Source organism: Orcinus orca, chromosome 18 (assembly GCF_937001465.1).
Source record: "Orcinus orca chromosome 18, mOrcOrc1.1, whole genome shotgun sequence".
NCBI classification, from domain to species: domain Eukaryota; kingdom Metazoa; phylum Chordata; class Mammalia; order Artiodactyla; family Delphinidae; genus Orcinus; species Orcinus orca.
In genome coordinates, this window is record NC_064576.1 from 77,053,127 (window position 1) to 77,175,022 (window position 121,896).

The 121,896-nt window shown below is 42.6% G+C and overlaps 1 protein-coding gene across 2 annotated transcripts; it reads left to right on the forward strand.

Annotated features, from left to right (window-relative positions):
• The first annotated feature begins 36,698 nt into the window (after positions 1-36,698).
• Positions 36,699-121,414, forward strand: MICU2 (mitochondrial calcium uptake 2). 2 transcript variants are annotated; one of them, XM_033409421.2, is made up of 12 exons: positions 36,700-36,964; positions 65,278-65,422; positions 84,880-84,911; positions 85,015-85,090; positions 92,194-92,241; positions 93,184-93,266; positions 107,194-107,259; positions 111,975-112,072; positions 116,582-116,753; positions 118,519-118,627; positions 119,045-119,202; positions 120,766-121,414. In XM_033409421.2, the coding sequence occupies exons 1-12, from the start codon at positions 36,758-36,760 to the stop codon at positions 120,922-120,924; spliced, it is 1,353 nt and encodes a 450-aa protein (XP_033265312.1). In that variant the 5' UTR covers positions 36,700-36,757; the 3' UTR covers positions 120,925-121,414. The 2 variants fall into 2 exon arrangements, with proteins under 2 accessions (XP_033265313.1, XP_033265312.1); XM_033409422.2 differs by lacking the exon at positions 92,194-92,241 and having other exon boundaries at positions 36,699-36,964.
• The last annotated feature ends 482 nt before the right edge of the window (positions 121,415-121,896 follow it).

Consider the following 121,896-nt stretch of genomic DNA (forward strand, 5'->3'; position numbering starts at 1 on the left):
AATCTCTCTAGAGAACTTTACCAAGCTAACCTTGCAAGAAAGTGGAAAGCACAGCATCTTTAAGCATCTTCTTGTAGATATCTTGACCAATTCCACAAAGCCCTTTTCCTGGGGCACAGCGGCTGCTCCTGGACAGCCTCCAGCTGTCCTCAGAGCTGGTCCTCAGCATGGTGGTGCGCAGGATTTCTGCAGTAGCCTCTGAACGAAATCCAGAAAGTCTCTCTGCCCAAAACTTCTCCCCTCACACTGCTGCAATTAAAACCAAACAACAACAAAATCAGAGGGGAAAAGAGAGGGAGTCTTATTCATGAACTAGCCAGACCCAGAAGACACCGTTAGTATCAAGTGGTGTGTGAGCATTTATACAGAATAATTAAATAGCATGGGCTTAAAGAAAAGCAAGAAAATACAGAGACGCCCAGAACACTACATCACGGTAGACAGTTAATGTTGGTGAGGCGTTCTTATTTGCAATATACAGGAGCAACTTGAGGGCAAAGGAAGTGAAAGTGGTTTTTTTTCTTTCTGTAATCATTTTTTTTTAATATATCTTTTTGGAGTATAATTGCTTTACAATGGTGTGTTAGTTTCTGCTGTATAACAAAGTGAATCAGCTATACGTATACATATATCCCAATAGCCCCACCCTCTTAAGCCTCCCTCCCACCCTCCCTATCCCACTCCTCTAGGTGGTCACAAAGCATCAAATTGATCTCCCTGTGCTATGAAGCAGCTTCCCACTAGCCATCCATTTTACACTTGGTAGTGTATATATGTCCATGCCGCTCTCTCACTTCGTCCCAGCTTTCCCTTCCCACCCTGTGTCCTCAAGTCCATCTTCTACGTCTGCGTTTTTATTCCTGCCCTGTCAGTAGGTTCATCGGTACCGTTTTTTTAGATTCCATATATGTGCGTTAGCATACGGTATTTGCTTTTTCTCTGAAAGCATGTTTTAAACACCAGCAGTGGTGATGTTCCCTTCTCCACAGTGCTGTAATTTGTTCATGTACGTATTTTAATCAACCGCCCACATTTGGGGTGTTTCCTTTAGTATGGCATCATTTACTTCAATACATTAATGCACACAGGGAAAGGACAATAAAAAGTTCTTAGTATTTCTAAGTATACCCTAATATGGAGAGAATGCTATATTTTGAATCAGTTCTCATGGGAAAAACTACAAGGAGATCCATCTGATAGTGCCCATTCTTAATCTTTGAACATTTCTTTAACGATAGCTGAATTTTACTTATTTATTTTACTTTCTATCTTTCCAGTTGCGTTGGATGCTCACGTAGCACTTTTTCTGTCGGTTTCAAGTACATATGTGATTATGTGGATTGCGAATGGGATAGTTACCAGTGACTAACCCCAAACCTAAAAACTATGGCTTTTTCCTCTGTAAAAATTATTGGAATGTGAACTAAATTTGCAAACATAAATTGAAGTAAAACATCAATATTCACTCACCTAAAGAAAGGTGTGCTCCCCTTTGCTAAGTTGTAGAAAACCACTTACACTACATGACAAACTATGGAATCAGAGCCTGAATCTCTGACATACGCTTTTCCACAGAACAATATGCAAAGGGATGTCCCCCCACAATTCATAAACCCCTGTATCCACAAAAGGAAAGATAAAGTCAAATAAGCAAAACAAGACACTATAGCAAAGTAGAAAGAGGACAGTTCAGAACCCTGCCACCTGGCAGACGAGACAAGCTCTTTAATGGTCCTAAGACCAATTTCCTCATCTGTACAGTGAGGACGATAATAATATTTGCCCCGTACTTGTTTTGAGAATAAAAACAGAGAGACCATGTAAAATGCCTGATACCTAAAAGAGGCTCAATAAAAGTACGTCTTATTAATGAGCAGAAATTAATTTTACATAAACAGTAAAGCTATTTTCAACAAAGGAAAGATAAAGAGGAAATGATATTTATGGAGACTAGGTAATAACAAAGGGAAAAGCAAAAAAACAAAAATCCTTGTAATACAGTGTGATCCCCACCATACAAACCCACGTTTGAATGGGGTAGGGGCTCAGGAGGGAAGCCTGGTGGACAAACGGAATGCCAGGCCCTGCTTGTTACGATCTTGAACTTGCCGAGTGTTTGTGTTCTAGTTCACAGGCTTTCAATCGTGTGCTTAATGTTACTTACATAATGAAAAAAGTTGTTTTTGAATTTTGAAAGCTAAATGATGCCCTTTCTCATAAAAATTACCAACTTCCTAGCAGAGACATTCAAAATATTGTTTTATATACTCCAGAGCTGTTTGCGTAATTGCTAATAATAATTTCATTCAATTCATCGTTTATTGAGAGCCTGTGGGCCAGAGTCCAGAAGGAAACAAAATAAATGAGATAGGGTTCTGTCCTCAATATGTCCCTTGACAATAACAATGGTGGTAGTTCTCTTATTGTAAATCAGCTTGTTCATTAGGCTTCCAGGGAAACAGAGAAAGAGAGAGAGAGAGTGGGAGGGGAAGGGGAGGGGAGGGGAAGGGGAAGGGGAGGGGAGGGGAGGGCAAGGGAGGGGGAGGGGAGTGAGGGGCGAGGGAGGGAGGGGGAGGGGAAAGGGGGAGGGGGAGGGGAAGGGGGGAAGGGGGGAAGGGAGGGGAAGGGAGGGGAAGGGAGGGGAAGGCCGGGAGGTTGATTGCAAGGCATTGTGGGGGCTGGCTTGGCAAATTCAAACTCTGCAGGGCAGGCCTGCAGGCCGGAAACTCTGGGGCAGGAGGAATTTCTTCTACTTCAGGGAAACCTTACTTCTGCTTCTAAGGTTAAATTGATTGGATCAGGCCCACCAGATCACCTAGGACAATCTCATCTACTTAACGCCATCTGATCCAGATGTTAACACCACCTACAAATACCTGAGAGCAAGCCTGCAGGACTGTTGATTGGATAACTGGGGGCTGCGGCCTCTCCAGGTGGACACTCACACTGACCCGCCCCACCCCGCACCCGCAGGCACCCAACTTTGCGCTCCTTGATCTTCTCCTACTTCCTCATTTACTTAAAGCCGCTGGTGTCTCAGCTCATTTCAGACCCCACCAGAAACAGGGCTCTCGGGAAGCAAGGTCCTTGCTAAACCCGTCTTCCCTCCCTAGGCCAGCCGGACACAACACTTGGTCGTTCGGGAGCTTTCCACGTAGCTGAACCATCATTAATCACATACGGTGTTGTTACTACACGGGTATAAAAGCTCTGTCACTGGACGGTGTTCTTATTCTGGGTAAAAACAAAGGCCATTGCTTTGATCCTGGCGAAACCAACGTAGAGAGGAACCAGGAAAGTTCACGAACGGCAAAAGCCACTTCCTACTAACCGCACATCACGTGCCAGGAGCCAACACTGCAGGCTCTAAAAATAGATTCATTAACCTCTATTTTTACCTTTTCATCGGGCAGTCTCCTGTTTGAGCTTACTTGAGGCTGCGGTCCCTTACTTATCCACGTAACCAGCCTTGCTCTCGTCACACGTGTCTACGCTGCGGCCATTCTGCCCCCGGGGACTCTAGGCAACAGCTGGAGGCCTGTTTGGTGGCCCCAATTGCAGGGGGAGGGGTGCTGCTGGCATCTACGGGTAGAAGTGCATCTCCAATGGACAGCACAGGACCCCACAATGAAGGATTATCCAACCCAAATGCCACTAGTGCCAAGGTTAAGAAACCCTGGTCTAGCATGAGTCCTGCCACAAATTCCACTCAAGTTCCTCAAAAACTAAGGCTATAAAGAAAATAAACTTGCTAAATTTTCTTAACTTCTAGTTTCCAGACATTGCTGACATTTCCCTTCAGAATCGTATTAGAGTTTTTAGTGATTTTGAAAGAGTAAGATGAAGAAAATATGTCTGCTTTGAAACTAGCTGAAACACACATGTTCTGAGTGAGTTACTGTTATTGATTGTAGTATTAAATCTTTAAATATGATCACATGTATGAGATGTCCACCACAGTGCTGTTAGTTTATCATGAAACATAATTTATGTTATTGATTTTTTAAGTAACATATTTCAAGTGATTTATTCAATTTTCACCTATTCTTTAACAGAACCTACATTAAATATCACGTGCTCCTTTCAAAATCCATCTCATCTCAAATGTGGCAGGAGAGAAAGCTTTCTAGATCATAACTGTAGCATCCTCACGCCCAGTGATTCTAATTTACGTGTAATACATGTTCTGCTAACAATCCAATATATTTGTCATTGAGGAAAACATAAAGGCTGAAAATAAACTGAAAACTGTGGGGTTTTCATTCCCCATTGTATTAATCAGGATTCTCTAAAGAAATATAATCAATATGATATATGTGTGTTCATATAGAGAGAGAGAAAGAGAGATTGATTACATGTAATAGTATTGCATTATATATTTAAAGACATACACAGAGGGAGACTTACTGCAGGGAACTGGCCCCTGCGATTAGGAAGGCTGGCAAGTCCAAAATCTGCAGGGTTGTCCAAAGGCTCGAAGCTGCTGTAGAACCAGGAAAAGCCCACGTCCTAGTTTGAAGGCCGTCAGGTGGGAAAATTCTCTCTTACTCAGGAGGGGGAAGTCAGCCTGTTGTTCTAGTCGGGCCTTCGACTGATTGGATGAGGCCCACCCTCATCTTGGAGGGAAATCGGCTTTACTCAGGCTACTGATATAAATGTCAGCATCATCCAAAAGAACCTTCATGGAAACACCCAGAATAATGTGGGACCAAATTTCTGGCGCATAAAATTAACTATCACACCCACTGAGGGAAAAAAGGACACCAGGAAAAGGGAAGAAAAAATAGAAATAACTTAAGTGTCCAATAATAAGGAATCAGTTAATTAACTAATTCAGCCACAAACTGATATACATAAACCATTATTTTTTAGTGTAGTAGAAGGTGGCTTAGTATCATGGAAAGGTTTCTTAAATGCCATTGCACAGGCTCTACCGTTACAGACGTGAATTCTTATTGTACCTTGATATATAACTCATCCAGGCCTAGAAATTTAAATCTATTTAATGCTCTCAGGTACTCACTTATCAGAGCAGTAACAGGGAATCACGTAATTGGAAGGAAAGTGTGTGATGATGTCATCCAAATACCCGCTCAGAGTGATAAAGAACAATAAGACGGTGATTTCCGTTTCCCTTAAATTATTGATGGAACCTTGATTTCAGACACTTTAAAATAATAAGCATTTAAATATCAGACTAAGATTTGATGCTGACCACTAACAAGCATGGGAAAAGTACACACCTATCATGGCAAAATGATGCTTCACTCTTCCTGTTTTTTGTTAACACACACAAAAAAATTCCTATTGTTTTGTTACATGGGAGGGACTGATTTGTGCTAAGCAGAGTATTGTTACCATCAAAGGAAACCCTAGGCATCGGTCTGCGTCCTGCTGATGATGCGTGAGGATTCTGTGTCGGGTGACAAAAAAATATAGTTGCTTGGGACTCATCTCAGACGAACTGCTAGGATTTCCCTCCCCTTCTGGTGAGAATGCTGGTCTAGATTTTTACTTAAACTTTTGACTTGCTTTTTTCAGACATGCCCAAAGCAAAAAGCAAAAAAAAGGGTGTTGGGCATGCAAATTACGATACAAAAAAACAGGCCTACAATTTCAGAAACAGTGTTTTCAAAACTACATTTTTCCCACGTCTAAAACAGAGGGTTTTTTTTTTTTTTATCAGAGAGGGTCTTACTGAAGTCATTTCTGAGATTAATCACAAAAAAGTAAAAAGATTATCGATTTTAACTTGATCAGTGTCAGGGACCAGCCTTTCAGAATTCAGTTATAAATTTATAATACATCTATCTGCTAACAAAGAAGAATGTCTATAAAATACATTAAGATCCTACTAGCCCCAAACTCTGAAGCTACAGCATTATTATAGCTACAGTAGTCAACATAATCAGAAAAGTTTTCTTTAGTTTTGCAAAACCAGTTACTGAAATATATTACCTCTATTGGGAGGTTAATGAATTAATTTTTCTTAAACCAAATTCAATAATTTATTAAAAGACCTTCCTTCCCACAGCAGACAGCTTCCTCTAAGTGGCCACCAAACAAAGATGATGCTACTGAACCAGGTCTGTGCACCAGGGGTTCCAGAACTTTACCTGGAAGTTACCTGGGATCTTTGTTTAAAATGTACATTCCTGAGATCAACCCATAGAGATTCCAATTCAATATGTCTGGAGTGGGACCAAAACATCCACATTTTTTTAAATTAATTTATTTATTTACTTTTGGCTGCATTGGGTCTTCGTTGGGTTGCGTGGGCTTCTCATTGCAGTGGCTTCTCTTGTTGCAGAGCACAGGCTCTAAGGCTCGAGGGCTTTAGTAGTTGTGGCTCTCGGGCTCTAGAGCACAGGCTCAGTTGTAGTACATGGGCTTAGTTGCTCCCCGGCATGTGGGATCTTCCCGGACCAGGGCTCGAACCCGTGTCCCCTGCATTGGCAGGCGGATTCTTAACCACTGCACCACGAGGGAAGCCTCCAAGACATCTACATTTTTAAAGCATAGCCAAGGGACTCTGGGTGGATAGCCAAGGATCAATCAATCAATAAATAGTTAAGAAATTAATAAATGGTAAAGATTTCATATGTATACTTAGTTATATATTTATTCTTGGCTACTAAAACACAAGAGTTCTCATGAAGGAGAAGGACCCTCCCTTTCTAGGAGTATATACCTAATATAAATATTACTGCAAAAGTAATACAGGCTTGGGCTTCCCTGGTGGCGCAGTGGTTGAGAGTCCACCTGCCGATGCGGGGGACACGGGTTCGTGCCCCGGTCCGGGAAGATCCCACATGCCGCGGAGCGGCTGGGCCCGTGAGCCATGGCCGCTGAGCCTGCGCGTCCGGAGCCTGTGCTCCGTAATGGGAGAGGCCACAACAGTGAGAGGCCCACGTACCGCAAAAAAAAAAAAAAAAGTAATACAGGCTTCCTGTACAACACCCAGACGATCCAGAAGCTTACGAAGTAAACATTTTAAAACTCCCTCCCCTCCTCTCATGGGCACTCTAGCCCCTGATGTGTATCCTTCCAGACCTTTTCTAAGTTCCGACCTATATGTTCAAGGTTGTCTCTTTAAATGGGAACAAATTACACAGATGATATGCAGCGTGCTTTTTAAAAATCAAGGCTGTGCATGGACATCCTCCTCTGCAGAACCTGCAGACTTACCTCGTTTTTTTTTTTTTTTTTTTTTTTTTTTTAATTTATTGGCTGCATTGGGTCTTTTTTGCTGTGAGTGGGCTTTTCTCCAGTTGCGGCGAGAGGGGGCCACTCCTCGCCGCGGTGCGCGGGCCTCCCACCGCGGTGGCCTCTCCTGCTGCGGAGCAGGGGATCCAGGCACACAGGCTTCAGTAGCTGTGTCTCGCGGGCTCTAGACCGCAGGCCCAGCAGCCGTGGCTCACGGGCCCAGCCGCTCCGCGGCATGTGAGATGCTCCCGGACCAGGGCTCGAACCCGTGTCCCCTGCCTTGGCAGGCGGACTCCCAACCACTGCGCCACCAGGGAAGCTCTACCTCATTCTTTTTTCACAGCCACGTCATTTTCTGTAGAATCGATGCACTGTAATTCGACGATTTCTCCTATTGATTAGTGTTTGGACTGCCAACAGTTCTTCCCTCTATGGACCATGCTAGGCAATATCGGTTGACGTGAAGTCAGAACCCCTCCTCGCAGGACCGCAGGACATGATGCTCAGAGGCGAGAGGTGCGCCCGGGGTCGTGCAGCACAAAGCACCTTCCCCTTTAGCCATTCATGGTGTCACCCTTCTCCCCAGGAGGCTTTCCTAACCTGTTCGTAATATTCAACTCTAGCCGATCAACATGGATTGAGGTCCTGCTAAGTGCACAGCCCCATGCGACGTGCTGGGAATTCAAGGCTGCATGTCCCCGCCCTCAGGGGACTCACCATCATGCTGTCAGGTGCCAACTGGTGATGGAAACAAGAGCAGAGGGAGAACAGAGGTAGGGGCGACGGCCCTACAAACCTCCACTAACTGTGCCCGCCCCATGAACCCGGCCACTCCCAGTACCTGGCCGCCTTTCCGGAGATGAAATCACCCAAGAGCATCCCACACAGTTCTCCTCTGGGAGATGCTGGCTGTACATCTTGCAATAAGTAAGTAAATAAACAAGCATATACATATACATTACACACACCTGCGTTGGGGGGTAGGTACAGACAACACACCTGGAAGTGAGACCCAGCCCCTCACGTGGATGTCATGCCGCGCGTTCCTTCCGGGAATTTCCATCTGCAGGTCAGACACAAAACGCATTCGCTCTCTAACATGCAGAGCTGTGTGTGGTTCACGGTCTGTGTCTATCTCTCTAAGGCGATTCGTTGTTCATTTATGTTCAATATGTCAGGGCTGTTCCAGGTACGACATGTGACTGACCTCCTTGTTTCTCCCCTGCTGGCATCGCGCTCCATCCCTCCACACCCTCACGTTTAGATTTCTTTCCTAGTTGACTTGTTCCTTCCGTGCTGTCCTCAGCAGAGACATTCACTGTCCTCTTCGGATAACAATTCTTCGTGATCTGAATGCCATCAGTAAGTCTCATTTCCACCGATTTCCTCATCCCACTTTCATGGTCCTCAATTTCCGACCTTACACTATGTCTTGGATTTTCTCTGCACGTCCCATGCAGTAGGACATGCTCCCAACACCACCCGGGGGTGAGCCCTGCAAGTCAGGCTTTGTCACCCACACGTCCAAGTCCCCAGAAGGGGCTCCTCCTCCTCAAGAGGGCCTGTTACCTTCCAGGCCTTCAGTTCCCGTCTCCCAACACCACTGTGCTGGTCGGCAGGGTGCCTGACTGCCCTTCACAAGAGGAGAAGCTTTTGCGTTCTCTAAGATAGTACCTGCAGCTGCTTTCCAAAACGTTCCTCGCCCACTCAAGGTATTTTATACTCGTCGGCCTTGATGTTACAGCACTGACTTCGAAGGCGATGTCTTCATGCCAAGCCCCAGCCTTGCCATCCTTGCTAAGTAAGATACCCTCTGGCACCATAGGTCAGCGAATGTTGACACCGGCTCAGAAACCCATTATTCAGCAGGAGGTTAATGCTAATGTCTTCCTCGTCCTTTGTGGGTGATTATCTCCTCTTCACCTTTGGGGCAGGTTGACCCTCAGGTAAAATACGAGCTCCCCCCTTCCTTTCCCTTCACTGTAGGGACGTTTGCCGTCGTTCCTTAGACCCTGCAGAAAGGAGAGAAAACCCTAAATGAGGGATCTGAACAACCCTGAAGGCTCCATTAGACCTTGGCAGACACCCAAGGAGACCACCAAGCTTGCTTCTGAGTGCACAGTGTCTAATAAAAATGTGATGATGATTACTACGATACATTTATTGAGCAGCAAAAATGCGTCACATTTAAAAATGTATGCGCTCTGTTACTCATACCTCCTGATGGGTGTGTAGAAACTGCGGGCTCTTTATTTTCCCGAGTACTTGCCTCTTGTTTTCCTGGCCTGATGACTGCCCATGGCCACCATTCTACTCATGTGCTGGGTTTTTTCTGTGGACCAAGGGCTGCACCTGACCGTCACCTCACGTCAGGACCACTTAATTGTGGGGTCAAGCTCCATTCTATGGAGTCAAGGATATTTACCCAGCCCATTGGATTTTTTTTTTTTCTATTTCTCCGGAGGAAAGCATTTGTTTGAGCTTTCAAAGTGAGGAATGTTCTTCTTCACCCAGAGATCACACACACACACACACACATACACACAAGCAACTTCATATCCTGAATCCACTTCTGATTTAGAAATCACGGCAGGAAATCACTGTCCTCTCAGGCGAACTCCCATTCTGTTTGGAGAATAACAACAATAAGAAATTAGTTCCTCGGGGAATTTCCCCCAACAACCATTGCTTTACAAGTACTTTATCAACTCTTAGGCAAAGTGTCTTAAAATACAGCAAACGTTTAACAAGTGGGAAACCACAAGTTGCGTTTCAAACCAGAAATAGGTGCTTTGTGAACTGCTTGCTTTCTCTAAATGCTGCAGTGAAAAGAATAAAACCAGTCAATAGAAAACTCCTGTTGTAAATCAGGTGAAGTCTGTTTTTCTCGGTACCTCCCCTGCCTTAAAGCTGCAAGTCAGCAGAATGGCTCGGCCAGAGCAGAGAAGGACCATTGCAGGACCGGCCGGGCGGGGCGCCTGCACCCAGCACACCAAAGCCCAGTTCTTAGAGGGCCCCGCCCTTCTTGCACCTGCAACTGCTTTCAGGCACAGGTGACACAAGTTAAACTGGTCCCTCGTGAGCTGAATTCAGCACTGGCTCCTCATTTCGACCGCACAGGAATCATCTTCGAGTGAAATGACCTTTTACGAGCAATTGCTGTGTCTGCATGTTACAGCTGAAACCAGCCACCCTGAAGAAGACAGCAACCACTGGCTTTAAAACTTAGTAGTGCGCTAAAAGTATTTGTCATTCTCTCTCCTCCTGGCTTTTCTGAGATGATAAATCAACACCTGTCACACATGCAAATTCCAAAAAACTAAAATAAATGCAAAGCTTCACATGTTTCGTTTCACCCCCCCCCAAAAAAAGCCTGGATTTGAGTCAATAGTTACGCTCAAGAAAAATTCCTGTAACAAAAAAAACCCCAGCTTATCTCCAAATCCACCCAGTAAAAATACTGTCCTAATTTTTTTTCTTAGTTGCTGTTTTTAAAAACAGTTTGCAATTCATGCAACTCCTGTCCTTCTATACAGAGGAAGTAGTATATGTGTTCATGTTACAGCAAATTTATCAAGGTGTTAAGTGCAGTAAAGATAAATGAGTGAATTCACTTCGAGAAAGAGTGACTAGAACTGAAGGTCTCTTCCCGGGAGGGACTGGGGTGGGCAAGTGAGTCGCCCAGGATGCGAGGTTTAGGAGGCTTTGGCGAGGAGCTGACCCTGCCCTGGAGGGGCCCCAAGCGGGACGCCTGCTTCCTCCCTTCCCCGAGTCTAGGTCATGCTGGGGTCGGCAAGGACGATGGAACCGGGCGGGGCTGCTCCCACTAACAGTCCCTTCAAGGACAGTGACCCTCACTGCCAGGCCTGGAAGCCCCCGTCCCGTCCCTTTGTGGCGTTAAACCCGTGATGCTGAGCTGGGCAAGTCCTTTAAGTGGGATCCCCGTCTTCTGTCTCCACTGCGCCTGATGAAATGGTGCAGGGAAATGGAGGAGTAGGCCCGGGCGCACAGGCTCTGTGCTTGTGGGGATGCAGCGATGCCTTTGGGGGAGGGGCAGGGCTCCGCAGGCAGAGCTCGGGGGCCTGTCAGTGCACGAGGGGGCAGGCAGGCTAGAGTCCGTCTGTCTGTCTGGGCTCTCTCGGGGACTGGAAAGGCACCCCTGGACCCCCAGCCACTGGCGCTGGGGCACTCGTCGCTGAAAGGCCACTGTCACTCCATGAGGCTCGTCTCTAACTGGTGCCCACGGCCTCATTGCAAAGGCCCGGCGGTCATTGTCGCCATCAGCGTGGCTGCCATCAGGCAGTTGCTGAGAACTTCCCAGAGGGGCTCGCTGGTGGCCGGGGGCCGGGGCTCACTCATGTGGAAGAGCGGCCGCGCTAATTCCCAGGCCCCCGGCCATTAGGGAGCGAAGCAGCTCATTAGAGGTCCTACCCTCTCAACTCCAATTACCCCCAGATAATGATGGACTGGGTCCCGCCGCAGACCCCCAGAGCCATGCAGCTCTCCCCTCACCCATGATCTCGTCAGCGCATCCTCAGAGCTCAGCCCCAGACCCCGGCCTCCTCCTAACCAGCTGGGAACGGGGGCCCAGAGCACTGGGCCTCATCCAGCACTTGCAGGGAGAGTGCGGGGCACGCAGAGGAGTGTAGAAAGTTTCCTCCAGCTCCCCGTCTTCAGAGCAGGGGGGGCAAACCATGAGTTGCAGAGCTTTTAATGTCTCTTCTCTTTGCAGAAAACTGTACAAAACAAAAAGCCAACCCGAACCCCTCCCTGTGTCATATTAATTTAGGAGTAAAAGGGGAGGCAGGGAAGCCAAGAGGGAGAGAGGGAAACACTTCCCAGGAAAGCAGAAGATGGCGTGAATCTGCTCTAAAAGCAGCATCTCCACCAGGTACCGTGGGTTGGACCACTGGACAGAGGCCCCTGGGCCTCAGGCACTGCTGTGCACATGCTTTTCTCCGGTGTCATCAAGTTTAACTTGCTTCCTCCACCTCTGCGCTGCTTAGTCCTCTATCTGTGCTGCAATTTCACACTGAGTTCGAAAAAAAGCCACAAGTTTGAATTTCCAGCTTTCTGGCCACCTCAAGGAGTCTGTGTTTGTCCACCTGTGTCCTCACCTGCAGCCCCTTCCTCGTAGCTGGGTGCTATCTGAAAAGCGTCATGTGACTCACATCTGACCCTGTTAACGGAATGTCTCCAGAGCTGTAACGGTCTCGTCAAGAGGAAATGTATCATTCCATTGTTTCACTATCTTAAATGAATCCACTTGCTTTCTCTGTTATGTCGATTTCTTTCCCATATGCGGCAGCGCAGTTTGGAGACTATCATTTTACTGACAGCTCTTGCTCATGGGCACCGATGAAGGAGATACTTTCACAGATAATCCAAATAGCACAGAACTCATATTTTATAGGGACACTGTTTGTTCATAGGGACGCATATTTCCTGATGTCCTAAACTAACATCCCAAAGTCCCGATGGAAAAAAAAAATCACAACTGTTTGGAATGTAACAGAACTGTCAAAAGTGACACGCAATCAGCTGTGCAAACAGCAAAAGCTAAGTCACTCTTCTGTTTATCCTGTGCCGGGGTGAAAATATAAATGGTGGTTTCCAGGTGGAAAATAAAACCAAAGAATATAGGCGCCCCCATGTGGACGGAGCCGACACTGCACGTCAGGATGGCTCGTCCACAAGAGACTACGGCCCAAATCACAGGTAAGTTTTCCAAGACGTTCACCTTCCTAATTACTGCTCAGATGAACACGCGTCCCGCTAAGCAAGGACATCGGAGCTTCACGTGCTGTGTAATCAGGGGCCTTGCCTCCCAAAGTCTCCTTAGCAGACCCACTGTGCATCTCCAGAGCCCCAGGGGCTGGTGGCCCCTGTGCTGAGAGAGGCGCCCACCCTTTCGGGACACCCCAAAGCCGCCCTGGCCTTATGGCTGCACATCGAAGAAACAGGGCCCCCCTGTCGAACACTGTGCATTCACAGAACCTTCATTATGTGGAAAAGAAAACCTGACCTGAGTAAATCTCGTGATCCTGTCCTCAGAGACATAACAGTGCTGTCCTTATGTCCGGAGGGCACGGCAGGGCCAGAGCTGTTTGGGAGCATTAGCCGTGGGGTGCTCTGTCCTCAGCCCGTCAGTGCCGCGGGGGCAGCGGCCTTCTCCCCGTTTGACTGTAGCACTCGGAGGCCTTGCTGGCATATGCTGGGTGCTTGGAAACTGGGTGTCACACAAATGAACCCCATTCCGATGTCCGAATTTGGCCTGCTAGAAGGTGGGACCTGCACGAAGGACTGGTCAGGCCTGCGAGGGAAAAGTTCCCCGCCTCCAGCCACAGGGGAGCAGGGGGGAAAGAGTGGAGGCCGGGCAGCGTCCACCCCCTACCCGCCCCTTTGAGAGGGTGGCAGACTCCCCAGAGCCCCAGGGAGCAGGTCTGGCTGGGGCCAGAGAATGTGCCCCTCTAACAAGTTTCCAGGTGATGCTATTGGTCTGAGGACCGCATTTGGAGAACCACTGATGGGAAGTGCAGTGTGAGTCTCACTGTTAGAACCTCCCGGAAACTTCTGAAAATGTGGTGCCCAGACCACCCCCAGGACAACTGAAATCAGAATCTCTATGCCAGGGGCTCAAGCCCAGATAAGCTATCAGTTTTGATGACAGAAACACACAATAACAATGCGTCTCTTTACTACAAAGGTTCCCCTGACATTATCTCACTGGAGCCACAGACAATCCCGGGAGAAAGGAAGGAAAAGTTTTAACTCAACTCAAGAGAAGAGCAGTCAGGTTATAAGTGGCAGCTCTTGGACTTAACTCGGAGGACTGGTCTTTTAAAAAGTCAGCTCCAGAGTCAAATGCACTTGAGATGGAGGTGTTAGGAAGTGACAGAGATTAGCAGTGACACCTGAAGCAAAAGGGAACCAGGGTCCCTCGGTGGCCGATGGGCGCACAGTGGCCCAGCGGGCAGAGGAGGGGTGAGACACGCTTGGCCTCTCCCTCCTGTCTGTGAGTCCGAGCTGAGGACAGAGCACGGGCAGTGTGAGAACCTGCCTACCACACAGCCCAGAAGAGTGACACCATGGCTGACCGGATGTGAGGTGTAGACCCACCCCAAAATAGTGTCACCCGAGCCATCAGGCTGGTGACCACGAGCTACGGAGTTGACCTCCCTCTGCCTTCCAATGGGGCACCCGTGGGACAAAACATCTTCCAAAGACACTGTCATGGACAAGTAGAGCATTAATTTCATATCACGATTTTTTATTGTCAGTCAAAAGAAGGAAACACATCTTCCGGTCACCAACCATTTAGAGAAGCCGGATGCACATTACACACGAATACATCCATAAAGACACGTAAGACAAGAGAGAAAGTTGAAGGTAGGAAAGAAGTAAACAAGAGCTTGGTCATTCACAACCCGACGCCATAGGCTTCAGGTTTGCTCGTCTGTTTGTAGAAAACAGAATTATTAAAGCCTAGTAACAAGAGGGTGTTCAAAAAAAAGGAAAATCTTTATCTAGAGGAACGTCACTAACTAGGAGTCGGTAGGCCTGGGTTATTGCAAGATCAGCACAAAAACCGTCCAGTCTCTGGGTTCATTTACCTCCTTTGTAAAGTTAGAGTTAATAAAAAATTTCGAATGTTTCTCCCAATCTAAAATTATATAATGCCTTTAACAATTGAACAAGAAATTTCAAATTTCACCTTTTTCTTTTCTTAACTCTAGATTTGTGTATCCAGTATCTTGCCTTGTTTTTATTGTATGTACACGAGTCAGCTGTGACCCCACTGAAAATTAGTCAGTTGCAGGAGGGTCAACTCTAAGAAGAGCAGTAAATCCGTAGGGTGGCTCCAAGCCTTCCTCGCTGCGGGGGAGCACAGCCCCAGAGTCGGGGAAGATGGCTGGAAATGAGACTCGCCCAAGTTCCGATCCTCAGTCCCTTTGCACCCAGTTTGGTGACCTACCCTTCCGGCTGCGGGGGAGAGTGAACGGCCTCACACCCAGAGCATCCTGCCAGCCGTGTGGCCATTACTAACCACACTTAAGTTCTAAGAAAAAACTTTTTTTGTTGTTAGTAATATAAGAAATTTGCAGAATCCCATAATAAAATTTATCATGAAAAAAGAGTGTTTTTAATTTTCTGCTCAATTAAATAGTCATTCAACAATAAAATTAACTTCCAGAGAATTCAAACTTTCCTATCATTACATACAAAGGTCAAATGGGTCTTTTCCCCTTGTCATTAGTACAAATATTAGAATAATAATACCTTTTCCTCTATTCAGGTGGCATCTCTTTTCCCAAGGAGCTTCATGTGTTTTTCAGAAGTATTTTCTTTAACTATCTTGACTACAGGAAATAATCCCAGTTAAAATACGATGTGTTTTATAGGAAACAATAATTGTGATGTAGTTTTACAATCTTAAACTTTATTGAGGAAAAAATTACATACACTTGTTATCTCCAATATTATTTTTTAAAGCATCACATTTTAAGAAAGACTTTACTATTAATTATTATTATTAACAATAATCATATTAATTATAATCATTAGCCTTTAGCAGCTGCTCACACGGAGAAACTAGAGACTCAATAATCTTCTCCGAGTTTAGCATTTTCATGCAACATATAATTTTGAAATACTGAAAATAGATTTAAACACTAGTAATTCTATACTTGTGTCCTTAATAGTGTTGTGACCTAATAGATTTATTTCCTACTTAACTTGTTTCTTCTACTTAATAGCAATTATCCAAAACTCTGTTATTCACATTAGACTTAGATACAGAGACCCTAATAAATCTTACTGGAGTTTGGAGCAAAATATATCAATTAACCTTGTTAATCTTGACATGATTTATCATGCTTCTTTTTTTTTTTTTTTTTTTTGCGGTACACAGGCCTCTCACTGTTGTGGCCTCTCCCGTTGCGGAGCACAGGCTCCAGACGCGCAGGCTCAGCGGCCATGGCTCACGGGCCCAGCCACTCTGCTGCATGTGGGATCTTCCCGGACCGGGGAACGAACCTGTGTCCCCTGCATCGGCAGGCGGACTCTCAACCACTACGCCACCAGGGAAGGCCTATCATGCTTCTTAATTCAGCTTATTTTAGAGCCTAGAGACATATATATATATATATATATATATATATATATATAATTTACATATATATAAAATTTCATATTATAACACGTTACAAAGAAAACGGTCAATAAAAGAAGTAACAAAATTAATAATTCTAATAAGAATTAACAAGAACTAATTCCACTACTGTTACACATCCTAAACTTTCTAGAAATAATCATTTCACCCAAGTACCATTATCAATACTTATCAGAGAGGCATCTGGAATATTCAATTGCTTCAAAGGAGCAGTGTGAGAGATAGCATGTGTGCCTTATAATTTTTTCCAAAAATCATTTACCTTTCTCAGTCCTGTTTGACCTGTATTTTTCCCAATATCTTCCTTTATATTTATATATACTACTCTGTGCTTTCTCTACCCAAATTGATATCCACTAAAATCTATTTCATTACATTTAAATAATTCAAGCATTTGCTCTTGAGTAAATAGCATTAGGAACTATCTCATATTCCATACACCTTATCAAAATTAGTCAATTGAGTTTTTAGAAACTCAAAGTAGGATTTGTGACATCGCATGGCTCTCAAGTCTTAGCGCACTTGAGAATGTGCTGGGACCTCCCAATCCGGTGGAATCACAGGCTAGAGAGTCTGAAAGGACAACTCACCGCGGAACAAATGAATTTTGCATGAAACACCACTTTCGCTTCAGTGCTGGGTTTATGGGACTAAGGTATGGTTAGTCATCACTAAGGCTGACTAGTCTCTGGTCCTCCTTACCCCTCCCCGGGCGTATGGAAGACGGTATTCCCAGGTCTCTCCCCCAATAAATGTGAGTTGGATGACAAGTGTCACCGGAGAGTTTACAGAGCAGAGTTTTGTGTATAATTCTCTGTGCTCGCTCTTCCCTTTACGTCATAAAGGCAGAGGCCTCCCATGGAGATAGCCTTTCACTTCTTTGCTTAGGTTAATTCCTAAGTATTTTATTCTTTTGGTGCTACTGTTCATTGTTCATGCACAGAAATGCAACTGATTTTTGTGTGTTGACTTTATATCCTGCTACTGAATTCATTTGTTAGTTCTAACAGGTTTCTGTGACATCTTTAGGGTTTTCTACATATAAGATAATATCATCTGCAAATGGACTTAATTTTACTTCTTCCTTTCTTCTTTGGATTCCTTTTCTTTCTTTTTCTTTTCTAATTGTTCTGGCTAGAACTTCCAGTACTTTGCTGAGTAGAAAGGGTGAGATGACATCCTTGCCTTGTTCCTAATCTTACAGGAAACACTTTCCATCTTTTACTGTTGAGTATGAGGTTTGCTATGTGATTTTCATATATGGCTTTAATTATGTTGAGATAGTTTCCTTCTATTCCTAGTTTATTCAGTGTTTTTACCATGAAAAGGTGTTGAATTTTGTCAAATGATTTTTTTCACATCAATTGAGATCATAATGTGGTTTTTTCCCCTTCATTCTGTTGATGTGGCAAACTACATTGATTAGCTTTCGTATGTTGAACCATCCTTGCATTTCATGAATAAATCCTACTTGACCTTGATGTGTAATTCTTTTAATATGCTGCTGAATTCTGTTTGCTAGTATTTTGTTGAGGATTTTTGCATTAATGTTCATAAGGTATATTAGTCTGTACTTTTCCTTTTCTGATTGTGTCTTTGTCTGGCTTTGGTATCAGGTGGTGGTATTGGCTGTACAGCACTGTGACTGTGTTTAATACCACTGAACTGTACACTTAAAAATGGTGAAGGTGGTACATTTTATTGAAATGTATTTTACCACAATTTTTTTTAATTTAATGAATAAATAATAATTGTTAAAATGTTTAAACCTTGGTGGATTAAATAGCAGAAAATATAGCTGAAGAGAAAATCATGAACTGGAAGACTGATCTGAAAAAACTACTTGGAGGCAGCATAGAGGGACAGGAAAGTAGAAAATCTGGAAGAAGCACTAATAGATATAGGAGAATGGAAAGTAAAAGTCTCACAGAAGGAGAAACTAGTCAGAATGGAGAAGAGACAGTAGTTGGAAAGATAATGACTGAGAACTTTCCAGAACTAAAGAAAGACATGAATTCACAGGTGTTAGAAGTACAAGATGTATTGAACAAGAAAACAAATTTTAATCCACAGCTACACACATTTTAGTAAACTACTGTTCACAACACATAATGAGAATCTTCAGAACAAAATGACACATCACCAAGAACCCACAATTGGGTTGTGAGTGGACACCTCAGAAGCAATAACCGAGGCAGGAAAGCAGCAAAGTACCTTCAGATGTATTGAATTGTATGCCCAGAAAACTTAAATTTCAAGGAAAAGTTCAAACTTAAGACATGTTCTGATAAATTAAAAAATGAGTGCTAACCAGTAATAAACTACACTAGAGGAACTTCTGAAAGATGTATTCAGGAAAAAGGAAAATGGTCTCAGGAGGGACCAAGATGCAGGAAGGAAAGGTGTGCAAATAACTTCTTTAGAATGTAGGAAAACCTAAGTAAATATTTCTTTTTTGAATTAATAATAATGTCTGGTTTGTAAAGAAAAGGATAGGATGATGAACATAACATGTAAACTAGGAGAAAATGATCAAAGCTAAAGTGTTCTGAGGACCTGAATTGTTTACAAGGGGTTAAAATATTAACTTTAAATGTTGATAAAGTTAAGTATGCATAGTAAGATTTCAAATGTGAAAAGAGAATGTGTAATTTCCAGCCAGCAGACAGAGAAAAAGTGAATTAAATGACAAATCTTTTTTAAAAATTAATATTTAAGGGCTCCCCTGGTGGCACAGTGGTTAAGAATCCACCTGCCAATGCAGGGGACACGGGTTAGAGCCCTGGTCCTGGAAGATTCCCACATGCCGTGGAGCAACTAAGCTCATGTGCCACAACTACTGAGGCTGCGCTCTAGAGCCTGCAAGCCACAACTTCTGAGCCCGTGTGCTGCAACTACTGAAGCCCACGCACCTAGAGCCCGTGCTCTGCAACGAGAGAAGCCACTGTAATGAGAAGTCTGCACACCGCAACAAAGAGTAGCCCCAGCTCGCCGCAACTAGAGAAAGCCTACGTGCAGCAACGAAGACCCAACACAGCCAAAAATCAATTAATTAATTAATTAATTTTAAAAAAAGAAGACTACTGCAGTGGGAGAAAATACTAAGTAGTTGTATTTTATGTCTGTTTTTATTTGAGATTTACCATTTTTTATTTGAGATTTGCCATATTCAGTTGACTAATTGTGTAATAATGGTAAGCAAAGCATATATTCTAAGTATAGAAAAGAGATTACAATTCAAGTGAAAAGCAAATAAGTTAAGTGATGAACTGTACCACTTATATGTATAGACAAAATGGTCAGTGTTACAGTCAATTCAGAAATTTAAGGTATTTTGTACTGATACCATGTCTTCAAATATCATAACATAGACATACTTTGTTAATTTTTCCATTTAAACTCCAAAAGTTAGCTTGGGATAAAATTTTAAAGATATAATTTAAAAATAAAGCTTCTCTTTGTGGCTGCCTTCAAAATTCAAGCAAAACAAAACATCCGTTAAAACGTGTGTCCAGTCTTACTCTCCACACCCAAGGACTGAAAATGTTAAAAGGTTAGAAAATAAAGGAAAGATGAAAGGCACTAAGGTTATTTCTAGTCTCCTGTGAGCCTTTGAACAGAAATGTCCTTGGGCCGAGGGCAGGACCCAATCCCTAACCGTGCAGCACCCAACTCGCCCTTCAACTCCTGATCCGGCGGGGAGTGCCAAGAGCTCAGTCTCAGGGTGACCGTCATTAGGGCCAACTTCCCATCCAAATAAAACGCTTTCAGAAATAACCTCAACAGAGAGCCAATCCTGTTTTCCCGAAACACTTCCCGAGTGGGAAGTTTAAGGCCTCCTGAAGAAGCCACTTCCACTGTTGGGCATTCATAACTGTTGGGAAATTCATCTTCAAATTACATAAAACTAGAAATGCTTTCTAATTGACTAAAAGGACTTAAGAATTGCAGGCAGGGGGTTTCCCTGGTGGCGCAGTGGTTGAGAATCTGCCTGCTAATGCAGGGGACACGGGTTCGAGCCCTGGTCTGGGAGGATCCCACATGCCGCGGAGCAACTAGGCCCGTGAGCCACAACTACGGAGCCTGCGCGTCTGGAGCCTGTGCTCCGCAAAAAGAGAGGCAGCGACAGTGAGAGGCCCGCGCACCACGATGAAGAGTGGCCCCCGCTTGCCACAACTAGAGAAAGCCCTCACACAGAAACGAAGACCCAACACAGCAAAAATTAATTAATTAATTAATAAACTCCTACCCCCAACATCTTCTTTAAAAAAAAAAAAAAAAGAATTGCAGGCAGAATACTTTCCAGGTCATGGGCTGCCCGCACGGCTTTCTATCTGACGGCCCCATCCAAACACTAAGGTTGTGATACTTTTACTTAAACATATTCTACAACCTTTCAGGAACCCATCATAAAACATAAACTCAATAACCAATTATATAATCAGAAATATAAAATCAATAACAAGGCTCCCTTCAATCAACAAATAATTTTTTAAACTAGCCCCTGGGGAGGACTAACCCTTATTTCCCTAGGATCCTAAGTCTTTTCTTATCCCTTTGGGGTTTTTCCATTTTATATATTTTTCCCTCTCTAGACACAGTTATGTTTAGTAAGTAATAATGCTCTTGTTTCTAAGTGTTTTTCCGACAGGATAAATTTACTTTAAGCATACAATATTTCTATAGTATAGAAAGGCTGGGCATCACCTTTCTCTCTAAAATCCTTTCTTTAGTTAATAATATTCATCCCTAACTCTGACTGCTCTTCACAACTCCAAACATGCATTTTTCACCCCCTGCTGGACTTCCCTACATCAATGGTTCAAAAATACCAGAAGACCACAACAGACTCTCCATGGCCCCCTCACCACGTCCTTGCACGAGGCCCCTCCTGGGCACTCCGTTTTCCCTCCTCGTCAACATCCTGTCCGCTGCCAGGTTCTCGTGATTCGACTTCCACCTGTGCCTCGATTTCCCCTGTTCTCCACATCCTCCACCCCTTTTCTAGGTCAGATCTTTACATCCTGACTCACGGACCATTTCAACAGTTTCCCAACTGACCTTCTGGGCCTCCAGTGAGACACTTTGATGATTCTCCGTTAAGTATGGAATGAAGTCCAAGTACTTCAATCTGGAATTCAAAGAAAAACCCTTGTCTTCTGGATCGTTCGACCTCTTTCCAGCCTTATTTCCACTTCACATCCTTCTAACCACACCCTCCTGTTGCTCCTTCCCCCAGGACCTGCCCACTCTGCAAATCAACACCTTTGCCCACGTATTCCAAGGGCAACGTCCTTCAAGGAACAGCTGCTAGCTGACACACTCTCCATTCCTGAATTCCCAGTACAAACTCCTGACGTCTTCCAAGGCCCTCCCAGTCATTATCAACCCCTCTGTCCCCAAACATCTGAACCTGGATTGCAACATTTATCACATTTCACCTTACATCATAGTTATTTATATCTGAGTCTCTTTCCCACCAAACCGGAAACTTCCTGAAAGCAGGACTACGTCCTAGTTATTTCTGCATCATCCACAAATTCTAGCAAAATCCTTTATTCATAGTGGGTGCTTTATAAATATTTGTAATAGGAATGGACAAAAGTTTCACGAAAATCGGAGTAGATTAACCTATAACGAGTCAGCTCTTTAGGAAATGTTAAGAGAAGATGCCCTGTTTTATAAATGTTTTATGTCTATGTATTGATTAACAAGATACTGTGCGTTGCTACTGTGTGCTATGGAAATTAGTAAGACAGGAGAAAGGAGAAAATTGGTTGAGAAAATCAGTCCCACCAAAACTTGGTTGACGGCCAACGTAATGAAATTTACAAACCCTGCCCTATGATTTGTCCTCAGAATTCTGGATTAAACACTAAAATTAAATTAAATTAAATTAAACATTAAACCTAATGGGGAATAAGCTAGTGTCCCTCAGAAGTTCTTTGGTCACATAATATATTTCTTCTTTGCTTTTGGGCTCAAAGAAAAGGGATGACAGAGAGACTGAACGGAGAAGGGATGGAGGGGAGGACAGAGGAGGCAGAACGAAGAGTAGGAGGAGAGAACGAAAGGGGCAGAAGTGATTTACAATCCACTTGGTGTCCGTGTGCTCAGCACTCTGCCCTCTGGTCCCCAGCAGTCTTTGATCTTCTTCACGGCTCATCCCATCTGCTCCCTAGAGAAGCTGGAAGGACCAAGGGTCAGAGCAATGTTGCTTCTTCTCTTGTCGAACTTCAGGCTTGCCCTGGAGTCCTGCTTCCTTGCTGCTTTTACTGGGGCTAAAATCAACGACCTGCATGTATACATCTGTGTGGGTGTGTCTGTTGTGGGTGAATTGTGTCCTCCAAAAAGATGCTCCAGTCCTGGCGAGCGTGACCTTATTTGTAAATAGTCCTTGCAGATGTAATCAAGTTAAGATGAGGTCACAGTGGACTAAAATGGACCCTAACCCAGGGACTGGGGCCTTTGTAATAGAAAAGAGAAGGAGGTTTGGACACGGACACACAGACACACACAGATGGAAGACAGCATGTGATGATGCAGGCACAGGTTGGAGGATGCAGCTGTAAGCCCAGGAGTGCTGAGAATTCCCAGCAGCCACTACGTGGGAAGAGGCAAGAAGGATTCTTCCCTGGAGCCTTCAGAGGGAGCACGGCCCTGCTGACACCTTGATTTCGGACTTCCGGCCTCCAGAAGCATGAGAGAACGCGTTTCTTATGTTTGAAGCTCCCCCCCACCCCAGTTTGTGGTAATTTATTATGGCAGCCCTAGGAAACTGATACAGGCCCTAAGGATGCTAAGTCATCAGAGGGGATCTCAGGCCAGAGAAGAACGCTATAAAAGTTCTCTCCTCCTAAGATCAAAGTCAATCCATTTGCCCAGATTGCTAAAGAGTGTGGTTTGCTCCACTTAGAACAGATTTTGTAATATTAAGTTCTGGCTGGGAAATTTCATTTTATTACTGTTTAAAATCTCAACTAGAAGGAAGAAGCCGTCTTGGGAGAAGAGAAGAAAGAAGAAGAATTAACAGATGCCTGGCACCTAGGAGGTATTTAATAAACACTCGTCAAATGAATGAGTGAAGTGAATGGAAAGAGAATTATCAGAAAATGTCATAAGACATAAAGGCAGAACCTCTGATCCACCAGCATAAAGAGCTTTCACAAGTTAATCGGAGTTACACAAGAACATGGGCTTACGATTGGACGTGGGGGACCCCCAAAGTCAAGAGCAGTTTACACAGCATAAACTACGTGTAAAGCAATACACGACAGCACTGCAGAAAGCACTATATGGTCAGGGAAAGAAAATGTTTTCTAAGTGGATGGGTTCTGTAGTGTGTACCCACTGCTCAGGAAAAAAAATGTAAAAAGTCAAAATAATTGGTTATGATGTGAGCAACTAATTTTATCCTTCTTCTCCCTTCCCCCCAAACTAAACCTGCCCCATTCCACTACCCTGCTCTCCGGCTGAAATGCCGTCATTGAGCAATCTCTGTCTAGTTGAACGTTTCTTTGATAACTTCCAGCCACCACACGAATCAGGCTTTTCATTCCTTTTTTGCCCCTTGTGTCCAACAGAACTTTCTGGGATGATGAAAATGTCCTGTATCTGCACCGCTATCCTCCCACACAGTAGGCACTAACCATGTGTGTGCCTGAAATGTACCCAGAGCAACTGCAGAACTGAATTTACATTTTTCATTTAATGCTAATTAAACTGCTGCGAGTGGCCAGTGTCTCCTGTCCGGGACAGCACAGCTCTGGACTATTTTTGAGAGAATCCCAGGCTTTTTCATGGCTTTCATCTCCTGATTCCTCACCCTGAAGCCCCGGTCTAACCAGGAGACAGTGCATAGCCATCCATCTGCACACACTCTGCCTACCAGCCTCGCGATCTGCAGAATGTCCCCAGGCAGTGAAGAGGCGGCCTGCCCCTGCTCTGCCTGTGAAGGGGCGAGTTTGGGGGGAGTTGATGAAGTTGCAAAGAAACCCACCATCCAGCCATTCGGATAATCCATTACTGAAAGGAATTTTATCACGAGACTGAATGATCCGGTTCCTCTTGGAATTTCCATCTGGTATTTGCAATGACCTGTGATGACAGGTAGTTGGCATTTCTTAACAGCTACTATGTACAGAGTGATTTTCTAGACACTCTATAAAAAGTAAAAAAAGGAGCTGGCCAGGAGGGACGTTCAGCGAATTGGGAAAAATCGATCATTCAGAAAGAAATAATATACATTTTTTAAAAATCAGATGAATTCAAGTTATATTTATTGTTGTCTTACTTCTGTTCATTTGTCTCATCTACTGCCATAAGTGGGAGTTCTCTAAAGGCAGGAAACTTTCCGAGGGTGGTAGGGTCTTCCGTGCTCAGTCTTAACCCTGCTGGTCAGGCTGCATCAGAATCTCTAGGGAGCTTGTTAGAAATGCAAGCTCCACCTCATTCCTGCAGAAATTGACCTGCATTTTAACAAGACATCCCAGTCATTTGTTTGCACATTACGGTCGAAAAGCACTGATCTAAACTATTCAGAATTGTCCACACTGATGCCACTAAATATTTGTTCTTATTAGAAAAATGGTAATCGGCTGGTCTTCAGCCAGTATTATATTTGGGGGGATATTTAAATCATTCGTGAAAAGCTCATCAATTGACTAATTAATGGTAATTTTATTTTATTTTCTTATTGACGTATAGTTGATTTACAATGTTGTGTTAGTTTCGGGTGTACAGCAAAGTGATTCAGCTATACATATATATGTATTCTTTTTCAGATTCTTTTCCTGTATAGGTTATCACAAGATATTTAGAATAGAGTTCCCTGAGCTATACAGTAGGTCCTTGTTGATTATCTATTTTATATATAGTATTGTGTATGTTAATCTCAAACTCCTAATTTATCTGCTCTCCCAGCCCCTTCCCCCTTTGATAACCATAAGTTTGTTTTCTTATGTCTGTGAGTCTGTTTCTGTTTTGTAAATAAGTTCATTTGTCGTAATTTAAATTTGAGAAGTAGTATATTGTTGTGGAAAGAGAGTTCCACTGAGACTAGAAAACCTGGATTTTTTATTCTTGATGCCATCCTTATTTTGTGCTAGAACTCTGGGCAAGCCATTCATTTTGTTCGGTGTCAGTTATTTTGTTTTTGTTGTTTCATTACTCTTCATCTAAATATATGCAACTAGGGTTTTCTACTTGTTGCTCTCAAACTGGGACCCACAGTCTCTTTGGAAGTTCACAGGAGTAGTGATCAGACCTCAGATGGTCTCTTGTATCTAAAGGGCTTGACGCTGAAGTCACACATCTAAGCCCAGTAGGTCACCCAGAATTTACTCTTCGCCGCAACATCTTCATGGCCTCCCAGGTTAATGTCAAGAGTTAAGCTGTCTCAGACATAGGAGAAATTCTCTCATTTTATAAGCCTTCCGGAATTACTACGGGAGTGATACTTAACAGTCTCCACTGTAAAAGAACCCAAATCCTTCCATCCTTAAGCTGTAGTCTGAGCCTGATTTCTCAGAGTCATGGGGATTAGGGTCAGCAAGCCCCCTTCTCTGAACGGGGCCCTTCACAGATCCCTTACCCGGATTAGCTGGCCGTCAGGGGGCCAAGCCCTCGGGGACAGGCTCTTGCGGGGGGCGGGAGGTCACGGAAGGAGGACGGAGAATAAGACAAAAACGTGGTGCCCCACTTCACGGGGGTGCCCAAGGTCAGAGGCCTTCCAAATCAAAGACAAAAAGGAGGCTGGACCCAGGTCTTCTCGCTCCTGCTCTGTGGCTTGTCTGTCTTCTCTGGGATTTACCATGAATTGGAAGTCTTTTTTTTTTTTTTGGTCCAGCTTCAGTGATTTCATACAGTCACTACTTTGTAAAATCGAAAGCAGATCTGTCTCCAGTAGGGATACCTGACAATGTTCCAGTCCCTCAATGTTCTAGGGACTTGGGGCTATATTTAGACACCGCACTGCATTTCAGAGAAAATGTGGTTTCCCTTGAAGGGTCTGTCACACAGCCCTTACTTAAAACAAACATACTTTCAAGTTAATAAAAGCTCTACCTGCCGAGGCAGCGAATCTGGCTATAATTAAAAGGGAGGAAACATTCAACACAAGAAAATGTGTTATTTGGTTAAAGCATAAATACAAAAACCCATTAAAGGTGATAGCAAGATATAATTTGTATTGCTGTTTTTTATTTACCGAATAAGATGCTGGAAGAAAATCGTTTTAACTATTAACTTACTATATTCTAATAACTTTTTTAATGTTTCACATAGTGACTGCAGTGGAGCCTGTAAAAATAACTTTAAATTCCAATGTCAAGTGGAGCGTGAAAATTTGGTTTCATTTTCAAAACTGCTCTGTTGAGAAATACGCCCTAAAAAGCAATTCTCATTTTACCCCATTATAGCTCCGACAGCTGCAGGATGAATTATAAAATGTATTTAACCCAATCTGAAATTTAGAATTTTGATCTCTGAGGAAAGTATTTTTGAAGAATCTCACACATGCTAGAAAAAGGACTTAGAACTTTGATAAGACTTCACAAAGAAAGAAGCACTGTGAAATTTTAACAAAGGGCACCTTTTTTATTTTACCAAGAATGCTTCAGATCTATACTATACAGTTTACTACCTTATATACTGTATTATATATGGATAAGTAATCCTTCATTCCTGAATTTGACACCCTCTGGACGCATTATATTATCATTTACAAAAAGATACTTCACACAAACAAATTCAAACAAACGTTTGTTCACAAATAAGCAAATGTAACACACACACACGCACACACATACACACACACACACACACACACACTACATAGTCACATATATTTTTCTTCTGGTAATTCACCTATGAAAACCATGCTTTCAAACATCGTGTATCTTTCTGATGCTGCAGGCAGCTCTTTAAGGAGTTACCGTTAACAGGGACCCAGAGCCTTGGCGATTTTTCAGTGCCTACCCCAGGGGACATCACGGCCGTCCAAGGAATGAAGGAAGTGTCTGCAGCACCTCCTTTGTGTCCTGGTGGCCGTTACTCTAGCTGAGCATAGCTGCTGTTCCGCCTGACATTGGCAGGTAGATACGGCTATTGTCAGACCTCTCCTTCACTCACTATGAAACTCATCATTGCTGTCATCTTTTTTGAAAAAAAAATCACAATGCAGCGTTTCAGTATCTGTTTCTCTGCAGCCGTTGTGCTCTTGGTATTTGCACTAGAGGAAAATATACTTAAACAATTCTTACGTTAATAAAAAATGTCCCACGTACTATGCCACTACTTTTCTCCTTTTACTTCATAAAAAGATATTTAATGAAATTTGTAAACACTACTTTTCTGCCTGAATAAGTTATTATGCTTCTCAATACCTACATTTGAGTGAGAAACAAAATGTTTCTTACAAAAAGATTGCAATACACACTGAGATCATTTGAACTGAAATATAGAAAAGCATATATGTCACAAAATACATGTACACCATATAAATATACCTGCAGTTTGTCTGATCTTTAATCATTTACTATTATAATATCCCTTCTCCTAACTTCTGTTCCATTTATCCCATCTGATTCCATTTTAAATTTAAAATGGAATTTTAAATCAACACATTTTTTGTGTTTTTTTAAAATCAACACATATACTAACATCTTTATTAATCAATCATATTTTTTAAATCAACACATATACTAACATCTTTATTAATCAATCAACCAAGAAATATTTATTATATGTTATTGGGAAAGCTACAAAAACCTAGAAAACCTGTTACAAACTAGTCTATATTCTAACTGAAAAATAGGACAGATAACAGTAAAAGTCTCCATATTTCTTAATGTGTTCATATCAACTTCTTTACCAACAAGTATTTGAGGTATTTAAAGAAACATTAAAAGAGTGATTTATTTTTATTTTTTTTAGCAAGAAAGTATGGCTCGCTGGCTCTCAACTCGTCAGCTCGGAATGGATGCAAACCAGCTCCCCTGATGTAGCGCGGCCGGACCTGGTGGCCCAACGCCATCTCACCGCAGCTGCCTGCGTGCCCCCCGCAGAGGGAAGCACTGGGGTTTGGCGGATCTATGAGGTTGTCTTTCCCACCACTGGGAACGCTAAGCTGGGAGGCTGGACTTGCTCCAGGATGCACCAGACCCGCTGTTCTCAAAGGAGAGGGTATGCACCACGGATGACGCAGGAGCGAGATGTTGAAGTTCCCACGCGTCGTTTTATTTCAGTCCAACAAAAAGGTGGAAAGTCCCACAGTCCCTGTGTACGTGGCTCCGTGTCCCCCGGGCTCCTGCTTGGTTCTGCGATAAAAGCTGCCCTTCCCATCCCCCGGCGGCGGTGGGCTGGCTTTCTGGGCATGGGGGAGCAGACCCTGGCTGGCTCGGTGACAGGTGGGACTCTACGTAAATGTCACGGTGGGAATCCGGGCCACGCGGTCGGAAGCGCCGATCGTGCGATGTCCCCACTGCCTTCACGCCACCCCAGGCCCCAGCCGTGGGCTCACAGCTCATCCACGCGGGACCACATGTAAGCAGCCGAGGGCAGCCACTGGCCCACAGAGACGCCACCAGCCTGCAGCCCTGCCAAGAGTCCGCCATCCTCAACGTCACCCCAGCAATCGGAACAAGCACGGCAGCCTCCGAGCCTTCCCGCCCGGGCTCAGCGTTCACACCCTCCGTTTCCTGCTGCCTCTGCTCACTTGCCCCCCGGCTCTGGACGGGTCTCCCACCCCAGCCCTCCTACTGAAGGCACGTGGCCCTGCCAGCCCAACCCTGCAAAACATCTCAGGCACCCCAGGAGGCCCCGGGGACCCCCAAAGAGTAACGGCAAATCAGCCACTTGAGCTGGTGTGGAAGGTCAGAGGGCCTGGGGGAACCAGCAGGCCTGCCCCCCCACCCCGTGGCTGTCTCCCTGAAGACAGGCCTCCACGGTCACCCCTTCCCCCAAGGAGCCCAGAAGCAGCCCCATCCTTCCCCTGTGCCGGCTCTTCTACAAACCAACATCCCCGTCCTGAAGCCCAGCCCCAAACGGGATGCTGCTCTGCACGTCTCTTCACAGACTCGGGTTACTGGCTCAAATTCTGAAGCTGTCCCCCTGGCGTGGCCAGGGCTGCTGGCTCTCGAGAGCCACCCAGCTTCCACCCAGCTCCTCTTAGCCTCAGCGTCCTGGCCCTCCCCTCCCCCCAGCACCCAAAGGTCGCAGCTGAAGGCCTCACAGCTGGCAGAGGTCACTGTGGTCACGGCCAGGAGGACATAGCCAGACCGAATCCCTCAAGGCTACCGGCATCACCTCCCTGCCTACCAAGCAGGTCCCCGACATGCCCAGCCATCAGTCTGCTGTCTCACGGTGATGTACTGGAGGGTCGCCTGTCCCCCAGACCCCACCCTCCCTACCAGATCCGCAACAAGTCTCAGCACCTTGGGATCAGCATTATCTCGGGGGAACCACTGAATGGTGACCATCTCCGTGTGTTTTTCTGAGTCCCTGGAGCACAAAAGAAACTCGGGAAACCAAGACAGAGAGAGAAGCTTCTGGAGGGACCTGAGATTCTGCTGTCAGATGACCGTCCTGCACCCTGACGGCCTCCACTGGACAAGTCACCTTAGGCCACATGGTCACATAGCGTGGTAGCCTGAAGACAGAAAAAGAACAGATCTACCCTTGGGGGAAGGGAAAGCATAATGAAATTGAAATTTTTTTATTGTGAAACAATGAAAGTAGCAAAGCTTTTGCACTAACTTAACGCCTTTGTTTTTTACACAGTTGAAGACATCTACGGTATTCTGGGTGTCTTGATCACATAAACACATATCATGGACTTGGAAATTTCTGCTGAAATCTTGCGATCAAAGAACATCTCATTAGGTTTTTCATTCCTGTCCCCGTCTTCCCTTGCTCATCTGGACAGACGCGCCACCTTCCTTAACTCTTCTTCAGTCACCGTCTTTGATTTGCTTGAGATGTATGGTTTACAGTTGAAAAAGGGCAGAGGAAAAAAAAAGTGTCGATTTTCTTTCTTGGTGGAATATACAGAACTTTGGAGACATTATAAGTGATTTGAAAACAATCAAATATCCCGGACATGCACAGTCTGTTTCATAAATGTGCTCTCTGGAGAAAATCCTGCTTGCAACTTCAAAGATTGTGCTATCATGCTTTCGTTAGTGCACTTCATCACACACAGACAGCTCTCCCAGGGATGTGGAAGTGTGACACACGCTTGTACAACAAGACTTTTCACTCACTCTTCTTCTCTCCACTCCTTGGTGTCCCCTAACTTCCCAGCATTTTTTTCTCGGGGAAGTTTTGTGTGTTCATTGAATTACAAACATTATTAAGAAATACAAAACAGGGACTTCCCTGGTGGCGCAGTGGTTAAGAATCCACCTGCCAATGCAGGGGACACAAGTTGGAGCCCTGGTCCGGGAAGATCCCACATGCCGCAGAGTAGCTAAGCCTGTGCACCACGACCACTGAGCCTGCGCTCTAGAGCCCACGAGCCACAACTACTGAGCCTGCGTGCCACAACTACTGAAGCCTGCATGCCTAGAGCCCGTGCTCCGCGACGAGAGAAGCCACCGCAATGAGAAGCCTGCGCGCCGCAACGAAGAGTAGTCCCCACTCGCTGTAACTAGAGAAAGCCTGCGCGCAGCAACAAAGACCCAACGCAGCCAAAAATAAATAAACAAAATAAATTTTTTTAAAAAGTATTTTAGAAAAAGATTTTCTAAGTTAATGAAGCCAATTTAATCACACCGATCTCACTAAAATAATATTAACAGTTTTAGAGAGAGCAAAACATTAATTGCACCTTAAATAATAAAATTTAAATTTTATAAATACTATTTCATCTTTTATCTCACCATTTAAGTTTTTATTATGTGATTTTTAACATTTAGTTGTAAATGTGTAGATTTGGGAAAAAACATACACAAATGGGGGTAACACACTTTCACAAGTTCTAAGCCTAGGGGCACAATCCAATGTGTGGGGACCCCTGCCCATAACAGGGCACTGTGGCAGCGGGCTGTGTCTGCATCTCTAAGGGGTGGCACTCTGCTTGGCATGGATTCCACACTCAGTATTATTTGCCAAACGAAAAAAAAAGCCACTCTGGAGCGGCATAGAGTGAGAATTTTAGAACTGGAAAAATAAACTGAAAGCAATCTCCACATTTTCCAACCAGGAGACGGAGGTTTAGGAAGGTTAAATCGCACAGCTAATGGAAGTATGGTGAAAGAAATGTTTTAGGAAGATTGATCTGACATAGATCTATGGGCTGCTTCAGAGGAGAAAAAGAGTAGAAGCAACAGTCCGTGGTAAGAGACGACGGCGATCATCAAAGCCTGCAGTGACGAGACTGTGAGCTGGGTGATGGGGAGGGAATGAGAAGCAGAGGAGGATCTGAAAGACGTTGAAAATGCAACTCTTGGCACTGCTTTTTCACTGTCAGGAAGATTTCATCTTGACCTATTTCTACACATGCTGGTATCAATCACGATACCCAGATATTTTTACCCGTGGCCCCAAGCTGCACAAAAAAGACATAATTAGCAATTCTTTTGACTCATCTAGGGCCTCTGAGGATGATTCATACCCTCTGCTACACAATTATCCACCATAAATATAGATTAACCTCTGTCTATTCCAAGCAATAGTTCTTTATAATGTCCATTCAAATACTGTTTATTACTACAGGGCTGAGTCCAACATCTTTCATTTATCTTTTGAGACCCTCCATATTTTTTTCTCCTCCACCTAAGATAATCAATCTTAACACCCATTATTCTGTAATATAACAGCAAACAATCTTTCAGAATCAGGATAGCAATTTTTTTATCTTCCCCACACATGCTAGGATTAAAGATGCATTTGAGTTCATAACTTCATCTTTTTAAATGGAGATACGATAGAATAAATGCCTTCAATAAGAAAAGCTAGGTGGGGCTTCCCTGGTGGCGCAGTGGTTGAGAGTCCGCCTGCCGATGCAGGGGACACGGGTTCGTGCCCCGGTCCAGGAAGATCCCACATGCCGCGGAGCGGCTGGGCCCGTGAGCCACGGCCACTGAGCCTGCACGTCCGGAGCCTGTGCTCCGGCAACGGGAGAGGCCACAACAGTGAGAGGCCCACGTACTGCAAAAAAAAAAAGAAAGAAAAAAGAAAGAAAAAAGAAAAAGAAAAGCTAGGTGATCTCTTTTGTTCAAGACCAGCAACCCAGAGAAAATCAAAGTCAGTTTGTCGGCAGGAAAGAAGATGATTTAGAGAAGCCCATGGGACAGTGGGCGAGAAAGGCCAGGACAAAATCTGGACAGGTAGAAGACGTGGGCAGAGAGGGTCTGAGCTGCAGAGGAGACCAGGCACGAGGTGGGTGGGGATGCCAGAAAGGAGGCGTGAATACCCCAAAGACAAACATGTAGAGGGGTCAAGAGAGATGACAACCGGTCCATACATTAGTGGAGATTATTGCATGACCCCCTAATGGCCCTCAAGCTACTCCAGGGCAGCCCTGAACCAGCCCTTCTGCTCCAAGCCATGGAAACACCCACCATATCTACCTCGTGCCCAGGCTGTCAACCCTAGTGTTCCTCCAGTCTTGGAGGATTCTACCTGTAGAAACCCTTCTGGCTTCCCAAGTTCTAGATCAAGTCTCCCCGCTTCCCTAGATGCCTTCCTCTCTATTCAAGCTCACCACACTCTTCCTCCTCTGTTCAGTACAATAGTTCAACGCCATCCTGCATTGTTTTGAAATTCAGGCTTGGTCTCTCCAGTGAAAGTAACGCCCCTTGAGCACAGTTTTTCTTCCATATAAATTTTGTCCCTCCTACAGAAAAGGAGCACAGAGTAAGTGAATTAAGAATGATACTTTGAAACGATCGGTGTTTATATTCTGTCTTTCTCCAATCACCATTTAAAACAGCATAAATCTGATAGCTTTAGAAGCCGTTCCTTATTCGGGGATTGGTTTATAAACTACGTGGTTGAAAATACATCCCAGCCAGGGACTTTCTCTACAGCTGGTGAGGAAGAACTGAACAAAGCCAGAGCCTAAAAAGACCAATACATTCAATGTGTTCAGACAAATGTCAGCAGCTGCCAGGGAAGATTTCATACTTAGAATGGTTAGTCGGCTAGAGATTGGCTCTATTATAAGAATGTGTTTCCTCTGCAAAAGAAAAGTTGGAATGCATTAAGTCTTAATGAGAGTTCTAGAGGCCTGGGCACATAACACACACAAAAATAATAATAATAATTACAAAGCACAGTTTTTCAAGTAGGTTCAAAGATTTTCAGCAAAAGAAAATAATTTAAAATGAGGCTTTTGTCTTGGAAAATAAATTACACGATAGTAATATTTCTGTATGTTTGATGCCCGAAGAATGGAAATCGCCACAGCAGTGCTTCACTTGTGCCGTCCTCGCTTGGTGACACATTCACTCCTTCACTGAATGTCTAATATGTGCGGGGCATTGTGCTCAGAAAAATAAGATATCCTTGCCCACGAGGATGTCAAACTGTGGGAGAAATACAATGTTTTTAAAGACACCAAATGCTCTAATAGGAATATATCCCTATTTGGGGCTTGGAATCATGACTACATGATAGATGCCAGCTTTCATTAAATGCGTAGAGGAACTGTGAATTAGGTGGCATGTATACACACAACCACACAACTACATTTTGTAACTGTGGTTCCTGGAAATCAACAATAAGCTTTGGGATTTTCCAGGTGGTCCAGTGGCTAAGACTCTGTGCTCCTAACGGAGGGAGCATGGGTTCGATCCCTGGTCAGGGAACCAAGATCCCGCATGCCAAAAAAAAAAAAGAATAAGCTTTAAGGTAAGACATCCAGGATGTACAAACATGTCCTAGAAACCCTATAATCCCCAGGGACAGAAACGAGCTAGATGTCAATAACCCAGAAAAGGAGGACATATGCCGAGAGCTACCAGAGTCAGCAGAGGTGGAAAACGGACCAGAGGTCTACGGGGTCAAGTCAGGTAGGAAAGAGCGGGAAGGTCTCGGGTTAGACAGGCCAGCCCTCTGGACTCATTGGCATTTGGCCAAGCTCATTTGTGATCAGAAGGCAGCAGTGAACCAAATCTTGAAGAGGGTAAGCTGACATCTGCGGTGAGTCTACAGGGCACTTGACTAGTCGCTTCCTGTGGGACATCTCATGTAATCCCCCAACCCCAAACCCTGAGACAGTGTTTATAGTTGAGAAAATTCAGACTCAGAGAGTTTAAGTAATTTGCCCCTAATCACAGTGATCATGCCGGTAGAGGCAGGATGCAAACCCTGTGGTCTGGATCAGACAGCTGTGCACTGAGTCCCTCTACTTCCTGCCTGGGAAGGACACCAAAAGTGGTTCCAGCAGCTGGGTAAAATGGGGAAGCTCCAACTGCAGAGCAGTTTAGACAAGCTGGCTAAGGAAAGGGAGCAAGAAGGAAGGGCGGATCGTGACAAGAGGACCCAAGGCATCAAGTGGTCAAAGTAGATTTAGTGTGGCACTTGTTCTTTGTTTTTGGGTTTTAGTTTGTTTCGCATAACTTCAAGATGGCAGTGATTATGTGATGAGGACTCTTGGCACCTTTGACATGGGCTGTAAGTTACTGCATGCCCCAGTAAAGCTTCTGATGGCTTAGGGACATTTCAGAGGCTGAACCAAGTTTATTAAGTAAATTTACTCTGAAAAGTAAAGAGCAGTGAATCTGAGGATCAGAGACCACAAAACAAAGCCAAGCCATCTGCCTCAGCTAAATCATTTCTTATAATCAGTGGAACGGCCAGGACTGAGGTGTTGCCCAAGCCTGTGCTGGGGAAAACACCCGGGTCCCTGATGCTAGAGACATGGGGAAGGTGTGCTGCTGCATCTGACTCGGGGCCAGGTGGGATAATAGACACCATCAAACACTTTATTAGAAGAGTTTAAAGCCAACACTGCAAATAGTGATTGCCTGGTCCTGGAAGATCCCACCTGCCACAGAGCAACTAAGCCCATGCACCAAAACTACTGAGCCTAACGCCCTAGAGCCAGCGAGCCACAACTACTGAGCCCACGTGCCACAACTACTGAAGCCCGCACGCCTAGAGCCCATGCTCCACAACAACAGAAGACACCGCAGTGAGAAGCCCACGCACTGCAACGAAGAGTAGCCCCCGCTCGCTGCAACTAGAGAAAGCCCGTGCACAGCAACGAGGACCCAATGCAGCCAAAAATTAAAAAAAAATAAATAGAATACATTTTTTAAAAACAGAAAATTTTATTAAAAAAAAACAGGGCTTCCCTCGTGGCGCAGTGGTTGAGAGTCTGCCTGCCGATGCAGGGGACGCGGGTTCGTGCCCCGGTCCGGGAAGATCCCACATGCCGTGGAGCGGCTGGGCCCGTGAGCCACGGCCGCTGAGCCTGCGTGTCCGGAGCCTGTGCTCCGCAACGGGAGAGGCCACAACAGTGAGAGGCCCGCGTACCGCAAAAGAAAAAAAAAACAAACTACTTCGTCAAAGTTAGACGGCTGGGAAAGAAGATGATTTAGCAAAAACCAAAGAGCAGACGAGAATGTAAGGACTGGAAGGATTTAAAAGACAGCGAAGACGCTTTTTTTTAAGTTCGCCAGTTTTGCAAGACAAAAAACGTCCTGGAGATGATGGTGGTGATAGTTGCACAACAACGTGAATGTACTTGATACCACCGAACTGTGAGCTAAAAGATGGTTAAGATGATAGTGTTATGTATATTTCACCAACTGAAAAATACATTTTTTAAAAAGTTTGCTTAGCTGCCACAGTGAGACAATAGAATACAATATTTTTAAACCACGTTGTGTCCTCGAGGCCTGTGCGGAAACATGTAGAGCTTGAGCAGCTTTCTGACCCAGGTAGGTGATTCGGAACGCAGCCCGTTGTTTGCCGAGCCGACCCGGTTCCCAGGACCCGCAGGGCGTGTTCGTCAGCGCCCAACACCAGGGACCCTGTCGCACCGCCTTGATCACGCCCCCCGGGAAAGCGGCTCCCGGCTCACCGCGACCGCCGCCCGGTGCCAGCCAGCCAGCCGCCTCGCGCGACCCCGGCCCCAGGCCCTTGACCCCCGCCCGGCCCTGGCCCCACAGGACACGGCCCCCCCTCACACGGCACGGCGATCCTGGTGCCACACCCGGCGGCGTGCCCACTCCCTCCCGGCCACTGCGCCCCGCCCCTACCAGGCCCCGCCCCTCCCAGAGGCCCCGCCCCGTCCCCGCCCTCAGCACAGCGCGTTGGCTCGGGGGCGGGGCGGAGACTGCCTGGGTCTCGCGACACCGCGGCCGCGGGCGAGTTTTCGGGCCGCTGTGGGAAGCGACGCGAACGCGGCGACTGGGCACTTCCGCAAAAATGGCGGCGGCGGTGGGCGGCGCGCGGCTGGCGGCCTGGGGCGGAAGGCTACGGCGAGGGCTGGCTGCCGGCCGGCGGGCCTGGCCAAGCTCCGGGCCCGTGGCGGCGGCAGTGGTCGGCGTGGCCCTGGCGGGAGCAGGAGCAACATGGTACCACGGCCGCGTGAACATGGCGGCGCCCCAGGGCGGCCTCACCGTGGTAGCCCAGGTACGGGACGGGCCCCGTGCGGCAGCCCCGCCGCGCCCCTCAGTCCTCGGACGCCCGGCGGGTGGAGGGTGCGGGTGAAGAGTGGGGGGCTGGGGCGGACCCCGGCAGCCTGCGCCAGGGACCCGCGGGGACGGTGGGGGCGTGTCCCGTGCGCCCGGGCCCGCAGCTGCGCCCCGTGGTCCAGCTGTCCTAACAGGTGACCTTTTTAATAATAAAAGAGGCAATCGGCTGGTCGATGCTTGCCAGGTTTGATGGTCAACTGTCAGGAACAGTATCACATGTCGTAAACCTTCATGCTTCGGCGGACTCTGAGTACCACACAAAAGACGTTTCTTTTAAAACTACCATGTTTGAAAGTAAAGGTCATGTTCCCTGGTTCAATATCAAATTGTCACGCAAAACATTTGAACATTTGAAAAAGAGTACTACTTTTTAAATATTTAAAGGACATTTTAATTCTTTTAAGTTTGTGTGAATATTTTTGAAAATTAAAAGCAGTATTCTTTTTCTGTTGGTTAGATTTACATTATGCCTTTCTAAGTGCCTTGAGTTCTGAAAAACTCAACAGTCATATACAACAAAAGAGAGGAAAGCAGGCCTTGTGAATTAAAGTTAGGTATTGACATACAGTATGTTTACTTGTAATCAGTTAAGAGGCCACAGTGTTAAAACGGGCAATAACTCTCCCCCCATTCTCATACCAGTTCTGATTACGGGTGGAAGGATCTGTCTAACGGTGTTTTATAGTATTTTTGTTCATTTTGTGTCAAGCAATTAAGTTTATTATCCATCTTGGGTTCTCTGCCTCTGTTCTCGACCACTTAATTCATCCTGTTTAATCTTCCCAAGAGTATCACTTTAACTACATGACATACGCTTCTTCAGAAACCGTTAGTGCCTCGTGCTCCTAGGACGAAATCCACATTTTTAAATTTTGTCGCGCAGAGCCATCTGTCGTCACGCTCTGACCTAGCGCTACTCAGACACACTGTCTATCAAAGGGGTTCACTCCGTGTGCCCAGAAATGGCTTCGGTTTTACCCCCTCAGCAATTTGTGGATTCCGGGTTCAGTCCATCCTTGTCACTGTTTTTGTGGCCCACTGCTAGCCTGTTTGTGTTTTCAATTCCTGACAGGACACTAAAACTTTACACCAGTGTGGTGTTTTGAATTCTCCCCAGCTCCCTTCCCTCCCTGCAACCTTTGGTACTTGCAGCCCAGCTAAAGTAATACAGAAACCATTGTATGATCAGTGGGTTTACAAGGTCTGTTGACACAGCATTTGCTTGATCTGCTGTTGGACCACTTTGATTAAAACAGTGATTTTCGTCCTTTTGCCACCCCAGTGGCCTTGAAGACGACCTCACCTTCCTCTCAGCAGCAGTGGCTGAATACAGCAGGAATTGAGGGGCCTGTAGTTTGAAAACTCCCTCCACCTCACTGGCTGGGGTAACATTTCCCTAAGAGAGGGCCTGTCAGTCCCGCCGCCGCCCCGGCCGTCAGCACCACCGCCGCTTTGGAGTCATGTGTGCATGGTCGAAAACTGCTGAGATAGATGTGCTCTTGATACACTTTTATGTATTATATAGTTATTTTGCTTAGCATTGCAAGGTGGTACAGTCTTCCTGACATGGACTGAGTAATAGTGATAATGTCCTTCATTTTCAGTCATCACAGTAAGTGATTTTTCCAATAAAAATAGTGAATTTATACTCACTGACTCATACGCTTCAGATTTCCATTGTGACCAGCGCTTGCATTTGTGAGGGTCAGTCAGGAATTAAGGGTAGAATCCAAGCTCATGAAACAGCAGATATTTTGGCATTTCCCTTCTTTCTTCTTTCCACAATTATTGAAGTGCTACCTGTGTGCCAGGCAGTATGCAAGGAGTGGGGAATTCAAGACACGGTTCAAGTGCTTACAGTTTAGTGCGGGGGCAATTTTAATACAGGGCGATAGTGGTGGTAAGTGCTGGGTGCTCTGGGGGCACCTGGAAGAGCCCCTCCCACAAGCTTGTGTTCCTGAGCAGTGACCTGTAAACTGATGCCTGTGGGATGAATGGAGTTTGCTGGGCAAAGAGAAGGGGAGGAATACTGCATGCAAGGGAACAGTGTTGCAAAGGTCTGGTGGGAGGAGTTGGACTCAGTAGGATGAGAGCTGTACACGATGAGGTTCAGAACAGGTAGAGGTGGCAGGGAATCAGGTCATGAAGAAATTTTTATCCTGAGGACAGCAGGGAGCCATCATAGGGCTTCTTAACCTTCATGGTCCCCCAAGAATACAGGCATAGAATTCAGGGAGTCTTTGAATTTAAATAGAAAAAGATTACATTTTTGTTTTCTTTGACCTATAACTTAACGTTTTCTTCAATTGTGAATGCAGGCAACTAGCTACAGAAGTATTAACAGTAACTGACAGTGTAACAACCTCAACCTCAGATCTTTTCCTATTCTGATACAGTTGTTACAGATATCTCAAAGTATCACTTCTTTGAAATTACAGTGCTTATTAAACATGCCACCATATCATGTTATTTAACGCATAAATCAAGAATTACACATATTACTATATTGCAGATTTGACTTGGACCTTTGGAAAGCGTATATGGAGACTTTAGTGAAGGGAATGGATTGAAAGTGAGGTCAGGAGCTGTTGAAATAATTCAGGAGAGAGTTGGTGATGGCTAAATTAGTGGATGAATTTGAAAGAAGTTTAGAAGATAAATTTGCAGAGTCTAAGTTGCAGGAGTCTTGTGTAAAATGTAATTGTATTGTTTCAGAACATATGCAGGTTCTCCCCCACTATCCAAAAGTAGAGCATTCCTGTGAAACCTTTTGTAAGCCGAAATGGCATAAAGTGAAGGAGCCGTTAGGACACGTCTTGCTAACGGATGCAGAAAATAAATGGAGATGAAGCACAGAAGCTCACAGACACAGTTCGGAGCTCTGGCATCTGATGCTGAGATGCTGAGTATAGTCCCCAGGGCCGCTCTTGCTGCCTGGGCTGTGCGCTGCCCCTTTAATGGGTCGCTGAAAAACAAAGGCTGAGCAATTTTTTCGATTTTTGCCTTTTTTCGTAAAAGCGAAAATCTCCAGTTTCTTTGGGTTAGCGGGAGCGAGTACTGTGTAGGTCTTTGGTGAATTTGGTGAAAGCGAAGTGGCCTGAAGCGGGGGAGCCCTACAGGAGTCCTGAACAAGGGATTACATCTGGACAACATATTGCTCCTGCAGATATCCTTTAGGGCATGACTTGCTTTAGCGCATGTCAGCCTGTCAGTTACTTGTATGTAAGCTGCTTCCTCTGAAACACTTAAGTATATTTGAAAACTGTTCTAGATTTTAGTATTACTCTCTTTAAGTATTATTATATTTGATTCTGGCATAGTAAAATCAGATAAATGATAGAAGAGAGAAGACAAAATTATTCTATTATTCCAGTCCATTCTGCCTTAAAAGGATAGCTGCATTCTTAATAAACCTTGGTATATTAAAAAATATAGAAAGTTATTTCCTGGAGAAACAGAGCTCTAGAGTTTTCAAGTTGCAATGGCAAAATAATCTTCCTGCAGGAATTTCAATACTATGTAAAAGTTTTTTTGCTATTACTGTATTTTGCTATTGCAAGCTAGAAATAATATATTGGTAAACCAAAAACTGATGAAAACAAACATTTCCATATTACTAAGTAAATCCTCAATGGCATGTAAGATCAGAGTTAAAAGTAAAGCTTTTCTGAATCATTTTGATATTATAAATCCTTGTAAATAAGGCCTAAAACTGAGGGGGGAGAAAAAGTAAAGAGAAAACCATAAAGCCAAAGTTAAATGCATTACAGTTTGCAGGTGACAGCAGTGATAATATTTTATTTGTTCTTATTGATTTGTTGAATGAGTATTTCATTTATTCTCTAAATTTTTATAATTTTTGGCCTTATATTAATTTTCAAATTATATGTGATATTGAATATATGTTTCTCTGACTTCATAATAGGATTTTTTTGGTTTGCTTTTTAATGAAAAATTTTTCCACCATGTTTAAGGTAGAATTGTTTTATATAACCTAGTCTATAATACTGTATAAATGCTTTTTATTCTAAATAAATCCAAATTTTTTATTCTGTAGATTCATAAGTATCAGATTCCCTTTGATATGTTTATTTAAATTTGTATTTATAAATCCTTGGAAGCTTTTCTTAACATTTAATTCATTTTTCTTTTCTTTTGTAGAACTTACCACTCCCTGAAATTATTTTATCTACTTGTTTATTTTGTCTCCCCCAGAAGAATGGCCTCTTATCTTTTTCATCTCTATATTCTTGGTGCCTGAAACATTCACAGTCACACAATGGCACATAATAAATGTTTATCCAAAGAGTAAATAAATGAACTGCACTATGTAATGAAGTGACCTTGTCTAACTTTGGTTTGATTAGTCTTCGTAGAAATAATAGGCAGGCAGTTTCTAGAAATGTTCAGAATTAGCTCAGTTACTAAATGTCCTATGTATACTCAATTACACACTTAGAGTCATAGAGACATATGCCATTTTCCCAGTAGGAAACCTTGTAAAGAAACCTTCTAAGTAAATAAGAAACCTTGCTCTTTTCTGCTATATCCCAAGAGCCTAGAAAAGAGTCTTGTGCATAGTAGGTGTGCTAAGTATTTATTGAATGGGTAAATAAATTGATGAAATCTATAATGAAACAATAATTGGTATACCTTTGTCTCAAAAGTTTAAAGGTGGGTCCATTTCACCTATTACTGTGTATGATATTTAATTTTAATTCATATTGTTAATGTTTATATCTGTCTTTATACAGCAAGCTTTTGTCCGGAGCTATCACATTAAAAATCGGAATAAATTTTAGAATAAAATTAATTGCATTTTCATTCGAATTATTGAGATGCTTCAACTTTTAAACCTCAAGCCAATTAAATTATTTTTAAATTTGGAAAATAATCCTGACATATGGCTAAAACCAACTGTATTAATAGACACTATATTTTGATATTGTAGTTAAATGCATGACACACACTTTGTGTAGTATTGATTACACTGACTAAAGATTTAAATACAACAAGGTCTGTCTGTTAACAACTGGCTGAATTCCTCTTGGGGGAGAATGGTTTGGGTTTGCATGGCCAGTGTTTCCCGTGAAGAGTCAGCCCCCTAAGGACGTGAGTGTGGCTCAGGCTCCACTGGTGAGGGCGGGCTGCTTGCCTGAGGGCAGGAGAATTTAGAGCACGCAGGCAAGTCTGGGTGCGGGACTGGAAAGGGTGTGTTCTCTTACAACCTGTTGATCTCCCCACCTCCCACCCAGTCTAAAGTCTGGTATATTCTCAGGGCTTGGGCAGAGTTGCACACGGCTCCTGTGGTTTAAGCAGAGGCGGCATCGGATGGAGCGATGCCCAAGAGAGGCGGCTGGAGAATGCAGTCCCTCCCATTCCCAGGTTTTTAAAAGCATTCCTGGAAGGGGTTTTTGTTTTGTTTATCCTTCAGTTTTATTGAGGTGTACTGTATATATTCAAGGTGTACAACTTGATGTTTTCTTTGTGTAACAGAGATCATCAACACAGTCAAGCTAATTAGCATCCATCACCTCATGAAGTTACCATTGTGGGGGGGGTGGGGGGGTTGGTGAGAACACTTAAGATCTACCCTCTTGAGGTCTAAGATCTAGACCTCAAGCATATGATATAGTATTGTATGTATGGTGTATATGTCATCATGCTGTCTTCTAGATCTCCAGGACTTATTCATCCTGCATAACTGACACTTCTACCCTTTGATCAGCATCTCCCCATGCCCCAGCCTCTGGCAACCACCATTCTACTTCGTTCTTCTGTGAGCTTGACTCTTCACATTTCGCAGATGAGTGAGCCATGTAGTATCTGTCTGTCTGTATCTGGCTTATTTCACTGAGCATAATGTCCTCCAGGTTCATCCATGTTGTTACAAATGGCAGGATTTCCTTTTTCAAGGCTGAATAGTGTTCCATCTTGTGGGTAAGTGTGTGTATCGATATTGTCTTTATCCATTATCTGCTGATGCAGACAGGTTCTTTCCATAGCTTGGCTCTTGTGAATAAAGCTGCAGTGGCCCTGGGAGTGCAGATGTCTCTTAGAGAGAGCGATTTCACTTCCTTTAGATACATACCCAGAAGCAGGACTGCTGGATCATACGGTAGTTGTAGTGTTCATTTTTTGAGGGATTTTCCACAGTGGCTTCACCAATTTCCACTCCCACCAGCAGTGCCTGAGGGTTGCCTTTTCTCCAATCCTCACCAGCACTTATGTCTTGTCTCTTTGATAATAGCCATTCTGACAGGTGGGAGGTGATACCTCACTGTGGTTCTGATTTGCATTTCCCTGATGATTCGTGATTGTCAGCACTGTTTCATTTATCTGTTGGTCTTTTGTATGTCTTCTTTTTAAAAATGCTAATCAGATCCTTTGCCCATTTTCTAATCAAGGTTTTTTTGTTTTGTTTTTTTGCCATTGACTTGAGTTCCCTCAATATTTTGGATATTAACCTCTTATCAGATGTACGGTTTATAAATATTTTCTCCCATTCTATAGGTTGTCTTTGACTCTGTTGATTGTTTCCTTTGCTGTGCAGAAGCTTTTTAGTTTGATGTAGCCTTGAGAATTTTTGCTTTTGTTCCCTGTGTTTTTGGTGTCATATCCAAAAAAAAGATCATTGCCCAGACCAATGTCAAGAAGTTTTCCCTATATTTTCATCTCATAGTTTTACTGTTTTGGTTCTTACATTTAAGTCTTTAACCCATTTTGCGTTAATTTTTGTATAAGGTGTGAGATGAGGGTCCAGTTCATTCTTCTGCATGTGGCTGTCCAGTTTTCCCAACACCATTATTTGAAGAGACTATCCTTTACCCATTGCGTGTTCTAGGCACCCTTACTGAAGATCAGTTGACTGTAAATGCATGAATTTACTTCTGGTCTCTTTTTCTGTTCCATTGGTCCGTATTATCTGTTTTTATGCCAGTACCATACTTTTCAGCACCTGCTACTTCTGGTTTTATTACTGTAGGTTTGGAATAGATTTTGAAATCAGGAAGTGTGACGCGTCCAGATTTGTTCTTCTCACTCAAGATTGCTTTGACTCTTCAGTGTCTTTTGTGGTTCTAGATGAATTTTAGAATTTTTTTTCTATTTCCATAAAAAATGTCATTGAGATTTTGATAGGGATTGCTTCGAATCTGTAACTCACTTAAGTCTGTTGCTACTGAGAGGGTGAGGACAGACAGTTGAGCTTCGGGTGTGGCAGTAGGGGAGTTGTTGGTAACCTTGACAAAAGGCATTTCAGTGAAATACTGGGGGCAAATTTAATTGGAATGTGTTGAGGAGAGACTGAAGTGAGGAAGCAAAGAAAGTGAATAGAGATGCTTCTTTCTAGAAGTGTTGCTGTAAAGGGTATTAAAAGAGACGCTGGCTGGGAGAATGATATAATAAGGAGGCAAAAATTGGTCCAGCTCTGTGGGGGTGATTATAGGTGGAGGTCTTTGAGGAAGGAGGTTACCTGGAGTCAGACCCCAGGTAGAAGGTTGGGCTTTGAGACTAACAAGTTTTCCTCCTTCAACCTGACAGGAGTGAAAGCAGAGGGCATGGTTAACCCTACCAGCTGGCTGTAGACAGGAGACCCTGATGGTGAGCTGCTCCGGAAAACTAGGAGGTAGAATCAGGGAAACGTGGGCGGGTCAGAAGGGTCATAGCAGTAATGACTGCTGCCCAAGAGAAAACCCAGAGAGGGAGGGAGCGACGGGTTTAACGCCGTTCATGAAGAACGAGAGCTTCGAAACAGTAGTTAGGATGAATATAGGACCACTGGCCACAAACTTCTGATGGCTTGCTTTTGGTGAGTTTTTCTAATGTAGCTAAAAAATATTACCTAACGAACTATTTTTAAGAAACCTTGGGCTTCCCTGGTGGCGCAGTGGTTAAGAATATGCCTGCCAGTGCAGCGGACACAGGCTCGAGTCCTGATCCGGGAAGATCCCACACACCGCGGAGCAGCTAAGCCCGTGCACCACAACTACTGAGCCTGTGTTCTAGAGCCCACGAGCCACAACTACTGAAGCCCACACACCTAGAGCCCGTGCTCTGCAACAAGAGAAGCCACCGCAATGAGAAGCCCGCGCACCGCAACGAAGAGTAGCCCCTGCTCGCCTCAACTAGAGAAAGCCCGCACACAGCAGCGAAGATCCAATGCAGCCAGATTAATTAATTAATTAATTTTAATGTCTAAAACAAAAGAAGCCTTGGTATTATGAGTTTAATGAGAAGAATATATTGCATCGTGGCATTAAATTTTAAAATTCTAAAATAGTAAGAGAACATCAAATGTGGTGTTTCTTTGATATTATTTAAATTCACATTTTGAACTCACATTTTGTGAGTACAACCTGACTAAAACAAATGGTGATCACAAATTTTAAATAAATAAAAGCAAGGAATGTGGATCATCATGTTTAAATAGTCAAACAGAAATATGTTAACTGGGAAAGCGATTTTGCAAGTGTCATTAGATGCAGGACTCTTTTTCTATTGCATATCAATGAGTATTTTAAAAGCTCAAATAATGTATTTAATGAGATGGAACTATTTTAATTTGCTATAAGAGCCCTAAACAATTCATAAAATTAAGTTGGCATTGCTTTCTTTTATTTCGAGTTGTCTGAGTATATTTGTGGTCATTATTTTTGTGAAAAGGGGAGAAAAGGACATTAGTAAGACATTAGCAAGAGTAAAACAATAATATATTGGAGTCTACTTGGTTGGAGTGTATTTGTGTGCAGTGCATTGGGTTTAACGATAGTACATTTAAAATTGGTACGCCAAGGGCAATGAACTTTATAGCAACATACAGAAGTTTAATAACCGTGAAACATTGTAAGCCTAATGAAGACTAAAGCTTTCTTACAGCAGTACAGCAAGAATGCAAAGAAGTTTTTATACTTTATTGCCTCAGGTAAAAATGTCTCTGGAAACATATAAGTGATGACAAAGCTTTGATGTTAGTAAACCCAAATGGAAGTCAAAAATCAGTGTGTAAATGGCCAGATTATGAAAAAGAAGATGACAAAGTTATACCCTCTAATTAGATGTAATTTGTGCTTTTGGCATAGCTATTTGTCCTGCATGAATGAGAGGTTGTCTTACTTTCCTTCCTTGTGTGATATGACACTCTTTCTGTATCTTACTGCAAATCTGTGGAGGTGCTTCTTGGGGAGGGGGGACAAGGGGGCCAAGAAGGGAAGAAAAACAAATTGTAATGTAAAAGCAGAAGCATTTTTTAATCTTTCCTTTTGCAATTATATTTATTTAGCTGAACCTGAGTAAAAAATTACTATTTACTCTTATTCTATAAAGCATATGTTCTGGTAGATAATGCATTCAAATTAATGCTTTTGTTACTGTGAGTTTGGAGTTTTATGAATTGTAACAGTGCATAAACATATCCTAAGCCATCAATAGTAGAGTATATGAACTTAAAATTTACAGTTTAAAAAGTGGTAAATATTTGGTAAAGTAAGCCATAGCAGATATCTTCTCTTAATGTGCTCTCCATAAAAAAGATAGTTAAATGTTTCAGATTATAAATAATTTCAATATAGAAATAATACTTAGTGGATCCTATATTTAAGCACACCCTAGTCTATATAGAAACTTTTCACTGACATCTGTGAAAGTTTCATGAATGTGTGGTACGCAGAATAAAAGTTGTGATTACTCTCCATTAAGAAGAGTACAGCCTGTACAGCCTGCCGATGCAGGGGACACGGGTTCGTGCCCCGGTCCGGGAAGATGCCAGGTGCCGCGGAGCGGCTGGACCCGTAAGCCATGGCCGCTGAGCCTGCACGTCCAGAGCCTGTGCTCTGCAACGGGCGAGGCCACAACAGTGAGAGGCCCGCGTACCACACACACAAAAAAAGAAGAAGACGACGAAAAAAAAAAAAAGAAATACAGCCTTATAAAATCTTCAGTTTATCCACATGTGTATTGTATGATTGATGTGCCTGTGGTAGCAGTTGTGCAGCCTCAGTGTTTCCTGCTACACAAGCATAGTTCCAGGAGGCTCCCTCCTCTGTCCTCATCACTTGGCTGCTGTGTGCCCTAGACATGCAAACCATTTTTTAAATTAGATAAAATGAACCTTAAATAGGAAAGCACAGTGTTTTTCCACAAATTGTTTTATCAGTAGATATTCCAAAGCAAAGTATGATTGGCTTAGTCTATCTGCTATTTGGGAATATCAGTCATTCTTCTCATTTGCTACTATGCACAATTAGAAGATTATACATAATAAGAAATTATAAATGGGGTTTCTATGTTTTTGAGTGTGTGCAGAGTATAAATACCAAGAGATTAAATCACACTATTAGGTGTTCTAAAGACAAAATCTTTTTCAGTTTAAATTTGGTCATAGTTGACCAATTAAGAGCCAGCTCAGATCAGAAGCAGATCCCTAGTAGGGCTTCTGCCTCTGTTCAGACCCACATTGGTGGGGAGTTCTGGAATGCTGGGATTTGGTCCAGGGCTGAAGTCAGGGTCAGGAGCCTGCTCTTGTGGTACATCCTGCTCTAAGTGCGTGGCTTCGGCAGCTGCCGAGGAGAGACAGTGAACAGCTGAACACCTCCTAACGTTCCTCCAGTGACAGTCCCGCTTGCGCTGAAGTATGATGTGAAAGGCTGAGCTCCTCTCGAGTGAGCTACTTTAGGGAGCAGCAGGAGGGGGTGGTGATAAGGGAACATTGCGGTTTAACCAGGAACTGCTGCAGTGGAAAGACGACAGTGAGGGTTATCCTGTGAGCCAGACACACTTTTCTTTCTTAAAAACTTAATACTAACCATATTTTATTTGTAATTGAAGCTTGACTTTAATACTGCAACTGTTTTGTTTTTAAATTAGGACTTTGTATTTTATTAGTACTGCCATTAGGCAGTGATTAAATCCGTCTTCAATTACAGTCATGAAAAGATTGCTCCTTAAAACCCTAAAGAAATGCTGTTTTATTATGGTTATTGAAATTTCTTGAAATATATTAGGAAGGGAGTTCCAGCTGTTGGCTCTTTCTTAATTCTTAAAGATTACTTACTTATGTTGGCTTTTTTCTTATTGAGATATGCATATGTTATAGAAAATTTAGGAAAAGTGGCAAAAAGAAACACATAAGAACCATTTTGCCTCTTCATGACTTGAAGAGACTAGTTACTGTTAAAGTTTTGGGTGTTGTATCTTGAGTGAGAAGGTTTTGATTAAAACTTATTTAAAACTTTGCAAGGCAGTGTTAAGGTATTAACAACTATCGTTCTCTCATGTTATAGAAATATAGCCAATGGCTGTGAAGTTAAGAAATAAGTGTGGGGACTTCCCTGGTGGTGCAGTGGTTAAGAATCTGCCTGCCAGGACGGGAATAAAGACACAGACCTACTAGAGAATGGACTTGAGGATATGGGGAGGGGGAAGGGTAAGCTGTGACAAAGTGAGAGAGTGGCATGGACATATGTACACTACCAAATGTAAAATAGATAGCTAGTGGGAAGCAGCCACATAGCACAGGGAGATCAGCTCGGTGCTTTGTGACCACATAGAGGGGTGGGATAGGGAGGGTGGGAGGGAGACGCAAGAGGGAGGAGATACGGGGATATATGTATACGTATAGCTGATTCACTTTGTTATAAAGCAGAAACGAACACGCCATTGTAAAGCAATTATACTCCAATAAAGATGTTTAAAAAAAAAAAAAGAATCCGCCTGCCAATGCTGAGGACACAGGTTCGAGCTCTGGTCCAGGAATATCCCACATGCTGCGGAGCAACTAAGCCCATGCGCCACAACTGCTGAGCCTGTGCTCTAGAGCCCACGAGCCACAAATGCTGAGCCCATGTGCTGCGACTACTGAAGCCTGCGTGCCTAGAGCCCGTGCTCCGCAACAAGAGAAGCCACCGCAACGAGAAGCCTGTGCACCTCAACGAAGAGTAGCCCCTGCTCGCCGCAACTAGAGAAAGCCAGCGCACAGCACTGAAGACCCAATGCAGCCAAAAAATAAATTAAATAGGGCTTCCCTGGTGGCGCAATGGTTGGGAGTCCGCCTGCCGATGCAGGGGACACGGGTTCGTGCCCCGGTCCGGGAAGATCCCACATGCCGCGGAGCGGCTGGGCCCATGAGCCATGGCCGCTGAGCCTGTGCGTCTGGAGCCTGTGCTCCGCAACGGGAGAGGCCACAGCAGTGAGAGGCCCGCGTACCGCAAAAAAATAATTAATTAATAAAAATAAAACAAATAAATAAATAAATTTTTTAAAAAAAGAAATAAGTGTAGTTGCAGAGAGGTTGTTCTAGTGACAGTGAGCTGACGCTACCCTCTTGGAGACCACCTCTTGCCCCTGTCTCCTCGCTCTCCAGGCTCTTTTCGTCTGTATTGCTCTTTAGTTGTTTCTCTGTTAGAGGCTGTGAGTATTTATTATGCTTGCTTATATAGGGCAGTGCCTGGTTTGAGGAAGGCAGCCTACATGGCTTTAGCCCATATCAGCGGAAAGAGAAAGCAATGTGAAAATCAGAATTGTGCAGATACACATATAAGACTTGATTAAGACCAAGCTTTTATTTGAATTTTTTATACAACGATGATGTCCTTTAGTACTTTGCTTTATTCTGGCTGTACAGCAGTTGTGTATTTTTTATTTTAATTAATGTGCTTTAGCTGGTGGAAAATATAAGATTTTTAAAGGACTTGGAATTAATTGTTTTCTCATTTTATATTTAGTCCTGCGGGAGAAAACTTTTTCTGTTCAATTTTAAGTCTTCTACAGCCATGTGTTGAGAACGGATCATCTCAGTTATTTAGAGTTAATTAACTCTATGCTGTTCTAACATGAGCAGTGCTTAGAATTGGAGCTTTTTTTTCTTTTTACTAATTGTTATTGTATTTTACCATATTATTACTCACGTTTGCTGATTCATCTTTGTCATTCTTTTTTTATATTTTATTTATTTTTATTTTTGGCTGCATTGGGTCTTAGTTGTGGCATGTGGGATCTTTTTGTTGTGGCGCACGGGCTCTTCATTGCAGCACGTGGGCTTCTCTCTAGTTGTGGCACACGGGTTCCAGAGTGTGAGGGCTCTATAGTTTGCAGCACGTGGGCTTAGTTGCCCCGCAGCATGTGGGATCTTAGTTCCCCGACCAGGGATCGAACCCACGTCCCCTGCATTGGAAGGCGGATTCTTAACCACTGGACTGCCAGGGAAGTCCCCTGTCATTTATTCTTTGAATAGGTTGAGAATATGATAAAAGTTATGTACTGTCTCCCAAAAAGCTCATACAGTGTTTTCACCTATAATTTCCAGGAGTCACAAGCACCAGGAAGCATTGTAGTGTGGGGTTATGAGGCTCTGCTCTAAATTTTTAGGTTATATTCTTGTCCCTTCTAGGTTCTTAATATTTGTCCTTCTTTACATTGCAAAATGTTTCAGGTGTTATATCTAAAATTATTTTCAAGTAAACTGTTTTGATCCTGTCACTGCGTTACTCTTCGGTTTTGGATATTACCCTCAGATCAGATAATTTACAATATTTACCTTTACTTTATGGTATTTACTCTTCCCTTTTACCAGTACTTCACTTCTGTTCTGACTGTACATTCTCTTTTCTAGCCCAGTGTGCCTTCTGTTAGCCCTGTTGTACTAGCTTATCCTGTTTACACCTTTATAAGTGTCACAGATGCCTTGGTCTATTACCATATCCCTCTCCTTTAAATCATAAAGGTCCATTATCCAAGAAAGTATCTTCAGGTTTATTCTCTTTACCCTCTAGCATGCGAGTGAGGTGGGTCATGCAGGAACTCAGAGCCTAAACGATGATTTCATAGTAACAGTTTTAATATTGGTACTAATATAACTATATGAAGTTTTTTATTATAAGTTAAAAGAGTATCTAAACAACAGCCATGAATATTTAGAAACTAATTTCACACTAAACAAGGTGACAAAGTTCATCCGAGTCTTTAAATATTCAGAGTAACTCTTTGGGACTTCACTAGCAGTTCAAGTTTGGAGATTAGGGTTGCCTGAATCATTTCAGAACTTCAGGCTCTATTTTAGCCTACAAGTATCTGTTCCTTCTTTTTCCCTTTCTTCCTTAATCCTAGTTAAGATTTAACTAGGATTATTCTCTTGATTATAAAGAGCACAGGAGTAAATTCACCACCAAATAAATTTTAAAAGGGAAAGATTACCCAAGTGCTCGTTCTGTCCATGCCAACCCTTAAATGTGTATGTAACAACTTACCATAAACTATAAGTTTTCAGTGGTTTTGTTTCTCATATAAGATTCTAAAATTCTTAAGGGTCAAGATAAGGATTTTTCTGAAGCATGCACCCAAAAACTTCGTATTTGGTACAGGCTCACTGTTGCCTTGGGCAAATGCTAACAATTCTGCTCACTTAGTATATGATTAACTGGCACAGTTTTATCCTGCTTTTGCCCTGTACATGAAGGCTAGATGTGGAAACTCGTGTATCCTCGTTGGATACCACCTGTCGTTAAAGGCAGAGAAGGGTGGTGAAGTTGAAGGGAAAAGGGGCTGAACGCTAGCAGTGCTGGCAGTAGAAGTGGGAAAGTGGGGATTCTCTTCAGCTTGTTTATTTAGCGGTTGTTTACTTTAGTTATGTTAGGTGCTACCTTAAACAAACAAACAAGCAAACAGTCTGTTTGGTTTTTCAGCCATTATATAGCAGATTCTATTATGGAATCTTTTAAAATCTTCACTGTTAAAGTATCTTCAGAAATTACTAAATGAGAGCATGGATGGCTTACGAGCATGAAATATGTCCAAAGAATCAGGTGAAAGCAAAGAGGGAGATTCTGGCAAGTCCTTGCCAGGTGTTAAACGGTTTGTCCTATGTTCATGGTTTACAGACACAAAGCAGAGCTTTATTGAATAGTAAATTAATTTGCCAAAATGTGTAATCATATATGTGCGTTACTCTCCTTTTTGTATCATGTAATCTATGTATTACTTTATTTACTGGTGATTTAATTTATAAACATCAACAGAAATGACATGCATCTTAGTACCTTTTTTGTAAAAGTAGTATCTTTATGTGTTTTGTCAATGCTTGGTAAAATGTTCAGCTCATCCCCTGCTCATTTGCTACGAATACATTTTAATCAAAACTTTTATCTTAGACATATTGTATTGTTATGTCCACAAACTCCAAGCGGAAGCTGAAAAGATCCGTTACAACCCAAGCCAAACATGATATAAGGCCTGAAATCCATCAGATCATTCAGATTTACGGACAGAAAGTGCGCAGCAGCTGGTGCAGCGCAGTTTCAGAGCATCTGTTTCTGAGATTCCATGGCTTGTGCAACAGGCGCAAAATGAGCAATATCCTTTTGGTACAGTTAACACTGCCACCCCCTGTCCACAGCTTTGCCTCTGTGCTCCTGTTATGAAGGCATTTTTAAAATCTAAAGTAATTAACAGTATGCAGTAATTTGTGGTTGTAATAAGAGGAAATAATTGTGTGCACACTTGGGTGCACTTGTACATACCTAGCTACCTAAAGATATTTTAATAAATTATTAATAGGGTTTAAAATACATAAGCACAAAACCCTTTCGCGTATTGGTTCAAGGACTGAAATCTATTTTTAAATTGTTATTTTTTTAATATCACACTTCAAGTTTGGAATTGGTTCCCATTCATAAAGACTCACTCATTCCTGGCACACTTTTTTAACCATTTAACATATTAACCAAAGGAAGGCATGCCGGGGGCAGACAGATGCAGTGCAGTCACCAGGGCTTTGATAAGCATTTACTGAGTCCTGTACACTCGCTCTAGGACACCCTAACCCAGAATGGGCACTGGGGGAGGGCTCTTAGAGGAGGGAGTACCGGAACCCTAACAAATGAAAGGGCCAGAAGCAGCTAACTATCACACGCTTAGCTTCGTGAGGTTTAATTACCATCAGAAGCGGTTAGTGGTTATTTAATCTGTCTTCTGGAAAGATGTGCAGCAGAGGTTTATTAAAGCTCATCAGCGGTAGCAAGGCGAAAACTGAAGCTAAGGACACACCAGCAAACCCAGTCAGTTTCAGGAAAATTATGTTAGCAAAGACCAAAACTAAGGTTGACATTTAAAATTAGTACCGTATTTGTTTCGTACAAGACCAATTCATAAAAATAATAGTATCAATGGAATTTTAAAATAGAAATGTAATTTTTGTTTTTAATAGGAAATTGCATATCTGCCCCTTCAAGCTTTCATTATTTTCCCATTTATCCAAAGGTTTTCAAAAAATGTATTCTATTTTTGGGATAAAATTTGTCTGCAAGCAACGTGTTGCTGTTTGGGGTTTTTTGTTCTTGTTGTTTTTTAACTAATTCCAGTCTTTGACCAAATTTTGTGTAGGGTTAGGGTGTGGGGCTTAAGGGACTTGGTGGTAGAGAGGCAAACTGCCGTCAGTATTCAGCCACAAGCTTTAGAAAGCCATCCTCACTCTGTGCTTCCTGTAAACCGAGGAAGCATGGAGCGGGGACAGTCTTTTGCTGGGGACTGGGGGTATGGAAGCCTGAGCGGATCATGGAGAATGTGGGAGCATGGGGGGAAAGCAATGCAAAATACCGTATGGATGAATCACTTTCCTTCTGGAATCCTAAACTATAAAATACATACAGCTACAGACTGCAGCTGTTGCCTGTGGAGGGATGGGAGAAAGGCGAGAAGGGGTCCTTTAATCCATCCCCTCTTCGCTCCACACTGTGTGTGTTGTAGGATATAATATCCTAAATGTTGTTAACCCTCATGGTAGCCTCTGTTTATGACTCAGCCCTTTGATAGCAGCACCTTCCCCAGGCATACTTGAAGTTCTCAGTTTTGAGGAGACTTTTTTGCATGGGTTTGTAAGGGTCCTGAAATTTAGATCGTAGCTTATATCACAAAAGGCTCCTTGTTAGGCTCTGCTCTACTTCTCAGTTGCCTGAAGAAGAGAGATCACAACCGAGATAAATTTGCTGATACCAGACCTGTTAGGAGTCTTCTATTTAAATTTAATTATATAATAATGAAAAATATTAGTTCGGTGCATCTCTGTCTCTTTTTTTTTTTTTAGTTCCCTGTGCTATACAGTAAACCCTTGTTGTTTATCTATTTTATATATAGTGGTGTGTATCTGTTAATCCCATACTCCTAATTTATCCCTGCCCCCTTTCCACTTTTGTAACCATAGGTTCGTTTTCTATGTCTGTGAGTCTGTTTTTTTTTGTTGTTGTTGTTTGTTTTGTTTTTTATTTATTTTTGGCTGCGTTGGGTCTTTGTTGCTGCGTGTGGGCTTTCTCTAGTTGCAGTGAGCAGGGGCTGCTCTTCCTTGCGGTGCACGGGCTTCTCATTACGGTGGCTTCTCTTGTTGCGGTGCACGGGCTTTAGGCACGCAGGCTTCAGTAGTTGTGGCATGCGGGCTCAATAGTTGTGGCATACGGGCTTAGTTGCTCTGCAGCATGTGGGATCTTCCCGGACCAGGGCTCAAATCTGTGTCCGCCGCATTGGCAGGTGGATTCCTAACCACTGCACCACCAGGGAAGTCCCTGTTTCTGTTTTGTAAACAAGTTCATTTGTTTTTTAAGATTCCACATATAAATGGTGTCATATGATATTTGTCTGTCTCTGTCTGGCTTACTTCACTTAGTATGATAATCTCTAGGTCCATCCATGTTGCTGCAAATGGCATTATTTCATTCTTTTTTATGGCTGAATAATATTCCTTTGTGTATACATACCACATCTTCTTTATCCATCCATCTGTCGATGGACACTTGGGTTGCTCCCATGTCTTGACTGTTGTGAATAGTGCTTCTATGAACATTGTGGTACGTGTACATATCTCTCATTTTGAAAAGAAAGAAGTCAGAATGTCATGGTTGATAAGTAATATTGGAAAAGTAACTATCAGAGATTGGAATTTATCACTGTGGGACTTTCACGTTTGCTAAGTGCTTAGTGCTCCTTTCATACTTCTGTCTAGCATTCACCCACTTGTGTTAGGCCTCCCCCCACTAGAAAGGGGGTGTCTGTTCATGTGTCACTTTATACAGTGCTTGGTCGTAGGAGACATGTAATATTTATTAAATAAGTTGATACTGAATGGTTGTAGGAGCAGTTCACAGAGTAGTATTTCCCTTGCGAGTAGGGCAGTAGGCTAAAGCGACTCCATCATTTCTCAGGAGAAGCTTTACTTAGTTGCTCCCAGTTTTCCCAGGAATGACTTTTGTCTCCCTCACTAATACTCTGTCATTTTGTAGAATTTATCGTGAAGCATAGCTTATGCAGTGAATAGTTCTAATTTACTCTGGTAGTATTTTGTTTCATGTACAATAAAAACTCCCTGATTCAGAGTGAAATGGAAAAGTTCTGTCTAATGACTGAAAATTTCCAGTTGTGAAGTTTTCTTTAAGAAGAAAAGATATTCTTTAATTACACCACAGAAAGTTCAAAGACAACAAAACAATTACATTTTATCCAGATTACTGCAAATTCCAAAATAAAAACCGCAAATGAATAGGTTTTACTACACTTTGCCTGATGCAATGTGTATCTGTTGGACATACTGAAAGCATTGTAAGGAAGGGCTTTTCTTTTCCCACTTTTATTCATTAGAAATGTAGAGACCAAAGAATGTTCAACAAAGAACAGAACACTTTTTCCAATTTGTCACTTCATGGATAAAAAGTAGAGACAGAATGGTGAAGCACCTGTTGCTTTAAAGGCAATAAACTAGTGAAATGTTTTCACAGAAGTCATCAGCTTTCAAAGATCTCTTTTATCTAGTTCATATCACTCATTGCTCTTAATTCCTTTGTCACATTTTTTACTGCATTACAAGTAATCCTTGAAAGCCATGGAGCATTTTACATTTAACCAGAACCATGTGGACGGTTCTCACATGTTGAGGATAGCTCCAGTCCCAGCTTTGATTCTGCCCCTCCTCTCCCATACATTTAGCTTTAGATGCAGGTTTGAGAAGCAAATCTAGTGGTACTGGGACGGACTCATCCCCGCTCCCATCACTTTCCACCCAGTCCCGGGAGGTTTAGGGGCAGAGCCCCCAGCAGACCCTCAGCAGTGCTTTGATCTCCACAAGCACATTCCATAGGCTCCTCTTCTTCCTGAGGCCGACAGGGTTGAGTCCAAGTAACTTAGGATATCTCCTTCAGGTAAACATTAAGATTGGTACCGTTTAGTCCATTCCTACTGAATAGTTCTCCTGCACTGCAATAAATAAGTTGGAGTGAAGAGGGGCAAAAAAAATTCTCCCCAGCCTTTCGGGTTGAATAGCTTGAGAATGTTACCCCCTCACACTGCTTTCATTTCCTCACTTAGTATACAAGGGTGATGTGTGTCTTTTAAGCATTATCTTAGAACCACATCTTGCTTAATCATTTACTGTGTCATTTTTTTGTACTATCTTCTCTGAGAACCGCTTTTAAGAGGTTGAATCCAGCAATAAGGGCATCATAGTTCTAACCTTACTTAGATTTTCTAACATCTGCCTTATTTAGGTTTTCTGAAAGAACTAAAACTGACCAATCTCCCCCGAGGTCTTCTAGGATTATTCAAACCTGAGTATATTCACATAGGGCAGTGGCAGATAGGGTAGTAAATTCAGGTCTTTGAGGGTTTCAGTGAGGTTTTCCCACGCTGTTTTTGAGCAAATCTGTTGCTGATTTGTTCTCTGTCTTCCTGAAGTACAGCAGTTTTCATGTTGAATCCTTGGTGTCTGTCACACATGTGGATATTCTTTTCCCTAAATGCTTTTCTCTGTGCTTTTCTTCTGCCTTCTATGTGGTTTTTTTTCCTATCCGTAGTTTGTGTATTTTCTGCAGTGTTGGTTCTAGTCTTTCCTGTTTCTTAGAGCTTCTCGTTTCATACTGGCATCTTTCGTGTCTACTCCGCTTGTGCGGCTGGGCTGGCTCCCTTTCAGAGGCCTCTGTCATCTTGCATCTTATCTTTGCTCTCGGATGTTTAAAGTGCATCGATCACGTCTTTTGTTTTCTGTGATTTTTTTCTGCTTTCTTTCAGAATTTGATTTTCATTGTTGTTTCCTATTGCTCTGCATTTTCCCAGAGAATTTGGACAGGCCCAACATCAGGTTTTAAACAGATGGTCTAGCCAGGTACGTTATTTGCCAGGGACATTGTGAGTGTATAAGCTTGACCCTTTCCATCTTGAACTGAGCACTCTTTACCTTCACATCAGAACATTAGCTGCAGAGCAGGATGTTCATAGTTTCCATGGACTGTGGGTCAGTCTGCTGCCTGCGGGACTGGAGGAGGAGCGAGGTGTGTCCTGGCTCTCCTCTGGGCGTTCTGCCTTCCTGCCACGCTGGGGGTTAGCGCATCCCCAGGGGTGGCCTTTGCGATTCCCCCTGTTTGGAGTGCCTGCCCCTTTAGAGAAGTGCCCTCGGACATAGTTGCTGGCTTTTTGGTCAGCGTGGCTGTGGACGCAGTATTTTCCTCTGCCCAGCCGTGCCCGGCATCCTCTGCTGATGCCAGCCCTCCTTTGACAGGACGCAGGAGGGGAAAGAGGCATGTGCTGGGTCTCTAGTGACAGCAGCGAGTGACAGGGGTTTCCGGGGGGACTCCCCACGGTCCTCTCTGGCCTGCACATCCCTGCACTTGGGAGCTCTCAGTGACAGCGTTACCCCTGCAGGTTAGAGGAAGTCACCTTCCACAGTGCACCTTCCTGCCATCTGCTCCACAGCTGTCTGCGATCCCAGTGTGAGGGGGCCCCCGGAGGCGTGCAGTGCACACACCCAGGCCCGGCTGCCCCATCCGCAAGGGATTCCAGAATCTCGTCCTCTCGTTCCATCACACTCTGGGGGAGGAAACTAGTTTTCATTCCTAGTACTGTCGTGCAGGTGGGTCAGCATTATCAGTATCTATCAATAGAAGATCTTTCTAGAACAGTTTAGAGTGGGAGGTAGGAGCTAGCATCAGCATGGCTGTCCTTATTTTCTGGTTTTCATTCTGGTTCTTTGTCAGGTTTTGGGACGGAGATTTTAAGAAGTTTTACTTACTGCTTTCTCATCAATTTATGGTTTTGTTTTTTTTGTTGTTTTTGTTTTTGTTGTTTTTAATGACCCTTTGATTGTATTAAGAGTTAACTCAGGAAGGTACATTATACCTTTTTCTTTTTTTAGCATAGAGAAAGGACCTTCCCAAATTTTATTTGCAAGTGGATAATCGTATAGATTGAGAGTGAAAACCAAAAATCCAAAGGGAAAAAGAAAACTTGTTTTTTGTAGCAGAGCCTATAAAAGCTGGAGGTTCCGGGACTTCTCTGGTAGTCCAGTGGGTAAGGCTCCACACTCCCAATGCCAGGGCCTGTGTTCAATTCCTGGTTGGGGAACGAGATCCCACATGCATGCTGCAACCAAGAGTCCGCATTCTGCAACTAAAAAAAACAATCGCACATGCCGCAACTAAAGATCCCACGTGCTGCAGTGAAGATCCCGCGTGCTGTAACTAAGACCCGATGCAGCCTAAATAAATAAATAAATATTTTTAAAAATAAAAGCTGGAGGTTCCGAGTTCCTCCAGTGCTGGTATTCTCACCATACCCTTGAAACGGCTCCTGGAATTTAACAGATTTTTAGACGTGCATAGCAACATTTATTTATATCCTATATCAACTACTTAAAATTATGGTTTGCCTTATGATACCTTTTATGTTTGAAAGGAATTGATTTAGCCCTAGGAGATGACATTCAGATTTCTCCTGACATCCTGAAACCTAGGTGTCAGCATATTGAATGGCTATTTGTATAGATGCTTTTCCTGTAAGTGAGAGCTCATCATGACTAAGAATACACTAGTAGTAAGTGTTTTTAAAAGTGACTGTTAACAGTGTTGGAAGATGAAAAGATTTGTATCCTGCGGTCTAATTTTATATGACATGTAATAGTGTTTATGACGAGCCTGAACTATGTCTACTTGTATTTTTCTGAAAGACACTGTGCTTTTACTCACAGTTCTAATCATTTTCAGTTTATATAAGCGTGGCCCTGGTATTTTTATGTAACATACATTCTACAAAGTGCTTTGGATATATATAGTAGATTAGAGAGTAATGCTGAGTTTATACAGCGTCAGTGGGGTATGAGTTATGCCCTGTAAGTGAATCTTCCAGACAACTAAAATTACCCTCGTAAGTAATAAAACATCTTTTTTTAATGCAAGATTTACATTAAAAACAGTTAAGCTACATTACACATTTTTAACAAAATGTTCCCTACATAATTAGCAATTTCTAAGTGACTGAAGACCATCATCACATAAATAGACCTAGTGGCTGTTTGTTGGTCGTCATGACATAGATTGATCCAGACTATTGTGGCCAGGTCTGGCTTCTTTAATTTTTCTCTCCTGTCTCACTTTCAGGCTGTAAGATCTCCCTTCTGCCACTAGTATACTTGACTCTAGCATTTGTAATGTAATGTTTCTAATATGCTGGGATTTTGAGACTGAAAAGTCAAGCGTATTGGATGGATGTGTAGACTAAGTGCCGAATCATGGTATGAGATATCCTGCAGCATCAGCCGTGTACCTTCCAGTGTCTTCCGTCTACGCTGGCTCTTGTGTGAATTAAAAGAAAATGCCCACATCCAAGACGGTCTTCCTGGTGCACTGTGTCTGCCCTTCTCCCCTTCTGTCCATTTTGGTCGCGTCCCCCAGAGACTCTCTGCCCCCTGGACCTGCTGCCCAGACCTCAGGACTGGCTGTAGCACGCTTTGCTCTACTGTTGTTCCCGGTCTTGGCGACTCCTCACCGTTTGCAGCCCAGGTCCCATTTCTCCTGGCCTGGGATGCCTTTGTTAAGTCTTCCAATTAACAAGGCAGTTAATTGGTCCTCTCTCTGCCTTCTCCTACAATTTTTTACATATTTCTGTTAGAGCATTTGTTTGAATTACGACGATCATGATAGTAATGGCTGACCTTCCAGAGCACGTAGTATGTGTATTATTTCATTGAACCACACGGTTTATAAAAGACCCTTTAAGTAGATACTACTGTCTTCTTCATTTTACAGATTAGTTAGGGAGAAGTCACAGTTCGAACTTGGCCAAGTGACAGAGCTGGGATTTAAGTCCAGGCAGCTTGATTCCTGTTTCCTCACTGTTCGTGAGTCAGCTGATAATTGGTCCTAGGTCACATACCTAGTGAGTGACAGAACTGGAATTTGCATCCAGGGTAGTTTGACCTTGGAGCCAGTGCTCTGAATTGTTTGTTTGCTCTCCAGCATTCCCTTTTGTGAGCTCCTTAAAGGCCGAGACCTCACAGTGTCCATCTGTATATCTGCAGAACAGTGACACGTAACAGGTTCTTAAATGTTTGAAGATGAATTTGTGGACTTTTTCACCGCCTGGTATGGAGCAGTACTAACGGCACTAAGCTGGGCATCTGCCCTTGTGTTGTCTCAGATAGAATTGGTTATTCCTCCCCATCCTCCGCACCCACACTGATCCTCTACCTGCACTTAACCAAACTCAAACTCAGTTTACCAAGCACAACTGACCACAGATACGCCACATGTACACATATCTGTGAGAGAGAGACAGGGGAAACGAGAGAGAAGAATGAGTGCCCAAAACCATATGGTCAGTTCAAGGAATACGCAAACAGCAGCAACAGAAAAAAGCCACCTGAAACGTGCGCGGGAAGGAGGGGAGAGACAGGAGGATGTGGGCAGAGAGAGCATGCTCACGTGAGCAGGAGAGCACCAGGGGAGAGGATGGAAGGGTTGGGGGCAGACAGACATTGTTAATTCTTGATGTTAAATCCATCCATCGGAGCTTTGATCATAGTGGTCATACATGTGAAGTATGGCAAGAATAAACTTTATAGATAAAAGATTCAAAATGCCAAATTGATCTTCCAAATTCTGCGAAGTAAGCATAAATATATAATACACATCAATTTGTGGTCCTTTAAAATTCAACTGCTGTATGACAAAGGGGACTTAAAGAAAATTGATTTGTTGGTTCGTCAACTTGGAATTAGAAAGGCTCTGGAAATTTCAGAACAATACTCTTCTTTCCTCTGCGTAAATTTTGCTGTAGCGAAGAATTGTGTTCATAACATCCTACTTATTTTAAATTTTATTGAACAAGGGAAACAATACATGTCATTTAGGAAATGGACAACTCTTAGCCCAGGTCTTAAGGATGGCTAATTCTAGTTCTATTCTTTGTTATTCTCTAGAGCCTAACTTAAATCCCACTCTTTTTATGAAAACTTTCTCAGCTGTCATTACCCACACTGATTTCTCTATTTTCCTAGTTTATGTAATCCTTAGAGGAGCGGGCATAGGATAGTGGTTGAGCTGAGGTTGTCATATTGCCTCTATGCTATCCGCTGACTTGCCATGTTAACCCAGGCAAGCTGGTTAACCTTGACAAGCTTTGGTTTCTTCTTTTGTAAAATGAGGCTGATAAAATGAAGTCTCCTATTGGGGTCATTGTGAAGGTTGAGTGAGACCATGTATGTAAAGATTTTAGCACCCTACCTTGCATGTGTTTAATTCACATTAGCTCTATTGTTAGTGTTTATTACTGTCCTGTTGCCCCTTTGATTAGTATGTGTCCTGTCTCTTCCTGGAGTGCCCTCACACTAGCAGATGCTTGATTATGTATTTACTTGGGAGGTCGGCGGGTAGAAGTTAGGATGAAGGGAAAGACTCTAGTAGTAAGAGGTGGTGACTTGGAGGCTTCCACTATATATTGCATAAGGGAAATGGTGGGATTAGTATCTACACAGGTGATGGCCTCCAACTGATAGCTGTGTCCTCAGTAAGCAGTGTGAGAGGTGGTGGAAAAGAATAGAAAAAAGAGAGACATTGCTAGTGCTGGCAAAGGGAGTTGCAGGATTTGGGGGTAGTAGAATAGGTTTATTTATACTATGAAGTAGCAGAAATTAAAGGTATGACACCAGGTTGAGTTGTAAGGATGTTAGTAGGGGGTCGTTACATAGTTTTATGCCACATCGCCTACTGGTAGAGGATCATGGTGGTGGGCAAATGTGGAGGTCATTTGCTTGTAAGTGACCTTCTAAATTCATGGGCTACAATTCATATGGCAGTTTCAAGTTCAGAAATCAACCCAGGGAAGGGAGCTTTAGTTTCTACCTTTTCTTATTCATTGGGGAGGATATTTAACCAAAATCGGAAGGGATGGCAACCCAATCAACCATTATCTGAAATGGCACTGCCCAGGGGGCCTCCCTGGTGGTCCAGTGGTTGGGACTTCACCTTCCATTTCAGGGGGTGTGGGTTCAGTCCCTGGTCGGGGAGCTAAGATCCCACATGCCTTGCAGCCAAATAACCAAAACATAAAACAGAAGCAATATTGTAACAAATTCAGTAAAGGGTTTAAAAATATTTTTCAAATAAAAATAAAATGACACTTCCCAGAATAATTGACTCTTCTCAAGAATCTTCAGAAATGTTACGCTTATGCAAGTTATAGACGCATACAAGTGTATAGAACATGGTAACCATGAGATGGAGGAATAGTTTTCATGTCTTGCTGCAAGAGGGTGGGAGGTTTGTGTTTTTACTTGTTGGTCATTTTCAGTATAGATTAGGACCAGGAAAGAGGAAGATTGCCACAAGATAGAGGACAGCATGAAAACCAAAAGAGACAGAATAACGATCCATCCTGTTATGAGAGCACTTGAGGAGGATAAATGAGTAATTGGCCCCTTTTAGTTGGTTGAAGTTTAGAAAGAAGAATATGTTTGTTTGCATAAAAGGGATTAAGTGGTTGGTAAAAGATTTTTTTTTAACTAGTCATGAACAACTTAGATACAAGATAATATAAAAGAGCCAGCATTGGGACTTCCCTGGCGGTCCAGTGGTTAAGACTCCGCACTTCCACTGCAGAGGGCACGGGTTCAATCCCTGGTGGGGGAACTAAGATCCCAGATGCCGTGTGGCATGGCCAATAAATAAATAATTTTTTTTTAAGAACCAACATTTATTTAAAGATTTGGAAATTCATATACCTATTTCTATATAGATTATTTACCTTTTAAAATCTAATAGACTATATATTAACATTAGTATAATAAACACAAATATTCTTTAAGCTAATAATGTATATATCCGTGTTTAACTTCTTCAGCTCTTCAATACACTGTATTACTCTTGTATCTAGGACTTTGCCAGTGCTGTGACATTTACTGAGAAGACTCTTACCCCTCTCCCTTCCCTATCCCATCTGTATACTTTCTGTAAATTCACTGCCAAGGCACTTAGTACATTCTAGTAGGAATTACTGTTTGTCTTGTTTACCACTGTTTTCCTACAAATACTATCCATTTGATAATATATCAAATGATAATTTATCTACTTCATGTATAAAATGTTCAGAAAATATTAATAAAATTCAATTTTCTGATGACTGAGATAAGAGTATGGACTCATATAATTAAGACATGCCCCTTGAGTTATTTTTATAGTAGTAATTTAAGGGGAAAGAAAAGGAAAGACATGAAGAGGCAAGATCTGGAGAAGACAGGGCACTCTCAGTGCAGTATTATTGAGTGTTCTGTATACGGCCAGTATTCTGGTAGGCACTCAAGGAAGCCAGTTGTCAAACTGGGGAGAGAGAATTAATACTGGTTAGAGGACTGAGATCAGCTAAAGGGAGCTGTTGACGGCTTTGAATTTGGAGGTTTAAGCAACCGGAATTGCCGTTTTTCCCCATTTCACTCCACTCAGCACTTACTGAACATGACTTGTGTGTCAGCATGGAAAGGAAGCGATGTGTCCAGGAAGGATGTCGTGGTCTGATTTAGCTTGTTACCTTCAGGAAAGCGGTCCCGAGTGCCAGTGTGCTCTTGGATTTCACAGATGACATGTTCTGAGTCAAGGTTCCTATTTTGACCTTGGCCCGTGTGCTGACTGGTATGTCGTCTTCTTCCAGGCTGCCTAGGGCACAGTGCCTAGCCATGGGTAGGAGGGTAGTTGTGGTAGTTAAGAGATTGAAACACTTTTGAGTCAGACACACCTGGTTTTTTATCCTGGCTCTGCATTTACTTTACAGTTTTCATATCTACTGTAGTATCTACTGTTCAGTTACTGTGAGGATTAAATAGTCCACGGAGGGTACTTAACTAGTACAGTGCCTAGCACATAGTAAGTGCTCCGTGAAAGGTTAGCAATAAATATTTCAGTATCGTCTCTATCAGCATTTGGGTCAAGGCCCAGGTCCCATTGTCTAAGGTACAGACTCTGACAGTAACAATATCTTAGCCATTCTTCTTCTCTTAGCACTGTGCACCCATGATGTCAATATATTCCTAAAATCAGGGCCACTGATCAGAATGGATGTACTTCATCTTTACATGATCTGCTGCCGTCCTGTCTCCCTGAGCTTCTCTTCCGCCATACCACCCTTGAGCACACCACGCTTGTTCCTGTCCCATGGTCTGTCTTCTTTCTTTACCTCCTCCTTGGAATGCTCTCCCTCCAGAGCCCAAGCCCACAAGGCCTGCCTCATTTAGTCTCGTTGAATGTCACCTGTTCGGAAAGGCTCTCCTTGTCCATCCCAATGAAATATTACTTTTTAAAAAAATTTATTTATTTTATTTATTTATTTTTGCCTCCGTTGGGTCTTCGTTGCTGTGCGCGGGCTTTCTCTAGTTGCGGCGAGTGGAGGCTACTCTTTGTTGCAGTGCACGGGCTTCTCATTGCAGTGGCTTCTCTTGTTGTGGAGCACGGGCTCTAGGCGTGCGGGCTTCAGTAGTTGCGGCACACGGGCTCCGTAGTTGTGGCTCGAGGGCTCTAGAGCGCAGGTTCAGTAGTTGTGGCGCACGGGCTTAGTTGCTCCGCGGCATGTGGGATCTTCCCGGACCAGGACTCGAACCCGTGTCCCCTGCATTGGCAGACGGATTCTCAACCACTGCACCACCGGGGAAGCCACGAAATGTTACTAATCACTTTCTTATCCTGCTTTATATATCTTCATGGCACTTCTTAGTGTCTTATATTATTTTATACATTTATTCGTTAATTGTCATTCTCCTGTTTGGGAATGCAGGTTCCTCAGGTTAGCCTCATCACTGCTCTGTTTTCAGTGCCTGTGCACTCAGTAAATATCTGTTCAGTAAATGACCTCAAAGTTTGGAGGTTGTTATACCTAAACACTAAAATTACTCTTTAAAGATTATTGTAGAAGTAGCTAAGTTGGGGACTGATACTGAAAAAAATCTGAAATTGCAATTTCTTTTTCTTTTAGAAAAGTGTGGACTCTGGAAAGATGAAAGGGAAACCGTCTCCTCGTAAACAGCGCTTCATGCAGTTTTCCTCACTGGAACACGGGGGAGAGTATTACATGACACCACGGGACTTCCTCTTCTCAGTAATGTTTGACCAAATCGAACGTAAGTTGTGTTTTTGTTTTTTAAGTTAAAAAAATCAAATATTAGGGCTGAAAAACCTCTGTTTTATAGAATTGGTAACAGCTTTTCTTCATCTTAATTATCATCATTCTTTGTACCATGCGTTTACTTAATTATTTAGACTTTCAACCCTTGTGAGACTAAACTTTTATTTATCTAAGAAATAGTTGCTTTGTATGTGGGTTTTTCTAAAAAGAGGAAAAGGGCTTCCCTGGTGGCGCAGTGGTTGAGAGTCCGCCTGCCGATGCAGGGGACACGGGTTCGTGCCCCAGTCCGGGAAGATCCCACATGCCGCAGAGCGGCTGGGCCCACGAGCCATGGACGCTGAGCCTGCGCGTCCGCAGCCTGTGCTCCGCAACAGGAGAGGCCACAGCAGTGAGAGGCCCGCGTACCGCAAAAAAAAAAAAAAAAAAGTATCCTAAAGAGAGGGAAAAAATAGGTAAGTTTTTAAATGTCACTAAATAAGTTCTTAATAGGGTAACTAATTCATCCAAGATGTTACGTTTTGGTGGTGTTGATGTTTTAAATTGGGCAAAAAAAAGAAACTAGGTTAGAGCAATTAGGAGGGTCACACAAGGGGTGGGGTGGTGGTGGGATGAACTGGGTGATTGGGATTGACATGTATACACTGATGTGGATAAAATGGATGACTAATAAGAATGGTAGCCTAATGGTAGCCAAGTAAACATACCTCACACCAAAGGCCTATTTACTGCAGTAATGTTTACCCAGCACATCATATCTGGCTCTCAACAGTAAAATCAAGTGGTATGCTAAACGGCAAAAAGCGTCATCTGAAGAGGCAAAAGCAAACATCAGAACCTGATTCAAATATAGCAGATATTTTGGAATTGTCAGACCAGGAATTCTGAATAACCATAATATACTGAGGACTCTAAAAGGAAGAGTTCACAACATATAATAACAGATGGGTAATGTAAACCGAGATAGGGGAACTCTTAGAGTCAAAAGGAAATGTTAGAAATAAAAACCTCTGTAACAGAGATGAAGAATGCCTTTGATGGTCTCATCAGAATAATCCTCTGGGCCCAGAAAATAATTGGTGATCTTGAAGGTATGTCAGTCAAAACTTCCCAAACTGAAAAGAAAAAAGACTGGAAAAAACAATATTCAGAAACTGTGGTATAATTCAAAAAGTGTAACATGCCCATAATGGCAATACCAGAAAGAGAAGAAAGAACAGAAGAAATATTTGTAGTATTAACAGCTGAGAATTTTCCAAAATTATTAACAAACACCAAACCACAGATTCAAGAAACTCACAGAATACCAAGCAGGATTAATACAAAAATAAACTCAAAATGGATACCAAGCAGGATGAATACAAAAATAAACTCAAAAGGCCTAAATGTGGGATTGATACTATGAAATTCCTAGAGGAAAATGTAGGCAGAACACTCTTTGACATAAATCACAGCAATATCTTTTTGGATTTGTCTCCTAGAGTAATGGAAATAAAAATAAACAAATGGGACATAATTAAACTTAATAGCTTTTGCACAGCAAAGGAAACCATAAACAAAACAAAAAGACAACCTACAGAATGAGAGAAAATATTTGCAAACAATATGACTGACAAGGAATTAATCTCCAAAATATACAAGCAGCTCAATATCAAAAAAACAAACAACCCAATCAAAAAATGGGCAGAAGATCTAAATAGACATTTCTCCAAAGAAGATATACAGATTGCCAGCAAACACATGAAAAGATGCTCAACATCACTAATCATGAGAGAAATGCAAATCAAAACTACAATGAGGTATCACCTCACACCAGTCAGAATGGCCATCATCAAAAAATCTACAAACAGGGCTTCCCTGGTGGCGCAGTGGTTGAGAGTCCGCCTGCCAATGCAGGGGACATGGGTTCGTGCCCCAGTCCGGGAAGATCCCACATGCCGCAGAGCGGCTAGGCCCATGAGCCATGGCGGCTGAGCCTGCGCGTCTGGAGCCTGTGTTCCGCAACGGGAGAGGCCACAACAGTGAGAGGCCCATGTACCACAAAAAAAAAAAAAAAATCTACAAACAGTAAATGCTGGAGAGGGTGTGGAGAAAAGGGAACCCTTTGGCACTGTTGGTGGGAATGTAAATTGGTGCAGCCACTATGGAGAACAGTAGGGAGGTTCCTCAGATAACTGAAAATAGAATTACCGTATGATCCAGCAATTCCAGCAATTCTGGGCATACATCTGGAGAAAACTCTAATTCGAAAAGATACATGCACTCCAATGTTCATAGCAGCACTGTATACAATAGCCGAGACATGGCAGCAACCCAAGTGTCCATCCACAGATGAATGAATAAAGATGTGGTCTATATATACAGTGGAGCCTTAGCCATAAAAAAGAAGGAAATAATGCCATTTGCAGCAACATGGATGGACCTAGAGATTATCATACTAAGTGAAGTAAGCCAGACAAAGACAAGTATCATATGATACCACTTATAGATGGAACCAAAAAAAAAAATACAAATGAACTTATGTACAAAACAGAAATAGACCCACAGACATAGAAAACAAACTTTACCAGAGGGGAAAATGGAGGGGAGGGATAAATTAGGAGTTTTAGATTAACATATACACACTACTATATATAAAATAAATAACCAACAGGGATCTACTGTACAGCACAGGGAACTATACTCAATATTTTGTATTAACCTATAAGGGAAAAGAATCTGAAAAAGAACAGATGTGTATATGTATAACTGAATCACTTTGCTGTGCACCTGAAACTAACACAACATTGTAAATCAACTATACTTGAATTTCTTAAAAAAGAAAGAAAAAGAAAATACTTTGAGATGAATGAAAATGAAGACATAATACATCAAAAGTTATAGAATGCAGCTAAAAGAGTGCTTAGAGGACAGTTTACAACAGTAAATACCTGTATTAATAAAGAAAAAGGTCTCAAAGCAGTAACCTAACCTGTCATCTTAAGGCACTGGAGAAAGAAGAGCAAACTAAACCTAAAGCAAGCAAAAGAAAGGAAATAACAAAGATGATAGATAAAGAAAATAGAGGCTAGAAAAAGTAGAGGAAAATCAATGAAACTAAAAGCTGTTTCTTTGAAAAGAGGTGTCAAAAGTTGAAAAAACTTTAGCTAAATTGACCAAGGGAAAAAAAAGAGAAAACTCAAAACTATTAGAAAACGGTGAAAGAGGGAGCATTACTAACAACCTTAACAGAAGTCAAAAGGATCATAAAGGAATACATAAAGGATCATAAAGGAATCATAAGGATCCTAAAAGATCATAAAGGAACACAATTGTGTGCAAATAACTTAGATCATAAAGGATCGTAAAGGAATACAATGAACAACTGTATGCAAATAACTTAGATGAAATGGGCAAATTCCGTTTTTCTCTGATTCTGTGGATTATCATTTCACTCTCTTCATCGTGTCCTTTGATACACAAAAGTTTTTAATTTTGATGAAGTCATATGTATTTGTTTTACTTTTGTTGACTATATTTTTAGTGTCATAGTTGAGAAAATATTGCCAAATACAAAGTCATAAAGATTTGCCCCTGTTTTATAGTTTTAACTATTGAGGTTAGGTCTTTGATCCATTTTAAGTTAATTTTTGTAAGTGGTGTAAAGTAAAAGGTTGCAACTTCATTCTTTTGCATGTGGCTCTCTGTTTATTATTTATTATCTAATTATTTTTATCTGTTATCTAATGATCTGATTATTCATTTGTTGAAAAGAGTGTTGTTTCCCCCATTGAATTTTCCTGGCTTCCTTGTCAATATCCAAAATAAATGTATAGGTTTATTTCCAAACTCTCAATTCTGTTTTGTTGTTCTGTATGTGTATCCTTTGCTAGTACCACACAGGCCTGATTACTGTAGCTTTGTATTAGGGTTTGAAATCAGGAAGTCTGAATCCTCCAACTTTGTTCTTTTTCAAGATTCTTTTAGCTATTCAAGGTCTCTTGAAATTCCATATGAATTTTAGGATGGCCTTTTCTGTTTCTTCAAAAAGCACCGTTGGGGCTTCCCTGGTGGTGCAGTGGTTGAGAGTCTGCCTGCTGATGCAGGGGACACGGGTTCGTGCCCCGGTCTGGGAAGATCCCACATGCCGCAGAGCGGCTGGGCCCGTGAGCCATGGCCGCTGAGCCTGCGCGTCCGGAGCCTGTGCTCCACAACGGGAGAGGCCACAACAGTGAGAGGCCCACGTACTGTTAAAAAAAAAAAAAAGCACCATTGGAATTGTGATAGGGATTGCAATGAATAGAAAGATTGCTTTTTGTAGTACTGTCATCCTAACAATATTAGGTCTTCCACTCCATTAACACAAGATGTCTTTCCATGTATCTAAATCTTTAATTCTTCCATCAAGTTTTATAGCTTTTACTGTGCAAGTTTTACACCTCTTTGGTTAAATTTATTCCCCAATATTTAATTCTTTGTGATGCTATTGCAAATGGAATTGTTTTCTTAATTTCATTATGGGATTACTCATTGCTAGTATATAGAAATACAACTGATTTATGTGTGTTGATTTTGTATGCTATAACTTTGATAAATTCACTCATTAGCTCTAACAGTTTTTTGTGAATTTCTTAAGATTTCCTGCATAATGAGATCATGTTTTCTATGAGCAGATTTAACTGGACTTGTTCCTTTCCTATTTGGAAGCTTTTTATTTCTTTTTCCTGCCTAATTACTCTGGCTAGAAGTTCTAGTCACATGTTAAATAGAAGTGGCAAAAGCAGCATCCTTTTCTTGTTCCTAATGTTTCTGTTAAAGCTTTCAGTCTTCATCGTTGAGTATGATGTTAGCTCTCATATTACATATGTGTGCCCTTTATAATGTTAAGGAAGGTCTCTTCTATTCCTAGTTTATTGGGTGTTTTTACCATGAAAAGGTGTTAGATTTTGTCAGATGCTTCTCTTTTTTTTTTAGACCAATTTTTATACTGTTTTTCCACTTAACATTTTTATTTATTTATTTTATTATTTATGGCTGTGTTGGGTCTTCGTTTCTGTGTGAGGGCTTTCTCTAGTTGCGGCAGGCGGGGGCCACTCTTCATCGCGGTGCGCGGGCCTCTCGCTATCGCGGCCTCTCTTGTTGCGGAGCACAGGCTCCAGACGCGCAGGCTCAGTAATTGTGGCGCACGGGCCCAGTTGCTGTGCGGCATGTGGGATCGTCCCAGACCAGGGCTCGAACCCACGTCCCCTGCATTGGCAGGCCGACTCTCAACCACTGTGCCACCAGGGAAGCCCTGTCAGATACTTCTTTTGCATCTATTGAGATGATCTTGTGGGGGTTTTCTTTCATTCTATTAATGTGGTCTATTGCATGGATTGATTTTCATATCTTGAACCACCTTGCATTCCAGTGATAAATCCCATTTGCTCATGGTGTATAATGCTTTTAATGGACTGTTAGATTCTGTTTTCTAGTATTTTTTTGAGAAATTTTACACCAATATTAATAAAAGATAGTGGTAGCCTGTAGTAGTTTTCTTTCCTTGTTTGTGTCTAGCTTTGGTATCAGAGTAGTGCTGGTCTCTTAGAATGAGTTCACACATGTTACCTCCTCTTCAGATTTTGGAAGAGTTTGAGGAGGATTGGTGTTAATTCTTTAAATGTTTGGTAGGATTCACTAGTGAGACCATTGGCCCTGGGCTTTTCTTTGTTGGGAAGTTGTTTTTTGTTTGTTTCTTTTTGTGGTATGCAGGCCTCTCACTGCCGTGGTGTCTCCCGTTGCGGAGCACAGGCTCCGGACGCGCAGGCTCAGCGGCCATGGCTCACGGGCCCAGCCGCTCCGCGGCATGTGGGATCTTCCCGGACCGGGGCGCGAACCTGTGTCCCCTGCATCGGCAGGCGGACTCTCAACCACTGCGCCACCAGGGAAGCCCCGTTGGGAAGTTTTTGGTTACTGATTCACACTCCATACTTGTTTGGATACATTCACATTTCCTATTTTTTACTGTGTTCCGTAAGTTTCAGCATGCTGGTTTATAGTGTTGTTCGCATTCTCTAGTTCTTTACTGATCTTCTCTGTGGCGGTTCTGTCCATTGTTGAAAGTAGAGTATTGAAATCTATTATTGTCGAACTGTCTTTTTTCCCTTCAAGTCTGTCAGTTAGGCAACTTTCTAAAAGCATATGAAGAGTGAGATCCCATTTTTCCTTGTTTATATATATGTGTAAGTAACATACAGTCTGCAAGGATATTCGCCACATTGCTAGTAGTTCACTCTTACTTTTGGAATTACCAGTTTTTGTATTTTCTTTTTGTCTTGTAATTTTCTAATTCATCAGCAACAAATATTTGTTATTTGCATTAAAAAGAAAAAGTGAAAAATATGTCTTAGGGGCTTCCCTGGTGGCGCAGTGGTTGAGAGTCCGCCTGCCGATGCAGGGGACACGGGTTCGTGCCCTGGTCCGGGAAGATCCCACGTGCCGCGGAGCGGCTGGGCCCATGAGCCATGGCCGCTGAGCCTGTGCGTCCAGAGCCTGTGCTCCGCAACGGGAGAGGCCACAGCAGTGAGAGGCCCATGTACCGCAAAAAAAAAAAAAAGTCTTAAAGAAATCTACATTTAGAAGGTGAGTGAAGCAAGAAGAGCCAGTTACAGAGATTTTTTAAATAAGACCATTGGCCACGGATGAGAGTGCAGTGTCACGGGAGCAGGAAGTGTTTGGTCAGTAGTGTGGTGTCCAGAAAGATCCAGTAGGATGGGAATTGGGGAGAGGCTGTTGGATTTGGTCATCAGCATGGGTCACCAGGACCTTTGGTAGATCGGTGTCAAGAGAGTGGTGGACAGTTAAAGAATTAGAAAGAAATGAAAATGACAGGTATAGATTGCTTTTTCTAAAAATTTTTATCTGAAAGGTACAAAACAGGATGATATTATGAAAGAAAACAAAGGATAATGAAAGAATTTTTTAGAAATACTTAATAGGCAAACAGTTCTTGTTTATCAGAAATGTCTGTGCTGTGACCTGTATTGTAATTTATTCTAATTTTTTCATTTAGGGTTTCAAGTGGAGGTTGTAAAAGCTTGATTAGCAGAATATTAACATATCATATACTTGTAAACAGTATGTGTTAATGTCTGTTTTCTCTTTACCTGACTCAGTGGTTCACTCCTTTGACTTTCTCTCACAAACATTTGTATTTTCTTCCTCATGTAACAGGAGCTATTTAGTCTTGTGCTCAGTGTCGTCGAAGAATTTGCCCCGTTTTATGTTCTTTCAAGAATTTTCCTGGGAGTTCCCTAGTGACCTAGTGGTTAGGATTCCGGGCTTTCACTGCCGTGGCCCTGGTTCAATCCCTGATTGGGGAACTGAGATCCCACAAGCCGTGCAGCACAGCCCCCCCACGAAAAAAAAAAAAAAGAATTTTCTCCCATTTTATGTTCTTTCAATTGAATCGAAGTTTTACTTCGCTCTACTTTGTTTTAGCCATAGACCCAGGTTCTTCTAATGAAGTTCAAAGTTTACATGGCTTTTTCTTTCTTTCATTGTTGTTGTTTTTATGCAACCCTTGATTCAACCAATTTAGGTTCTTATAATGTTTCCACTTTATTATTCATTGGAATGCAGTTAAACTCTATCAGAAGGCATTTAGCTAAATGAAGAATTGAGTAATTTTGAAGGCCGAATAATACATCCTTTATGCATATGATGTCCTTCCTCTTCATTTTTCATCATGGATAAGAAGACGAAGAATCTTGGTTGCATTCCTACGGATCATGATGAACAGCAAAACAAGAAAAAAGGGAGGCACCCCAATGACCCGTGATCCTCATGTGTAAACAGAAAGAAATAAAGCAGTCTGAAATGTATTAGCTCCTAAACTTATTTTTACCTGGTATTTATCTTCCTGGACTTCTTACAAATAATATACTTTATTTATGATGGGGCTTATTTGAACCCTCTCCCCACGCCTCTTTCAGGTGGATGCTGGCTCTTTGTTCTCCTTCATTATTTCTTAGGTTTGGGGGAGATCAGTGTCACCCTAATCCCTTACTGCACACTCAGAAAACCATAAAAACGTGCTCCTTTCAGAATTAGGTTATCTAGCTAAAACACCATCTTCCCTTATTTAAGTTCTTTTCTATTGAATTCCAAGCTTTGATGCTGTTTTCTACTAAATGTCGTTAGCCTTACAGTACTTAGTTCTCAATTTTAGTGACCTTCGTTCTTATCATTCACCTCCCATGTCCATTACTTAGAATTGCCCCAGTTTTGAAATCCCAAAATACAGAATCCCACTTTACCCACTTTCTCATACCCAGCATACCTATTCTTGACTTCATAAAAGCTTCTGCTCTCAGTTATCCCATTTTTCCCAAGTTCTCAACTCCTTCTGGACCTTCTTCCTTCCCTGTAGCCACATGGTTTGTCATTTTGTCACTCTTTAATAATTGCTTCCCAGTATCTTTCCCCTTTGTCCTTATTGAACCTAGACTGCTGTGAACTGTTGGAGAAAATCCCATGGTTATGCAGATTGGAGCCACTAAATTCATGTTCTTCAACTTGGCCTAGATTCTCCAAGGCATTTACACATCGCTGCCTAGCCTTCTGCCAGCGCTGCTCCCTGCCCTGCTGAGACTCGTTCCTCCACCACCCTCTCTGCATCTCCTTCCCTCGTTCTCTCTGCCTCTACCGTCTCAGTGTCTGAAGCTTACAGACCCTCTTGTGTCTTTACTGCCTTGACGACCCCAGCACAGTCAGCCCCGCCAGCTACTCGCTTTCCAGCGGGCGGCCCCTGCTCTCGCGGCCTGCACCACAGTCTGGCTTCCTGCCTCCCCTCTCTGCTGACTATTCTCTTGAACGTCAGCGGTGGCCCCCAAATGGCCAAGACGGGCGGCTGCTGTTCGCCTGACTCTTGACTGACCCTCTAGCAGCACTTGCTGCTGTGGACGTCTCTCCCTGGGCGCCTGTGGTTTTGTTCTCAGCGATGTGTTCCTGCCGTCTGTTTCCTTTGTGCTTCCTCTTCCTACCAGCGCCTAAATGCTCCCTCCCTTCAGCGCTGCTCCCTTAGACACAGTCCCCCAGGGGGTTATTGCTGCTCACGGCTTCACCGTTGTCGCTTCAGGGTCGTTTTTCTTGTCTCAAACTCTCCGCTGGCCCCTAGAAGCTCTGGTCTCGCTGTGCATCAGGCACTTACATTCGTGCGTTATCCCCACAGGCATCTGGAACTCAGCGCATCCGAAACTGAAGCCCGCTTCCTCCCCATCACACCCTTTCCGGTGCCCCCTTTCCCTGCGGTGGCGCTCCCCCAGCTCACTCAGGCTGTGGGGAGTTTTCGTGGACATGTCCAGCTGCCTCGTGTTTTGTATCTGCTCCGTCACCAAGAGCAGCTTATTCTTCCTCCTCCACTTCTCTTCTCTGTCCTTCTCTGTGTCCTCTGTGTCTTTTGCTCAGGGTAGGCCCTCAGCACTTCTCCCCAGATTATTGCGAAGGACTCCTTTCCTTCAGGCTGGACCTCCTTCTTCTGAACAACACACTGATCCTTTTACTCTCCGTAAACGCGTTTAGCGGTTCTAGGAGCTCTTAACTTACTGCTCGGAGCCCTCTTGCTCTGACTTGTGCCTGTGTCTATCCTGCGGGTGGTACCCTTTGGTTCTGTCATACAGAGCAACTTAAAAACCAACTCTTCCATTTAAAGCTCTTTATGTAAGACAGCAACAATATGTCGTTGTCATGAGGAAAGCACTTAAATTTTACTTGGAGGAATGTTATTAAAAGTCAAATTTCTTATGACTTTTTCTCACAGTAATTTTAGCATGCAGCTCATTTTAGTAGAATATGATGTTTATTGTATTCCTTCTACATTGCAATTTTATTGAATTAATTTTAGCATCTTCAGAATTAAAAATTTGCTGAAAATGTGTTTAAGGGTACCATAATGAGGCTTTATATTATTAGAAAGATTATCTTATATTAGAAAATGTTGTGGTCAAGCATAATTTTCCTTCTTGCCTTAATGGCCTGCACGCTTAAATGTAATGTTCTGTTACTATGAAATGTGTACAGCTCTACCTTAGAACTAATGCTGTTGTAACAGCATAGAGAGAGCGTTTATACTGTGTCTTTCTACCTTAGTAACTTTTGTTAAGGACACATTATTTCCATTTGTTTAGTCAGACGGAGCTGCATTTTTATCCAGCTGACCAAAGCAAGGCAGGATGCACAGAAGTCAGTGAAGGATGCGTCAGGGTTCTTTTACCTCATTTGCAGGCACTGCGGTGGAAAATGCAGGACAGACCGACTGCTGACTCGCCAGCGCAAACAGCAGTGACGAGACTGTCCAGCTCCCCAAGAGCCACAAGATAAATGCCTGCCCCTCTTTCCAGAGGCTTTTGTTACAAGCACAGTGCTGTGCTCACATCTCAGCCCCATCTTATTCCACTCTGCTGCCCTTTTAATCCCTCTTACCTTGTTCAGTTATTTTCCATAGCACTTGTCACACCCTAATGTTTACTATAATATGTATTTACAATTTCCTTACTTTTGAAGTTTACTGTTTATTGTCTGTTTCTCCCCCTAGAGCGCCTGCTCCGTGACAGGAATGTGTGTCCCTTGTGCTCAGTGACATAAACAAAATACCCAGAGTAGTGCTCGGCACATAGTAGGTATTCATTCATTCACAGGAGTTTCTGTCAGGCGTCCAAGAGGAAGTGTTGAGTGAGCAGTTAGATGTACAAGTAGGAGAGAGAACGGAACTGAAATGTAGGTTGAAGACTCTTCAGTGGATTCATGAGAGCTGAGACTTCATGAGGTTGCAAAAGCGAGTTTAGATGGGAAAGGTGGGTGGAAGGAATGAGCTCTGGGATGACCCAGCATTTACAAGTTGGGGAGAGTAAGTGGGAGCAGCTAAAAGGTAGTGTGATTCCATTTATATGAAGTGTCCATCATAGGCAGATCTGTAGAGACAAAGTAGATCCGTGGTTGCCCACAAGTAGGGGAAGAGGAGTGACTGCTAATGGGTTTTCCGTTCTTCTGGCGGGTAATGAAAATGTTCTGAAAGTAGGTGGTGGTGATGGTTGTACCACTCTGAATATACTAAAAACCATTGAACTATACAGTTTCAATGGACGGATTTTGTGATATATGAAGTATATCGCAATAAAGCTATAAAAACATATAAAAATACCAATCCTTGTTCCCAGTTGAAAATATTAATTTTAAAATTATTTTCATGGAAATGACTCTGACAAGTACAGGTTTCTGGTAACTGACCATACTGCTGAACTGAATGAATAAGCATTTTCAGAACTCTAATGGAAAACTGATGAATTCATAACAGTGCTAACAAAAGACCAAGATGAAAAAAAATTAATTACATGGGACTGAGTGAACTGATGAGGATGATTATAATTTTTGTGACTTTCTGTTTGAATAAAAAAAAAAAATCCCACAAGGACCCAGAGGCAAAAAAACATACAAATCAATTTTCACTGCAGAGTAAAGGAGCTGTTACAATGGAGGATTCCTGGACTGAATGTCAATATTATGACACAGTGTGAGTGTGTTTCGTGTTTGGTAATTGCAGTCATTGTTGCTTTTGTTGTGGCCATCCATTTACAATGCTTGGTATCAGTTTATTTATCTCTTGTAAAAATAAAATACAGTGTGTGTGTGTGTGGAAAAAAATGAATACAGCAAATAAATAAATAAATAAATAAAATTATTTGCAAAAAATAAATGGAGACGCTAAAATAATAAAAACATGACTCTTTTTTTTTTTTTTTTTTTTGCGGTACGCGGGCCTCTCACTGTCGTGGCCTCTCCCGTTGTGGAGCACAGGCTCCGGACGCGCAGGCTCAGCGGCCATGGCTCACGGGCCCAGCCGCTCCACGGCATGTGGGATCTTCCCGGACCGGGGCACGAACCCGTGTCCCCTGCATCGGCAGGCGGACTCTCAACCACTGCGCCACCAGGGAAGCCCAAACATGACTCTTTCTATGCATTTCCAATATCAGAGAACTCATTGTGGGTCTAAACCGAAACATATTCATCTAGGTCAATTCTTACAGAAGAGTGAACTGATTTGTAGGAGCCATCTCAGGAGTTTTAAAAGCACAGATTGCTGATAAATTCATTTGCCAAAAAAATTAGCTGCTTAGGCTTCCAAGGACTCACTAAGCAGTCTCCTTCCCATCCAATCAGTACGTGGGTAAGAGTGGGCTGTGAGCACACTGCCCTGGCAGCATCTGAGTGCTGACCCATCTCCACACGTAAATACTTTCTCCTCTCCCGGTCTTCTTGTAAACACACACATGCACACACATACCTAAGATGGGGCGTGGTGAGCACGTCCATAGTCGTCAGACTGCAGGGTGGCAAATAGTTTGTCTGTCCCCTACCTAGCTCATGACCCCTCACCCTGACTGGGGAGGATGCATTTTCCTGTGTGAGAAGAACAGGTTTAAAGCCCACGGGCCATGCTTTTATTTCTTAAAGACAGATTTCTCCTCCTTGGAAGGATATTCAGGAGGGTCAGTTTCCCTCTACCCTTATATTCTTATGCTTTTAATCAGCTTACTTATTGTTGTTCTCTGAATGATATAAAAAGGAATCATTAAAAAGAAGGGGTGAGGGGCTTCCCTGGTGGCGCAGTGGTTGAGAGTCTGCCTGCCGATGCAGGGGACGCGGGTTCGTGCCCTGGTCCGGGAAGATCCCACATGCCGCAGAGCGGCTGGGCCCGTGAGCCTGGCCGCTGAGCCTGTGCGTCCGGAGCCTGTGCTCCGCAACGGGAGAGGCCACAACAGTGAGAGGCCCGCGTACCGCAAAAAAAAAAAAAAAAATCATTCTAAATATGAGATTCTTTGGAATTACATCCAATGTAAGCCTACTTTACCGGGCTTGTATACAACAAATAAAAAGTAAAAATTAAGACGTTTAATTCTAAAATGATTCAACTTTTCATTCAGCATCCTGAGAAAAAAATTAAAACTTGGATTCTGTTTTCTAACATTCATATACATATGACTTCTGGCTTATTTTTGTGATTGTTGTCATAAGAAACTGGAAGAACTGTTCACTGTATGTATTTCAAAGGTCATTTATCAACAGTTTGTACGGTTTTGGAATGTGGCATCAAGAAGCATTAGCCTGGAAGGTTTATTCCCCAGTGCCAAGCTCGGTCCACACTGAAGCGCTGAGCTCTGGTCCCAGCTTCATCCTGTGGCGTCTTTATCAAGTGGAGGCTGTGGCACGAAGAACAACTTTAATCCCTCATAAGGACAGCTGGTTTCCATGGTGTTTGGGGACATGGGGAACCTGACACACAGAGCAGCCCAGATCAGATCAGTCTGGTGTTTAATTTCACACCAAAATGAAAATCCTGGAGGATGTAAACAATAAATGTGACACGCACCCTCAGAGAGTCTCCGGTCTAGTCTTGGGGACAAAATTGATGCCCCCCTTACGAGTTCTTCTTAAGCTTCCATCTTCAAGTCGTCCTCTCTCCTCCTTGCCTTCTTCCTCGAGGACCTTGCCCCCATCAGTGACTTAGCTGTGCCTGAACACTGACTTTTTCACGTGTGTGTCTCCAGACCAGACCTCTCATCTGACCAGCTTCTCGCCTAGGAAGTGCCAGAGGCATCTCAGGTCAGCAACCGTAAACGTGCTGTGGGTGCCCTGCGCCTCCCCGCCCGCCGTCCCTCTGCTGGTGAACGGCCCCGTCACGGTCTCTCGTTCGACCGTGTTCCCGGACTGGCACAGTGCCTGGCACAAGTATTTATTAAACAGCTTAATAAGTAAATATATCAACAGTTATTATATAATGAAATGATGAGTTATAATCCACACCTTTATTAAAAATTTTATTGGCTACACCTCATGTAAGAGGCACTGTGTTAGGCCTTGGGGATGTAGTGGTAAATAAAACAGATATTAATGGAATTCACAATCTAGTGTAGAGTTGGGGTAATAGACTATCTAATGTGGTAGTTTCATCAGAGAGCTGGAGGAATCATGACTTCACAAAGGGTGTGAGAAAAATGGATACATTTCCTTAAGCAAACAACAAAAGGGAGAAGAATATTCCCTCTGAGGGGATAAATCTGTTAAGATGCTGCAGCAGGTTGTATTTCCAAAAATGGCTGCAACGGTATTTCTGGTCCCGTATGCTCTTCCAGAACTTTGTCAGCCCCCATCAAGAGGTGGGACCTGTATCCCCTCTCCGTGACCTTTGCGACTTCCACTCCTAGAGATGCATGGATGTGACAGTGTGGCACTTTGAAGGCTAGGTCCTAAAAGGCCATGTGGGCCTACAGCCAGTTGCTAGTATCGTTCTTAATAGTAAAAGATTAGATGCTTTGCCTCTGAGATCAGGGAGTAGGCAAGGCTGTCCACTCTCACGGCTTGTATTCACCATGCTACCGGAAGTAGCGACCAGTGCAAAAAGGCAAGGAAAAGAAATGAGACCTACAGATTTAAAAGGGAAAGGGAAGTTGTCTTTGTTCAGAGACATGATTATGTAGAAAATCTCAAAGTATCCACAAATAATAAGACTACTAAACTAGTAAGGGAGTTGTCAAGGTCATAGGACACAGCACCTCTGTATGAAAATCGGTTGTATTTCTGTACACCAGCATCTCCGCTGTGTCGTGGCCTTATACTTTGTCCTACACACTCCAGCAAAGGACCTGATCGCAGCTCAAAGAGAAAGTAGAGGTCGTGAGATAGCAACACCCCCTTCACAACCATGGCGCTCTTCCACCTCATGGCGGGGGTGGGGGGGCACCGCAGGGCCTGCTGTGTTGGCAGAGGGTTCCAGCCCTTCCATCTCAGGCCCGATTCACCTGCTAGTCCCGGAACGCTTTCAGCCCCACTTTTCTGGGCTAATTCCTGCTAATCTGTCAGGTCTTAACTTAAGCAGCTCTCATTTGGAGAAGCTTTTCCTCACCTTCCCCGCTCCCCATTGTTTAGTTTCTTAGCTTTCTATTTCCCCCTTTATATCAGTTTTCAAGCTGTAATTAAATTATTTGTTATGTATAATGTTATTAATTATTTCACAGTGCTTAAGGTTGCAAAAAAGAAAGTCACATTTCTCGTTTTTCCATTCAAAAATGATGTAAATGTGGGCTTCCCTGGTGGCGCAGTGGTTGAGAGTCCGCCTGCCGATTCAGGGGACACGGGTTCGTGCCCCGGTCCGGGAAGATCCCACGTGCCGCGGAGCGGCTGGGCCCGTGAACCATGGCCGCTGAGCCTGCGCGTCCGGAGCCTGTGCTCCGCAACGGGAGAGGCCACAGCAGTGAGAGGCCCGCGTACCGAAAAAAAAAAAAAAAAGATGTAAATGTATTTCAAGAAGCGACTTATCAAAGTTGGCAAGGAGGCCAGTTTTAGGCATTTTAGGGCATCACATTTGTCTTCCTCTAGAAGAAATGCCAACCAGAGGTCATCTCTGGCTCTCACTATTTAAATATTCCAGCAAAATAAACAAGCCATATGCTTTGTTGAAAGAAAATAGCACCACTGAAATTTGCCTTCCTTTTTTTCCTCCAGTTATCACTTTTATTAGTGATATTCGGGAGCTCAGTCACTTTGCTAATGTGCTATTTTCTGCCTTGATTTCCATCATAGCTGAGACTGAATTCAAGCAAGTGTGTAATCAGCTCTTATACCAATTCTAATATTGATGCTAAGTTGTTCCATGTATTTATGCAAGATGTGAAATGATGTAAATGTCTCTACTGTGTAATTTTTATGTGTCAAAAGTCCACTTATCTCTAGCAAAATGAAGTTGAATTAGATACTATTAGCAATGTTTTTGTAGTTATGGTTATCAAATAACTTTATTTTGGCTACAGGCAAAGATTTATTTGACCTGTAACAACACTTAATATGTATTGTTGCAGTTTTACTTACTTTAAGTATTAAAATGGCTGTTTGCCTGTAACAAGATGTGCTTGTTCCTGGTTTTTAACTTCAGAAATCCTCTGTAAACAGTGAAAACCACGTGGTGGAATCTCCAGAGTAGGTGGAGACCTTTTAAAACACTCTACTTCTTGAGCCAAAATTCCATCATAGTGTTGAAGATTTATCCCTTCCCCTACCAAGAAAAGCTACAATGTATTTTCCATCCTTTCATACTAGCACAGTGAAGCAAGGCATCCTCAACTCTAGATCTGCCTTTTTTGCTGTTAAGTTTTTCCCATTCTGTTATTTTTATATGACAGCATAAATGTATATGAAATAGCTATGAAAACAATAAGAATGCGTTTCTTATGTGTGTGAAAATATTTACAAATAATGTGGCTGATTAGGGGTTAATATCCAAAATACATAAACAGCTCATTCAACTCAATCTCAAGAAAACAAAAGACACAATTAAAAGATGGGCAGGAGACCTGAATAGACATTTTTCCAGAGAAGACATACAGATGGCCAACAGGCACATGAAAAGATGCTTAACATTGCAAATCACCAGAGAAATGCAAACCAAAACTACAATGAGGTATCACCTCACACCAGTCAGAGTGGCCGTCCTCAAAAAGAACACAAATAACAAATGTTGGCGAGGATATGGAGAAAAGGGAACCCTCCTACACTGTTCGTGGGAATGTAAATTGATGCAGACACTGTGGAAGACCGTATAGAGGTTCCTCAAAAAAATAAAAATAGAACTACCATATGATCCAGCAATTCCACTCCTCGGTATGTATCCAAAGAAAACATTTGAAAAGATACATGCATCCAGATGTTCACAGCAGCACTATTTACAATTGCCAAGATACGGAAGCAACCCAGGTGTCCATCAATAGATGAATGGATAAAGATGATGTGGTGTATACATACAGTGGAATAGTACTCAGCCATAAAAGAGAATGAATTTTTGCCATTTGCAGCAATATAGATGGACCCAGAGGGCATTATGCTAAGTCAGACAGAGAAAGGCAAACACTATGTTATCACATATATGTGGAATCTAAACAATACAACAAATGAATGTAACAAAAAAGAGACAGACTCACAGATACAGAGAAAGCCAGTGGGGAAAGAGAAGAAGGAGAGGGGCAATATAGGGATAGGGGATTAAGAGATACAAACTACTCTGTGTAAAATAAGCTACAAGGATATACTCTACAGCAGCGGTCCCCAGCCCTTTTGGCACCAGGGACCGGTTTCGTGGAAGACAGTTTTTCCGCGGACCGGGACGGGGCGGGGGGGGGATGGTTCAGGCGGTGATGCGAGCGATCGGGGAGCAGATGAAGCTTCACACCCTCACCCGCCACTCACATCCTGCCGTGTGGCCTGGTTCCTCACAGGCCGCGGGGCCGATGCTGGTCCGCAGCCCGGGGTTTGGGGACCCCTGCTACAGCACAGGGAATATGACCAATATCTTACAATAACTATAAATGGAGTATAACCTATCAAAATTATTAATCACTATGTTTTATGTCTGAGACTAATATTGGACATCAACTCTACCTCAATTTTTTAAAAAGTAGGGGGGAGAGGACTGGCAAAAATGAATACATATATTTAAGTATATTTAATGTGTCTTTGTGTTGTTACTGTTGTCAGATGGACAAAGGTCATGCCCCTCGTGTAGCCGACCAGACCGCACCCCTCTTAAATCTGATACTTGGTCTCTCTCCTTGGGGAGCCCATAAACGAGTGGTCTAAAACCAGGCAGCCTGGGTGAGACGCACTAAGAAACCCCAGCAGAGGGTTCTGGGTTGGAAACACCACAGTCTCCTCTCTTACTCAGAGAAATGTTTATTGACTTAGGAGAAAGGAAGTAAGAAAGACAAGGTGTTCTCCTAGGAGCTCTGCCTTGTCTTTTTCTTTTTTAACCTAAAAATGAATTTTCTGTAACAGAGGTACCCCAGACTTTTTATCAGCAAAGGTAATTTCTTTACCATTTTCTAATATTCCATTTTGAAAAAAATTTTTTTCAAGACAAGTTCATTTAGTACATGGAGTCTCCATTTTTGATAATCAAATACATATACAGGTATCCGGCAGAACTTGTAGTCAACATGAAATTACCGGGTAACTTCTATCTATTTGATGATCTCATGTTATAATAGCATCTAACATTAGAATCGAGTTATTTGTCATTGGGTAACAATAGTTTATCAGTGACAATTTTTCCAAAACAGTAACTCCTAAGCTTACAAACATGGTCATAGATGTTTCTAAAAATTATATGGTCATGTTCACAATTAATGTTTTAATTATTAAAGCAAAAATAAAATCTAGATAATTTATTAACAGTAAATAATAGAATTTGTCCCCAGTAGATTTATAATCCAAATTTAAGCATCCCAAACTGCAAAAAGCCACATCTAAAAGTATTGTTTTTTTTCAACCTGTCACCTGAATTTTCACACACCATGTAATTGCACTGAACAAACTTCATGGATAATTTTGAGAGCAAGAAGGGAAGTTTGTGATGCATATGGCTTACATAAGAAATAAAATTAACAAAATATTTTTCAGTGTTCTAGATGTGTAAATGGCTTGAGGCTGTCTTCAGAAAAAGTCTCAACAAAAGAAGCAAGGTGATTGCTTTAGAATTACAGTGGATAAGAGGAAAATGAAGTCAGCCTAAAGACGATGGCGGAAAGCCTGAAAGAATTTTAATCTGTTATCCAGTAGGAAACTGTTAAAAGTAACATCACTTTAGAATGAACAGCCATCTTGGCCAGCCTTTACTTTTATTTTATTTATTTATTTGTTTATTTTATTTATTTATTTTTGGCTGCATTGGGTCTTCGTCGTTGCGCGCGGGCTTTCTCTAGTTGCGGCGAGCGGGCTTCTCTTGTTGGGGAGCATGGCGTCTAGGCACCCGGGCTTCAGTAGTTGTGGCACACGAGCTGAGTAGTTGTGGCTCGCAGGCTCTAGAGCGCAGGCTCAGTAATTGTGGTTCGCGGGCTTAGTTGCTCCACGGCATGTGGGATCTTCCCATACCAGGGCTTGAACCCGTGTCCCCTGCATTGGCAGGTGGATTCTTAACCACTGCGCCACCAGGGAAGCCCCTGACCAGCCTTTAGATCTGACTGCAGAGCTGTGACCTTAAGAACCTTTCAGGGTTAAAAAGGTAGCTTTCTGAAAGATGAATGTGTATTTTTTTAGTCAATGAAAGCAAAAGGAGACAGATTTTAATAATCATGTAAAGAAAGAAATAATGTTTGGCACAAACTTATTTCTCTTAGACAGCTATGATGAGTGAGAGATGGTTAGAAGGTTCCATATTTCTGGAAGGGAGTGAGTGAAAGTGAACATAGGTCTTACAAAGAACTACAGTGTTTGTGTTTACACTTAGAATTCTCTGGCTCATAACTTCTGTTTAAAGATATTAGCTGAAATTGCCAGACTTCTATTTTTTATAAATATTTAGTTATTTGTTTTGTCTTTTAAGTGATTTTCTTCTTAATGGAAGTTGAATTTTACCAAGGTATATGGGTACTAAATAATATTTCTTCTTTGCTATAGGTAAAACTTTAGTCAAGAGGCTGACAAATAAGGTAAGCGATGGAGGTGAAGGTCTTTTTTCTTTTTCTTTTTTTTTAAGATAGAAAATCCACTATTATAAGTTAAATTGAAAGATTTTAATATGTTTATTCAAAGGATATTGAGGACGTGCTGGCAGGAATCAAAGGAGCTGGTTGTGGATCAACTTTTTTTAGAGACCTTGGCGATAAAGGTAATTTTTATTTGTTTTACTTCTGTTTTATTTAACCAAAGTATTATTAAGGAATTAAGTTATGAGGTTTGCAGCTGCATATTGAAGAACATACATTAGAGAATCTGCAGAGAGAATGTTATAAGTGTGTTATTTAATAGATGTTTTTAAATCATAATAAAATACTCATTACATTTGAAGCAACTTTTTCTTAAACTCTTTGAGCAATCACAGAAAAATTATTTAAACATTGATTTCAGTAAGCTTGGAGAGAAAGGTGAGGCAGAGCATCAAGAATAAGGAGAGAAAGAAAAGAAGAAGAAAAAAGAGAAAAAAAGAGAAAATAAAAAGAGAAAAAAAAGAATAAGGAGAGATGGGCTTCCTTGGTGGTGCAATGATTTGGAATCCATCTGCCAGTGCAGGGGGCGCGGGTTCAATTGGTCTGGGAACTAAGATCCCACATGCTGCGGAGCAGCTAAGCCCGTGTGCCACAACTACTGAGCCTGCGTGCTGCAACTACTGAAGCCTGTGCACCTAGAGCCCGTGCTCTGCAACAAAAGAAGCCACCACAGTGAGAAGCCTGCACACCACAACAAAGAGTAGTAGCCCCCGCTCGCCACAACTAGAGAAAGCCCACGCATAGCAACGAAGACCCAATGCAGCCATAAATAAATACATACATACATAAATTTATTTATTTATTTATAAAAGAAAAAAAAGAGAAGAGAAAGGATTTGGGACTTCCCTGGTGGTCCAGTGGTTAAGAATCCGCCTTCCAATGCAAGGGACTCGGGTTCGATGCCTGGTTGTGGAACTAAGATTCCATATGCTGCAGGGCAGCTAAGCCCACGCACCACAACTAAGAGCCTGCACGCTGCAACAAAAGATCCCGAGTGCCGCAACTAAGACCTGACGCAGCCAAATAAATAAATATTTTTAAAAAAAAAAAAGAAGAAGAAGAAGAGAAAGGACTTCCCTGGCAGTCCAGTGGTTAAGACTCTGTGCTTCCACTGCAGGGGGTGCGGGTTTGATCCCTGGGCAGGGAAGTTCTGCATGCCGAGGGGTGCAGCCAGATAAGTAAGTAAAGTGATTATTCTAAAGTAAGAAGACAAAGCCTCAGAGATAGCGCAGAGGACACCAGCATTCACGGGAGCAGAGGAGGAGGAGGTGCCGTGCAGGAGAGGAGGCAGAGGCATCAGAGGGGGAGAGGGAGTCTCGGGAGCCTGGGAGGGAGGGAGCATCAGTGTGCAGGGCCCGTGAAGGAAGGGGGTTAGAACGTGGTTAGCACTGGCGGTGGGGAGGTGCTCCCGCGCGTCAGCAAGGGCAGGGGCGGTGCTGGGACGGGTTCTGGGGGCAGATTGCAGAGCGTGGAGGACAGTGGTGCGGGGCGGGGCGGGTGTGAGCTGGAGGCCGGTCCTGGCGGTCTGTGTTGCACGAAGGGCTTTGAGCGCACGTCTGGGTGTGAGGGGGCGGAGGGTGTGCAGAGCTCGGTGGAGGGCGCGCCCCTCAGCGGGGAGCTTTGCGTTGTACCGCGTGGGGAGGGATGATGTGCGGGTGTTTACCGCACATGTTTGCAGAGCAGGGCTGAGAAGTTGAGGCGGGTTTGGAGGGTGGCCCTGATTCCTTCGTAAAGTGGAGGGTGTGGAGAAAGTAGGAGGTTTGAAGTGGCCACCAGCTGGTTCTCCCCTGGCCGCGGGCAGGCCGGGAAGTACACAGAAGCATGCGGTTAGGGTGTTACTAGGCAAACACAGGGAAGAAAAGTCGTGGGCTAGGGGGTTAACGGTGTCGAGGGCAGCAGTTTTACTTAAAAACACGAGAGTCTTTAAGTAACAAGCCTTGGAGAGAAAAAAGTAAGATGGGAAGAGCGATGGAAAGAAAGTGGGAATTCAGGAGAGAGCGGCCAGTGAGGGTGGGAGCAGGTGAGCTGGGAACCCAGGAGCGGGGCCCACCGTGCGCGCAGAGCCGGGGTCTGCGCTCCGGTTCGGAGAAGCCACTGCAGGTGAGTTTGGCCTCGGGTGCGGTCATGGAATCGGCCGGCTGGAGCAGAGTAAGTGGCAGCGTGAATGTGACGAGGTGACCCCAGGTCTGAGAGTAGAGTGTGGTCCTGTGTGCTGGACGATGGACCAGGCGCTCAGGCCTCCGGCGACGGAAGGCTGAAGAGAGGGAGCTGGGTAGGTGACCAGGAAGAAAGTCGGAGGTGGTCAGCTCGACGGCATCAGCCTCGGAGTAACAGGTTTCTGCAAGAGGTTGGAAGAGCAAAGGTCTGGGATGAGCGTGGCAGTGGGGAGAGGAGTCACCACTTGAGCCGTCTGCAAGGGTGCCGGCGTCCCGAGCGGAGAAGCCGCTTGCAGGTGCGGCAGGGCTCAGCACACGGCGACCAGTTAAAGGTGTTTACTGAGGAAGGCCATTCGGGAGAGCGTCGCAGAGTGTCCGGGGAGAAGCAGAGGCATGGAGGTTGGTTGGTTCCGGAAGGATGAAGTGCAGACCAGCTGCAGGTGTGTCAACAAAGAGGACAGAGGCCGTTTGGAAAGTGGGGTGTGGCCGCTGAGGGCGGTTGGACCTAAGCTAGAGAGGTGAGCAGAGCCTCAGCCGTACGTAGGCAGCATGGGAGGGAGTGTCCAGGAGCGTGGGCCTTGTCCTGAGAACGGCGGGTTGCCGTGGGGGAGCTGTAAGAAGCCCACAAGTCAGATGAGAGAAACCCCTCTCGTCTGGGCAGAGGGGGCCGAGGCGCCTGAGGAGGGCGCAGAAGAGGAGACGGCGGGAGGTTCCGCAGTGACTGCAGGGGCCACGCGCTGGGCGGCGCGGTGGACAGAGTCAGAGCGCAAAGCCACTCGTCAGCCCTGAAAAGCCGGCAGACACTCTGTTCTCACAGGAGACACCGAGGTTTAAAAGCAAGATTTAACAAACTGAAGGAAGTGGGAGGCTCCCTGGCAAGTGAAGGGCAATGTTTTTGAGGCCTCCTATACGACGGGGGAGTGGAGGTTTCAGAGCAGCGAGCAGACAGACCATCGTGTTCTTGGCTCGGAGATGACAGCGTGGAGTGGCCAGGCTTCCGGGCTCCGGGTTCGTGGAGGCCTGAATGCAGCAGTTTGACCTGAGGGGAAGTAGACAGTTAGTGCAGCTTCCAGAACTGTGTTAGTTACAATCGTAGCGCTTCAGACGGGCTGGGGGGCGGGGGCGGGGTTGTCCCTGGAGCTGCTCAGTTAGAGGTTCTGCTGGGCCCGGGCCATGTCCGCAGTCACGGTCTGGTCTCGGGAAGGAGGGTTGTGAATCTGTGTCGTTACCAGCTGTGCTGCTTCCATACCATAGGAAATACAGAGGGTACTGAGAAAGGTGGTTAGTAACTTCTATTTACTGTCTCTAACTTTCAGTAACAGACACATACACATCTGTATCTCCAGCTCTGTCTCTCCATCTGTACGTACCGCTTTCTAACCATAGGAGACAGATCCATTAGCCTACTCACACACTTTTCTCACTCGATAGTTCTCGTTCCCTGTTCTTTATGTAACTGGAGGACTACTTATATTCTCAAAATGAACAGGGGCATCACACAGATTTCTTAAAGAATAAAAAGTCAGTATTTCTGGATGACGGGGGAGAAAGCCCTTAGTGACGGACTGTTCGAAAAATAAACAGAAGATGTAAGTCCAAAGCAGAAAGTTGATTTTTTTCCCCCTTTAGGCAAATCTATAAGGATATTAGTAGGAGAAATAGAGGAAAGAGAGGCTTTAAGGGAAACTAGAAGAAAGAAGTGACTGCAGGGAGAGAGAGACCATGGTAGCATCCACTTCAGAGTCAGAGAGGACGAATGAAAATGTGCGCTGGGCAGCGGCAGGAGGAGAATTCAACCTAACTTCCTGCCGTTCACACGGGGGTGTATTAAAAACAGCCGTCACTAATTAGGACTGGTAAGGAAATCGGGACTTGATGGTAGAACTTACTGGTGACAAGGAAATTAAGCCACTGACAGGGAAATGCAGGAGAACAGAGCCACGTGGTGGTGAGGGATCAGAAGAAGAGTGAGTGAAAAGGCCAAGTAAGAACCACTACGGCCTCCCCAAGCGCTGCCGCTTCTCCAGACGCTAGCTGCCCTCAACCCAGGCTTTGTTTGTGTCTTACTGGGTGGTGGTACTTTTCACCCAGCTCATTGAAACCCGGAAATAGCTTTGAACCCTTTCTCTTTGCCCCTCCATCTTTCATATGCAGCCAAACACAGATCTTTCTAATTTTGCCTTCTAAATATTTATTGAGTTCATCCTCTCTTCTCCCACCTCTAGAGAACTTACAGGACAAGAAAAAATGTTGAGGAAGGACTTAACAAGACTTATTTTTTTAGTTTTTCTCTGAAATACGTGAGTTGAAATGTACATTCCAGCTTAAAGAAAAAACACTGAATATTTTATAGGAAAGATTCAAGATACACTTTTTTCCAGATATACTCCTTTGTTGATATTAATGAAGTCATTTGAAAAAAAAGAATGTAAAATTTAGCTACATTTGGAACAATTTAAAATATTCTATATTACCACCTAAAAGAACTATCAAAATGTATATTACATCATAACTAACAAAAGGGTAGTATAGTCTTGAAATAAAATAATCCACCTCCATGCATTATTATAAAGAAAAGTAAATTATAAGTTATAATTATTATGTATTTTTTGAAACTGAGCAGAATTCTCAACATAATACCATCCTCAAGGATATACTGAATATAAATTATAACATATATTGTAAGATATAAATGTGTTCTTATGATACATGTAGTAATTTCTCTTTGGAGAACAGAGTTCTCAAAATTGCAGTTAGTAGCAAGTCATATTTTTCAACGGTTCCAAATTTAAAATATTTCTAGAGAAGCATAGTAACTAACAGAATTTAATCATCTCTTCTAGTGACCCTTAAGGATTCTTTAATAAATTTTTAAATATAGGGACTTTTCTGGTGCTCCAGTGGTTAAGATTCCACGCTTCCACTGCAGGGGGTTCAGTCCCTGGTCAGGGAAGTTCTGCATGCCGTGCGGTGTAGCCAAAAAAAATTTTTTTTTAATATAAATTATTTAAAATACTTTCCTATTTGACATGCAGTTTTGAAACATTGACATTTAACGGCATTTATTTTACAATTCAGTGCAACAAATATGTATTAAACTGTTTCTCCTATAAGTATTCAGAAGTGTCAGTTTCCTTTAAAAGCTTTTCAGAGGCAGGTGCCTAGAATGCTGTTGGAGAGCTGTATTGTCTATAATCTATCTTGAGAGTGTAGGGAGCTGTTTTTACACTGTCTCAACTGTGTTTATTCAAGCATTTTATTTAAGTCAGTATTTCAAAGAATTTTCTTTTTCAAGAAGTTCCCCTCTGCACAGGACATGTACCTATGTCTCGAGAAAAGAAAAGTGAGGTCTCCTTTTGGCACCAAGCCCAGTTCAGTCCAGCAGTTTGGCCATTTTTTCACATTGCTGTATTCCTTTGAAAATCAGAAAAAAACTGTTCACTTTTTTGAGGCTGCCAAGATATGAAATACTTTGATCCTTCAACTAACGTTAGAGCATTTCTCTCAGGTATGAGATATGACAAAACACATTTAATTTATTCTCCCTTCATATAAACACTGAATATTTCTAGGAAAAAATACCTGAAGACTTACTCTAGGCTTTTTATTAAAGGGAAGCACAACTGCTCCAAGATGAAAATGACAGAAAAATTGCTAATGTAAAAAACTGTTAAGTCATTAAGAGCATTTAAATACATACTGGAAGTTGCCTGTTAGCTGAAGCACTGAACTACCTGGGTGTCAAACCCTTACCTGCCTCATTTGCTCTGCACTGCTTTCGGCTGTGTGTCTCTGCTGTATCTGACCGGGGGCCCATAGGGGCTGGTCCTCCTTCACAGCAGGATGGTGCAGATCCGCTGCCATCACCCTCTGCCAGGCTTCCTTCTTCATCTCTGAGCCACCAGGTAGCTGTGCTTCCCACTGACTCTTCCACAGGAACATCCTTGCAGACAAATACTCGCTTTTCAGTGTTCATATGCAGCTTCATCTCTCCTATACATATGGCTTTCCCACTTATACCACCCCTGCTTCATTGCAGTTTTCACCTATCATTCAAAGACCATTTTTTTAATTAATTTTTATTGGAGTATAGTTACTCAACCATAAAAAGGAACAAAGACCATTTTTAGAACTACTTCCTCTGAGACATCTTCGGTCATCTACACTCTGGAAGACTTCACCTTTTTTTAAGTCCTGGAACTCACTATCAGTATCTCTCAGTGGTATTTAGCATCTTCTGTAAACATTTACATTTTGACCTCCTGGTGGAAGTATGCAGCACCATCTATTAAGAATTCTTGGGACTTCCCTGGTGGTCCAGTGGTTAAGACTCTGCGCTCTCAATGCAGGGGGCACAGGTTTGATCCCTGGTTGGAGAATTAAGATCCCGCATGCCGCACGGTGCGGCCAAAAAAAAAGAATTCTTGCCGAAAACTAAACTTGAATCTGAGCACAGCTCTGGATCTAAGTAAGTACCAGTTTGTAGAAAATATAGACGTTAGAGGAACATGTGAAATGACACCAAAAAGATGCAGTTAGCAAATCTTCTACACTTAAACTTTACCGGACAAATGACCAGGCTTCTTCAACAATTAAGTTGAAACTGAGGGGAAGAAAGACCAGGGAGAACCTGTAGATTAAAATCAAGTCACTGCTACAGAAATTTAATTCCTTCATTTTAAATAACATGGTTTGACCTCTGGTATATCCAAATCTCTGTCACTCTACTGAATTTATAAGTTTGCTTCACTTGAGCTGTTATGAATAGTAAAATTTGAGGTGAAATTACACAAAATGCCATGCAGATAAAACCTCTAGTGGACACTTGTACTTGCTGACCAATGACCATTCCCCTTCCTTTCTAGTAATAGTGACCTAATAAAAGTCTCCTTGTTTTTGAAGTATTAGTACTATACTTAACTCTCTTATGAAAATTTTCCGCTATACCAGAGAGGTAATTTAAAGTAACAATGTGTGTGTTTTTAATTAGGTGAAGGTTCCATATAGTATGTATATGATTACTTCTAAACCATCTAAAACTTGCTTTCTGATGTCTTTATCTCTTTCAGGGCTGGTTTCATATACCGAATATCTTTTCTTACTTACAATCCTCACTAGTAAGTATTCCACAGTTTTTCTCATCGATCATGTGGAATTCTCTCGTCTTACCAGACAGGGTGTTGGAAGTTTGGTATTTATATCTTTATCGTGAAAAATGTTATTGGTGCCTTGCGTTCTGTACCTACAGGATGATTCTGTTGGGTGAGATTACCACCTCCCCTGCACTCAGGCTCCCCACAACTTTGTCTCCTTAATTGAAGGCTTATTGAACTGAAGAGTCAGACGCAGTCTTCACTTAGGAATATTAAAAATCCCTCACGTGACATTCTGCAAAATTCCTGACCAGTAACTCTCTGCAAACTGTCCGGGTCATGAGAATCGAGGAAAGACTGAGAAACTTTCACAGCTCTGAGGAGATAAGGAGACATAGCAGTTAAACGCAACAGGCTTCCTTGTGTTTGACCCTAGAATAGAAAAACCATGGAATCCAAATGAAGTCTGTAGTTTAGTTAAAGGTGCTAATTTCTTAGTTTTCGTAAAGGTACTATGGTTACGCAAGATGCTGCCATGAGAGAAGGCTGGGTGGGGGGCCTGTGGGAACTCACCGTACCAGCTTTGCAGTATTTCTGTAAGCCTAAGATTATTTCAAAATAATTTTTACAAAACCCTCCTCTTGGGAAAGGGAAATAAAGAGTAGTAATCAATGTGAAAATAGAGAACATACTGTAAGAATGTAGGAAAGCCCCTAGTAGTGCGGAAGGAACACGTTCTGAAATGAACTTTGCTTTGAAGGGCAGAACACTTAATAGCAGAACGGCACACCACGGAAACATATCAGCCTTTGAAAATTGTTATCCTGAGAAGAGGTTGTTTTTCCTCTACTTTAGGCACTTACTCGTGTTGTTTCTGGTTGCTTATTTCAAGTTTGAAGACCTGTAGATCTTCAGGTAACTTGCATTCCACCAACATTTACATAATTATTCGTTTTTCACTTGCAGAACCCCATACTGGGTTTCATGTTGCATTTCAGATGTTGGATGCAGATGGTGATGAGATGGTTGAGAAAAAGGAATTTTTTAAAGTAAGTAGATTCTAGTTATTTTTGGTTTATTATAAAACACCTGGATGTTTGTGTGATAATTTTACATTTCCATTAAAATGAAAATTATATTTACTGCTTACATATGAAATGTCAAGAAATCATTTATACATTCAAAAATATTAAATTTTCTATAATACAGCCTTGAGGAAACAGTTACAGAACAGAGCATGAGATTCCAAAAGGAGAAATGAACTTAAGCATCTGCAATGTTTTAGAGTTTTATTTTTATGATTTCAGCAAATGATAATACAACAGAAAGCGCTTTATAGATGGTTAAAAATTATTGATACACCCCCACCAAAAAAAGAATAAGGAAAATAAAACCTTAAGCCTTCAGGAAGAATAGGGAGGGAAAATGAAAAAGCCACAAAAGGTATAAATTGGTTCAGATTCTCTAGGAATTTGTGAAGGCTCATAATTGAAAAGGTGAAATATGTTTAAATGATATTTCCCAAGACATAACTCTGTAACACGCCAGCAGTACATTTTACTCCGTTCCAAGGAAGTCGATGGTACTGTTAAAAGTACGTCAGTGCATGTAAACAGCGGGGAGTATGCCAGGCAGAGCTTACTGTTCCCGATCTAGAGCAGCGCTTTATGGAGAAGATAAGTCAGTTCTGTCCTCTGTGTCTTTCTCCCAGTCCCCAGTATACTGGGAAGACAGACCACAAGGCTTGTTGAAATTATATTTAAAACGAGTCGTTCTTGGACTGTTCGGTCAAGTAGCCAGTAGCCACATGCGGCTGTTAAATATAACTTGTGACTAAGAAACTTGAGTTTCCGAATTTTAATTAAATTTAAATTTAAAAACTGACATTCACTTCAGGTATTGGCAGATTTTCAAGTATATTTGAAACAACTTGAGTATGTGGATCTGCTTTTTAATTTTTATTTACTTTTTATTTACTTTTCTAAATTTTACAAAATCTAAATATGGATCAAGTACAGGTACACCTTGGAGAAATTGTGGGTTTGGTTCCAGACCACCACAATAAAGCAAGTCACACAGATGTTTTACTTTCTCAGGGCAGATAAAAGTTATGTTTTTACTATCCTGTAGTCTATTAAGTGTGGAATAGCATTATATCTTTAAAAAACAATGTCTATGCCTTAATTTAAAAATATTTTATTGCTAACAAATGCCAACCATCATCTGACAATGCAGGGCTACCACAAACCTTCAGTTTGTAAAAAACACAAAATCTGCAGAGCACAATAAAACGACGTGTGCCCATATTTCCAATGAAATACACTATCTGAGTGTCTTGTAATGTAAAATATGCACTGGAGTTTGAAGAAGAAAGAAAGGAATGTAAAATATCTTGATTCTTGTATTGAGTACATGATAAAGTCATAATTTTGAGATATTAATTTCACCTGTTTCTTTATATTTTTTGCTGCACTTTAACAAAAATGAAACTGGAAACTACAGATGTTAAATTATCTTTTATAAGGGCTTCCCTGGTGGCGCAGCGGTTGAGAGTCCGCCTGCCAATGCAGAGGACATGGGTTCGTGTCCCGGTCCGGGAAGATCCCACATGCCCCGTGAGCCATGGCTGCTGAGCCTGCGCATATGGAGCCTGTGCTCCGCAACGGGAGAGGCCACAGCAGTGAGAGGCCCATGCGCCGCAAAAAAATAAATAAATAAAATACTTAGGCAAGAAAAATAACCAGTAATTTCAATCAGTGGCTTCACTCCAAAGAAAAAAGGCTTTGGTTCTAAAATGGATGTTACTTCTTTAAGTTAATTTAAATGTTTGTTATGTAGGTATCTATTTTTTCAAATGACTCCCCAGATTAACAGACTTTTTTTTTTTTTGGCTGCGTTGGGTCTTCGTTGCTGCACGCAGGCTTTTTCTAGTTGCGGCGAGCGGGGGCTACTCTTCATTGCGGCGCGCATACTTATTGCAGTGGCTTCTCTTGTTGCAGAGCACAGGCTCTAGGCGCACGGGGTTAGTAGTTGTGGCACGTGGGCTTAGTAGTTGTGGCTCGTGGGCTCTAGAGCACAGGCTCAGTAGTTGTGGCGCACAGGCTTAGTTGCTCCACGGCACGTGGGATCTTCCCGTACCAGGACTCGAACCCGTGTCCCCTGCATTGGCTGGTGGATTCTTAACCACTGCGCCACCTAACAAACTTTTTAGAATAATTGAACAACTACCGACACTGGCCGCAGTAAATGGTTTCTGCTACACTTCAAGCTGCAACACTGAGAATTTCACCTGCTGCTTTACTGCCCACTCACATATGTGTTCTTGTCATTTACTTTATGCTTAGATTTATATACTATACACCCTCTTCCAGATAACTTCTAAAGATGTTAAATATTTATAAACCTAATTTTTGCAGGATCCCACTGATTTATAAATGTATTCCCTACTGAAGACCTTTTTTGCTATATTGTTTGTTTCTAATCTTTGAGATAGTTTCCTACATATAAAACCAAATATTTTAGTAATTAAATTTGCAAAGCCTGTGGATGGATCCTTATCAAAGGGATATGAGGGATCCTTTATATACAATCAGATGTACCTGTTCAAAGAGTCCACTTGCTCATGTCACCACCAGCCCAGTCAAGATCTAAAACATTTCCACACTCCACAAAGTCCTCCTGTATCCTTACACTCAGTTCCTCCCGTCTCCTGGCCCCAGGAGACCAGCCAGTGGTCTGCTTTCTTCCAGCATAGATGTATTCCTTTCCTGGAGTTTCGTATAAATGGAATCAGAAAGTATTGATATGTACTCTTTGTTTGACTCAGATTCATCTGTGTGTTGCATTTGTCAGTAGTTTGCTCCTTTTTATTGCTGAGTAGTAGTATTGTGTGGATGTGATCTGTTTATCTAGTCACTTGATGAACATTTTGGTTGTTTTCAGGTTGGGGCTGTTATAAATAAAGCTGCTGTGAATATTCATACACAGGTCTTGGGTGAACATATGTTTTCTTTGACTAAATATGTGGGGGTGGAGTTTCTGGGTCATATGCTAAGTATAAAGTAAGAAGTTGCCAGTTTGTTTTCCGAAATCTGTGTTCCATTTTGCATCCCCACCAGCAATGTAAGAGAGTTCCATTTGTTTCATATCTCAAAGGCTTTTTTTAAAAGTCATAAGTTAGTCATTTATGTGAGTACTCATTAATTCATCAGTGTTTGTCTAAGTAGTTAATACGTGCTAAGCACCGTGATACAGATTTGTCTTTTTACTCTTTTTAATGCCCTACTAAAAAATTGAAATCACTGTGTGGCTCCATTGTATTACTGTTGGTCAGCACTGCTTTAGAACATACAAGGCTATAGATTTTTAGAAACTTTTTAGTATATCTTATTACATGCTCTTTATGACAGTTGTCTCAAATGCTGAGGTTTTTCTTACTTCTGGGTTTTCAGCTTAGGTAAGAAAGCTGGAGGATTCCCAAGGATTGGAGTTGCCTGAAGTGTTTCTCTAGATACGTGAGGTTTCACTGTACTGTTCAGAGAAACAGGTCGTGATCTTGTGGAATTCATTTTCTCAAAGTGGGAGAAGTTAAAAGTAATAGAGGGGCTTCCCTGGTGGCGCAGTGGTTTAAGAATCCGCCTGCCAATGCAGGGGACACAGGTTCGAGCCCTGGTCCTGGAAGATCCCACATGCCGCGGAGCAACTAAGCCCATGTGCCACAACTACTAAGCTGGCACTCTAGAGCCCGTGAGCCACAACTACCGAAGCCCGGCTCCTAGAGCCTGTGCTCTACAACAAGAGAAGCCACCGCAACGAGAAGACGGCGCACCGCAACAAAGAGCAGCCCCCGCTCGCCGCAACTAGAGAAAGCCTGCACACAGCAACGAAGACCCAGTGCAGTCAAAAATAAATAAATAAAATAAATAATAATAAATTTTTTAATGTAATAGAAAATCTATAGAGAAAACCGTACCATTTAACTGCTTAAAGAATCTTTTGAATGTTTCATTTATTCAAATATGTCATATGTAAGAGATAATGGATTTGAAAACAAAAATGTGTTTCATTAGGTCATTGTGAACAAACATTACCAAATCTGTTTGTTTCCAAAGAAGCAGCGTGGGTAAAGTTTATCACTGTTAACCAGTTACCAACTGCTTTATGAAAGCAGCCTGGAATTCCACCAAGAAGTTGAAGGTACTTGTAAACAGACAAAATGGAAAGAACCAAGAATTTCCAGATATCATACATAGCTCTTACTCAGGACCTTGGGTTAAAAATACTCGAAAAGCACGAAAGAAGGGAAATACTAGATAGTCATCATAAATTTATCTTTGAAATCAGTTCCATTCAGGTGAAGGAAAGCAGAAATAACATTGCTGTGTTTGGCACAAACAGTGATTAAGTGACCGTCGTTAGTGTTCCCTTGGGGAAATAATACCTATAGGCTGCTGTCTGAAACTGTGGTTGAAGCTGTGCAGCTGAAATGTGCACAGACACGTAGGATGTGAATTGCACACTCTGTCGGGGAGACCAGCCGGCTCGTCAGTGTTCCAGATTCATCTCTGGCCGCAGTGTGAAAGACCAACCGGAAGTGGAGAGCCTGGAGGCCAGGAGGCCCATAGGCTGTTGTCATCGTCCAGTTTTCAGCTGGGAGTGAGAAGTGGGAAATCCCGCAAGAGGTGCTGCGTGCAGGCTCTGTGGGGCCCAGCCTCCAGCATGAGGAAGAAATCAACGGTGGTCACTGCTTTTTCCGGCCAGCCTGACCAGGAGTCATGATAGTGCTAACTGATCAAAGGGCACAGAGGACTCATTCTCTGGAGGATCGGTTATGACGTCTGTGCTATATTATTAGATCTTTACAGCAGCCTACAAAATCAGTAGTAGTGTCCCCACCTTACAGATGAGGAAACTGTTGTGCAGCGCATGGTTTGATTCTAGGTCTGTCCAGCTCTGGAGCTCGCTCTTTCCTCAGTGTTACCCTGCCTCGCATGTGGGAGAATTCAGAGGAGGACCGGGCTGAGAAAGGCCTTAACTCTGAGCTTGGGAATGTGAGCCTGCTAAACTCGTAGGACATCCATGCAGGCAGCTGTCTGCAGACCCCGAGTGGGGCTGGGACTAGGAAGCATCCTGGAAGAGGTGACCGTTAAGTCCTGAGCGTGTGTGACCTCAGAGCGGAGAATGTAGAGTGAGGTGGGTAAGCCAGAGTCTAGAGAACAGGTTCGCTTAAGGGACCAAGCTGAGGGTGAGAAGCCAGGGGCTGAAAGAAGGAGCAGGTAGAGAAGGAGGAGCATGGCAGAGTGCGGGCGGTGGGCTCGGGGCAGAGCACGCAGCATCCATCTCCTTGAGGCGTCCTCAGGTGCCACAGGGGCCGCGGGGAGCCCCTTAAACTTGCAGGTCACTGGGGACCGAGGCTGCGGAACAGAAGACGTGAATGGGAAATGCAGAGTTGGTGGCAGCAGAGAAAAATTGCTCTTCTGGGATGTCTGATGATTAAGGAAGGAAACTGGTTTGAGGTTAGCTTGAGGGTGAAAATGTGTCTGTCTGCACAAGTAGGACCTGAAATACCAGTGTCATAAGTCACGGAGCCCCTCACATTCCAGCACCTCAGGCTGCCTCAGGTCCGGGAGAAGGATGTGCTTGAGATGGTCGTTATTATTCAAGTAGAGGTTAAGAATCATGAAAGGCTGGGCTAGGTAAGGGTGTAAGTTCACGCAAACCGTAACCCCTCAGCCCTGGGTGAACTTTCTGCTCTGTTCCTTCCTGGGAGTCACAAGAGGAGGCCAGGTTTTAGAAGCGCTGTCCCCACTGTCCGCCCCCCCAGAACGGGAAAGCTGAGGTAGCGTCATGAAGTGGACACAGTGGGGCCCCTGGTGACCTCACTGTCACACATGCAGCACCAAGGCTCAGGTGCTCTGCAGCGCAGTCACGTGGTGGCCCCGACCGACACTGAACGTCCTCGTCCCCTTTCCTTCTTCAGTCCTCTTCTCGGGGAGACTCAGGGCCACCCAGCAGTCTCCTTTCTGTGTGGGCAGCCTCTGCTCCTGCACCTGTTGAGCAAACCTGCCTCAAAAGCTTTTCAAGTACTTGTTTTAACGTAATAGTTGAACACTCTGAATTTACAGAACACTTTCTAAATACTACAGTTTTTTCCTTAAATGTTTGGGAAATTCTTAGATGACCAATCCATGAATTAAGGAAACAAGAAAAAGAATATTAGGATACATCACTGATTTTTTTTTTAAGTTTATAAAGCTCAACCTTCTAAGCCTATAAAGGGTTCTTTGTGCTGATCTTAGGAATAAAACACTAAACTTGATAACCCATGAGCATGATGCAGTTTGTCGATTTAAAATAACAGCATAGGGGACTTCCCTGGTGGCGCAGTGGTTGAGAATCCGCCTGCCAATGCAGGGGACACGGGTTCGATCCCTGGTCTGGGAAGTTCCCACATGCTGCAGAGCAACTAAGCCCATGTGTCACAACTACTAAGCCTGCACTCTAGAGCCCGCGAGCCACAACTACTGGGCCCGCACACCTAGAGGCTGTGCTCCACAACAAGAGACGTCACCGCCTTACAGATGAGGAAACTGTTATGCAGCGCATGGTTTGATTCTAAGTCTGTCCAGCTCTGGAGCTCGCTCTTTCTTCAGTGTTACCCTGCCTCGCATGTGGGAGAATTCAGAGGAGGACCGGGCTGAGAAAGGCTGCACACTGCAATGAAGAGTAGCCCCCGCTCGCCGCAACTAGAGAAAGCCTGTGCACAGCAATGCAGACCCAACACAGCCAAAAATAAATAAATAAATATTTTTTAAATAAAAAGTAAAATAACAGCATAGAGGAGAAAAAACTATGCTTACATTAATTATTTAAATAATTATTTCATTTCCATGGTCCTTGTGTTAGGACACCTAAGTTTGTAGCATCTTCTATTTGAAAGTTTTTTGTTTTTGTGGTACGCAGGCCTCTCACTGTTGTGGCCTCTCCTGTTGCGGAGCACAGGCTCTGGATGCGCAGGCTCAGCCGCCATGGCTCACGGGCCCAGCCGCTCCGGGACATGTGAGACCTTCCCGGACCAGGGCACGAACCCGCGTCCCCTGCATCAGCAGGCGGACTCTCAACCACTGCGCCACCAGGGAAGCCCTGAAAGTTTATTGAAAGCACCAAACAGTTCTTTTCAGATCAGAAAAGCATATTTAAAAGGCAGGGTTTTGTGGGTTTGTTCTTTTTTTCAGCTTATCTGAATGTTTCCCCTGTGCATTTTATTTGTTGCTAGAAAAGTAATGAGAGTTACTTTAATACCCAAAACATAGATATAACAACGTGATTTGAACAGCAAATGCAAAAGTAATGAAGAAATGTATTAATATAAAGTCTTGTAAAGATGTCCTAAAATACAAATTGCCTTAGTTTATTACTTTTGTGTTTTGTGGTACATTCCTGTCTTATTAATATCCAGATCTACAAACTGTGTTGGTAAGTGTATCGCTTACTTCTTTCTCCCAAGAACAAGTAAAATAGCAACTAAGCGTATAAGCCATTCTCTGTCAGATAATAACACACAGTGCCAGCAATGATCAAAGCCAGTAATAGTAAGTCCATTTAATTTTTACCTTGATGAGTAGTACATCTGCTTATTGGGATGAGTGCCAGGGTTTCAGTGCAACTTCTTTAAACAATAAATAGATAGACTGACAAGTCTGTTTACTAGTATAAATTTCTCCTTAGGTGGTCCTCTGGTTTCACATTGTTTCCATACTGGTAGGAAGGACTGCTCTTAATGCAGTCAGGTTATAATTTTATCATGCTAAATACACCTGCTAGAGTTATTATTAAATATAAAGGCCTTCAGTAGAATTTATCCTTCTTGATTTTGGAACAGTGTTCTTACTCCAGAATTTAATAGTATGATCCATCCTGGAAGCAAAAATAAGTTAGATTGACCCTATGTACTTTCTTCATTTTCAGCCTGAAATTGAAAGTATGGATCAGTATAAAGTCAGTCAATTTGTTGGTAGTTTTTTAGACATTCAGAATTTGTATTTGAATGTGTCTTCCTGCTTCTTTTGCCACTTATGTATAAAAGCTTTACCTTTTTTGGTTTCTCTAAGAAAGCACCCCTGTTTCTGCCAGACTTTGCTCTTACCTCCACCTAGAATGCCCTTTCCCCCATCTGAAATTCTCTTATTTATTTGTTCACTTGTTTGTTACCTCTGGCCCATTAGAATGTAAGTTAACAACAGCAAGGATGTTATCTTTCCGTAACCACTATATCCCAGCACTTAGAATGGTTGCAGGAGAGGCACTTAGTCCGTTGCTGTCATGAATCAGCATCATGCACAAGCCATCTTAGAAAGTATCTTGGTAGACCAGAGAGACCTTTTGGCCTAAGAGGATACCTGGATACAAAATAGTTTCTAATGGGGCTATTATAGAACTAAATATACAGCACTGTAATTTCAACATGCACCAACCTGGGTAACACTCTCCCTGAGTCCAGACCAAAATGTTCTAGATACGACTCTGACAGGACAAGCTTTATGTGGCACTAAACCCACATGGGTAGACTTTAGGACAGACCCTTGTTCTAAATTACACTAAATTGGAATAAGCCAGTACTGTAATAAGCCTCCTAAAAAATTCGTATTTCAGTCAACTAATCCTATTTGCTTTTTTGTTTCGTTTGTTTGGTTTTAACTATTTATCATAACTATGTGAAGGTTATTATAACATTATTAAGTGTCTTATAATAAAAAAGATGTTTTGAATTTTCTATAAAATTTATCATTTTATGACTAACATCTATTTTTTTAATTATATGATAAATTTTGACTAATTTTCAGTACTTGATCTAGCAAAAACAAACAACAAAAGGAGATCCATATTACCAGTATTAGCAATGAAAAGAGAGAAATCACCAGAGATCCTAGAGGTATCAGAAGGATAAAAATGGAATATTGTGAACAACTGATTCGTATGTTACTATTAACCTGATAACTCAGATGACTGGACAAGTGCCTTAAAAAAGCAAAACTCACGGCTTCCCTGGTGGCGCAGTGGTTGAGAGTCTGCCTGCCGATGCAGGGGACACAGGTTCGTGCCCCAGTCCGGGAAGATCCCACGTGCCACGGAGCGCCTAGGCCCATGAGCCATGGCCGCTTAGCCTGCGCGTCCGGAGCCTATGCTCCGCAACGGGAGAGGCCACAACAGTGAGAGGCCCGCGTACCGCAAAAAAAAAAAAAAAAGCAAAACTTACCAAAACAAGAGGTGGGGTAGAAATCTAAATAGTCCTGTATCAAAGGATTGGGTTTGTTATCAAAAACTTTCCCACAAAGAAATGTCCAGGCTCAGATGGTTTCACTGGTGAAATCTGTCAAACTGTGCCCAGTTTGCATAGTTTCTTTCAGAAAATACAAGAAAAAGGAACATTTCCCTCATGTTATGAGACCAACATATCCCTGATAACTAAAACTTGGCAAAAACCTAACAGGAGAAGTAAATTATAGACCAACTTTCCTCATGAACAGAGGTATGAAAATACCTAACCAGATAGAACAAAACACATCAAGCACCATATAAAATAATACATCACAACCAAGTGAGATTTATCCAAGGAATACAAAATTCATTTCATGGTTGAAAATCAGTCAGTGCAGTCCATCATATTAACAGAATAAAGGAGAAACCAACATGATCATATCAGAACATGCAGACAGAGCATCTAACAAAATAAGCACTTTTGTGTAAAACTCAGAGTAGGAATAGGAGAGAACTTCTTCAAACTGATAAAGGGCATTTACAAAAAAATTTTTTTAATGTCATGCTACAACACAAAATACTGAATGCTTTCCCCTTAATCAGGAACAAGGCAAAGGATGTCTTTTCTTACCTCTGCTGTTTAACAGTTTACTGGAGATTCTAAAGATAACAGCAATACAGGAAAAGAAAATAGAGAGATAAAAATATTAGAAAGGAAGAAGTATATTTGACTTTATTCACAGATAATATGACTAAGGAACCAACAACAAAATCAAAGCATAGAAGATCAGTATGGAAAAATCTATTGTATTTCCATATAATTAGTAGCAAACATTTGGAAAATGAAATTAAGATCAGTTCTTTTTGGATGGTATAAAACAAGTAGAAATAAATTTAACAAAAAACATACACCAAAAACTTCAGACATCGCTGGTAGAAATTCAAGGAGGCCTCAGTAAATGGCGGAATATACCATGTTAATGGATTAGAAGATTTAGTTCTTCCCAAATTGGTCTAGAGATTAAACTTTGCCAAGCAAAATCCCAGCAGTCTTTTTTTATAGAAGTTGACAAGCCGATTTTAAAATGTTTGTTAATTTATTTTTGGCTGCATTGGGTAGTTGAGGCGAGCAGGGGCTACTCTTCGTTGCAGTGCACGGGCTTCTTGCAGTGCCTTCTCTTTTGCGGAGCACGGGCTCTTGGCGTGCAGGCTTCAGTAGCTGTGGCATATGGGCTTAGCTGCTCCACGACATGTGGGATCTTCCCAGACCAGGGCTCGAACTCATGTCCCCTGCATTGGCAGGCAGATTCTTAACCACTGCGCCACCAGGGAAGTCCCTAAAGTATATATTTAAAAGCAGAGGACCTGGGACTTGCCTGGTGGTGCAATGTTAAGAATCCGCCTGCCAATGCAGGGGACAAGGGTTCGAGCCCAGGTCCGGGAAGATCCCACATGCTGCAGAGCAACTAAGCCCGTGCGCCACAACTACTGAGCCTGCGCTCTAGAGCCCACAAGCCACAACTACTGAGCCCACGTGCCACAACTACTGCAGCCCACGTGCCTAGACCCTGTGCTCCGCAACAAAGAGAAGCCCCTGCAAGGAGAAGCCTGCGCACTGCAACTAAGAGTAGCCCCCGCTCGCCACAACTAGAGAAAGCCCACGTGCAGCAAGGAAGACCCAACGCAGCCAAATAAATAAATAAATTTATAAAAGAAAAAAAAGACAGAAAGAAAAAAGCAGAGGACCTGGGAATTCCCTGGCGGTCCAGTGGTTAGGACTCTGCACTTCCACTGCAGGGAGCCTAAGACCCCTGGTTGGGGAACTGAGATCCAGCAAGCCATGAGGCGTGGCCCAAATAAATAAATAAATAAAAGCAAAGGACCTAAAATACTCAAATCAATCTTGAGAAACAAGAACAAATCTGGTTGACTCTCACACTACCTGACTTTAAGACACTACAAAGCTATAGTAACAGTGACACTGTGATATTGCCCACAGGATGGACAAGTAGATAGTGGAGGATAGTAAAGAGTCCACGCTTACATGGTCACTTAATTTTCAATAAAGACACCAAATCAGTTAATGGGAAAAGTCTTTTCAACAAATGACACTAGAACAAACGATTAGTCATAACCTCTGCCTCACACCACATACAAAAATGTATTTGAAAAAAAATGTATTTGAAAAAAAATGTATTTGAGATGTATTATATATCTAAACATAAAAACTAAAACCACTAAGCTTCTGGGAAAAAATATAAGAGAATATCTTCAGAATCTAGGGTAGGCAGAGTTGCTTAGGGCACTAAAAGCAGTAACCGTAAAAGAAAAACCTGATAAAGTAGTCATCATCAAAATTAATAACTTCTGTTTATTAAGAAAACGAATAGGCAAATTGTAGGATAAGAGAAAATATTTTCCAAACATATCTAACAAAAGGCTTGTATCCAGAATATATAACAAATGCTTACAACTTAATAGTTTTAAAAAAATTTTTTAAGTACGCAAAAGACTACAACAGAAACTTCACGAGAGAAAATGTACAAATGGGAGATAGCACTTGAAAAAGTGCTCCACGTGAGTTCTCAGGGAAATGCAAGTTAAAACCACAGTGAAGTAGTACAGTACTTCCAACAGAATGGCTGAAATTAAAAAAACTGATCACACCAAATGGTGAGGATGTGAAGGAACGAGAATTCACTTTGGAAAAGGGTTTGGTGGTTTCTTGTAAAGTTGCACAGACCTAACTGTTCCCCTCCTGGGTATTTATTCAAGAGAAATATTAAAACATGTCAAAAACAGGAAAGTTGGTGGCAGAGCTGTGCTGTACAACATAATGGGTGTAGTTAGCAATATGGTACCCTGCACTTGAAACTCCGTTAAGAGGCTGAGTGTCATGCTAAGTGTTCTTACCACCAAAAAAAACCCCAAACAAACAAAAACAGAGGTGATTGATACGTTTATTACCTCGATTGTGGTGATGTATCATGGGTGTATGCCTAGGTACAAATTCATCAAAACGTGTACATTATTGTGTGCAATGTTCTGTATATTAAGTATACCTCAGTAAAGCTGGGAAAACGGAAAGTTTATGGCAGCTTGATTCACAGTAGCCAAAAACTGGAGACAGCAATGCAAACATCTATCATGAGTGAATGGATAAATATTGGTGTATTTATACAAATGGGATACAACTCAGCAATAAGTGAGAACAAACTACTGATATGCAAACAACATGGATAAATCACAAAATCATTATACTGAGTGAAAAGAGACGCAAAGGAACACGTACTCCTTGATACCATTTATTTGAATTTGTAAACTAAGTGAAACTAATTTGATTCTGCCTCTGTGGGGATGCAACTAGAATGCATTGCCTGGGAATTGACACAAGAAGCGTTCTGAGGAAAGGAAATGTTCTGCTCTGTGGCAGAGGATTGGTTACTCAGGTTAAAACTGTATGGCTAAGATGTGTACGTTTCAGTGGATAAAAATTTTTCCAGAAGAGATATAAATAATAATAATTGAGAAGGGAACCAAGAATAGGTAGTAGAAGTATAGCTGGACCGAGAATGGCAGGATACTGGGAACTGTGGAAGCTGAATAGTGTATATGTGGTGGGTTATTATAGGAGTCTCTTTGCTATGTCTGAAATTTCTATTATTAAAAATTTTACGAGGAGGTGTGGAAAGCAAAGCAAGAAGTGTTTGGGTATTGAACTTGGCAGTACGCTGATGGCCAATTTAAAAACAAAGGAAAAAACAAATGAAAGCTTTTCAGCTTCATTCCCTAAGATAAGTGGGGGTGGGAGAATGTTGAAAAGTTTGAGGGCTTTAGAGAAGTAGAGATAAACCATATGCCTAAAAAAAATAAAATAGAAGCAACTACTTCATTAATTTGGAATTTAGTGGCAGCAGTTTTCAAACTATTAAGAAAGAAGTAGCCTAGAAAAAATGGGTGAAGGTTTGTCTCCTAATTGATTTGAATCCATAGTTTGAGATTTTGTCTACATTTAATTTTTTTTAAAAACTTTTTTTTTAATTTGCTTTCCATGTGAGGATTGGTACAAATGACTCTGAAAGGTAGGTAGGTTTTTTAATATACTCAGTCTGAAGGAACTGTTTTTTTTTTGTTTTTTGGGGGTTTTTTTGAAGGTACTATTGACAGTTTATAATTAGTAGAAATGTAGGCCTTTAAATTATTTTAATGCTTTGTAAATGCATAAGGAGAAAAAGGAAGAGCATTTATATGATACGAATAGCTTTTTAAGAGCTAGGTACTTGAAATGTGGTCATAAAGCACCAGAGATAGAAAAAGAAGAGAAGAGATAGAGAAAAAAAGAAGGGAATAAAAATTCTCTTGAAGAATGAGGGTAATCATGAAGTTTTTATACAGTGATGCCTTTAGAATATATATATGTGTGTGTATATATTTTATATAGATAGATAGATAGATACACACATAAAGTAAGCCAGCTTTCTTAGGAGAACAAATGATCCAACTCATAATAATGTTAATACTTGCATATGTGTTTTCTCCTTTGATTCTTATATGATCTAAGGGGTAAAAACTAATATTAGGAGTTACAATGCAAAAATAATTTAATATTTAACAAATAACTAGTAAACATTTTATAATAAAAACTTAGCATCTGTTTTTTAGGTTGTTTTTTAAAATCCAGTAGACATGCATCTAAATTCATGTTTGCATTCTTTCTAGCTGCAGAAGATCATAAGTAAACAGGATGACTCGAAGACAAGAATAACTAATAAAACAGAATGCCAGGTATGTGCAAATGAACTAAATATTTCCAAGCAGATGTTATTTACAATAGCTTCTCTATTCTGTTTGCTCAAATAAGTATTCCCAAATAGTTGGGGAAATTAACAGTAACTTAATTTTTCTAAATATTTTAAATAGATTTTCTACATTCACATGATCCAGACCTCAAAAGACTCACAAGAGGATGTATGCAGGGCAGAGCTTTCCTCCCCATGACCCAGGTCCTGGGTATTCTTCCAGAGATATTTCATGTGTATATAAGCATGTATGTAAATAAGCAACTAAACATTTCCATGTGTTCTTTTTACCATTTTTATACAAGCAGTAGCATACTATACACTGTTCCATATCCTCCCATTTTTTCTTACCATATCCGAATATCTCATTCTTTTTAATGGCTCCGTAGTACTTCGCTGTATGGATGGATGTACCAGTTGATGTAACCATTCCCCATTTGAAAGATATTTAACATGTATCCAGTCTTTTGATATTGCAAATAATGCAGTTAATAATCTGTAATCATATCACTTTATATATATGTGAATATATCCAAGGGGTAACTTCCCAGAAATTCACTTGCTGGGTCAAAAGGTATGAACATTTCTAAGGTTGTTGATAAACTTTGATAAATATTGGCACATATCTTCTGTAGAAAATGAACCAACTTTCATTCCCACCAGCAATGTATATCCTTAAATTTTCCATTGATAATCTTTTAATCAGTTGTAATTCCACAATTTGCTTTCTGTTAGATTTTCTTAAATTTCCAAATCATTTCATCTTTTAGAGCATGTCTGCTTCAAATTTTGCAAATTATTAAAATCACAATTTTTTTGTATTTCATTCCCTCTGAGCAGCCCTGTGCTGGACTTGTTTCACGTGTGTCCGGGCCCTCTAATGGTGCCCCGCCTCCCAGGTGTGCACCTCCTCTGTGTCCTCAGCTCCCTGCGTGTCCTGCCACACCACCTGCCCCTCCTTAGGGTAATCGTTTAATCGTCTGTGTCTTCTGGAGCGTGCGCATCCTCATTCTTTCTGAGGTCGTGTGAGGTTAGGGAGCAGGCCACGCGACCACCCTTACCTCTGATGCCAGCTGGAGGCTCAGGGGGCCCCCAGTATCACCTTGGGTCTGATAATTCATTGGAAGGACTCATAGCACTCCCCAAAAGTTGTTAGGTCCAGGGCTACGGTTTATTACAGCGAGAGGGTGCAGGTTAAAATCAGCCAAGGGGAGAGACTCGTCGGCAGAATCCAGAGGTTCTGGTCATCCTCTCCCAGGGGAGTGTGGAAAGCACTGACTTTCCCAGCAGTGACTGTGACAGCACACACGGAGTAGTGCCAGCCAGGGCTTTGGTGTCCAGAGACTGTTGGGGTCAGCCATGGAAACCTGGCTGTCCTCGTGGCTGACCTCAGACTCTAGGCCTTCTGGAGGTCAAGCTGATACGCTATGGCCCAAAGCCTCCACCCCAAATCTCATTGTTGGACTACCTGTTGTGGCCCAAGGCCCCCAGGTAAACAAAGACACCTTCTCTTAGGGACCACCTCCTAGCAGCCCAGGGCAAAGGCCAGACATCTGGGTAAGGTTAATTCCTTACTATACAAGTTGTATCTGCATAGCCTGGTAAAGCACCAGGCGTACCCTATATACTCCGTAAATAGTTTTTAATGAATGAAAAAATACCTAATCTTATGGGTATAACACTTTTTTAAAACTTTTTTTTAATAGATTTATTTTATTAATTTATTTTTGGCTGCGCTGGGTCTTCGTTGCTGCGCGGGCTTTCTCTAGTTGTGGCAAGCGGGGGCTACTCTTCATTGCCGTGCGCGGGCTTCTCATTGCGGTGGCTTCTCTTGTTGCAGAGCACAGGCTCTAGGCGCGCAGGCTTCAGTAATTGTGGCATGTGAGCTCAGTAGTTGTGGCTCACGGGCTCTAGAGGGCAGGCTCAGCAGTTGTGGGCACAGGCTTACTTGCTCCGCAGCATGTGGGATCTTCCCAGACCAGGGCTCGAACCCGTGTCCCCTGCATTGGCAGGTGGATTCTTAGCCACTGCGCCACCAGGGAAGCCCCAGATATAGCACTTTTAACCATTGACCTGTTCTTGGTCATTAAGACTGTTTCCAAATCTTTGCTGTACGATGCAGTAAATAGCCACATGTGTAAATTTAAGACAGAGATCTAAGAGTCAGGTTGTCGGGTGAAGACATGACTACTTGTAAGGCTTTGACCCATATTGTCAGGCTGCCTTCCACAAAGGTTGTAACAGTCTACGGGCCTGCCGGCAGTCTCTCCAGGGTTGGTATCTTTTTTGTTTTGTTTCTTAATCTGTGTCAGTATGACCGGGGGAAAGGTATCCCAGATTGTTTTTTAAGATAGTTATGTATACCATTCATGTTTCTTATTTTATAAATTTTCTGTTTCTTTTTTTTTAATATCTTTATTGGAGTATAATTGCTTTACAATGGTGTGTTAGTTTCTGCTTTATAACAAAGTGAATCAGCTATACGTATACACATATCCCCATATCCCCTCCCTCTTGTGTCTCCCTCACACCCAAATTTTCTGTTTCTGTTCTTTGGGAATTTCTTTAGGGTTTTTCTTCATATACTTGAGAATATTAACCTAGTGTCTGTCAAAATTATTGAAATATTTTTCAGATTTGTTTTTGTTTATGATGTTTTGGTTATAGATGTTTTTATTTTTAATGTAGTCATGTTTAGCTGTCTTTTTATTTATTCAGTTACTTTCATTCTTTAAAATGCCTTCCCCACATCAAAGTCAGTTGTTAAATACTAACCTATATGATCCTCTGATTTACTTGTGGTTTTATTTTCTTACATATAATTTTTTCATTCATCTGAAATTTGTTTCTTAAGGGCATCCCTAGGGATATTTCATTACTTAACTTTTTTACTATTATAAATAGACTCTTTACCCTCAAAGGAAAAATTATTGCTGTTAAGCAGAAAATTCATTTAATTTTTAATGTTTCTGTACCAGTCTATCTTTACTGAATTTTCTTATTTTTTCTGTTGATTTTCCTGGTTGTTCTAAGTATAAAATTATTTCTAAATAATTAATCTTAGTTTATTCCTTTATGTATTGGACAAAATTACCCCCAAAAATGTTTAGTAATAGTGTTCTTGGTAGACATCCTGATCATATTCTAACCTTAACGAGAATACATACGGTTTTGTGTTTTAGTATATCTCCTGAGCATTTATATGGGAATTAAGAAAAAACTCCAGGCATGACTTCCTGCCCACACTTGTGTGGAAGTCCAGTTAAAATCCACATTTGTATTTATAGTGGCTATTTTATAAAATTATTAGACACAAAGTCAAGTGTTTAAGAGTCAGTACCGTGGAAGGCTCTGTGTCAGTCAGCCCCACTGGGACCACCGCTTCCTCCCCATGAGCCGACCCCTTGGCAGGGGCGATGAGGTGTGGGCGAGCCCCCTGCAGCCCCAGGGCCGTGGCCGGCTGGTTGCTGGATGTGTGGGTGACTTGCCTGCGCTGAGTCTCTGCAGTCTGTCCCCTCCAGAACCTGAGGCTACGCTCGTCTCTGCCTGGCCTCCCGGGAGCTGTCCCCATGTCCGCACGGCTGGTGTCGAGCAGAGACTGAGCAGGGTGTCCGCTTGCAGATGCAGCCCTGCTCACGGGCTGGGAGGCTGGGCCCCCGTCCCACCTCAGGCTCTTTTCAAGTCTGTCGCTGCCTTCCCCGGGCCAGCTCTGGTTCTGAGCTGCAGGTGGTCACGTTTTGATGCCCTGCCCTGCAGCCCTTGCTGGAGGACTAAACTGTGCTCACTTTCCTGTGCTGCCGTAAAGGCCCTAGACCACAGCCCACTCCGCCCTCCAAGGCGCATTCCCCTCTCTGGGCTCCCGATCATCCTTCAGTTGAACAGTGCCCAGAAGGTTCTAAGTCCGGAAGCCGGCCCGCCCTCTGCCTGAGCCCACACGCTGTCTCGGAGCCTCGCGGGTACCAGCCACCTTCTCGCCCACTACACCCAGGCTTTCATGAGTTCTCACCATGTGACAGTCACCCCACCTGCTGCTGTATCTGGGAAGTGGGGGCAGGATTGGGGAGCAGGCTGGACCATCCAGTGCCTGAATTTCTTTCTGCAGATGCTCTTTTTCAGAATATTTGGTTTAAGTTTGTACCCCCATTTGTTGTTTAGTTGCTGCTGATAATCTTTTTAGCAGCTCTGTTTTGTTATTATTTTTGTTTATTTTATTGGAGATTTGAAGGAGGAAGAGTCTATGAATCTGCTTCTCTCGTAGCCTTGAATGGAATCCTCAGCCGGTAACTTTATAACTAGGAAAAGCTAGTGCTTTATTTCTAGCATTCAGCAAAAGGTCCAAGACTTCCCTGCTTTAATTCTCTCAGTCCTGCTTTACTAGAAAATGCCTAAGGGTCACATTTGAAAATAACTCATCTCACTATTCTAAGCTCTCATTTCGGCCTGATCCAAAATGTCGTTCACTGCTGAAGTCCACCTTGGGTCCTTTGAGCATTTTAGCCCTGTTGTTTTCCTCCTGCTTGAGCCATGATATAGAAGAGTGTCATGCAGAGTAACAGACAGAATGGCGACATCTGTTCTCGCCCTCTTGTTGTTGTTACAAGAATCTTTTGTGGGTATTGTCCTAAGAATTCCAGGCTACAGGATCCATTTTTTGTTCTTGGTTATATAATTACTTGAAATTATTGTATCCTTTTTTTACAGGAACCAACAGTGAAAGAACCTGAAATTAACACAACCCTTCAGGTACGTTTCTTTGGAAAAAGAGGAGAAAGAAAACTTCACTATAAAGAATTTCGAAGGTAAATGCAAATATTTATATTCATTTAGGGAAATTTTATAGGTAAGAGGTAAAGAAACAACTGAATACATTTATTTATGTCCCAGAACTGCAGGCCATAAAACCAGATACAGTATCTCTGAGAGCAAAACCTGTGAAACGTAAACTAAAGTTACTATGCTCAAAAATACCTCTAACCTATTATGAAAAGTAGTATTCATTTTACAGACTACAATAATTAGTAACTTACTGTTTGCAGCTAGAAGAGAGAGATGCCCCTCGTATCAGTTAGTTCTTAATTCACAACAAACCAGCCCAACTTAAAACAGTGACCATTCGTTATTGCCATGAGTCTTTGGGTCAGCTGGGTGCTTCTCCAGCGGGGGCCAGAATCGGGCCTTCTAGACTGGACGGGCCCCTGCTGTTGCCGTCTGCTGATGGTTGGCAGGAGCTGGGGCCGGCTCTGCTGAGACGGCACAGCTGGGACAGCCCAGCTCTGCTCCCGCCGTCCCCGCCCCCAGCCCAGGGGTCGGCAGCCCTTCTTTGTAAAGGGCCAGGCAGTGAGTACGGTCTCTGTCCTGGCTGCGCAGCTCAGCCGTCACAGCGTGAAAGCAGCTGTGGACAGCACAGGCCTCTTGATGCGTTGGTACGTGGTGGTCCAGTCCAGCTTGCGGACGTCGCTGCACTCACGTCTTCATCTGCAGGGAGGGAATCGCACTTACAGTCTGTGGCATCGTAAGCACCGCAGTGCCGTGTCCTGTTCACCTCCTCCCCGGCAAGCACAACTCCATGCGGAACCAGACCCTGTGCTCGCGGGCCTCCCCACTAACCAGAGTCTTAGAACAAATACCAGGAAGCAGCTCAGAATGGTGGAAAAGCACCGATTTGGGAGGAAGGAGACGCCTCTTGTCAACTCAGTGCAGCTAACTAAAGACTGACGGAGTGTATTCCACGTGCTGCTATGTGCCGGGCTGTGCCTCAGACGCAGGGCTGGTCCCTCCTGGGAACCATCTAGTAAACGTGCAGAGAACATTTAAACGCATTCGGTCAGTGCTATCACAGGTGGATAGGGTTTGGGGCAGCGCAGAAGATCACTTCTGGAGTGGGTGATCAGGAAGCTTTCTGGGGGAAATAGCCCTACGCCGATCTTGACAGGTGAGCAGGAATTAGCCAGGGAGAAATGGTCGGGGAGGGAGGGACGGAGAACAGCACGAGGAAGGACACGCGGGAGAACATATGGCTTGTCCAGGAATCAGAGAGGGCAGGCATGGTAGAGAAATAAACAAGCATGAGGGGTGGGCAGAGGTGAAGGTGGAGGCCTGGGAGGCGTATGCTTCCCGTGTGAGGGCTCACGCACCAGAAGGTCCAGCTTGAGTTACGCCGTAAGGGAGTAACTCCCTTACGGCAGGCGTCCCGCGCTTGGTGCCTGGTCAGATGGGCGTCACTCTGGCAAGATGGTGGGCAACGACAAGGGGGATCCGATGCGACACGAGCCCGCTGGGCTACTGCAGATGAGGAATTACAGGAGCCCTGAACCAGTGGGGTGGCGATAAAGACTTTGGACTGGGAGTTTTCAAGACACATTTAGGAGATAAAATTGTAGGGCTTAGTGATTGTTTAAAGTTGCTTCTAACTTTAATTTTCCTTAAAGGGAATAATTTCATTTAGAATTCTTACTTTAAACTTTTTCTTAAAGTTTCTGTAATTAATGGGCCCTGTGAAATTTGTAATACCATTACGCAATTTAAAAAAAGATCCAATTAACAAAGAATCCAATTAACAAAAAATGCAGTTTTTCAGGAACTTGGCTCTTAGATGGAGGAGGCCACCCCTGAAATTAACGTTACAGGTGCACTGGGCTAGAATTCGGTAATCATAACATGTCTTTAACATTTTGCGTAAGTCGTAAAGTAACAGAAAATAGCTTCCATATATTATATTATATTATATTATGTATATATAATATAATATAAAATTATATATATAATTTTTAACCGGTCACCATTATAGTGGCCAAATTACTCATTGAAATTGCACAAGATGTTCTTTCAGTATGTGTTATGTGGAGCTTATAGTTTTGTTTTTATGGGAGTATGACGTATAATCCTTCCTTATAAAAAGATGTTTGCTTTTCTCTTCTGACCTTTGTCTTAGCATCCTCTTTACAGCTTGTCTGATAAAGGATATTGTTTTATAAAGTACAGCTTATAAGTCTCAAGGAAAGGCAGGGAAGGTGACACAGAGTTAGTGTTGTGGTAGCTAATTATGGTATTTACCTAGAGATACTAGTTTTCTCATTTAGAGAAACAATATTATACTTTGAAAAAAAACACATATTTATGATTTAGACAACCTGGGTTCCATTGCGGAACTTGACAGTTTGCTAAGTGTGATTTGATTTGACAAGCGATTGGACCTGAGTGTCGGGTCTGTTCCTTCACCAGTGAGATGGTGATGATGAGACCCACTCAGTGAGGCTGTTCACAAGCTTACATGTGATGCAGGTATAACTATTATAATAGATCATGTAACTAGAAATTGGAGAGGTGAAATTCAGACACAGGTTTGTCTTAAGTTTCGAGCAGTCACAGAGTTTCTGAAAGAGGTGGTCCTGCAGTTGCTTGCTAGGTGGTTGGGGGCACTGGGTGGGCTTTCAAGGAAGTAGTCCCCCCAGGTGACCAGAGGGACAGACGGTCTTAGTAGATGCCATCAGGTGTCAAGAGAAACTTACCAGTGACTGAGGGAACATGTGGATAAATTGGTGGCTTGTTTGGGTTTTTTTTTTTTTACTTCTACAACTAGTCAGATTCTCCAGCTGAAATACCACTTAGCCATTTCAGTAAAAGCTAAAGTATAATTTAAGTTCTATCTCCTGGAATTTTGGTGTCTATTCATTGTTATGAAATCAATAGGTAATTTAATTGTGAAAATTCAGTTCTTTATCAGCATATATATAGTTCAGGGGAAAAAATACTGAAGCTCAGACTCCGCAGGCAGCTGGCGATGGTGTTTACCCACTCTGTGCCAGTGCCTGTTTGTCTTGTTTGTTTTTCCTGTCTCTTCCTCCCTGTCGTCTTACTTTACTGGGGACTTGTCTTCTGCATTTCTTTTTCTCTTCCTCTAAACTCAACGGTTAGCCCTAAAACTAGTGACCAGAAATAACCCCTGTGTTTATTTCCTGTGTGGTATGTTTGACCTCATTTTTTATTCCAATAAATAGTTAAAACTTAAAATAACTTTGTGACTGAAGATAGGGAAGTGGTTGGAAAGGGAAGAAAATTGGTCTCAAGTTTTCTCATCAGGAAAAATTAGGAAGATATTGATGCAGATGTACTTTCTAGGACTGGGATTTTTTTTTTATTCTGAAATACCAGTGATTAGTTGAGGATGTTCTAAATTCATGAAGAGCTTTTATAAATTCAGAGATGTCTGTAAGCAGTGCTGTGCTGGTAAATATATTCCGCGATCGGCTCTCGGGAAGAATGGCCTTGATTGGTAAACTTGCAAATTAGTAGTAAATACTCTACAAGACACTGTGGCCTAAAAAACCCAGATAAGCAAAACAGATTTCTCCCGTTGTTTCCAATTATGACACTGTCTTCCAATTAAGACACTAATTTATAAACTATTTAATTTGTTCAGGATGCGTTTGGTGGCATTTTGTACTGTAAATTCTTCAATTCAGATATTTATGTCCAGTATCATGTCCCAGACTTTCATGTCTTGACAAGACGTATAATTTGAGACAAGATTTTATCATTTAGCATATTTAATGTTCTTCAGAAGTAGTATAATTAGTTAAGATGAAAGAGCTTAAACCAGACAATGGATAGTTTAACAACAATTAAGTTTATAATATTTCAGCCTCAGGTAGAGCCCAAAGAAAAAGAAAAAGGAAAGGAACAGTTAGTAATGTTTTTATACCATATTTTCTACTTCCCTTATCACTGTACACTCATTTGCAAGTAAAACACCCTTTTAACAGTCTTTGTAAGAATCAGTTGATGCCATCACAGCACCCAGTACAGTAAAACTCAGTAAAACGGAGGACAAAGCGTATCACTAAAAGAGTTAGTTGATCAGCCCAAACTTGAAATGCTTCAAATTTTAGATAAAATTCTGCTTTGACCCAAAGACACACGGCATTGATAAATAAATTCATGTATCCAGTACATTCAGAAAATGTTGTAGGAAACCGACTCTTACCTATCACATAGGTAGAAGCCTGAAATCAAACTTCCCCGTCATACTTTTAAGGTGTGCGGAATAAATGCAGGCTCTGAAGCAAGTAAGCTTTTAACAGTGACAGTTCTTCTCCCACTGAACGAGAATATATTTTGCTCCCCATGTATATTTCTGTTAAATTGTGACATGACATGTAGTACAGATCTTTTAACACGTGGAAGGGACGTAAGGGGATCTGCAACGTATTGAAACTCATAGAGGTGCTGCTTAAGGTGCCTGCAGTCCATTTATAGCACTAAGGCGAAGCCATGAGTTACTGACATCCATCTCATATTTTAACATTTAGATTTATGGAAAACTTGCAGACGGAGGTCCAAGAAATGGAGTTCCTTCAGTTCTCTAAAGGTCTGAGTTTCATGAGAAAAGAAGACTTCGCAGAATGGCTCCTTTTATTCACCAACACTGAAAATAAAGACGTTTATTGGAAAAATGTGAGAGAGAAGCTGTCCGCAGGAGAGGTTGGTGTGCCTTTTTATTATGCTCATGATGAAAATGAAACAGTAAGTTAGACGTGTTTATATAATTCAATAAAGTAACTTCCAAATTAATGAAGACTAACCTACTGTCTATTATATAATTGTGTGATGCATGAAATGATGATTGTTAATAATGGTTAATGGACAGTGGTAAGATTTTGAGTAATTTTTTACTTTATTGTTCCAAAAAACTTTTTTTTCAAATGGGCAGGTGGTTTTTTGGGGGTTTTTTTGTTTTTTAAGTTCCCTCATTATGTGCCCCACTACCCCAAATTAAAACCCAGACCTCAGGACTTCCCTGGTGGCACAGTGGTTAAGAATCTGCCTGCCAGTGCAGGGCACATGGGTTCGAGCCCTGGTCTGGGAAGATCCCACATGCCGCGGAGTAACTAAGCCTGTGCACCACAACTACTGAGCCTGCGCTCTAGAGCCCGCGAGCTACAACTACTGAGCCTGCGTGCCACAGCTACTGAAGCCCACGTGCCTAGAGTCTGCACTCCGCAACAAGAGAAGCCACCGCAGTGAGAAGCCCGTGCACTGCAATGAAGAGTAGCCCCCACTCACCACAACTAGCGAAAGCCCGCGTGCAGCGAGGAAGACCCAACACAGCCAAAAATAAATAAATGAATAATTTTTTTTTTTTAAACCCAGACCTCATTTTACCTCTTAGTGGGCATGTGTTTTTATATAATTTTTTTAAATCTATCTCTGTAATGAGGAAAAAGATAATAAAATATAATGAAGATCTCATTTATAATTGCAATAGAGATATATAACAATTAGAAATAAATTTAACAAGAAATATATAGAAAAAACTTTAAAGCCTTGATGGATAGAAAAGAAAACTTATCTAACTGTAGAGACACCCCCTGGTATTGACTAGAATGTCTTACTATTATAAACATAGCAGTTGTCCCTTAAATCAGTCTGTAAATGTAATGTTGTACAGTCTGAACAGCCTAGGTTTGCTGCACTTTCACGTTAGCCCTGGAAGCCCAAGGCTGACACGGGAGAGCTTCCTTCTCAGTCATGCTGCACATCCCTTGTGGGCTGGTGGGAGACCCTGCCCACGCAGTTGCTAGGGGACCCACACTCTCCGAGGCCCCGCCCCTTTGGAGCTCCCCCATCTGCTAGAAACGCCAGCCTCAGAGGCAGGAAAAGAAAGGAGTGAGTCACATTCCAGCAATTAAATTTTTTTTTTTTTTTTTTTTTTTTTGCGGTACGCAGGCCTCTCACTGTTGTGGCCTCTCCCGTTGCGGAGCACAGGCTCCAGACGCGCAGGCTCAGTGGCCATGGCTCACGGGCCCAGCCGCTCCGCGGCATGTGGGATCTCCCTGGACCGGGGCACAAACCCGTGTCCCCTGCATCGGCAGGTGGACTCTCAACCACTGCGCCACCAGGGAAGCCCCACGTAGGACCTTTGAGGAGATACAACGGGGCTGTCACACACGCCCACAGCCCCACGCTCACAGCCCCGGGGCCCCCAGCCATGCACTCAACGCTCACACAGTGCTCAGTCTGCACGGGCACACCCAGGGGCCCTGCACGTAACCTCCTGGGGTTCCTCCTAATCTCTAGAATCTATAGTTCTGTTGTTATTCTGCGTCTCAGATTTTTCAATAGACTTGCTTAGAAAGATGTAAGTGCACAGGCTTTATGACAGAAAAGAGGATGCACAGTTGTATTCATAAAATCATTTAATGTGTTTACAAGATTGTAATAAAAACTCACTTTGTTATTTTATTAGAGCATTAGTTTGGATGAGTTCAAGTCATTTTGTCATTTTGCGACCCACTTGGAAGACTTCGCTATTGCCATGCAGATGTTCAGTTTAGCTCATCGCCCTGTCAGACTAGGTAAGTTATATGAATCACTTAATTTGTATCATCTGTAAACAGTATCACTCTGTTCTTCACCTGGTTGATACCAATCAAGGGACCACTTACCAGAAAAAACAGTTGATTGGCCTTTCAATGAATTCAATGTGGTTATTCCAGATTTACAACAGTTTATTAACAATTACTTTTTTGCTTTACTTTACCTTTCCCCTGAGAAGTAGAAGAAAATATTTAAATATCTGTGTTCAAAACACTGATTACATTAAAATAGCGTGCTGACATTTCTCAGCCAAGTTTATTATTTGAACACATTTTTGTTCTTGTTTTACTTCCCAAGTGATAAATATATAGAGTTGTTTTTACTTCTCAAATAATAAACATTTAGACTTAGACTATTTTACATTGTTGATGAGTTTTTATATTTTCTCCTTTTAGCGGAGTTTAAGAGAGCTGTGAAGGTAGCAACGGGACAAGAACTCTCCGACAATATCTTGGACACCGTCTTCAAGATCTTTGATTTGGATGGTGATGAGTGTCTCAGTCATGAAGAGTTTCTTGGGGTGTTAAAAAACAGGATGCATCGAGGTTTATGGGTAACAGATTTTGAGTTTTTAAATAGTTACATGTTCAAATGTAGTTAAATGAATGGAAGTAAACCTAGAATTTGAGCAAATGTACAGTCTTAAATGGAGTTTTCATCATTTTTAAAGAGATCATAAGCTATAGTTACAAAACTGAAGTATCTCCTACAGATGGGATCCACCGTTTTTCTTTGCTTTTTTTTAAAATAGTCTGAATCAGGAAGCGCTACTCAGAAGTCCTAGCCTAGAATTTTGCTTTGGGCTTTGTAGTTAGACACCTAGACTCAAACCCCAGCCCTATCACATACTAACTGCCAAATCTTGCAAAGACACTTAATTTTTCTGAGCCTCAGATTCCTCATCTGTAACAGTGAGAAACAGAATCTACCAGAAAGAATTATTATGAGAGTTGAGCGTAAAATATTTAATGTAGTGGCTGAGACACTTGAAGTAGATGTTAGCTCTTATCATTGTTCACTCAGATTCACGTAGTGGTCTATAACTGAGGGACAAATCAAACTCAAAATTTTGTTTAGATTAGAATCTGCTAGAGACACTCATGAAAGCCATCCGCAGGCTGAAAACAAGGTTCCAGGAGATGATAAGTAGGTAATGAGTGCAGAAGAAAGGCAGGAGAGAGAACAGGAGAGAGACTGCGGTGGGTTCATGTAAACAGAGCTGTTCAATTACAACTTAGAAGAGCACATTCGTTTTCCTGCTGCAAACATTATTTACGGAAAATGAACAAATAATGATTTCCACTAGCTTGTGCTTATCCAGCACCTCATAGTTAACGATCACATTCCTGGAAATTAAACCAGCCTTTCCAGTTAACAGTTTAACATATCCAGCAGCGTCTTTGCCGTTTCTCAAAAACATATTAAAGAGAAGAGCTTCAAATCAGTGATAGGAAAAGGACATAAATATAATCTGAAATCGACTTTTGCTTCCACTTGGTGGATTTCCAGCCATGCTGTGCATATGACCACCAGGAGCCAGATGGTTTCTAACCTTTGCTTCTCCTTTAACTGAGAGAAACCGTAGCCACACAGTACTTGTGAGAATTACAGTATATTATATATCACCATATCATTGGGTTGGCCGGAGAGTTCATTCGTGTTTCCCCAGACGAACTCTTTGGCCAACCCACTGTTTCTTCTTAAGGCTTCTCATCAAGTATATTGTGACTTATGGTTTCTTTCTTTTTAATTTTAGCCAAGGGTAGGTCAAAGTTTTAGGCTTATAATTTTTGTTCCACATAGCTAACTGAAGTTCGCCAGAAAACCAAAAACATTATGAAATAATTACATTTTAAAACCAACATATGAAAGAAAGCCACATGAAGTCTTTGTTTCCTTGTTGGGGAGGAGCCTCTGTTCTCTCGGTACCCTGGGATACTCGCACTCACATTCACTTCTCATCCTTTACCTTTAGTTTACAGTCTGCTGCGTCACCTTCACAGCGCCATCACCTCCAGTCCTTTCTGGAGGCATGTGGGACTGTGCAGTGACAAGCACGTGTGAACCGGGTTTAACTGGCAGACTGTGACCCTTCGTCTCCATTCTTGGTTAACAGGTGCCGCGACAGCTCGGTATACAAGAGTACTGGAAGTGTGTGAAAAAAGAAAGCACTAACGGAGCGAAGGAGTCTGGAAGCAAGCAGGAGGAGGCCCTTTACAGAAAACGCGGTGTGGGGGTTACGCTGCTCCAAGTGTCGGAGCTGGGCATTTCTTAAAGTGCTAGATGGTGCCTTCTTAGTCTTCACTGATTTCCTTTGTGGCATAAAGATGCCTTGTATTTGCTTTCTGATTCAATAATTTCTCAGTAAGATTTCATTACAGAACTTCGTAAAAAGAAAGTATTCTTTTACAAAGACAGTGGACTCGGTCCAAAGCCTAGGATTGAAGTAACACTTTGATAAGATGGAAAACCTGCTCGTTCACTGGTGTCAACACAGCAGCACAGCACGTTCTCTGGCGCAGTCAACAGGCGCACAGGAAGAGTCACTGACGTGAGGCCAGGATCAATTCTGCAGTCCTGATGCTCCTAGTAGGGCAAATTAAGTTAAAACATTTCAGGCTTTCTTATCTGTACCTTACATCTCATAGACTTCTTGTACATTTTATTTCAGTGAGCTGTATATTAGTTGTCTTTAAAGTAATATGTAAATTTCAGTATTCTGGAATGTTCTGGAAACAGAATAAAGTATTTATAAAGATAAAAAATTACTGAGGTGCATTTTGTTTTATATGTACTGTTTAAAACTACATTTTGGGGGGCTTCCCTGGTGGCACAGTGCTTAAGAATCCGCCTGCCAATGCAGGAGACACGGGTTTGACCCCTGGTCCGGGAAGATCCCACATGCCACGGAGCAACTAAGCCCCTGTGCCACAACTTGTGAGCCTGCGCTCTAGAGCCCATGAGCCACAACTGCTGAGCCCGCGTGCCACAACTACTGAAGCCCAAGTGCCTAGATCCCGTGCTCCGCAACAAGAGAAGCCACCGCAATGATAAGCCCATGCACCGCACCAAAGATCCATTGCGGCCAAAAATAAACAAATAAATTTTTTTTTTAAAAGTGTGATCGGGAGAACCTTGATCACATGATAAGGGTCTCTTGGGATATAGTGGTTTATGGGTGAATGTTTAAAATTGTACTAGAATTTAATTGGCATTAAATATAAATATTTTAAATATGGCAAATAAA

Bases quoted from the DNA above. Each gene is read 5' to 3' on its own strand.
- MICU2 (XM_033409421.2), top strand. From the start codon at position 36,758: ATGGCGGCGGCGGTGGGCGGCGCGCGGCTGGCGGCCTGGGGCGGAAGG. The intron at 107,260-111,974 runs GTATGTGCAAAT...CTTTTTTTACAG, and splicing joins CTAATAAAACAGAATGCCAG to GAACCAACAGTGAAAGAACC. The intron at 118,628-119,044 runs GTAAGTTATATG...TTCTCCTTTTAG, and splicing joins TCATCGCCCTGTCAGACTAG to CGGAGTTTAAGAGAGCTGTG.